We start from the raw sequence: 144,179 nt of genomic DNA on the forward strand, positions 1-144,179 counted from the left end.
GCAAAGCAGGAGATGAGTGACCGGCAAGCGAGTGAAGCATCATCTGTATTTGTAGCCGCTCCCCAGTGCTAGCATCACCACTTCAGCTCTACCTCAGATCATCAGGCATTAGAGTCTCATAGGAGCACCGGTCCCTAGTGCCAGAAAGGTTGGGGACCACTGCTCTATAAAGCGTGGCTTGAGACATTAGCTTAGCTTCTGCCGCAGATTCACAAGGTCACTCCTCCGGCCCTTTAAATTCCATATTTTAGGGAGGGATGAAATATGGGAATCCCGTAGATTCACCTTTAGCACCAAGGAACCACACATGTTCTCTGGAATAGAGGGTGGTTACAGTTCTCTGTAACCAGACTTGACATTTTCCCCAAGTACATGACTTTCCCCAGGACTTTTTGTCCCCAAGGGCAGATTGTCACTCCTAGGGATGTAAAGTCTCTCGGGGCAGTTCTAATCTTCTGAATTTCATATTAAATTTCACAGTTGGAAAGCTTTAGAAACATTGATAAACTTCGTATTTTTATAGATATTTTGTTTTGACAAATAGGCCTGAAAAGCTATCAGCTGCCCCTGTCGTCCGGCTTGGCTACTCCTGTGGCTTCACCTAAGCTCACCATAGTAGACTGAATGCTGGTCTCCAAAATATGTTCAAATTCTAACCATGGTACCTGTGAATGTGACCTCCTTACTTGAAAAAAGGGTCTTTGAAGATGTAATTGAGATCAGGAGATCCAGATGAGATCATCATGGATTAACCGGGTGGACCCTAAGTTCAGTAAGTGCCCTTATAAGAAGAGGAGAATATAGATAGAGGAAAAACAAAGAATATATGAAAGTGAAGGTAGAGATTGGAGTTATACAAGTACAAGTGTACAAGCCAAGGAATATGAATGATTACTTACAGGCATCAAAAGCTAGAGAAGCAAAATAGGATTCTCACCTATAACCTTTAGAGAGAGAGAGAAAGAGAGAGAGAGAGCCCTGCTCTGCCAACACCTTGAGTTTGAACTTCAGGTTTCCAGAACTGTGAGAAAATAAAATTCTGCTGGTCCAAGTCACTAAGTTTGTGGTAATTTGTTAATGGCAACCTTAGGAAAACGAATATACTAGCTTACAGAAACATGGAGTAGGCTGATGGTGACTGCTGCTTACTTACCTTTCCTGACCAGGTCTCAGCTAGCCCGGCCTGGAAGAGTGCAAAACCAGATGTCATTTGAAACCTTGCAGTCACACTCCTCCCACTATTCTTGGTCTCACACAAAAACACAATCTCCTGCAGTTAGTCTCTCATACTTTAATCCTCAGTGCATTTGTATTACTTCTGCTTCAACCAAGCTACCATTTCTCCACTTCCTCCAACAGAATTGGCTACATAATTTGTGGGGCCCAATGCAAGATTAGAATGTGGAGTTGCTTGTTTAATATTATTAAAAATGTCCAGGAACGGACAGAAGAGCATTAAGCCAAGCACAAGGCCTTTTTTAAAAGTAGAGCTCTGTGCTAAGGCACAGGTCACACACCCATGATGTTGGCTTGCCTCCAAAATTTATCCACAGTGACATTGCAGAATCCTTGCTCAATATGAAAAACTCCACTACCTTTATAATCCAGTCACACTATGCATCTTCTATTTTCTTGCTTTAGGTGAAAATCAGCTTTTTCCTGAGAACAGTTTCCCCTAGGTCTCTCTCTCAATGTAGAAGGTTCATTATCTCACACCCTAGGACCAGAGGAGGCAGTATTGGCATCCTTGTAGCTCCCAGGTGTTGCTTCTGAACTGTGTACCACCTCTTAGATCAGTCCTTGATCCATTTAGGCTCTTGCTCCCTAGATATGTTCCTTCTATCCCAACTCTGCACAGTCATCTGCTTGATTCCAGGTTATTCCACCACTTTCATGGAAGTTTTTGTTATCTGACCCATCACCCTTCTCTATCCACGTCATTACTGTTGGTGGCTTATACATCCATGTGAAAAGCACTTTCAGTGCCTTAGTCTTCAATTTCTTGATCTTCATTCTGTGTTAGCCAATCCCACCCACAGGTCTTCCATAAACCATGCCATCATTTTACTACTAAAACTTTCAAGAAAGCTATACCACATTGACTGCGACTTCTGATTTCTCTCTCTCATTTGATCAAGATGTATAGTTAACTTTTCTCTCCCCTTTTATGTCTTCATTATTTTCCTATGTAATCTTAAATTAACCTCATAGCCCTGTCCTTCAACCACTCTCCTAAAAATGGCTGCCAACCTTTCTCCTTGTCTTTCCATCAAATCACTCAGCAAAATCCCAAAGTTATACAAAACCCCGCCTGTGTGCTCAAAGTGCTTCTTCGGACTTATGGTCAGCTCTCTACAGCAAACTCTTAGGTTGCTTACCTGATTGTATCATCTCCTTTACTTCCCTAGCAGAAAGGAAAGACAATAAAGAATCTTCAATCTACTATAAATAGACAAAAGCATTCTATAAATAGTGTTTTCTTAAGTCATCATTTTGTCTTAATTGAAGGAAATGAGGTTATATTTATTCATTTAAAAACTGCTTATTAAGCACCTATTTTGTGTAGGTACTATTCTAGGTACTGAACACAAAGCCTTCATGAAGCATATAATTGAGTGGTTCTGATGATTTCAAATATATAACTTAAAAGTGTTTCAGTGAAAGCTAATGATTTATCAAATTTACCCCAAAATACAGATTTTACAAAACAAATTTTGAGAGCATAAGAATACTGTTGCAGAATCATAAAAATACAATCATGGCTGCATAACTCATAAATCCAAATATTTTAGCATCACTCTCTACCATAGGCTCTCTAAAATAAATATGCGTTAGAATAATTTGCCTTAGATAATAATATTGTATGTTATTGTATAATAAAATGATAATAGGCCTGAGAAATATTTTTGATAATTCCAAATAAATTTTGAAGTTACACTAAAAATATAAATAACACTCGGTATCTTTAATTAATATCTGTATGACCACAAAAGTAACTATGTTTTTAGAAAATAAAATATACTAGTTGGCATTTAGAAAAATCATAAGCTTTATTAATAGAGTTTTAAGTAAAAAATTCCAATCAACCTTAAAGGAAGAAAGACTTAAGTGCAAAAACTGAATTGCAATCTTCCTAGCTATTTCAACCTTATTCAAATTATCCAACCTTGCTGGGCTTCACTTCATTATGTGAAAATAGAGATGCTTATTACTATATTGTGGGAGTAGGAATATTAAATTATGTAGAGTATGATTGAAGCACCATTAGTAGATATTTTGTATAAAATATTTGCTAATTATATTTTCATATCTGACATACCCTTTCCCTAAAGAAGAATTCAGAAGGAGTCAGTAGTGAAGTAGTATCACAGTCCCTGAGCAGAAAGCCAAAGCATAGCATCAATGGGCATATTGCTGTTAAGATTTTGAACACTACTAATGACTCAGGAAACCAGAGATCTCAGGAATTCGGTGAGGGCGAACCACCTTCTCGGGAATCAGAGAAAAGCACCTTAATTTTTGCAGCGGTATGTCATCCATTTAATATAGCTTTTAAAGGACACAATGAGATCTTAATAGTAAGGACTTCATTTTCCTTAGTGAGAACCTGAAAGTGAAACTTGTTATGCATTGTTTTCTGCTTTGCTTCGCCCAAAAGTCGTGAGCATTGCGTGTTGACTCCCAATCTATGAAAACCATCAGTTAATAAACGCGAAGACCCAGATTCTGGGTGCAAATAAGAAAACTATGTATACCCTTACCTCCTCCAAACAGCCACGATTAGACAAAAAAAAAAAAAAAGCAACCTTATGATACTTGGAGCGCAAAACCTCGAGGCGCGCACACATGGGTCGGACTGACAAGTTGCAGCGCCCGGGATGAGCGAGAGAAGCGAAATTCCCAGTTACGTCAAAATCTTAACAGAACATGAACAGTCAGTCACCCTGGGGAACTGAGAGTGGCAGGCGGGTAGGACGCGGGTTCTGCGATGAACACGGATAATAAGTTGTTAATGCGCACGCAGGAAAACGAGTCCTGACAGAGGCGTCAACAGGGAAGAGTGACCGTCGCGCTTGCGGCAAATGCTCCGCGGGGCGGGGGCTGCGGGACGGGACGCCGCAGGGGGAACCGCTCTCGGTGCTCGGGGGCGGGTCCCAGTGGCCGCTCCCTCCGCCCCCGAAATTGCTGCTACTGCCTGACTGCACCTCAGCCCGACAGCTCAGACGCGGCCGCACCTCCCTGGACTGTAGAGGCGGCAGCGAGCTAGAGCCCGTGTCGCAGCTCTGGGCCACAGAAAGGCCGGGCGAGCTCGAGAGCAAAAGGACACCTGGACAAGGCACGCGGGCAGCCCTGCGCGCGGCTAGTACGTACCTAGTGGAGGGGCAGCGGGAGTGGGCGACGCTGGTGCGAGGATGGAGAGAAAGGACTGAGCCAGAGAAACTGGTAAGTGCAACTTTCCCCATTTTCCGCCCTGTCTGCACAAGCAGTCAGAGGAATTCAAAACAGATTCCCGTTTTGCTAGGGTGACCACATCGTTCGCACGCAAACTAGTGTCCCTTTAGAGTGAAAAGGGGCGCCAGGTCAGCAGGCCTAACTAGAGAGGGCTGGTCATCTGCTTTTTGCCCACTCTACCTGAGAGTTGGACATTGGTGACCTCCTGTCGTAAGGAGGCTGAGCCCTTCGCCTCTCACGCAGGGTATGCCACGTCGTTTCCCTCCGGCTGGCTTTCCGAGTCCCACGCACCCGCTCGCGGCCACTAGATCAACAGAGACCTGAGTTCTCACAGGCTCTGTCAGCCTCAAGCTGCGTGCCTTTAGCAGATGACCTCGCCTCACAAGTCTCCGTCCAGTCTTTAATAAAATCTAGGGATGATTAGAACGGGCGATCCCAAGGGTCCCTGTCAGCTATTGAATTTTGCTGGCCCCTAGACCCCAGGCAGCGCCAGAGGGAGATCCGAATATAATGTGGTCGCCGGGGCTTAGCGGTTGGAGGGCGTGCGTCCTGACTGTTGCTGCTGCTGTAACCCCTTGGGGAAGCTCCTGAAAATGACTTGGGGGTGGTGAAGGGCGGATGAATCTTTTACCAGCTGCCACAGCTAGAGCTGGCAAGTCCCTGATGAGCGAGGGTGGGAAGGACCCGCTAGTCCTATCTTAGAGCTCATCCTAGGGAGCGCAGCCAGACTCGGTTCTTTCGGGCAAGCGTTTGGTTTGAGTGGGGCACACGGGGAACACTTTAAAAAAAAATAAACAAACCCCAAAACTGCAGGTGGTGTTATTTAGTCAGAGTCTGTGCAGGACTGGAAAGTGGAAATTCAAGGCTGTAGACCACTTAAATATACACCTAGAGAGAGAAAAAAAGAAAAAAAACTAAAACTCATATTAATGGTTTAGATACTGAAAAAGTTTGTATTAGAATTACTTCGAATCTTGCATTTCTCTTTGTGTACATACAGATTCGAAATCCATCTGTTCACTTTGTCTCTTCACAAGATGTCTCTCTTCTTATTGACATCGCTACACATTAAAAAATTATTCTGGGAATTAATATTGAGAAAGCTCAGAATTTGGATTATTAAAATGAGCTCTAATGGTCAAAAGGCTCATAGGAAGTACTGTAATGTGATAGGTTCTGGATCAGGTTTGGTTAGACCAGCATTTTGAAAACCGTCTTTTGTTTCCTGATAGTGTTTCCCCTGCTGGTCAACACTCCTCTACTGACACTATCTCACAAGAGTTCATTTTCTAAAAAGATGTTCTGGAAAATCAAATGATTCGATTCTGAAGCAAAGTGTACTTCAGAAAAAAAATTTTTTTTTTACAAAAAGTTTTCGGTAATTGACTTTTAACCACAACTTTCTTCAACAAAATATCAAAGGCTAATGGAATACATTATGCATAATATTTAAAAATGTGTCAAATTTCATTTTGTGAAAGAATAATTTTTCCTTGTTAGTCAATATTAAATCAGAAATTAAGATTTTTAGAAATTACCTTTTTCGATGATTTTTAAAGAAATTTTACATTGTGAAACCATTATCATAATTCAATTGTAGAACATTTTCCTCACTCTAATAAAGATCTCTCATGCTCATTTTCAGTTAATCTCTGTTCTCACTCCCAACTTCAGGCAACCACTAATCTACTTTCAGTCTCTACAGATTTGCCTTTTCTGAACATTGCATATAATGGAATTATAAAATATGTGTTCTTTTATTTATTCATTTTTCTCTTAACATGTTTTTGAGATTCATCCATGTTGTAACATGTATCAGTACTTCATTCCTGTTTATTACTGAATAGTTTTCCCTTTCATGGATATACCACGTTTTGTTTATATGTTCACCAGTAGATGGACATTTGGATTGTTTTTAATTTGAGGCTATTATGAATCACGGCACTAAGAATATTCACATGCAAGTCTTTGTGATTACATGTGTTTTCATTTTTCTTGGGTAGATATTTAACAGTAGAGTTCTTGGGTTGTAATGGTAAACTTGTGTAACTTTTTAAAAGCGTTATAGAATGATTTTTATGTAGAAGTTATATACTTACAAAATATAGAAAATTCTGGAGAAATAAATGTTTCATACTGGATCATATATGATTTGATATATATGTAAAGAGAAGTTTGGGAGAGGAAACACTTTGCTTACTTTCAAGTTTAGAACTTAAATCAGCAATTTTTTAAAAAATGTAATATTTGCAGAAGTAGTTTTAGATTCATAGCAAAACCAAAATGAAGATACAGATGTCCATATAACTCCATATAACACATGCATAGCTTCCCCCACTATCAATATCACTCACCAGAGTGGTGCATTTGTTACGAAGAATGAACCTACAATGAATAGTGTACCTTACGGTTCACTCTTGTTGTTGTATAGTCTCTGGGTTTGAACAAATATATAATAACATGTTTTCATCATTATAATATCATACAGAGTATTTTCACTGTTCTAAAACTCCTCTGTGCTCTGCCTATTTACTTCTCCCCCTATTGTCTTTTTTTAATTCTAAATGAGAGTAAATTATGCTTATTTAAGACTAAATTTCATTCGATGTCCATTGAAAATGAGAAAGTAATTTGAAAACTGTATTTTAAAATGTTGACCTGAATGGCTTGACGGTAAAAGCAGTGGTTTTCCATTCTTTCAACAGAAAATTTTAACTGAGTTCGAAAAAAATTATTACCTCCTGAATATAAAAAAAATCTACTATAAATCCTATGATTAAAATAAACTTCTTTAATAGTTATGAAACTAATTCTTTTAAATAATAATTAAACTATTCTATTTGTAGATGTAGGTATCTAAAGCTCAAGAATAAATGATTTACATGTACAAAAATTACATACTAGGGATAAATCTAGGATTTCTGTCTTCCTATTTTAAAACTTCTACCATTTTTATGTTGAATTTTTATGTAATACATGCTCTTTGGAATCCTGTTAGTCTCAGAAATTTTCATATTAATATGCTCTATGTACTTTTTATAGGTCATTATAGGTTACTGACATTACAGAAAAAGAACTTCAGACTAAGCATTTGAACATACCCAGACAACAAAAAGTATTCGTTAGTATTTTTTCTTTTTATTTGACGTATAATTGATTCTGAGAAATCAAATAGGTAATCTACTTAACTCAAGTGAGATCAACTTTTTATTCTAACACTCAATGCCAAATAGCAACTTTATGCATCTGCTCAGGAATTGTGCATGCTATGGACTTTATAAATCAGAGTAGATTTGTGTCCTCCAGTCACTTCTATTCTTAAAATATCATGCTGTCCAAGAGTTGGGTGTTTGGTTGGAGAAGCTCAGAGCTGTCTAAATAAGAATAAAGCAATTTGGATTTGTATATATTCCTGATAAGGAAGAAGTAATCTCCCCTAGAATCCTGAATCAGTTAGAACAGGATTTTGCAGACTGGACAGAGGGCCAAGGGAATGGATACATTTAGTTTATGTAGTCTGGATCCAAGACAGCTTGGACACTTGTTTGGGAGATCAGCAGCAGGAGCATTTACAGACAAGATAAATGAAGCTAAATGCCTTCCTCTATCTCTTGGGTTCTTCTTTTTCATAGTCCCTACTTCCTGCTAAGCCCTAAGATTTACTATGCTAATGAAAAAAAAAAATCCTCATTTCGGATTGTGGAAATCAGCATGGTAAACTGTAGGTTTTCAGTGTTGGGGTAAAGTAAAAGAGGAAACTGAGGTCCAATGCAGTAGTTTCAGAAATAAAACCATGAAAGACGAGAGTTAAGCCATCTTTCCAAGCATGCTTATATTTAAATGACTATAAAATAATTTACTTCTAGACTAATTTAATGGATGGGTTAAGCTGTCTAGAAAAAAAAAACTTATTTGTAAAATCAGTGTGTGTGTGTGTAAATAAGAATGGCTTAAGTTTCATGCAATTACATTAGTTTATTATGTTTGTTTATTTTAAAAATGAGAATAAGTAGTTCTATCATGGAGCCTCTGGAGCCAGTATAATTTTAAATCTCAAAACACCGACATAAGCCCCTCTTGGCATCCTTTTCCAAAGAGACATTGAAATGTAATAAAAAGCTAGATCATAGATATCATAGATTTGTCACACTCTGAAGATTTGTAAAGAATCTATCAAACCAAAAGATGTGACAAAGGCCAAGGCTTCCACAAAAACCGCTCTGCCTCTCACTTCCTCCAATCCTGCAGAAGAATGTCTATCATAATTGTGTGCATTGCTGTCAAGAAGCAGAATTTTTCATAGTTTTAAAGTTACAAAACATAAAAACAACTCTGCATCTTTCTAACATACCAAGAATCTGTTTGTATGTATCTATACCTACTCTAGTAGCTCTAAGGAGGTTGGATTGGTGGGGTATTGGACAGATTATTGTAGTAGGCCAATCAAGAGATTCTAAAGAGTGAGTCAGGAATTATGGATGGAGAATTAGAGATGAACAAGGGTATTCAATGTCTAGAAATATTAGAAGCAAAGTTGATCAGATTTGATGATAGCTGAGTTATAAAGTTAGGGAGAAGTAGGAATGAAGAGTGCTTCTCTGATTCCTGGCTTCAGTTTGAGGGCTAGCACTATTTACAAAGATGGAAATACAAGGTTTGGTGGGTTTACTGGGTTGGATAATGTCTTCTCAAAATTAGTGTACCTCCTGGCACCTCACAATATGACCTTATATAGAAATAGGGTTATTGCAGTCGTAATTAGTTAAGATGAAGTCATACTGGAATACAATTGGCCTTTAACCTGATATTTCCGGTGTCCTTATAAGAAGAGGAAAAAAGACACAGAGACATAGAAGGAAGACAAACATGTTATAGTGGAGGTAGAGACTGGAGTTATGCAGCTGCAAGGATTCCAAGATTTGCCAGCCACTACCAGAAGCTAGGAATGGGGTGCGGAATGGATTCTGTTTCTGAGTCCTTCAGAAGAACCAATTCTCTGCTGACACCTTGATTTTGGATAGCTGGCTTCCTGAACTGTGTAAGAATAGATTCCTGTTATTTTAAGGTGATCGATTTGTGGCAATTTGTTATGACAGCCCTAGAAAACAAGTACAGTCAGTGTTGGGTAAAATGATGAGTAAAGGATGAACCAGAGGTGAAGATACCCAAAAGGCTGTTTTATCAAAAGCTCAGCAGACATAGATTTAGTTGATATTGGCATCTAGAAAGTAAACATAATGATGAGGCCTCCTATGGCAAACATATAGAATGAGAAGGGAAATGGAAGGAAAAAGGAATCCTGGGAAGTGAGTCTTACTGGGAGCCTAAGAGGAAAATCTGGAAAGAAAGTTGCCATAGCAGTAAGTGTAAGTAGAACTTTAAATAATGTGCAGCATAATCAACAGGTCATAGTCATTAGAAGGCCCAGTAGGAGAGGGCTGAAAGGACTTTTTATTTGACAAGTAGAAAGGAAGAGTAATGGCTTTATGATTGGGAGGTGGAAGCCAGATAGTATTGGGTAAGAAATGGAAAATAGGGAAAAGGAGTCAGCCATTGTTGAGTACTCATCCTAGGATTAGAGCTGAAAAAATAGAATAAAAAGTTGAGTGAGTAATCGGAGATCAAGATATGGGGTCAAATTACTTTTTACTTAATGTTTCAAGGACAGCCTTAATTCTCTCTTTAGGCGCCATGAAGGAGTGATCAGTGTGGGAGAGGCTGAAAGTACAGAAAAGATAATTCATGGAGCTGATTTCCAAAGGAAGAAATGGGATTAGGGCAAAGATAGAGGCCTTAAATATATATTTTTCAAAAATTGCAACAGAAGCTTGAAAATTTTCTAGGGGACAGTAGTTATTTTTCTTTCCATGGAAATGACTGTAAATGTTAAGAGAAGGGAAACTACTATTTTCTGAGCAACATACTAGGCTCAGACATTTATTCTCCAAGCTATGGTGTTAGTCTTATCTCTCCATTTTCTAGATAAGTTGGTGAAGAGAGTGTCTATCCAAAGTCATTTAATAGAAAGTGACAGAGTTGAGATTAGAAATGAGGTTTGATTGGTGTCTAAATTCACAGCCATTCACAGCCTTTCTAACATTCTAACTCGAAATACTCAGCCTATTCACTCATATTGGGCATTCTTTTTTTTTTCTAATACAATTATATAATTTTCGGGTGTACATTATAATTTGACATCTATATATTCTATGGTGTGATTACCACCCAATGTCCAGTTTCCTTCTGCCACCATATGTTTGATCCTCTTTACCCACTTCACCATCCCCCAACCCCTATATTTGACCCCCTTTACCCTGTCTACCTCTTCCCTCCTCCCCCACTCCCTACCCTCTGGTAACCACTAGTCCATTGTCCATGTCCCCGAGTCTCTGTTTGTCCTGTTCATTGTTGCTTTTAGGTTTATATTGCACATATAAGCGATATCATGTGATTTTCAACTTTTCAGTTTGGCTTATTTCACTTAGCATGTTTATCTCGAGGTCCATCCATGTTGTCGCAAATGTCAGTATTTCATCTCTTCTTATGGCTAAGTAATATTCCATTATTTATATGTACCACAGCTTCTTTAGCCAATCATCTATCGTAGGACATTGCAGTTACTTCCACGTCCTGGCCACTGTGAATAGTGCTGCTATGAACATAGGTGTGCAAATATCTTTTCAGATATGGATTTCCAAGTCTTTGGGGTAAATATCCAGTAGAGGGATTTGCTGGATCATCTGGTAGATCAATTCTTAGTTTTTCAAGGAACCTCTATACTGTTTTCCATACTGGCTGTACCAATTTGCAGTCCCACCAGCAGTGTATGAGGGTTCCTTTTCCTCCGCATCCTCACCAACATTTGTTATTACTTCTCCGGTTGATTATAGCTATTTTAACAGGCGTGAGATGGTATCTCATAGTGGTTTTGATTTGCATTTCCCTAATAGCTAGTGATGTTGAGCATCTTTTCCTATATTTGTTGGCCATTTGTATGTCCTCTAGGGAGAAGTGTCTGTTCAAGTCCTCTGCCCATTTTTTGATTGAATCGTTTGTTTTTTTGTTGTTATTGAGCCATATGAGTTCTTTGTATATTTTCGACATTAGGCTCTTATCGGAGGCATTGCTTACAAATATATTTTCCCATTTGGATGGTTATCTCTTTACCTTGTTGACAATTTCTTTTGCTGAGCAGAAGCTTTTTAGTTTGATGCAGTCTCATTCCATATTGGACATTCTTAATAGTCACTGATGAGCATGACACACATGTTGTGCTCGTTCTCAGTACCAGTTGTAAAGAAGTAACATGATACCTCTGGCAGTGCATCTACTGTCTCTTGATATGGTCGAAGTCTTATACAGCTGAACCAGGTATGGGTCTAAACCAGGTCATTTCAAGTTTTCCATTCAATTATGCCACATGGATTTGACAATGTGGAAATGGGGCCAGTCTACAAATGGGGCGGGGGCAGGAAGGGTTATTTGTTTGCCTTAGGGAGCAGTGGGAGAACGTTTTCAGGGGGAGCAAGGAATACTTCCCTCATTAGGTAAACCCAGAACAGCTCCTGGAGATGTTTGTGGACTTTTGCCAAATAATATTAAGCTTCAAGTAAAACCCAGTTCCAAATCTGAGAAGTCCATATTTTGGGTTTTAGGTTTGAATGCTTTGAAAGGAAATATAAACCTTTCAGTTTTAACTGCAAAATGAGAAGAAACAAAGCATTTTTTTTACTCACAGATGTTTATTTTTATCAACTCTCTAAAAAACTGTCTTAATTTATTCTAATTTGTTAAAAGCATTTTATATTATCTGTCAATAAGTAGTATTTATTTTAATAGTCAATTGATTCAGTTCTTCATTTTGTAAGTTTTGTCTCAATATGATCCACTTGAAATATGGATTAATGAAATATAGATTTTTATCTAATGACAAGTTTAGGTTATATCTAAGTACATCTCAAATTATCTTACATAAAGATTATTAAAGTTTACTTTATTTAACTTCTTTAATTTAAAAATTTTTATCATAAACTATCACTATTATTAAGAACACTTAAGATTTTTAAATTTCAATTCTAATATTCAGTCATAATCGCTTCAATATTGAGTACCTTCCAGTCTTGGTACATTTGTAAGAATGTGTTTTTATGTAATGTAATAGTGGTACATAGTTTGTATCACTGTGTTTCCTCTTAAAATTACTATTACCAGAATAAAAATGAATAGAACAAAATAAAAAAAATAACATTTTTGTTTATTATGTAAAGTGATCTTTTATCTATGGCTAGATCTTGAGGATATGAAACAGAGTTTTCCAGTTTACTGAAAGGCTACATTCTAGTTTTGCTACATCCTGTAGTAATCATTGATTTAACACAGAAATGAGAAAACAAAATAAAAGGGGGAAAAAAAACCCATAAAAATACATTACCTTAAATATTAATAATGTTAAAATGTGGAATTCTGTTTTTTCCAAGAGCAATATGTGCTTGATATTGTAATCTCTTTACCAAGAATCACAGATGTGAAAATATAATGATTTTTTCTTCTTTCAATCTCATCCTTTTGTCAACTTCCCATAATGACATTATAATGAGTTATTCCACATGTTATTTTTCTGAGCGGATAATCTTTGCCACTTAAAATACCAGTGAGTTTTAAACTTTAAAATTTTGAAATAGTGATTTTGAGAAAATATAAATTGCAATGAAAATCAGAAATTTCAGAATCGTATTATGAAAACAAGTTCCACCTATTTTACCACCATTAATTATAAAATTATTTGCATATATGTAGTTTTTTAAAACAAAAGTGATATGTCATATATATGTCCCATTTTCCGCTTAATAAATCATCTTAAATATCTTTCCTAGACAATACTCATATTTTTTATGACTGCATAATGTTCTATTAAATTTTTAGCTAATCCCTATTGGTAAATATGCAGACTTCCCCCAAATTTGGTTTTAAAAACAATATTATAGTACTCTATTAATCTTTATGCACTGTATACATCTATTTGATTAATACCTTTTAATACATTTCTAGACATAGAATTGCTAGGTCAGAAGATATTCACTTTTTAAAGATTTTTGATACATTCTACAAAATTTCTTTTCAAAAAGCCAATAGCAATTTTTACCCAAAATAATGTTTTTACTAATATACTAATACTGTTTCAAAAATTTTTAATTTAGAAATCAATTGAAAAAGATAGCTCATATTTGTATTTCTTTGATTGCTAGTGAGGTTGAATATTATTAGTTAGTTGATATGTTTAATAGATATTTTGGATTTATTTTTATGAATTTCTACCCTATCCTCTACCATTGCTCATTCCTGTTCACCACTTGAACAAGCTCTTCCTTCACTGAATATTCCAGCAACTAGAATACAGTCATCTTCTCCTGTCCTCAATCTGGGTGACTTCATATCCACATCCAACACCACAACTTCTCAGTTTTTGACCTCCACAACTCAAACAGTAGTCTTCTTTTTTACTCCTTCTCACCCAACCACTTCTGTACCCATACCCTGGCCTTGCCATCATATGAAATTGTTCCTTCCTGAAATTAAAAATTTAGAAACTCTCCAGGGATAGTATCCAATATTCCTTTTTTAAACCAATCCAAAGATTCATACCTATGTTTGTCCTTTGGCTTTATTTGGATGGCCAATACTTTGACCCATCTGTTTTTACTCTTTATGTTCTTATTGTTTGGAGTAAAATGTTTCACAGTGAATTTCACTTTCATCAGCACAAGTCTATGGAGAACCTAAGAATTTTGCATGCTTCTGGCTAGTCCCTTACCAACCAACAAATACAGTAACCTCAGAGCCTCACCACCATCTGCCTTGAGTCTTCCATAACCTAATAACCCCTTATCTTCTTGTTTATGCAAATCGCTACAAAAATCTTTAACTCCCCAAGTAGCATGACCAACTGTCATGGCGTTCCTGGGACTGAGGTGTTTCCCAGAATGCTATGTGAAAAAAGACTTCACATTTTTGAAATTTTTGAAATTCCTTATTTTGTTTCTACATATCACCTGTCTTCATCTTCACCGTCAAGCTATAAGCTATTAGTTCATCTAAAATACAGCAGGCCCTTGAATAATGTTGTATTATTATAATATTGATGAGATGCCATAGAATATAATTATTATTTATATCAATTAACCTATGGTAAAATTGGTTTCATTATACGAACCTGTCAACAGACGTAAAGTGAGGACTTACTGTCCATATGTGATAGCTCTTTCTGTGTGACCCTTTTAATCTGTTGTGGGTTGAGAAACTCAGATAACCAAGTGCACTAGTTAGAAATATTGTGATTGCTCATGATAGAAAATTTGCATCCAATTGGCTTAAGGAAATAAAAAGAATTTATTTCATTTATGTAACCCAAATTTCAGTCACACAATCTAGAACTCAAATTATTTTGTAAAGACCCAATTTTCTTCTTCTTGTCTCTACTCTCTCTTTCAACTTGGCTTCATTCTCAGGCTCTGCTTGGTGACAAAATAGCTATCAACAGCTCCAGGTTTAACTTCTCAAGTTTAAATTCAAATAGAAAAAAGTGTCTTTACGTGTTAAGAACAGCACAAAAAAGGGACAAATTCAGAAAAGAATTCAACAGAGCTGTGTAGAATTGTAGGGATTAGGAGAAGATACAGGTGGAAAGATACATTGGCACCAGTCTAAGATGGACTAACATGCATCACGAACCCACTCTTTAAGCATTTGCTGGGTTGGAAAAATGTAATATCTTGCTGGGATGGGTTTGAGTCACACATCATTTCTGAACTAATCACTGTAGCTAGGGAGCATCTGGAGCTCTGAATTGTTAACTTCATTCTTGGAAACAACTGAATAACATGGAGAGAGAATAGGAGAGAAGGTTTCTCAAAGGGGAAATGGATATTGGGCAGATAAAATTTTGACTACATTCCAACTGGTTACAAAACAAGTTAAAAACAAAACAGATGCATAAACAGGCTCTGATTAAACTCATAGGACTGTCTTATGAGAAAAGGTGAACATTGTTAGTGTATAGGTTTTATTACATTTATTTGACTGAACAGCAGTATTTTTTAATAATCTGATTCTTGACTGTATTTTTTGGAATTAAGCAGCAAAATCAGTAAGCTTTGTATAAATAAATTTTGTTTAATATAACTCTCTTTAATTACTATTATAGTTTTTATTTTAAATTCTGCCTTTTCAAATAATATTTTGATGGTAATAAGAAAGAAGAGAATATTTCTTTTTTACATAAATATTTTTGCAGCTAACATTTAAAAATATATCAACACATAATTTTGGAAGTGATAGTGGAAAAATAAGCTAGAAGTTAAAAAGCTTTGTTGTGAGGTCATCTCAGCTTTTAATTAGTCATGTGACCCTGAAGAAGTCTTAATCTCTTGAGATTTCAGTTTTTTGTCAACATGATTACACCAATATAATTTCAGTTTTTCATCATGAAATCAGTACATTGAAGAAAGTGTTTGCATTATTCTGAATAGAGTCTATAATTCCATATTTTAATGCTACATGTACCCATTCATTTTCAGATTCATTTCTATGGATGGTTATAGATGGCCCTTATTTAAATTTTTCATGAATTTTGGGACTCAGTACATTCATCTCTGACATGAATAGTTAACTAAATTCAAATTAACAAATATCTATTAAAAAACACCCTCCTGGCTTCAGATACTTGTGTTAGTGGTATAGTGTATAAAGGAATGAGTGAGACTTCTTCCTTTCTATAGGAAGCTTAGGATTTCATCTGTTTGGAGGAGGTGAGGGAAGATAATACACACATTTCTTTGAGGTAGACTGTAATAGGTGCCACAGAAGAACTAAAAAGTGCTGTGAGGTTTCAAAGAAAAGAAAGATGAAGTTTGAAATTAATCAAAAAGACTTTATAGAGTATATAGTAATTGGGATGGTCTTTGAAGAACTGGTGGAATTTCAATGAGTGGGTGAAACATTCCTAATTGAAAGAACAGCACGGAAAAAGGTACAAATTCAGAAAAGAATTCAACAGCTGTGTAGAATTTTAGGGACTGGGAGAAGATATGGGTGGAAAGATACGTTGGGACTATAGTCAAGAATCTTAAATGCAGAGAGGAATACTTTAGACTTAAATTTGTAGCACCTTTGCATCTTTAAATGTTTTTGAGTAGGGAGTCATATAATCAATGCTGAACTTTATGAGTCAAAAATTATTTTGATGGGTTATTTACATGTGAATAAATACACGAGTTATAAAAATTTTTAAAAAGAAACCAGATAGAAAAGAAATGATAATTAGTAGAATCTGGTAAAAAAAAAAATACTAAAGAATTTTGTTTTATGGCTTATTCAATAAGAATTGGTAATGTCAAGTTGTTGTCCTAATAGGTAGTATATTTTTAAGTTGTATTAATAGCATTATCTTATCCAGAACAAGGGAAGTGATGGCTCAACTCTGCTCTGCCATGGTCGAATTATTCTGGACATTCCTACAACACACACATACATCAGGATGGTGAGTTATTGCAGAAATAATAGAAGGAATAGTCATAAAATGGAGATATTTAACTAGGAGAAATGAACACTTGGGAAAGAAGGCATGGAAATGTAGTGTAACATGATATACAAAAAAGAAATAAACAGAAGTTTTGAAATTAGATCTGGATCTGCTTACCCTTTTGTAGGTCTTCCTTCCTTCCTTCCTTCCTTCCTTCCTTCCTTCCTTCCTTCCTTCCTTCCTTCCTTTGTAGCATAGAAATAATACTATTTACTTGTAATTTTAGTGTTATGATCAATGATTGTCAACTATCCAGCATATTTTCTGGCATACATCCTCCACAGAAGGAATACATCCTCCATTACTTGTGAGCATTTTATTTGAAGGACTATCTTACATATCTAGGGCTTTAGACTGGTCCTGTGAGGTACCTGCAGAAAGATTTAGGACTAATATTGGAGAGGAAAGGACTTTTACCACAAAATTGAAAAGGCTACAAAAGTTAAGCTGCAATAAAAAAGGCAGCTTTTTAAATAGAGTAGCACTCTTTGAGTTCAATGGTGGTGGTAGGCCAGAACCAAGATTACATATATCTTTTATGGAAAAATGAAGAAATTTTCCCCTCAGCATATGCTAGGGGGCAAACCCTAAGAGAATGACATTTCAATCTTTTCTACCAAAGAATCCCAGAAATCTAGAGGGGCAACTCAAAGTGCTCCAGAGAAAAGGGCAAAGTTTCTTTGAAATTTCATATTCATCTTATAAATTTGTATAAATTTGGTATTCTACCTAATAATGTGTTTATTTTATTTTAGTATATAAATACGCTTTAATATATATGCTATCAAGTAAGACTGCTTTGATATACAAAAGTTATCATCTGGTTGTGAGTACTCTCAGCATACAGTCAAGTATTTCCAAGGGGTACAAGGTTTACTAGTTAAAGAAGCACAGGTTTAACAGTATATAGAACCCACGAGCTCACAATAGACTATGAATTCTCTCTCAGTTTAACACGGATAGGCTAATAATTCAGATTTCCATTGATTAGAATTTTGTGTTGTACAGATTATTTTAGACAATCACATTGTTGCTAATATCAAATAGTTGGCAATATAGTTGCATAAACATATGTGAACTTAAGAAGTTATAGAAAAAACATAGAAGCATTTTTATATTTGAAAATGGCAGTCAGTATCTCTAGCTACTGAGGTAGTGAAGTAAAAGTTTGAGTGGCTTGGTGATATTACACTTGGCTGCTGCATCTTTGGCCTTTTGTGTATTGTTTGTTGATGTTTCTACTTATTTTTTAATTAGTACTTTGAGGGAGATAGATGTTAATAAATGATGTTTTGTGAAATATTATTGAAATATTATTGAGGTTTTAAAATTAGAATAATTTTTTCTTGTTTTTTATTTAGCCTTAATTTTTTGTTTGTTTGTTTCATTTATATTCCCTTTAGTTGAACCAAGATTTCTGCAAAAACTGCTTTAAGAGTTGCTAATCTGAATGGCAAGTTATCTTCCCGCAGACCAACTCCAGACCAGCTTTTAGTGATTTGGTTACCTGACCAAGTAGCTCTCTTGAGTTTCATGTTATGATTATAATAAAAGGGGCACAGGCTATCTGATTATTTTAGCTGTATTACTGGACAAATTGGATCACTGCAGAGGTATCTGTTATTTTTCCTCCATGATTCACCATAGTTTAGGGAGAAGAAGACCAGCCCAGAGTCAGGAGATTAAGTTTTTGCTTTTGGTGAATTGCTTTATTACCCATCTGTGGTTAATTAAGAAGTTAAAAATGCCCAGACCTTATGTATTTTACAGTTTTGCCTAGGAGTACAGTTCTCTAATCATTAATAAACCGTAGTATAAATACCTCTTTAATTCTACGGAATATGCCAGGCACCAAGGATGTTGAACAGAAAATGGTCCCAGTCCTTGAAGAACATGGAATAAAGATTGAGTAGGTAAATGACTGTAAAACAATGTGACTAATGCCACTGTAGCTGTATCAATCAAGTGTAAAGACGCTCTGAGATGGTTATAAATAATTCTAAAATTAGGCATAGTTCCTCAGAGAAGGTGCTGTTACTGCTAGATCTTGAAAGATAAACAATAGTTTGCCAAGCAAATGAAAATGTGTCCTACAAAGAGGAAAGAGACTTAAAGTGCTGTGTTTAGGGAACTATAATTAAATCAACATAATGGACGTCAGCATATATGGCTAGAAGTATGACAAGAAGTAGTTTCAAAAGTGCCTTGCATATCATGCTAAATAACTTGGACTTGACTATTTCGAGTTAGTGGAGTAGTAGGATCGTATTTGTACTATGGTGTACGAATAAGTTCATGTATCTTGGAGGACATACTCTTCCTTTATAATAAAGAGATAAGAGAGCATAGGGGACATGGAGTAAGGCTAGACTCTTGTTTTGATATATAGGTAAGTTTTTAGATTGGTTGACTAAATTATCGACTTTTTTCTAAGAATTAGGTTGGATATGGATGGAAAAATATGACTAATTTAGATTTGTTAAATTTGAGTTAAGAGTCTAGAACCTAGAGTCTAGTTTCTAAGACATTGAGAATGAAGATGTAAATGCGGCTTTAACTACAGATAAGAATTGAAGGTCTTTCTCAGAAATTGCTATATTCAATGACATTGTGTTAAAATATTGTTGGAACAGCCTTGCCATAAGAATAATGTGGTTTAATTCTTTTGTTTTCACATTTTTTGTATGTTAACAGAAAATATATAAGTAGCAATTTTTTTGGAATTATTAAAGCTTTGAAAGTCATATTTTAAATGTGATTTAAAAAAGGATTGTCCTCCTTTATGCGTATGTGTGCTTTTTCTTAACACTTGTTTTTTTTTTTTTTGCCACGGGTTTTGGCTCTGATACATTAGTTTTCTATCAGCTTCTCTAAAGATCCAAGGATAAAGTTTAAATTAAGGGTACATTCAAGAGTACCCTTCAGGGTAGGAACTAGCTCTGCTATGCTTTTTATTTAGTGACTGTTGGAGAGCATTCTGAGAAATGTGTGTAACTTATGTAACTAGTCACTTAGGGTGCCTGGCCTCCTATTAACCTGGCCCTCTTGAGAGGCAGTGCTCTGGGAGCAGCTGGATCAGACTCAGCACTGTTGCCTAGCAGTCCCAGAGGAGCAGTCATAAGGGGTTGTTGCCGAGCAACTGGGGGGTGGGGGTGGGAGCTCAAGGTGGCACATCATCTCCCATGGAGTTTTACAGTAGTTGTGGGCCCGCCCCCATGGGCGAAACAGTACAATCTGTCAGAGAACAAGCCTCCCTCAGAGGCACAAAGGTTGCTAGCAGTAAGTATTTGACCTTAAAATCAAAGACAATAACTTAAGTTCTATGAACATGCAAGCAAATTTATGGAATTATTGATGTAAATTCAATTAAACGTGAACTTGGAGCAAGGCAGGTAGCTGTGGCAACTAGAGTTCTCATCTCAAATACTTTCATTTCTGTTTCTTCTCCTTCAGGCGTAATTGCAAGGTAAATTTTCTGGGTGAATGGAAAGTAGTTGTTCTTTAAGCTATATTAAATATGTAACTTTCTTTATTAACATTTAGCCAAAGCAAATATTTACATTTGAGAAAAACCAGTAAGACAACTCTGGTCTCTTCAAGGGGGCTTGAAATGGCAAAGTATTTGACTCAATATCAATGCAAAAACTTACTATTAATATTAAAGATACTGCTTTGAATTTTATTTCTGTATAGAAAAGTCAGACAATAATTCACCAAGATCACATCTTATTTTATTTTTAATATTTAACACAGTTCATAAATGACTCTCCAGGAAAGTCAATTAAATGTCAAAACTAATCAGCTCCTGTACGAAGGCTTGAGTTCTGCTTTTTGGACTTTAAGTCGCCTGTGTTGAGCAATGACTTCTCCTAAAGACCTAGGCACATATTTTAACAGCCCAGATTAAGCTCTTTCAGTATCTTGGAATAACACACAGTTGCATTTGAGGTTAAAGTGTAAAATAGAGAAACATGTAACTATTAGAGTTGAGAAATAATTAACATTGGCCAGCTAGAGAGAAGTGATATAAACCTTTCTTTCCTTCCCACAGCTTTTTCATCCAGTACTTTTGGTCTTGGGCAGTAACTGTTTGCCTACTGATCCAAAGGGTTCAGGAGGCAGGGGTTTGCTCCGGCTGCAAAGGAAAAATCTTCTTTGTTGCACTATGGTCTGCACCCTTTGAGGGACCTATATTCTTTAAAAAAAGACAATTAAAAATTTCTATCAAGAATTGCACACAGATTTTTGTGTTACACACAAATATGCACACACCTACTAATGTATCAAAGCCATTCAATTAAAGTACTACTAAGATATATCAATAGTAATAGGAAATTTAAATATTTTTCTAACATGCATTTTTAAAGCTACTTGATGTTTAAAAGTGACCTTTTTTTACTGTTTTTATCATATGTATCATGGGTAAGAACATTCTATTTATCCTTGTAATGTAAGACTATTAATACATCTAAAACATACAAAGCACAGTGTGTTTAGGCATTGTTCCATATGACTTAAATTATGTCATTTAAATCTCCCAACAACTCTATGTGATAGGTACTATTACTATGGATATTTTACATATGGGGAAATCTAGTCCTGCCCAGAAAGGTTATAACTAGATTAAATTTACGCAGTAAAAAGATTTGTAATCAGAAAATCTGTCTTTAGAATCTGTGCTCTCAATCATGACAGTATGCTTTAAGTACCACATGATTTCGTGAGGGCAACCACGGTCTTGTTTTTAGGTTATAATGATATGTGAAAATGCAAGAGAGTGAAAACTAAGAAATTATTTACATAAGTAAATTTGCTTATTTTATTCATTGGGCCTATAGTTCACAAAAAGAAGTCTTTTAAATCAAACTTCTTTACATCTGTTCATATTCTATGAACATGAAAAATAAATTCAGCAGGCATTTAGCACTGAAATTGTTTCTTTTTAGTATGAGATGTGAGGTATATTTTCTTTGGTGTATGAGATGTGAAGGAAGTAGAAATGCTTAAAAGAAAAATTACACGAAGAATAAGTGAACTCTTTTTGAATCAATTCTAAAAAAAATCATATTTCTTAGAGCTTTAGATATGAAACAAAATAATAAGAGTCAAGGAACTGCTGTTTAGTCATAAGAGAAAATAATATTAGGGAAAAGTTATATATAAAAGTTAGGACAATAGTTCAAGAATACTGTGAGGCATCATGGTGCATAGTAGATCAATCTCAGGCTTTAGAATAAGAAAAAGCTTAACTTGAATCTTGTCTCTGTAACTTATTAGCTGTGTGGCCTTAGGGAAGTATCTCACCATCTCTAAGCTTTGAAAAAAGCCTGCTATATGGTAAATGAATTGTATTAATTAAACACAATAAAACACAAAGTGTCTAGCAAGGCTCATGTCACAGAACACATATTTATTAAATGTTAAAATCCTTTTACCTTCTTTCTGAGCAACAACAAAAAGTAAAAAGATGGTTATCCTGGGACCTGAAGGAGCAAGGGAGTTTCACAGTGGGATTATGAGGTCAAAGTTTTTCAACATTTTAAGACTTTGGTCAACTTCACCAAATTTTTAAGTTTTACATTTTTTTACTTTGCTTATTATAAATGTTTATGACATTGACTTGAATCTAAGAAGACAGTTAGACTGAATGTTTATTTGTATTAACTGAATCTGAAACATGAATATAGTTGTGATTCATAGTCATTTTTATTAGTTCCTCTTAATTCATTCTCTAGCTAATAAGGCTTCATTCAAAATTGTTTTGAATTAATAATTTCAGGTAAATTAAAGATATAACATTTAGATAAAATTTTGATTTTGGTTATTTGTGTGTATTTCTTATCAACTACTTTAGCTGTGGCCCTCTGTATTCTGAAACAGAGTTGTGTTTCTTCCATAGTATCTACCACATGGTAGATGACAGTATGTCATGAAAGAGTGAATGGGTGAAACAGGTTACTAGCAATTTTATGTACATCAAATAGCTCTTAAAGCTTTTAAAAATGTAGCAGTTGCCAAGGATTTAGTCAGTAGGTTAGTTTAAAAATTGTCACAATTGTAGAAATCAAACATATATAGTAGGAAAAAATAGGAAAGAATATGCTAAAGGTCAATGAGAGAAACAAGGATAAGCAAATAAAATTTGAATAGAATCATACTAATAGAATCATACTAATTTGTTATGAACACATTTATAAATGAATTCACAGTTTTTCATATTTTCACAAAGGTATAAATTCATGGTATAAATTCATCCTTTTAGAACTACACAGAGCAAGAGTGAACATAAAACATTTGCAAATCATCCTTTTCAAGTTATGATATACTTTTGCTCATGCAAGTAAAGATGTGTGAATTTTCCATTCTGTAATCACTAATTGAGTACTTACAGTTTATCATACTGAGTCCTATAGGTGGATGAAAAAAAACATTGCCATTCAAGACTTTCACAGGAAGACTGTCACACACAGACATAATGCAAAGCCGACCACGATAAGTGCTTCAGAGTTCTGAACCGTGACTTCAGGGCAGGGATTATGATGAACACCAAACTGGAGCAATTCTAAAGAGCTTTACGAAAGAAGCAGCACTAGAATTGGGCCTTTATGGATGTCCCATAACCTACTAATGAGAGCAAAGGTGGTGATGTGGATTCTAAGCAGAAGAAATAGAGTGTTTTTATATGGCCTATTTGTGAAATTCTTTTGTCATCTGTTGCTACCCTTATCTGGCCAAGGGGTCCAAACCAGCACATCTTGTACAAAGCCTCATGCATTGGAGGCACTCAGTACTAGTTTTTGAATATCTGAATGAATGAATGAATGAATGAACAGACTTACAGATCCTTCTTATAGGACAATAACTTAATATAGGACAATAACTTTCAAATAAAAAATTATATTTCATTGAGGATTGTTTTTCTTTATCTGATTATACCTATGCAGTTCAGAAGAAAATTTAAACTACTGAACTCTGGTTAACATTCATCTCACCAAATTTTATGAAAATATAGCTGTGGTCTTTATTCCTAGCACTCTGTCCTTCTCTTTCTACATTTAATTTCGATACTTTAACTGGTTTGTTTAGATGCATGAGTTCAAGTATATTCCTCCGATTTCTTTCATCTAAAATACAAATTTCCTGAGGCTATTGTGCTGCTTATTATAAAGTAATATTTAGGTCATTTTTAATTTTCTCTTTAGAAGCAAAACAAGCTTATCCTATTATACAAATTCCACATTCTCCAGTTAAAAACCTGCAGCACAATGGTAGAAAATAGGCATATATTTCCTATTGGAAAGTGTCAAAATAATACCTGGAGTAATTACCTGAGTTTTAAAAGAGATTGCATTATGGCAATGGGGTTATTTTAGTTCAATGGCAGTTTCAGTCAATTAAAATTAGTCCCATTTTGAGCCATTTTTCCTATTATTTGCCTTTTGGATTCAGTATGTCTTGGAAATTCAAATATATTACAATATGATTCCTTTGGTATTTTGTTTCTTTTGCAAGCCAAAACAAAACTCTTGAGAACATCACAATCCCAAAAGGAAGCTGTGAGACTTATGAGTGTGATCACAACTACCTTTCTAAGATCCCAATTAGAATCTAGTTTTAAACACAATAAGCACCTTTTTTACTTTTGCAATTCTTCAGGGAGGATAACAACAATACTGCATATTTGGCATTTTATTGTATGTGATCTTCCTTGATTTTCAGAGCAACCTGGAGAGATAAGTAGGGTAAATATTTTCTTCCCCATTTGATAAGCAAAGCTCTGTCATTTCCTATACGAGAGGAGATAACTCCTCAAAGTCAACAGCTGATAAATAGATGAGCTGGAACTAGAATTAAGTTCAGCACTTCCGCCTCTATATCACAATGCCCTTAGGACTTTCTTTTACTGAGTTACCTGTAAGGTATGCGTAAATACGAGAAGCAAAAGAAAGAGAAGAGTAATGATGTTATTTGAAAACTAACTTAAAAGACAGCTAGTGTAATGCTGTTGGCATTTGGGGAAAAGATACTTTATTTGAGAATCAAAGTGAAATATTTCCAGCACATACAATTCTTGGGTTTCATATGCATTTAAAGTTCATTTACTCTTCCAACATGAATGTTCTGTGAAACATGGACTGGAAGGAGGATGCCTCAAACCAGGCTGAATAGTGAGAGATGTCTTAATCTGTTTGAGAATTGATGGAGTGAAAGTAGATGTGGATGAGGAGGGTCAAACTAAATGGTGCCTGGGGGAGGGGAAATGGAAGGAAGAGTGAGCTGAGGAACATTATGATCCTGGAATAGACAAAAGTTGGGAGATAAGAAAACAGCAGACAGCACCGAACTTGCTCCTACTCTGAATAACCCTAGTAAAGTTAGCACGTACAGGCATAGGAATATCGACATTACTGGCACACATTTAGTAGAAAAAGGACAGATGATTTCTACACCGTAAAAGCCGAAGGAAAAAAACATATATATTGCTATATTGTTGATTTTACTATTTAAAGAATGTCTCATTGCTCATGATATATGGTCTTGGAGCAAAACGTGAGAAAGTTTCCTCGGAATACGATTGATGTGTTTGAATGTGAAACAAAATAATAAAAAGAAACACAGTCCTCATTTATAAGGGAGCATTGAACTGCTTACTCATGGAAATTTATCTTGCTCCTGCTATAAATCAGAGAAGTGTAAAAGAAAAGGAAATTAGGGCGATGAAAAAATAGCAATGAAAGTTGTTTTAAAATTGTGTGGCATTTTGTCATTAAATTAGATGTTATTGCCCAAGGGACCATTTGTTCTCTTCTGAAAGAGACAAATGAATGAAAGATATTTATCTCAATAAATCTTTTTTTCTCGTTGTCTCTTTCAGGGGTCATGGTATACTGAAAAGGCACTTGGTCAAGTAATCTGGGGGGAGTTGGAAACCATCAAGTCATTGTGGCCACGCAGCAAGTAGAAAAGACAGAGGTAAGTACACTTGTGACCCACTGATCATGCTATTGAGGAGGTCCTTGGAAATACCTTTGTTGCTATAAAGTCAGAAAACAGCAAAGAAAAGATAGGATAGGAGGTCTTTGTTTTAGAAAGCAAATTGATATAGTTTAATTAAAGCTTGATAGATCTATTAATGTCAAATTAATAGCACGTAACACATGCTGAGAACTTGAGAAACACATTTCCATCCTATAGGACCAGTGATTGTACAGAGACTGATACTTAGTTTGATATTTACCTTCTTAGCTGTGCTTATTTAAATTGTTTTCAGCAGAGGCAGCCATTCCACCAAAATAATATTTTAAATTTATAGCCTTTAAAACAGAAGAGAAACTTATGATATAAGTCTTATAAACTTATAAGTAAGTTTATAAGACCTATCAGGACCTATAAGACCTATCAGGTCTTATAAACTTACTAGTCTTCTAATTTTAATCTCCGCAGAGACTATAGTGATAGATTTATAATCAGTACATACAAGTAAATATTATTGATGACACTGATTGATGGACATAAATCTCAAATATTTTTCGAGAAACATTTCTGTCTACTGAGATATATACCAATATATCAGATGTATTTCATATATATAAATGGCATATATGTGGCAATAATATATATATAAAAATGACATCCATTTATATAGGTGAATATGAATATATGATGATTTGTTTATACTCATCTGTATATATACTATACATACTGCATGTATATACTATATACTCTATATATTGCACATAATTTATATATCTGTATATGTACCTTATGTGTCCTTTAAAAATGAGGTTACATTTATATTGCAATCTTAATAATATTTCACAAAAATTCTATTACATTGGTAGATTTGTATTTGAGGCCACTCCAATATCTTACTACTGCTTTTTCCCACCCAGAGTGAGAGATTTGCTCTCCTATTGCTGTTTAGATGGCAGGTCAAAAAACACAGAGCAAACCTCAGTCTGTGTAAGGAACCCACATTCTCTTCCTACTCTTGGATTCCCATGATGACAAAGCTCCAAGGGAACAGGAAAGAGTGGAAGACATTAAATTTGGTTTAGGCTCATTGCTCGGTTTTCCAAAAACCAGTACGGCTTTCTTATAAACTCTCTGATTTCGTTTGGACAGTGACTATGGGTTCATTTAATGTGTTAACAGAGCATTTTTACTTTTATGTCAACTTTTAAATTTATGTTAGCAGGGAATAACATGTCTTAATTGAAATTTACCCTTTATGAAGTAATTTTGCACAAATAATATTAGTAAAAACATATTTCTACACAAACAACTAAAATTTCCATACTAAGAAAAAAAGCAAGTAAAATTGTAAACTTAATTTTGTCTTTTAAAAAATTAAAACTAACCTATAAAATAATTTATTGAATCTTTATTGCAAGTGGAATGTATAGTGGCTTTATAAACATGACTTCATGTAAATCTTCATAATAACTCTTTGTAAGGAATATAAGAAAGGTATGTTTATTCCCTGTGATAAAAGTGCACCTTGCCAACTGTACATATTTAGCTAGTGGGTGGTGAAGTTAGGATTTGAGCCTAATTTATCTGATGGTTAAGCCTATGTCCTTGACCAGCTTGGATAGAAAAATTTGGCAGGAGCTAAAATACTCTGTTTAGATGAGCGAAGTATCTTGTTTTCAATAAGTATTTATAATCAGTGGTTGAAAATATGTATTTTTAAGAAACAAATTATCCCATACTCTATAAACTCTATGAAAGAGATAAAATATTTTTTCTAATTCATTTAATAAGAAGCATAATACTTAGAAAAAGAAAAAATGAATAAAAGTAACAAAAAAGAAAATCACAAAAATTCATTGAAATGCTGGATAGGAATGTAGAAATCAACAAGATACAATAATACAACAAATGCTGTTTATTCCAGGAGTGTACAAGTGATTCAATATTGGGAAATATATTAAAATAATTTTATAGTAATAAACTAAAGAATAAAACCCCTATTTTTTATTTTATAATAGATTCCAAATGACATTTGATAAAGTACAACTATATTACTTTTAAGAAAACACACATACACACAACATAGTAATTTAGGAATAGAGAGATGTTATTAAATTCTGAAAAATCAATTTAAAAAAAATAGAAAAATGTAATAGGCTTACTATATGCCCAACTTCATCATCTCTAGTTTGTATCATTCTCCAAATTACAGTCAATGCTAGAAATTTTAAAAGGATTAACATTTTAAAAATCCCTATTATATGTGCTACGAACTCTTTTAAATACTTTACAAATGCGTACTCATTTAATCTTTACAACAATCCTAGGAGATATGGACTACTATCATTTTCATTTTACAAATTAGAAAGCCGAGGCCCGGAGAAGCTAAATAACTTGACCAAGGTCACATAGTTAATAAATGGCAGCACTGATTTAAAACTCAAGTGGCTTAATTCATAAGTCTTTAATTTTAAATAGTATGGTATACTGCCTATCAAAAGTTACAATTATTAGAAAAGAGGTGACATCTTTTTTCCTTTAAAAATGTATTTTTTACTAAAAATCCCAAGAGAATCAACTGAATATCTATTAGAATAAAAGACTTCACTTAAGTGACCATGCAAAAAATAAATGTGTATAAATGAATTGACTTTTCATAATAGCTACAAATTGAAAACATCATGAAAAATCTCATTTATCATAGCAATGAAATATCATATATCTATGAATAAACTATATAAGAAATGCATGTTTAAAATAAAACATTTTATTGAGAAACACAAAATAAAATGAGCGGTAATGAGATTTATATTATATTCCTGGATGAGAATAGTAAATATTATAATGAGTTCAGCTTCCACAAATTAATTTATAAAGTTGAAGCAATTCCATTTAAAACCATAGAGATTTTTTATGGAAAGTTTGGTGGAATGATTATTAAAATTCATCTGGAAGAATAGACAGCTTGGGAATAGCAAAATTTTGAAAAGGAGAATAATTTAGAAGGAATTTCTAATTCCAAGTGTTAAAAAATATTATAAAGTTACAATTACTAAGACAATATAGTAGAGACTTAGAGGAGCCAAATCAGCTTGAAAATTTCCAAAACACATTCAAGCATGTAAAGGTAATGTATAACAAAGACAGCATTTTATGTTTGTGAGGAAAGTACTAGTATGTGAATACAATTCCAATAATTGGTTTATGTTAGAAAAAATTGTAAAGTTGGATCTTTTATTCATACAAATAAATATCAGATTAATTAAAGAAGAAAAAATAGTGAGACATACTGAAGGAAAATAGATTGGTGAATAATTTTATAACTTTGTCTAACAAGACATCAAAGACAGAAACCATAAATGAAGATGGACAGACTTTGAATATAGACATATTCAAACTTCTATATATACAAACAAAAAGGAGGCTCAAGCAGTATGCCTAACAATGTGTTTGAAAATCCTTTTTTTGTTGTTTGCGGGGATAGAATTAATAAATTAGTAAGTTCTGATTTACATTCCAAATACACTAATGTTGAAGGCTTAAAAATTCAGAGCCCATCCTGGGCTAGTGCTCATGTGATACTTCAGGTACAGAGCATCACAGAAATTTTTGTAGGTGTGAATATATTGTATGTCCTAGTTAAAAATAAAGATGGAGTTCTAGAGAAGACCAAATAGTGTTTTGCCAAAAAAGGTCGACTAAATTTAAGTTATAATGTTCAAGAGAATAAGGGATTTCAATCAGACAGTTTTATAATTCTTACATTTCAATAGAAGTTGAGTAATGTCTGAATATTCATAATGTTATCACTAATAAAAACGAAATAATTCCAGTTTCTTGTCTTGAATTATGCAGTGGATAATTGCAGAGGAGTAACACATGATAAAATTGGGAGAGAAGTATATTTCCTGTTTTATTGTAGAGTATGGTACAGGAAAGATTGATTTCTTCATCTCCCTCCAGAGTAACACTGCTCCTTTAAAGCTGGGGCCCCACAAGTGGGACAGGAAAATTTATTATAATCCATGAATAGTGAAATGAAGAAAAAAGTTTTAATTTATTTAAAACATCCCAGGTGATATCATCCTGGACTATGACAATCGATTTACATGAATACTAACAAAATGGAAATTTTTTTGTCTTGGACCCTATTAGGAAAATTACTAAGCTCCAAGACTCAAATATCTTGTGAGAAAGAGTAATCATCAGGCTCACAAACTACCAAGTCTTTCTGTTCACATCTAGTCTGTCTCCGTGTCCTGGCCAAGGCTGTTCCTCCTGAGGTCACTCATTCTGCTCCATGCCTTTCTAGTGGTCTCATAGCTCATATGGACTTCCTCTCCCTTTGCCTCTGTCTCATCTGTGGTGCACTTTTTTTTTCCAGATTCAATTTTCTCAGTGTCCTGCATTCAGCCACTTTCCCCCTCCTTTCTAACCTGACCATTGCATCAGATTTGTTTCTTCAACTCTCTTTATCCATTAAGTCTAAAGATGTTCTTCCCTCTCTGACAGAAACATTAGGACGGTTCATAGGTGGCTTTTTCTCAGAAAGCTTAGGTCTTGATCTTGGGGGTTGGCTAATAGCCATCATCAGTGTCTTTCTTTTGAGGACTTTTAGGTACATTTAGGTTATATTTTTGACAGATCCATCCTGCTAGGTCATGAGAGATGCCTGGAAATGTTTGAATCTGATAATAAAATAATAATAATAATAATAATAATAATAGTAATAATATAGTTTAGACTCTAAACAAATATTGGTTTAAGGGTATATCTTTATTAGTTCATAGATATATATTATTGACTATCTTCAGGAAAAAAGTCTGGAAGTTGCCAAAAGAGATGTTTCAAATGTTTTCTTCTCATGAGTAATAAAAGCAAAAGAGAAGCTTAGCTGTTTTGTGTTAAACAAGAGTGAAAAAATCAAATATGCGCTACCCTAAAGATAAAGACATTACTCTTGTTAACTTTTGTGCTAGCCAGACTGTCACTTTTTGATGACTGCTAAAAAACTATTTGAAAGTGGTGAGTTCTGGAGGAAAAAAATGGGCAACGAAACAAATAAAACAACCAACAAACAAAAGAGCAGAATAAACACACACCCTTTTAAAGGAGAGAAAAGGGGATATATACAGTGAATGGAGGTGATCATTGACAGTTTAGCACTAATTGTTAGTGATCAAAATAATTGTCATTTAACATTAATAATGTTTGCAAAACTAATTTTTTACATTCCTTTGTTTAGTAAGTATTTATTAGCACTTACCCCATTTGCCTTGAACCAAACACCCTTGTGAGTACCAAGGATACAGAGGTGTAGACACTGCAATTCTCCAGGGTTTGTGAACTGCCAGAATGAAAATGCTGATCTAGTGAAAAATTGACTAGACTAGAGCAGCGGTTCCCAACCTTTTTGATGTCAGCGATCAGTGCTTCTATGATAATCTAATGCCTGATGATGTAAGGTAGAGCTGAGGTGGTGATGCTTGCACTGGCTAGAGGCTGCAAATAGAGATGAAGCTTTACTCACTTATCTCCTGCTGTGCGGCCCAGTTCCTAACAAACCACAGACCAGTCCCGGTCCACGGCCTGGGATTTGGGGACCCCTGAACTAGAAGACTATGAGGAGACCCAAAAGATCATCTTATTAGGAGAGGCTGATATTTAGTATTTTGGGGAGGACCTGGGGATGATATGCTGACTTTTTTCAATTATGTGAGAAATATCTGTTTTAAATGATTGAGAAGGCAAAACTTGATTGAGTGGATGGGACTCAGAAGAAGATATATTTTTATTTACTCAAAGGAATGGCTGCCTGAAATTATAATAAGCTACCTCTGGTAACTGAGATGGTTCCAGAAGCTTGGTACTACCGAGAAGGAATATGGCACAAATGATTCATAGATGAGATGCTGAGGCACTGAGGATGGAGGATTGGTAAATGACTCATCTATGAAGACAAAAGTTCCAGGATTTGTTATTGAGGTCATTGATGTGAGAAGGGCTCCCCTGCAGACAACACAGCGAGGGACTACAGCTGCTCTGGAGTCAGACCCAGCGCTTTGCACTTAACTTTTCGACCTTGGCCAAATTTCATTTAAAAGAACTAACTTAAAATGTTTAGCCTATAATAGACACTCGATAAACAGTACTGTTATGGGGACCCAGAGTCTCATCTTGAGAAACACGTGGTCTGCCACAAACAACCCAGAAGGTTAAAATGATGCCCATTAACGTAGAAAAGTCTCTCTCTTGCTATCCTGGGATTTGTAAAAACAAAATCTTTCTAAAATGTGCAGTGTGAAATAGTAAACCTAGAACATTACAAAACACATTAAGCTAATTGTTACATTTTGTTAGCATTTGCTTATTATTTGTCTGTTCTTAGTTGCTGGAAGGATTTTTGTTGTTTGTTTGTTTGTTTGTTTTTGCTCAATCTGTCGCTTATGTTAGGGAACCAATATTCTCAACCTCTATTTGTTATATCAAAAAGGATCTTGGACAATATGTTACAATCTGTTCAAAGAGAGCCTGCTTGTGCACTTGGATGAATTTTAAAGTTGCTGGGGCTTTGGTTGTAACTAAGTATCTTTGTGCAATCAGTTCCTGTGTTTTAGTCATGTTTTTGGTATTGACCATTGAATAATTTGAATTAGCCATTAAGAAGGTCAAAAGGACCACAGGTGTTTGTGCAACAGCCAGGTTATGCCAATATGATCCAATAAAACAATTAGTAATTGCCTGTAACATCAACTCAGCAGACTGTAGTTGACTGCAAGTTATGCTTACCAGCTGCAATAAATGAGCCATTATACTCTATGCTCACTTTTCCAGTCCTATCTTTGATTAGCTTCATCTTCTCTTTCATTAGGTAGTCCATGTTGTTTTTTTATTAGTATATTTATATATTGAAATATTTAACAATACAGAGAACAAAAAATAAAATCAACTCCCACCCCTCAGAATTGACACTTATTTTATTTTGTAATATTTGCTGAAAGTCTTTCTTTTTAAAGAAATGAAATGCTACAATTAGTTGTCTCCTTTTAGAATCATCTATATATTAGTGTATATTGTTCCAATCCATTTTATACTTTTACCCATGTATTTATGTAACTATTCCAATGTTTAGTCCTGGTTTGTGTTTTTAAAATTTACAAAAATAATATCGCACAGCTTTTTATAATACTGCGCTTTTGAGATCTATATAGTTATATTTAGCTCCAGCTCTGCTCTCCCTGGTGAAATTTGCATTTTCCTTGATAAGACATTTACTATTTACATTTGGTGGGCTTCCCTACTCCTGAATTGAGCCAATGGATGACAGGATGTTATTGCTGGAAGAGTTAGGGAAAAACATCATTCTAATTTACATCTTTATATGTTGGCAACACTGGGACATTTTGAAAATAGCAAAAGTTAAGCCAGCAGGGAAGTCAGGGGAAAATGTAAATGAACTGAGATTTTCCTAGGCAAATCTCAATGGAGGATTAGCCTGCATGTGAAGAAAACTAGGCTAAGGGAGTGAAATGACTTTCTGGGTTACATAGCTAATTTAATGGCAGTCTTTAAAAAAAAATACTCAGCCCAAATCTCAAAAGCAGACAATTGCATGCAGTAATATATAGAAGATATATAGCTTTCCAGTCCATTGTTCTTTTCATCATGCTGCTTCTTATGTTTAAAAAAGATGTAGAGAAGTAAGATAATGGATTCTTAGAGCCACTTCATCAGGGAAATGCCTGATATCCTACCTTCAGAATGGCTAGTTATAGTATGACTTTAATCCATCATTGTTTCCTTATACTTGTTCTCTCCCTGTCCAGTTAAACCTAATTAATGCCTCTGCCCATTGGATAAAGCACTCTGTCCTATCCATCCCAAAATGTAGTGGAATACGGCCAGGTAAATCAGGTTTCATTGAGGATCAGAAGTCATCTCTTTTATGGTTAGTTGCCAGCTTAGTTTTGCCCTAGTTGAATTGTTAACAGCTGGCTAGTTAATGAATGCGACATGTCTGTTTCTGCAAGGTTTGGATGTGCCAAGATTATATGAGAGACAGAGAACTGACTCATTAATTATCCAAGGGTTTCAGTTTCAGGTCAGGTCTGCAATTTCCTTTAACTAGGCCCAATCTCAGATGTTCTTCATAGCAAGGTGGTATTGCAGTTATGTCATTTATAGTACATGGAGTTAGGACAAATAATTCATCATTTCATTTTTTATTTTAAACTTCTAAGCTAATAGAACTAGGATTAAAAGGCTTGCAAATAGTTTTTAAATTTCCCTGTTTCAAATTTTTTTTCATTTTTCCAAGATGTTTTACACATTTATAAGATAAATGTATAAACATACCTTTAACTTGTTAAACTTATGCTGGTGAAAACATTGCTTCTATGCAGTAGAAAACCAGTATTAACTATCTGCTGAAAATTAATTTAATTGCTAAAGTCTCCTATATAAGATAAATGATACATTGAAAGTAAAGATTTAGCATGTGTTATGTATCAAGCTTTATCAAATTATGTTCTTAATAAAATTATGGTAGTTTGTTTTATAAACAAGTTCAGCCTATAAAATCCTAATTTATAGGTTATTGAGAATGCATAACATTTTTTTTATTAATTTAATGTTAGCCTCTTATCCTACCTTGTAAATAGCACAGAAATTGTAACTGTAGTCCTAAGAAATAAAAATCCATTTATAGGGAAATATAAGTGCTTATGGTTGTGTTTTTAATACAACCCTTAAAAAAGGTCAAGGATATAACTTCAGAAAAGTTGAAATCATTGTCCAAAAGATACACATGAATTGATTTTTGTTATTTGTCTCGGATGATGTATCTTCAAATTGCTAGTAGACATCATGAATACTTTAACTGCTGATTATTATTAAAGTCTTCAGTGCCTAACAGTTCCACGTGTATGGGCATGGCTGCTGCAGAATAGCTAAAAGAATGGTGTCCCTCAAAGTCATATCCACATTGACTATCTGTGAAGGTTCCACTTTGGTTTAGTTTAGTTTGTGGTTATGTTATTTGTATGTCATGTGAAACATGGCTCAACTTTGTGAGTTGACTGCCAGCGGGTCACCCGAAATGATCTACTTAATTTAAAATTATTGTATATGTTAGTCTGTGGAGTCTGTTTTAAGTATTTAAATACCTATCATAGCTTAATCACATCACATCAAGTTGTAATTTTAATAGTACATTATAATAATTCTTTGGCTGTTTTGTTTATGGTAATTAATTAGCCCATCATAGGGAATTTCATAGTCTTTGTGATACTAGGTGAACATTTTAACATCACAAAAGATTTGGTGGAAAGAGCATTGAATGTTGGAAGTCTAATCTCTATTCCATACCTTGCTTTGCCACTATCTAGCTACATGAATCTTAGTAAGTCAGTCATTCAGAAGTTCAGCACGGTGCAGGGGATTAAATCATTGACTGCCATAGTTGAGTCCCATTTGTGCCATTTATTAGCTGTTTGTCCTCGGATAAATTACTTAAACTCTCTGTCTCAGGGTTTTCGTCTATAAAATGGAACTAACAAAGTACCCATCTTAAAAAGTTAAGAAGATTAAATCTATTGATATTTGTAAAGCACTTAGAATAGTGCCTATATGCTTGATTAATAAAATTTTAATGTGATTGGATTTCACTGAATTTGATGTCTACAAGAATCCAGTTTGAATATTGAATCATTTTAAGTTTCTGTTTCTTGTCTTTTTTTCAACATACCTTTGACTTATTAAACTTATGCTGGTGAAAACATTTCTTCTATGCAGAGTGTTAGTAGCTGTATGGTCAACAATTGATGATTTTTTGTCATTTGTTTTAAATTAAGGCACATATGTATAACTAAAGAATATAAAAATATCTATATACAGTATCTCATAGCTGTGTAGACTCCAACAGTCCCTAATAACTAAGCTTGGAACTTGTTTTCACATTGTGTAGACATTTTGTTTACCTTCTAAAGAGTTAATATCATTTAATTCATTTTTCAATTTTTGTCTCTAAAAATATGCTATTGGATGGCAGGCTGTTTGGAAAACAATTTTGTGATAGCTTTTTACTTCTGTAGTGTCAGTGAAAATATTCCATTGTTTATCAGGTTTCTTTATTACAGGTTGGTACATGACTTTTATCTTTTTAGATTTATCACATGCCCATAACTCTTTGTTAAACAATTCACAGTCTCTTTTAATTGAGGTTTAAACTTATTAAATAGAAATATTTTGTAAGGCATAGAGCAGTCTAACATCAGAATAAGAGCTTGGTGGTAAAGGATGGATTAGTTTGTTTGTTAAAGACAGGACATGTCTACCAGCATGAATGAGGCCATTGAAATTGGAACTCATTTGAGCTGATGGGAAAAAGTCCAGCCAGGCTAGTGGGCTTATTATTTCGAGAGAATGATGATGACATTAGGTGGAGGTAGTCCTGACAGGCAGGGAGTAGGAGTCCAGGAAGACCAGCAAAGTATAACAGATGGTATCTCAGCAGATGGGCGGGCCATGGTGACACAGAGTCTGGAAGCAGGTGATAGATATCCAGGCAAATAAACAGAGAGGTATGATGATCACAAATAATGGGAGCCCAGGGATGGGGTTGAGACTGGAGCCTGACATTCAGAGGCCCATTTTTGAGGGAGTAGGAGAATGTGGTAATACCAGTGAATGAGCATTACTAGATTTTTATGAGTGTGAAATGAGCTTCTTGATCAGAAGCAATGCTATATAGAATATCATAATGATGAATAGAGCATTCTGCAAATTCATAGATAATAGTTTTGGCAGAAATATTGCATGTAGGAAAAGCAAATCTATATCCAGAGTGTCTATCGTAGAAAGGATAAAGCTTTGTTTCTTCCATGATGAAAGCATTTTGGTCTAATCATCTGCCACCAGATAGCTGGCTGATCACCCTGGGGGATGGTGCCATATCGGAAACTCAGGGTTGTATCTGCTGCTGGCAGATTGTGCACTCAGCAGTGGGTGTAGTCAGGTAGGCTTTGGTGAGAGCAATTTCATGTTACTGAGACCATGTATATCTTCATCTCTGTCATCATGGCCATCATTTCTGTGCCCATTGAGCAATTACAGCAGTGGCTGGAGAAAAGGCACAGTATACACAAAATAGGTCATCCTATCCATTTGATTATTAAAATCTTCCTCTGCTGAGGTGACCCTTTGGTGAGCATCTACATAGGACACAGATATCTTTATGTCCTTTGCCTATTAAGAAGGATTTATTTATATATCTCTTCCCCAAATGTCCTTGTCACCAATTTTCTAATTATTTTCTTTCCAAATTACTGACCATCCAGTCAAATCATTGACCATAGCCTATAAGTCAGTACAGTTTTGTACCTCTGGCCATTTCTCCTTTCAGTCAAATGAACACCTAGCAGCACTGTTCAAAGTTCTGCCCCCTGGGAGAATCCCCTTTCACTATTCATCCTTCATAGATGTATTAGAAAGGGGCTAGAGTGCAACAGCTGTCTACTTCCAGGTAGTGCCTGCATATGCTGGGAATCATCTGTAAACCAGGCTCAAGTTTTCACTTCCTCGGTCAACTAGTTTTAAGGAACTCCCCATGAGACGATAGGTATGGGCTTGTAGAGAGAAGGTAATGAAGTAAGAGAAGAGGCCAAGGGCATTTAGGCCACTTCCTCATGCAATTTACTTTTGCCTTCAGGGCCTTCTTGAGCCCAATCTCATATATATCTCTTCTAGTTGATATTGGAGTACAGTTGTACAGACCCAGTTATATGGCTTGGTGGGTCAGACATCTAGTTCGTGTGGGGCATCCCAGGTCTTGCTAGCCTGTAGTTAGGAATTTATTTTCTATTAAGTCCAGTAGCAAGCCAAAAGCTGTTTTTCAAAAGGAGAGTAGTTATGGGCAGAGGAAGGTAGGGCTTTGTTCTAAAGGCCTCAGGGTTTGCACTGTGATTTACCTATAGGGGCCTGACAGAGCCTCCAAACAGCATCTCTATTCTGCCACTGGCCCTTCAAGTACTATGGAATCTGCTGGATCATCTACAAAGCAGCCTGAACCTGTTGCAGAACATTCTCTTGTTCTGGCCTCACTCAAAACTAGAAGCTCTTTGGGACACTCAGTAAGTGGGCCAGAGTAGCTCATCCACATGAAGAATATGTTGCTTCTCAAATCTAGTGAGGCCCATTAGGTACTGTGGCTTTTCTTTTGGTTGTAGGAAGGCCAGATGCAATAGCTTAACCTTCATCTTAGGAAGAGTATGTCCACATGCTCCATATCACTAGAGCCCTTTGAAATTTCACTGAGGCAGAGAGCTCTGCACAGGACAAATAGATGAGTTAAAGGTGGATGTGGTGGGAATCACCATTCCTGCATTCTTTAAGTCCTTAATCATGACACTAATCTTTGATATCCATCCAGGAATGCAGTTTTGCTTTTGGTTACTATTTTTCTAAGCAGAGACAGTTCTAGTGGTTTCCACTTGGCTATTCCTACCACAATGTAAAGATTCTGCCAGTTGCTAAATATATTTATTCCAATTATGCATTCCAGGACTAGGGAAATAGCCACAGAATGGGTTCAGGGACCCATTGGACCCACTGTGAGATGAACCTGAGTTAAAACTCCACTATCATTTGACTTCTATAAGTCCCTATTCTGACTGGTGGACCAAGTGACATTTTGAGTCTCCTGATATTAGTGTCACTTCAAAGCCAGTGTCCAGTAATCTTTGAAGAGTGATTATTTTCCTTTCCCCAGTTCATAGTTGCCCTAATAAATGGTTGTAAGTTCTTTTGGAGAAGGCTGGGAGAAAGATCAGCAATATGAATTTTTGACAGTATAGCAGGTTCTCAAGTGGAGCTAGCTACCCCATCATTCAAGGGCCTCTGGGTCTGTAAACTAGGTTAAGACTAGGAATTGACTGAGAAGTTACGACTGTTTCAATGATTCAAAATAGACATCCGTTCACTAGATCTAACACTCTTATGCTTATACAGATCAAGTAAGAAATTTTTAAATTGTACATCTATTTATTTTCCAGGGACACCATGATCAACTCACCGACAGCTAGTTGCCTCTTTTTAGAATAGCAATAGCATAAATTTCATTTTTATTTTAGGTAAAATGAACACAAAAACTTTAAGCATATTTCTAAATAATTGGAAAGAATCAATGTATAGGGAATCAAATGAATTTTGTTTACTTGAATAGATTTTAAATATAGTTTTTGAATTTGAGAAAAATAAATTTGCTTAGCTATTATAGTAAGAAATTACTCCTATAACCTCACGAAAAGCTTCTAAGCCAAACTAATTTATCATTGTCCCCATACGTGTCAGTTAGCTGGTTCTTACCCTTCTGACCCTAGCCCCATAATACAGAAGGACTACTGAGTTATAGATTTAGACAGCCAGTGAGAAGCCCAGCAGGGAGTAGTGAGGGGGCAAGGAGCTTGATGGAGAAGTTGGGACTCCTGCGAGTAGAAGAAAGGGAAACGAAGACATCCCTAAATTGTAGATGTGGGACTGAGGGTGTATAGGCAGAGCTGGCATGTGGGTAAAAGTAAATCACTTTATCAATAAAGACAAGGTGACGGGCAATCCACATGTTTGCTCCAAGGCACACTTTGTCATGTGCAGCTCCCCTGGGTTCCCTCTTCAGAGAGGATGCCTCCGATCTCTTCATCTAATTTGGAACACCCTTGAGTTCTCATAATTCTTTAACAACCTATTTTTCCCCTTCATAGCTCTGATTAAAACTGTAAATTATGTATTTGATTATTTTTATATGTTTTATAATCTCTCTTAGTCTTTAGGATTTTGTCTTTCTTGTTTACCATGTTACTTACTCCCTTATCCACCCACTAGCTTCTAATTGTTCAATACATATTTGTTAAATGAATGAGTGGCAATGAAAGCTTTCAGTTGGTTTCTCTTAGCTTTCCCCTTTTTTCACCTTGAGACTAAAATTGCTGCTCTTGTCTCTTTATTCTTTTGAGCTCTCATGAACATCACCAAAATGCTCATAAATATTTGTGGGTTTTTTCCAGAGTGGTTATTCAATTGGCTTACAATTGGTGATTATTTGCATCAAAAATGCAGCTGTTCATCATAATTTAGTATCATGATTTATGTTTATGTCATTAGTTACTTATTATTGACATCAATGACTGATGTTAAGATGATTTTTGGAGCTAATTTAGCTTTAGTTTTCAGGGTAATATGTAGAATCTGTGGGGGAATTTGTGAGTGAATGATTATAAAAGTATTTGCATTGTCTCTCTTGTTTGCGGAATAGCTGAAGGCTGCTTTCTTTTTCATCATAGTTAAGCAAGAGCTGTGTGGGATCTTTTTTATATTGATGTTTTCAGAAAACTATTGATATTTATTGAGTTCTTTTTAGCTGCATGTTTCTAAGTTTTGAAAGATTAGAGAGTAATTCGATTTAAATGTTGGCTTTCACTCACCTCTCAAAGTACTCATATCCCTCTCACTACAGCTTCACAGATCCAGGAATCATGAAGCTCTTGCTAGAGCAATTAAGGAACATAACTAAAGCTAAGGCTTTATCAAATAACAGATATGTGGTGGTGTGTAGGATAACTCTAAAGAAATACTCACAAATTCTAGTTCTGTGCTATTGACTTGAATCTCTGGATTAAGCTCTTTATATCATGCTGATTAGGACATACATTAAAATTAAATTTACTAATCTTTTATATAAATTTCAAAGAAAAACCTGCCAGGATCCTTAGTTAACTAATTGAGTATAATTAGAAATATTATGTACTTTTAATCTTCTGAAGATCTCTAAAATGTTTTTGAAATAAATTGGTTTTGTACTAATTAGTAGGAAATAGTAGATATAATATCTGCAAAAGTGGTTTGGGTGAAGTCTTTTATTATTATGCTTTGACAACATCTGCACATGTGGGCACTATATAATTATATTATTATAACTATATAATTATGATAATTGAGTGATCCTTAATAAATGATAAATCAGATTCAATTTACAAATTCAGAAAAGTAATAATATATATGTTTTTGGTCACATTATCCTCTAAAATGGAGTAGGAAATGTATTGGTTTAGGTCGCTGAATGCTTTAAGATTGTGACTTAAATATTATCCCTTAAGATGCAATAAATCCAATTGCCTGACTTTTAACTTCTCATTAATTGCCTTCATTCATTTATACACTTATTTTACCTTTTTTTCTAACTTGCAATTATTGCTCTCATGATGCAATGTGCACATCACTATGGAGGTATAACAAGGTTGAGTTCAAGCCTGATTTTTCCTTAGTAGTAGGAACCCTCTCTGTGCAGAACTCTTTCTAAATTAAGGCCAGGGAAGAACTTCACATTCTTAGTGAAGGCAGACCTAACTCAGGACCAGGACCATCACTGTCTGCCACATCCAGAGGTCACTGAAGGAAGACAAGTATCTGGAGGAAACCCCAGTCTCTTCAATAGAGAAATAAGTTCTCAACATTTATTCTAATTGTGTCTTTGCTTCTACCCATCATCACAAAATAAAGAGTGTATGATCTCAGAAAAGTTGTGGGAATTACTGGATTTGGTCAACTTTGGATATGATAAAATATGAAAAATGCAGTATTGTAACCATATAGCACTAACATTACTAAAGGGAAATGGAAGGGTTTATATTCTATAAGAAGATGGAGTGAAAATAAACCAGGTAACCATTAATGGATTTCCTGTCCAGGAACTACTCTAGGTCCTCTATTGAAAATAACCCCAGTGATATGTGCCCCTTCTGTCTTTATTGCTTTGATGTGCCATTGAAACCACAGTGGCAGGGTTCAGTAGAGAAGAGGCTACTTTTAAGGAGCAGGTTCAGGAGTGGGTTAATTCTAATTTACCAAAGATCTAGGAAAATCTTTATCTCCAGAAAATGAGAAGTACCAATAGTAATAGGTTAGAATGTTTGTACTGGATTCAAATCTGAGTTTGAATTTTAACCCTGGCACTAACCAGCTTGTGGCTTGGGCAAGCTTTCCCAGCTTTAGTTTTCTCATCAATGAAATGAGGATAATCATATCTATCTTGAGAATGTTAGGAGGATTATGTAATAATTCATTGTAGTTGCCTAGCATATTTCAGTTGCTCAATAGAACTTATTTTTATTATATGTTTATGGCTTAGCCAAGGTTCGACCAGAAGCAAGACTTAGAACAAAGTATTTGGGGAAGACCATAATACTTTCTTCTTTGGCTTATTACTCAAAAATAGCAATCATAAAAACAAGCCTAATAATTGGAAGTAATTGAGGGAAAACCAGAATAACATAACTTTGTGCTCATTTGTAAATTGGGGGTAGTAGTGTCTGATTTATAAGATTGTTTTGAAGATGAGATGAGTTAATAAATATGAAGACTTAAAACCATCTATAGAACACAAGCATGGCTCAACAATATTATTATTGTTGTTATTATTATTATTGTTATTATTATTATTATTATCATCATCATTATCATCATCATCATATCATTGCTAGTATAATTAGTACTATTATTGTAGAGTAGGGATTAAGCTCAGGCTCTACAGTCAGGGGTACCTGGACTTAAATCCCCAAACTTTCTAAAAAGGTAACTTTGGGTATTAGCTTTATTGAACTTAGTTTCATCTGTAAGATGGAGATGATAGTGGTTCCTCTCCAACAGGGCTGTTTGAGGATAAAAAGCAACAAAATAGAGAGTTTAGTATAGTTCCTGCACATTTGAAGCACTTGGTATGTTAGATGTTTATGTTAGCAATGATAGTTATTCATTTATTTAACATTCATTTGACAAATTTTTATGAAGCACCTATTTATCATCTACCTGGCACTCTTCTAGATACTGGAGACATAGTGTTTAATACAACAGAATCATAGCCTAATGGAACTAATATTTTATAATAATATTCAACAGTAGACTTCAATTCTTAAATATCTTTAATCAAAACAATTTTTTTCATGAGGAACAAAAGCTAGACTTTACCAAATAAAAGTCATATTATTTACATGGAAATGGTTACTTCTAAATACTTTAAAATAATTTTTTGACAAGTTTGAAGATCTCTCGTTAAAATTTTATTTACTCTCAATTTACATAATAAGATTAATGAGGCTTTATATACACACATAAAATACACTTGAATGTATTCTTAAATTTTTACCTAGAGCATTAATATATATTTTCAAAAATATTAGCATTAGGAATATTCAGCCCTTACCATGCTGTTTCTCTCAGATATGATGCAAAATTTAATTATGCTTTTAAAAGACATTGTGAATCATGATTCTATTCATAAATTAAACTACGTCTGAAATTATCCTGCAAGACTATTTGGTTGTTACCTCATTTATCTTTAGATACTTCATTTTTTTTTCTCTCACACGAGCACTGGGTAAGTTTTAACTTAGTAAAGAAGAATATTATTCTGTCATCCCTAAGGCTCATGACAAGGATTTCACTATTTGAAGGGAGGCATATTCTTAACTAACATTTGAAATTCTAATTTAGTAAATTCTCAGTCTCAAACTCTTTGGAGGTAAAGTTGTCTATGTATGTGACTAGCATTAATTTAATGAAGTAGCAAGAGGAGCATTTGTAATTGCATAAGTGAAGTAATTTGTAAATCTATTAGCTGAGAGATTTCTGCTTATGCTATCTTTAAAGGACACAAAGAAAAAAGTCAAAACCAAAAATCTTTTGTATAAAAAGACATAGAGAATGAGAGTCAACAGTAGAAAGATCTGCACAACAAAAAAGAAAAAATGAAAACACTTGGCCTGTGCAGCATGATACTAAAATATTCTGAAAAGACATGAAAATTAATTATCTATTTTTGTTTGCCTTTATAAATGAGTTGTAAATGTCAAACAAATATCTGGATGAATGAGAAAACTAAGCACTGAATCATTTGCAGGTGTTTTCTGAACACAGCAGAGCCTAGATGATTCTGACATACGTGAGAAAAGCCCTACAAAACATAGTGGGTTTATCACATGTGTATGCATTTTTATTGTTGTTGACAACATGGTCAAGAGTGAAGAAGCCCATGTTGCCTTGTTGAAAGACAATGTGATGTGGTAAAAAGAACACTGGAGAGGATCTCAGAAGACTTGGGTTCTGATTCTGTCTCTGCAATTCATCTTGGCAACTCATTCAGAGACTATGGCATATAGGGGCTCAGTTCTGAAATGAGAGATTTGAGATTAAAGAGATAAATGTATTCTTCTTTAAGGCTCCTTCCAACTCTAGAATTCTATAGCTCAGGTCTGTTCTTCTTTTAGAAACTAAACCACAGACACAGTCATGTCCTCCTTGCTTAGACTTCATGTTCAAGAGAGCTTACTATATGTTTAGAATGGTAATCACTGGAAAGTATAAAAGGTATGAATATCTTGGAATTTAATAAGCATATGGTTATTTACACTAAAATATTCCTGTTACATTAAGCACATATTCTTGATCAGAATGAGATAAGCCAGTTCCCTTTCCATGACATTTTATGGTCCAAAGGATGATTGTGTCTATTGTTAAGTGGTCAAGGAGAGCATGTTTTCATATAGAAATGTGCAGCTTCTTCAGGTAACAGATTTGGAACTGAGATGTAAATAGAGGAGAAAATTTCAGTGATTGACATATTCCTGCAATCAGTATTACTATATATCTCAAAAACTCATCCATTTAATAAACCTTCCTATATACAAAGCTTTTATATTTATGAATTGAATATTCATACATAGACATTTCTTATATTTTAGAATGACAAGAAGTAGAATATATACAAGATATGTTAAAAGTAACATACTGGCATTCTAATTCTACAATCTGTGTTTAGAAGAAAGAGAAAAGCTCAAGTTGAGATCTGCAGTCAAAGTGTTTTTCAAAATGCTTTATGAATAAATGACTCTATGGATAATTTGATTAGCATATTGCACATTAGTTCCCAACCTCCAGATATTCACACTGAACTTCAACATCCTCTGAGGATGTTTTGCAGTAAATTTATTTAATGTTTAAAAAATATCTTTATTGACATATAACTCACATACTATAAAAGTCATCCATTTAAAGTATACACTTTAATGGTTCCTAGCATATTCAGCTCCATCACTATAATCAACTTTAGATCATTTTTATCACCACAAAGAGAAACCCCAAAGCCATTGGCTGTGACTCCCTAATTCTCCCCAAACCACCACCCCGCCAGCCCCAGGAAACCACAAATTTATGTTGTCTCTATAAATTTGAATATTTTGGACATTTTATATAAATGGAACCATACCTGTGTTTTTCTTTCATTAGTATAATGGTTTTAAGGTTCATCCATATTGTAGCACATATTAGTGCTCATTCCTTTTTATTGCCAAATAATATTATGTTGTAAGTATACACAGCATTTTATTTATATGTTCATCAAATGAGGGACATTTGAGTATATACCTAGGAGTAGAATGGCTTGGTCATATAGTAACTCTGTGTTTAACAATCTGAGGAACTGGAAAACTATTTTCCAACAAGGCTGCATCATTTTTCATTCATTTTTTAAATTAAATTTATTGGGGTGACATTGGTTAATAAAAGTATATAGATTTCAAGTGTCGAATTCTATAATACGTTATCTATATATTGCATTGTGTGTTCATCACCAAAGTTAAATTTCTGTCACCATATATTTGACCCTGCTTTATCTACCTCCTCCCTTCCCCTTTGTTAACCACTAAACTGTTGTCTGTGTCCATGAATCTCTGTTTATTTGTCTTGTTCATTTGTTGCTTTCAGATTTATATCCCACATAAAAAGTGAGATTATATTCTAACCAGCATTGAATGAGGCTTTCAGTTTCTCCATATCCTTGCCAACATTTATCACTTTTTAAAAAAAATTATAACCATCCTGGTGGGTGTGAAATGGTAGTTCATTGAGGTTTCAATTTACATTTTCCTAATGTCTAATGAAGTTGCACATCTTTTCATGTACTTATTAACCATTCACATACCTTCTTTGGAGAAATATATTTAATATTCATTGCCCATTTTCTAAATTGGTTTATTTATCCTTTACTATTTAATTATAGTAGCTCTTATATACTCTAGATTCAAGTCACTTATCATACATATGATTGGCAAATAGTTTCTCCACTTGTTAGGATAACACCCTTTTTTTTTTTTTTTTTTTTTTTTTTTTGCACCTGGATATCCAGTTGCCTGCACCTTTTGTTGAAAAGACTATTTTTTCCCACTGACTTGTCATGGCACTCTTGTTGAAGATCAATTGGTTATAAGTATATTTTTTTTTCTAGATTCTCAATTTTATTCCATTGATCTACATGTATATCCTCATGTCAGTATCACACTGTCTGATTACCATAACTTTGTAGTGAGTTTTGAAATCAAGATATATGAGTTTTACAACTTTGTTAGTTTTTTAAGATTGTTTTGGCTATTTTACGTTTCTTACATTCCAGTTGAATTTTAGAATCAGTTTGTCAATTTCTGAAGAAAAGCAAGCTGGGATTTTGATGGGGCTTCTGTTCAAATTTATAGATCAATTTGGGAAATATTGACATCTTAACCAGATCCAAAATCCATTTATAAAATCTACCTTTCTTTCTTGAATGGACCCACTCCAAGGTAAAGGAAAATCTCTAGTGACATTCTCCATAGTATTGTTCTTGGTAGAGTTTTGTTTAATATTAGAAGGCATTTTTTCAATTCTGTTGATGGCGCAAGACTGGAATGGACAAGATTTGTGGAATTGTTACTTATCTCAGACCAGACTGATGAACTGAAGCTAACAATATGAAATTTGTTAGCCTTAAAAGTAAATATCTATTAAGGTTCAAAAATTTAACTACTTAACAAGCTTGGAAAAAGTTTTGAAAATATCAAATTATGTATAGTTGATATTTATTTTAGTTTGAGAAGAAAAGACTTAGGGCATGAAAGCTGGATTTTTAGATCTTTACAATTTTACATATGGAAGATGAAACAAAATGAAGCAAAAGAATAGGATGACATTATATAGATATAGATTCAGCACTCTGAGCCTGCTTTATACATTATAAAATGCTGTTTTAGTATATTTATTAGTTTAAAGTATTATGTAAGAAAGATCATTCTAATAATATTTGATTTTCAGAATAATAATTATCAAAAATGTCAAGAGACTCAACAATTCAAAAGATACTGTCATGTCCAGTATCTTCTGTTTACCAAATAGGAGAAAGGGATTAGAACATTTTAGAAAGATTCTTATCAGCAATGTTTGCAAAAGATTTACTCTTTTTTTGCATAGTCAGAGTGAGGCTATGGCACTATGGGTACTTTTTAAAGCTGACCTATTTTGCAGGTGACTTTATTTCTTTCTGGTTTAAAAACAGAAAGCAGAGGTGTAGAGGAACATCTCTTCCATGAGTGAAATGGCATTGAGATTAATAATGACAATAATTGCTAATAATCAAATGCTTTCTTTATAAAAATTGGTGGAATTATTAGTCTCATTTACTAATGAGTGAATTGAAATTTAAAGTGAGTATATAACTTGCTGAAAGACACAGAGCTAGTCAGTGGCAGAGCTGGCATAACTCAAGGATGTCTGAGTGTATCTTCTATGTATTGTGGCCTTCCAAGAGAAAAGGTTAAGCAAAGAATCATGAAGGTTTAGTTTAATGGCTCAGTACCTTAAGCCTCTTTCTTATGTTTCCCTTATCCTGAGTGTATCATTTCTTTTGTACTCCCTCTTAATTTAAAAAAACTTCATGGAAATAGGTATCTTAGTGATTCTAATACATCTCTTTGTTCTTTTGAGTGTGTTAGAAATACTGGGCGTGAATAAATGTGGTGGTGGCTTAATGACTGGCTGACTTGCTTTTCCTTCTGTCCGTTAACAGCAACAGGTCATGAGAGAGCACCAGGAAGCCCTAGAAATACAAGCTGTTATAGACTATTTGGTTCAACTCAAGCCATTTCATGTATTTTTATTTTAACCTAAAATCTATTAATCTGATCCTGATTTTTCCTATCTTAGGAATTATTTACATACTTAAGGATGCTCTAATTCAACAAAAGTCTCTAATCTGAGTAAATGTGGCCTGAAAGAAGAGCCTATTCAGTCATTATGGTTCTCTAGGTCAACACAGTTTATACCCATGATCTCCAAGGAACTGCTGATACTTCTTCATTATTGTCAAATGGATACCTCCAGAGGGCTGCCATACAAAGTACCACAAACCAGGTGGCTTAAAACAACAGAAATTTATTCTTTATAGCTTTGATGTTAAAAGTCTGAAACCAAAGTGTTGGCAGAGGTATGCTCCCCTCCAAAGCCTCTAGGGAAAGATCCTTCCTTGTCTCCTTCAGCCCCTGGTAGCCCCAGGTATTTCTTGGCTTATAGAAGCATTATTCTAATCTATCTACCTCCATCTTCATATGACATTCTTCCTGGGTATCTCTGTCTTCATATTGTCTTCCCTCTTTTTATAAGGTACCAGTCATATTTGATTAAGGGCCTACCCTACTCCTTTATGACCTCATCTTAACTTGGTTATATATGCAAAGATTCTAATCCAAATAATATCAAATTTATGGATACTGGGGGTTAGGACTTCAACATATCTTTTTGGGACACAATTCAACCCATAACACCAAATCTGGTATTTGTGATATTGTTAGGTTGTGACTGATTAAGGCCAATTCCCAAGAGAAACACAGAGGTAAGTGGAATCATTCTCCTGAAAAATCATTTATTCTGTTAGCATTTAGAATGAACGCTCTTTTTACCACCTGTTTCACAAAAAATGGTTGTATTTTCACTATTATGTGGATTTTCTCATATTAGAGGGTCCACAAGATGATGTTGCTTCAACTAATGCAGCATGATACGACAACAGTAATACTGTAATCTAAATTTCAACAACCACAAAATGAATAGAGTGAACAGATGATGTGACTGAACTAGATGCAACAATCAGCGAATGATTGATGTGTGAAGCACAGCTTTCAGCAGCAGCTGTTTCACTGAGAATTGGTTTTAGTGAATCACCACTGCAGCTGCCATTTTTCTCTGAGTCAAATAAATCCTGACACGAACAAGGTGCTGTTATAGAAGGTGTAAATTCAGCTAGTAATGAATGTCACTAGCCTAAGTATGAGATATGTAGTCATTCTCAAACTCAAAGGAGATAATTTTGACATTAAATATATTTTCTTTGAGTTTTGTCTCTTTTTCTGCCTTATCCATAATCTTTTGCCTTGAATCTTAAAGTAAAGCATCTCTAAATAAGTTAATTCATCTCTAAAAAGCAAATGTGTTTAATGTAAAGAATTTAGTGTGCCTGGTAAATAATACTCTAGGGAAAAATACATTCCTGTAAAAAGTACGTTAAGACTTTTTTTAATTCTAAATTTGGGCTTTAGCGACATTAACAATTTTTAAATTCAGCTATGAGTGTTCCTTGGAAAACAGTGTAAATTGTAGTTGTGAAGTGCACAGTCTGTACAGTTTGATGCACGAGATAACAGGTCATTTCTTTATTGGAAGGAAGCGAGTATAAATTAAGCTTCATCTAAAACCATTTACGGCCTACTATAAATACCTCTGTATTTCTAAAAGGATCATGAATTAGAAAAGCGAAGCTTTTTTTTTTAGTTGACCCATTTACCTGGATTTTTTTTAAAATCCTCAAAATGATGACAATGACAATGGTAAACAGAAACAAGGCTAAACTGCATCCCTTAGTGAAGATAAATAGGAAAATCAGAAATGAGTATTTCCATGTAAGCCAAATCTGTATGGATGAACTAAGTAAGTCTTTATTGAGGAGCTAAGTATGAAATCTTAACTTAGTTTACTTCCCAGAGATTGCTCTTACAGATAGTGCCCAACGATCACTCTTCGAAAGACTCTTTAAGAATGAATTTATCTCAAAAATGCTATTTCAGATTTTTTCTTAATGTTATCCAAAAGCTGAAACTAACAATCTGTATCTTATTTAGACAGAAGCATCTAAATCTCCAGCATGTTAAATAGTTAGCAAAGATAGATGCCTCTGAATAAGATTCCTCTAATACATTTCTCTTTTATATATTTTTAAGACTACAAGAGAAATAGCAACGACTGAGAATATCATGACAAAGATTCAAGAAGAAGACCTTCAACCTCCCAAAATAATAGGGTCAAAAACACATAGGAATTCATACAGAGTTAGTTTTGAAAAGAAATGGATGTCGGGAAGAGGAAAAAAAAGTTGCTATAAAGTCAGTTTTATTAATGAAAAAAAGTTAAAGTACATTTGAAAATTTCACAGATGTTTTCTGATTCTGTGTTGGTAATTGGTTATTTAGAGGAAATTTGGTTTTAGATGAAGCTGAGTTTATACTCACTTCTCTCCAATAAAGAAATGACCTATTATCTTGTGCTAATCATTTAGTCTTCTAAAGTGCAGTTTCTCCTTTAGTACAAAAAACATCCTAATAATGACTATTATTTATTAAACTTTATGTGTTAGGCATTATACTAAGTATTTCTCAGACATCGTCTCAAATAATCTTCATAGCACTGAGGCAGAAGTTTTATTTCCACATTATAAATAAGAAAAGTTGGGCTGAAATTGTCCAAGTTATAGCTGTTATGTTCTGGAGCCAGTCTGGTTCCAATGCTCATGCGCATAGCATTATACTGTCTTTAGTGTTAGAATCTCTCCCAGCATTAGCGTTCTCTGATCAAACCTTAATGACTATCTGACTTTCTTTTCCCAGTGTCCTCACCGTTGACACTGCTTCTTAACCAGACTTGAGGTTAACATTGTAAAAGCTCTTAAAGTTCCCCCAGGCTATCTATGGAGAGGGAAACTAAAGTGCGAAGGCTTTATTGTTGTGTTAGAGGTTGTTATGTCCATTTCATAAGAACATCTTGCCTTACCCAAAGAGGCACCACACTATAATAATATAATAATATCTATTTCAAAAACAAATTTTAGAATTGGGGATCTAATATGGTTGTGTTTTACACCTCCCCCATCTCCTACCTGGTACTCTGGGAGTGTGTCAAATCACTTGCTGGAAAATGTGCAAGATGACAACACATTTAATGCTAGTCCTGAACTGCCTTCAAGGACATCGCTGTGCTTTTTAAAAAACAGATCAGCCTCCTTTGAACAGGGAATGGAGCATCTGGTGTTAAAATATAATACCACTAAGGTGTCTTATAAAAAACTACTTTTAAAAAAATGTGGCATATCCAAGGTGACCTCTAAAGTAGAGTTCATCAACTCAACTTTCCCACATAGGTACTCTTTACTGCTCCTATGGGTTGACTTAGTCAAGCACCACTATTATTACAACTTTGTGTTAGACAGACCTGGGTTCAAATCTTAACACTGCTTGATGCTGTCTCTTTGATAACCTCAGGCTTGCTTAGGCATCCAATGGTATTACTATTTACTTCTGAGGGCTTTTGTAAGGATTCAGTGAGAGAGTATTTAAGACATCTGGAAATCATGAGCACTCAGCAATTGTTTGCTTCTTTCTCTCCCAACAACCTGGTATATTCACTTTCTTATATCACATAGTTTTCATTGACTTTCCTTTGTGAGCGTAAATGTTTAGATGCCAGGTCTAAATTTGCTAGTATGAATATAACAGTATAAAGGTTAATACTTAACATTTTAACTCTGTTTTCTTAATTAACATCAAAATTCCTTTATTAACTGTGATGCCTCACAGTTTTCTTTTTAGCCCCAGATATACCTATTAAACTGTTTTGAGTCCCATGGAACACATTTGAGCTTTTTGAGCTGATTTCCTGGTGTTTGAGGATGACGATATAGGCAAGAAAGTAATATAGGCTAAGATGTTTAATATTGTTGAAAGCTTTGCAAGTAAACATAAAGAAGCAATGAATAGCTTATAATAAATTTTCATATGGTGCTTTGGTTTTGTGGTTTTTACATGACACATAGTAAAAGGGTAGAGAAAAGGGCTTTCTTGAATGACCAGAGTGGCTTTCAGATTATATGTTAAATGTCAGGAATTTTAGAATCACACAAGCCACACCAGAGGAGATGGGCAGATCAGATGGGGGTGAAATGTGATAATTCTGCATGTTGAATACTAAGTGTCATGAAACACAATCCCTCTTGTCTGCACCCCTGAGACCCTGAGACTTGGACACTCTCCTCTTATACTAACTGAAAAAAAAAAAAAAAAAGAAAGAAAGGAAAGTTTTTTTTCCCCTGAAACACAGCAACCTTTGTTAAGGTATTCTGCAAACATTATAAAGAAGAGATCATTTTAGGGCAGACTTTCCCACCTGATTTACTTGGAGGAATGTATAGTGATGTCTGGTCATTATGTGTAGAGAGAGAGAAAAAAAAAAGAGGGATCATGGAATTCTAAAATTCAAGTCAGTACTAATAACTTTAAAAAGTATTGATTATGAAACTCAAGTATGATGCTAGAAACAAGGACAAAACTATTCTCAAAGCAGCTTAAAGACTTTAGTAATATTCTCACTATGTGAAGAAGAAAAGATTACTAAGACTTCCCTTCAAATGAAAGGAGAATATCAATTTCTCATACAAAGTGAATTAGTATGATTGGTTTCATGAACACGTAGTGGTAAAGAATCCTGGAATTTTCCCTGTTGTCCCTTGGGTAACTCAAAAGTACATTTTACAGTCTAAAGCTAGAGAGAAAATAATCTTAAGAAAAAGCCCATATAGTGAGCTTAATCAATCTGAAGTGGATAGTGGAATGAATATCATAAATCTTTGGTCTGTCTTCTTCCTAAAAACATGTCCTCCTGATTGGATTTCCAAGGTCAGGTGGGGAAGGACTCTTGGAGGGCATGGTACGGTAATGTTGCCTGAATACTCTGGAAGGCTGGTGACCTTCAAGTAATTAGAATGTCTCCGACAAATGATACAGATTTCCAAACAATTGCTGCTTATAACTTCCATTTTGCCAGCCTTATATTAACGTCAATGTTTAAACATGAAATTTAGATTCCCCTTTATCTTTGAGTGTAACTTAATAAATTTGAGGAGGAGGTTTTTGTTTCATTTTGTCATTTCCTCTCATCAACATCAACCTTCTGAAAGGATGAGGACAGTAACAAAACACTTCTTCAACTTCCTTTTATTCCTCTCACCTCATTCTTCCTCTATTGTGAGAATAAAGAAAGGAAAAAATGATGTAAGTACCTGTTGTTTTTTGCTCTCTGAGAATTCTGGAAATTTAATTGAAACTAAAGTATGATTTAGACCTGACTTGTTCAGAACTCTGATTAATGCTTTTCTATTTCAATAAATGATTGCTTTAATTTTTCATGAGAACTTTAAACAGATTTAAAAAGTTTAGACCACATCAAATTCCTTTTAAATTTATTTGTCATTGAGGATTAAGGTTAATTCTATTCATGTTTTCAATCACCACCCTTCTCTTAAGATAATGTTTTTTCTCCCTTTGCTGATTACTACCTCCTCCTCCTGCTTTCTATGAGAATATCTTATCGTTCATTTTTTTATGTACTCTGATGTCTTTTATTGTGAGATTCTATCAATTTTCATCTTTTCAACTATATAAACTATACAAATTAACTGAAAGTTCCATTTTCAATTTTCTCCTCTTCTGTGAGTTCGCGGCCCATAGTTCCAGTTACTTACTGTGCATATCCCTTTGATATCGCCACCATTTAAACTCTACCAACTCTCCTTCTCATCTGTTATTTTGTTAGTCATTCTGTTATCCTACTTTTCTAAATATAAAACCGTGTAATTGTTTCAGCTCATTGCTCTTCTTCATTCACTATAGCTATCACCACATTTCTGAATTTTTTCATTTAAAAAATTTTTTAATATTCACCTGTATTAAGACCTTGGTTGGGTGGTTATAACAAAATACAAAAATAACAGTGGATAAAACACAATGTAGTTTAGTTCTGTCTTATGTATAGCCAAGGTAGATGGTCCAGAGGTGGTATAATGGCTTGACTAAGTTATGCGTGCAGGCTCATTCCATTTTGTTGCTTTGTCCTCCCAAGGTATTGTCCTTGTCCCCTGAGGAATGATGGCTCACCACCATAGCTTCAGCCCAGTCTTCAGAAAGAAGAAAAAAGGAGGGAGAAACCACCCCCCTCTCTCTTTAAGAGTACAACCTAAAAATAGAATACATCACTTCTGCATATAGCTCATGTTTAAATGACAAAATCCACTTGCATGGCCATATCTAGCAGCATGGGAGGCTTGGTAATGTGGTCCTTAGCTATGTACCCAGCTAAACTTTCTATTTTTAGAGAAGAAGAGAAGCACTATTGGGAGCCAAGCAGCAGTTTCTGCCATACCTTCCTTTCTCTAATTTTATTGTCTTTGCCCTTTGGTCAGCCTTTACTGCCCAATGCCAAGATTATTTCTGGAGACTTATAGCTGGATTTACTGTTTTGTTTGCTCACTATCGATTCATCCATTCTTTCTTTTAAAGAGCTACTTTTTTGTTGTTTTCTGTTTTCCTCTTTTTAAACCTCTGCTCAGTAGTTCATAGCATAAAGTCTCTGCTTCAAATCTCTTTACAATCTATTCCTTTTCTACCTTTTCCAGTCTTTTTTCAACTTTTGTTTATTCATTAATTTATTTACTTATCCAGTAAATATGTGCTGAGTACATACTATATGCATAAAGGAGAAGGCAAAGAATCATTTGTTTTCCTAAGTTAGTTTATGTGAGTTCTGTGGACAGATAGAAAACATCCTCAGGAATGTCCATGCTCTCTATTGTCACACTGATTCATCTTTTGATAGTGGTTTTCACCACTTTAATGCTTGAGAGGTTAAATGCATCTTAAGAAAGCTTTTTAAAACTAGGTCGTGTAGGTAAAGTGGTTAATTTGATTTTAGGAGTCAGATGATGTTCACCTGACATTTTGAACTTTCAGGTTTTTGCACATTTTAGAACTATGATTTGCCTTTAAAAACAAAACAAATATGGAAAAGAATGCTTATTGAAGTAACTATAACTAGATTTAGTAGCTCACTGAAATTGTAACACAGCTTAAATACAAACAAATGGGCTAAGTATTACCTCGTGTGTTATAGTTCTCTAGTTGCTTATTTGTTTCCAAACAGCATAACCTCATTTTCAGTCCTATAGACTGAGGTGTAAAGATCTATGTCTGAAGATCACACACCTTGACTGGACTTTGTTCTCCAAACTACATTTTTTTTTTCCTCCTTCCACAATCCTAGGTATTATAGAGGCAGGCATTTACATAACACAACTAATCTAATATCATTTTTATATTTGTACTTCATTCTTTCAGAGAAGTCACTAGACTAGGTTTAGCATTACAGTGAGGTACAAGGGGCTGAGTTGTACAAGTGCAGGTTCAAATCTTTATTTAAAATTTGGTTATTTTGTTTATCATGGATTTTTTACACTAATTCAAATTCATAAAAATGTTACATTAAAATATTATTTACCCTGATTTCTGAGGTTTTGGTTACCTCCTGAAATCTTATGTTTGAGATGCACTGGATCCTTCTCCTTTATGCAAAATATTTGCATATCAACATGGCTGACTGCTTGAATCATTAAAAATTTCAAGTCGGAAAATATATATTTTGAAGAGAAAATAAGTATTCATTATTTTACCAAAACCTAGAAGCAAACATTACCTTAAATCCTATCAGACCATAGTTTAAGTATTTACATTTACAACTGAGATCAGATTGGGATATGCGGGGAAGCCAGTCTATGAAAACAAGACAGGGGTATCCAAAGGGAAGATAGACAAGCACCCGGGATGAATAATTTCGCTACTTTATTACATTGTCTTGACATGGCTGCTCTTGTTCCATCTCCAGCCTGGGAGCCTCATTGCCAAAATGGCAATGTGAGCATGTAGTTTTCAAAATATATCCCTAGAGGAGGAGAAGAGGAGGAAGAGAGAGTAGGTAGAGCCTCAGACTTGAAGCCACGTTATGTAGAGCAACTCTGCTTGTATACATCTTTTGTATTGGCCATCTGCTAAAGAGTTTATTTGGGGGAAAAATAATTTCTTTGCTTAAAAAAAAGTTTAGAAATCACTAGACTAGATGATTTTCAAGATCTCTATAATTCTCAACTCTGAGTGTGCACATGTTTCTAATACAATGGATTTCTGATGATTTACCCACACCTTGATCTGCTCTCCTTGCAAGTCTTGAACCACCCTTTTGTGAGACCAGTGATGTTTTTGCCTTGGATATCTCTTAGTTGTCATATATATTACTGGCTTTTCTCTAGATTTAATTGTAGTTCCGTGAGAGAGATGGGAGAGAGAGAATTAGACCTTGTATAATAGCAACATCTTGTAAATTCTGCATCCTATATTGAAGTTCAGGAAGAACATAGTAGAACCCCTGGTTATGTTTATTTTACTTTAAATTTCTGTTAATGTATTTAACATATATGATAATTATAATAATAAATTATATTAGTGTAGTGATACTTATAATTTATAAAAATAAACATTCATGAATAGGAGATGTGTACTCAAAACAATTTTTTTTTTTTTTTTGGTTAGGGATGTGTGACTGTTCTTTAAAGCTTTTTAGAAATTACTTCTCTTTTGTTAGTAAACTTTCTGATAACTGATAATTTAACTGATAACTGATAATCTTTAGCATATCTGAGTTTAGCATATTCTCTATAAATCCTAATTTTGATCTGTGTGAGTAATCAAAAATATGTATGGAATATTATTTTCAAAAAATAAGTATATTGGGATATAACATAAGCTGCAAAAAAATGGATAGGGAAAATAACTATGTTGCTTGTCTTCTATTTCTTTTTTGCTTTTTGTTTCTCTTGTAATGAGAAGAGATAGGTGTCAATTCATAAAATAATTATGGAAGAGATACACAAATTAAAGGGATTTTTTTAATGTGCATTTTAAAGACACAATTAACAATGTTAAGTTTTGTCTAACTGACTTTAAACTGGACTCCTCTTTTCAGTTTCTACTAGATCTTTACCAAGACCTGTATGCAAGTGTTTGAAAAACTTAGAACTACAAAGGTATGTTTTCTTAAGCTTGTATTTTAGAGGTGCATATTTTCAATATATTACATAAATTCTGAAGTTTAGAAAATTTTATTTTTACTACTATTTTCCCTATGATCTTTTTTTCTCATTTATTTTTCTTTTCCTCTTCTCAGTTCCTTATACTCAGCCTGAACAAATAGATACAGAGTGAGAGGAACAATGAAAACCATATGTGAAACTGCATATAGGAATAAGGTTAAAAATGTCTGCTTTTGATTTTAAATTCTTCCAGGATGATAAAGTATACATTCAGGCAGCTCTGAGTCTGACAAGCACCTCATACACCTTGACATTCAAACAGATATTTATCATATTCTTTCTACCATGTGCAAAACATTGTGCAAGATGAATGAGTCACAGCCCACGCCCTCAAAAACTTATGTGAGGTGGAGGCAAGAAGGCAGGCACTAATCGGAAATTAATAATATATGTGATAAGTTCAACAACAGAGACATACCCGAGTGTTTTAGAGCCCAGCGGAGGGAACCTACCTAGCCTGTGGGGGCAAAGAAGGCTTCTGGGAAAGGTGTACTCAAGTTAACCTTGAAGATGAACGAATGTTCATTGAGGAATGGGGAGAGAAATGAAGGCAATAAACCTCAGCCACGGAGACAATATAAACAAGACACAATATAAACATTGGCTAGGTGTGCCTGCAGGACTTTAGGATTAGTGCAAGTCACAGGTTCAGCAGGGGTGAAAATGAAGGGGAGGTATAGACTGGGGCCAACTCCTAGAGTGTCCCACGATGCACTCTGTGAAAGGGGCTTGGACTTGATTGTATAGGTGATAGGGGAGGCTGTGAAGGATTAATCATAGAATGATTATGAGTAGATTTACTTCATAACAATCCACCTGCAATCTGTATAAAGAGTGGGTTTATAGGAAGCGAGAATAAGTACAAAAAAATCATTTAGGACATTGTTGCAATAGTTCAGGAAGAGTGAATGGCAGGCTGACTAGGGCAGTGTGAGTGTGGTGGAGGGAATTTTTTGCAAAGTGTACTATTTCTCTGAGTGACTAATATGAAACTGATGGTATTCAAACTCCCAGTATTTTTCACCCTTCTTGTGTCAGGTGCTAAGTCCTAGGACACAGGGCCCATCCCATGAACAGGAATTTTATGTGCGTAGTTTATCTTGGTTTCTAGGAACAAGATGGTGTGGGTTCTGGGAATATTGGTAGCTGTTACGAAAGATGCAAAAGATGCAAAAATTCTCTACAGTCATATTCCAAAGGTGTGATATGTTTCTATAACCTCTCAAAGGTGTAGTCATGCCAAGTGTTTTCTTACAGTCATTTTTCTATGGCTACAAATATTTGCTGTAATGCTTAGTCATAATTTAGGAGATGACTTTCTCAACTTGACATTAATCCCTGAAAGCATTTATGATGTAATTATCCACTGCATTTTATAATTGGTACTCCTAGGCAATAACACCTGTTGTTTGAAATGAGGTCCTTTTGACTTTAATTCAATATTTTATTATAGAATTGGAGGCTCTACTTTTCCCAAGAAAGTCAGGCAAGTCACGGTGTTTACTAGTTTAAACTCAATAATAAAAAAAAGACAAAATGATTAAAGTTTGATAGCCTAACTAGATTTTTACCTTTTCTGATTCTTCATATATATATATTTTTTTAATTTACAGGAAAGAAAATTTATCAGTTTCTTCCTAAACCTCTCTTAGAAATAACAACGTATTTTAATTAGAGATTTGTAAGTATCCTTTTCTTCTTCATTTAGGAAGTTACATATTGATTTTGTGGAAAAAATGACTCCTTTAGTAAAACACTTGACAGGATATAGCTAAGCTATACAATTGCTTATATTGAGTTGGCATGCAAAATTTGAATAAGAGTAAAAACACGAAAATCACCCCTCAAAAAGCAAAACAAAGAAACCAAACCTCATTCAGGAAAGCTTCCTACATCTCTCTAGTGAAGGTTTGATTTATTTTTTGGCAATTTCTTTTCTTGATGTCATTTTCATTACTTATTCCTCTTTGTGAAAATATCTGTGTGTTCACATATTTTAGGAAGTCTGTAAGATCAATAGGAAGGAAGAGGAAAAGGGTAGGGTGTGAACACAAGAAAAGGAAGAATTTGTATTCAGTTAAATGTTAAGTGGCTTTGGACAACTTTGTATTTTCCATTAATACTTTCAGCAAATTTTTTAAATGTTAAAGCTAGGTCCATTCAGTTTTATCATATATATGAAATGCTTATTATTGTGCTAACCCCCCAAATGGTCAACTCAGTAATGGGTAATCTAGGAGACCCTTCCTATTTCAATTTAACAAGAGATCAAGACAAGCATATCTTTTCACAAACAGAAATTTTATTAGATGAATTGAGAAGAACCAGTGCGGGAGAGACATTTGTCCTAAAAATGTATCTGTAGTAATATCATTTTATATTTTATCCCTTGAAAGACACTTCAAGTCTAAGGTAGTTCTATACTAGCACTAAAGCAAAGAGCCAGCATTTTGAGCTGAACATCATAGAGTCTAGGGCTTGTGATATAATGACAGATTAGAGAAGCAGAGTTAGGTAGCTATGATTTGGAGGTGGGCGGGTTCCTTACTAGGTGTGTAAGACCTTGGACAGCATAGTTAGGGCCTTTCAACTATAAATATTTATATTTGAAGTTTGTTAACTAGAAATGATGACTACCGTAGATGATTTTATGATTCCAGGAAATCCCTGCAACATTGTTCCTTAGTAGTCAATAGTTATTTTATCTTGGATAATATGTGATTATTATAATGACATTAACATTTGTGTAGTAGCTAATAAAACCAACCAACAGGAACTGACAGTGTTTCTGATTTGCTTCATCAGATAAGATCTCAGCAAATTAATTAGAACGTGTACTGAACTCTTAATTACGTATTCTGTAGCAACATAGGCCGTTTCTTAGCTATGTGGCAATAGTTTTCAGTTCTAATGCACCTGTTTGTTAATCTGGTGGTTTGGGACAAGTTTCCTGAATTCTCTAGTGCTTCGATTTGTCAGTAAAATGAGAATAAAAATGCCTATGTTACCAGGCATTATTGTCACTATGTTAACAGGCTTATTATGGGGATTAAATAAAATGATGAAATCATACAATCTAAATAATAATGTAATAAACCTATACTGCAATAATAATATTTTTCTTTACTATATTGTTTCACAGATTTAAGGTTTTGTCCACATAATGATTTATTTCATTTGTCAGCATATATAAGCTATTTTATGGAGGAAGTTGTTTATAAAATCACTGAAAGAATTATATAAAAGCACATTTTTGGCCACATTCCGAGATATTTTTAATAAGAATCTTAGTTAATTCACATGAAAGTGATCTACTGGCTACACTTTGAAAAACACTATTTTTTCTTTAAAAATGATCCCCAAATTACAGTAGTTGATTATCAAAGTCACATGGGAACGTTATAAAAAATATGTATTCCTAGGGCTTCACCTTGGATGATTCTGATTTGACAGATCTGATGAAACAAGGCTTTAGAACTCGTGTTTTCAAAAAGTTACCATGCTGATTTCGATACTTGAAAACCACTGCTTTACAGCCTCACTGTATATCTAACTTTTTATTGATAAAGCTTTTGGTTGTGTTTACAGTAAGTGGATGAGGAAAAATCATTGTGGGTATGTGCTCCGTATTAAGTTACAGGAGTGAAAAGGATGTTTCAATGTCTTCGTTTGCATGTATTAACCAGATTGGCAGTCTTCTCACCTTTGGTTGTGGTGCTGCTTTAAATAAATCTAAATGCCAAGCCCATAAATTGCAGAATTCCTGAAAAAGAAAGGGCTGTTAGAGGCCATGTCTTGCAAACCTGTTACTGCACAAAAAAGGAAAGAGAGGCTCAGAGATTTGTCCAAAACCACAGAGCAAGACCTGGACTTGCACTTGGATTTCTACCCCTAGCTCAGTTCTACTTCCATTACAATTGACTGGCTCTGACTCCGCCAGTTCAAGAACCTGCAGCACCTGTGAAACCAGCATCTCTAATGCTGGCTGTAGGCTTCCTGGCAGGAGTAGAAAGTGCTCTATGAGTCAGCTTCTCTATTTAACTGTTCAGCAGTCTGAAAGTTAGACCTTCTTCCTTTCCAACTCCAGTTCTCTGCCATGAAGAAAAAGAGGCAAGAAAGCCACTGAGAGGCAGAAGTTACTCAGCAGAAGAGGCAGATTGTTCCAGCAGTGGCATCATCTTCTTTTTTTTTCATTCTTTTTCTTAGCCAAAGATGTCTGTGCCTTTTCTCAAACTTTATAACTCTCAATGACAGAGCCCTTATCATTTTGTCTTTTTATTCTTGCATCATTTTTTATGGTGTCCCTTGTATCACTTTAGTTGCTCTTATTTGGACACTGTTTATCTCTGAGTGCCATTAAGTTCAACATATATTAAGTATTATTCTATCCCAAGAACAGTCTTGGGTACCAGAGATGTAAAATGAATGCTCCTAATTTCAGAAGAATTCACAGTATCATGGGGGAGGAAGACTAGTATGGCAAATGCTGCAGGAACACTCGAGAATGCCATAGGAGCCTTGAGACCCTCTTAGGAGAGTCAAAAGTGACTTTGGTAAGGAAGTGACATTGATCTGCTTTGGGTCATAGCCAAAGTCATAATCTTCAGTATAAATATATAACATTTTGAAACCACACAAAGAGAACGTTTCTAGGGTTAATGAAGAGAGCTGATGCAACTGATATATTTATAAGGCAGGTATCATCATGATGAGAGAAAGAGACACTACAATATATGGCAGGAGACCTAAATCTTCTCCTGAAGCTACCACTCTCAACCTATGTGATTGTCAGCAATTCAATCAGACTCTCTAGGCCTCATTCAACTACTCTTTCAATTCATTCAAATAATGGAATTCATGTAATAGACTATCCTATATACTGGGATATAGTCAGATGGAGGAAAAGTGCCTCCCAGACAAAGTGCTGTCTGAACTGAGGCCTCAGTTTTGAGTGGTTGTTGACCTGGTGAAGAGAAGCTTTGGAAAGAGAACCCTCTAGCAGGGAGGAGCTGCATCCATCCATTGGCCTGAACCTGGAGATGAAGAGAAGTGTGTCTGAGAGTTACAGGTCCTGAATGGGGAGCAGTTTCCTTTAACTATTGGATCAGAGGGCAGAGAATGAACGTCAAAAGGTGAGCCTGAGAAGTACACAGAGGATAGATCATGTAGAGTGGTGTTAGTCAAGCTAAGAAACAGTGTAACTTTTTCCTGGCATAAGAGGAGTGAATGAAGAGCTGGATAGTGAAATTTGCTTGGCTATGTAAAGAATGGGCCAGAGAGCAACAAGACTGAGGCAAGATAATGAGCAAAGGATAATCTAATCTAAAGAGGCTGGCAGCCTTAACTAGAATAGCGAAAGAGGGTGAGCAGAGCAGTCAGTCCATCAGTTGAAAATAGAATTTATACGATACAATGACCATGAAGGGTGAGGGAGGAGGATGCCTCCTGGGATTCTGATTTGTCCAACTGAGTGGATTGTAGTGCTGACTACTGAAGAAGAAAACCCAGGAAGAGGAACAGTTTTAAAAAGGAAGTCATAAAGATCCAGCATGAGGGAATGAGACCAGCTGATCTCTCCTGGGCTTCTTTAGTATTAATTGGCTTTCACATGCTCAGAATATCACACATGTTGTCATACTTAATCTTATCAACTGTGGGAGGTATTATTATGTGTCCTCAAAAGATCTAGAAGCTGAGGCTCAGAAAGCTTAATGCCTTAAGTTCCCTTAGCTAATACGTAGTAGAGCCAAAAGTTTAGATCAGAGTGCTAAGCCAGCTGTATCTTATTCTATAGAGCCCATACCTTTTATTATATCACTCTGCTTCCCTTTTAGCTCTGACACACATAATTCTGTGAAAGTAGGTCACTTGTAGAACACAAATAACTTTAGAGTTAATGGAGTGTTAAACAGAAGGCATAAGCTCTACCTTCTAATTTATCATTATCTCTCACTTAGAATACTGCAACTGACTTCCAAATGATATCATTTCTTGAATCTGCTCTTTTTCAAATCTACACCATTTATTGCAGCCAAAGTGACATTTTTTTTAAATTAAGTTTATTGAGGTAACACTGGTTAATACAATTATGTAATTTTCAGGTGTACATTATCATTTGACATCTGTATATTATATTGTGTGTTCACCACCCAAAGTCCAGTTTCTTTCAGCTACCATATATTTGATCCCCTTTATCCACTTCACCCTCCCCCTAAACCCTACATTTAACCCCCTTTACCCCATCTATCTCTCCCCTCCTCCTCCACTCCACTAGTAACCACTAGTCTATAGTCCTCTGGTAACCACTAGCCTATAGTTCATGTCCATGAGTCTCTATTCATTTGTCCTATTCATTTGTTGCTTTTAGGTTTATATTCCACATATAAGTGATATCATGTGATTTTCAACTTTTTCAGTCTGGCTTATTTTGCTTAGCATGATTATCACGAGGTCCATCTAGGTTGTCACAAATGGCTGTATTTCAACTCTTCTTATGGCTGAGTAATATTCCATTGTATAAATGTACCACAGCTTCTTTAGCCAATCATCTATTGTAGGACACTTCGGTTGCTTCCATGTCCTGGCCACTGAGAATAATCCTGCTATGAACATTGGTGTGCAAATATCTTTTTGGATGTGGATTTTCAAGTCTTTGGGGTAAATACCCAGTAGAGGGATTGCTAGATCATCTGGTAGGTCAATTCTTAGTTTTTTGAGGAACCTCCATACTGTTTTCCATGGTGGCTGTATGGCTGTACCAATTTGCAGTCCCACCAGCAGTGTATGAGGGTTCCCAAAGTGATATTTTTAAAGTTCAATTTTGATCACTACAATATAACTTAAAAACCTTCATTCAGTGTCTTCCCATTGCTTACATAATAGGCCAGATCCTTAACACACCTCAATGATGTGGCCCCTGCTAACTAATGATCCACTTTATCTTGTGCTATTTTCTAGTTCTTTCTCTGTTCTCTGGTCATACTGGCTTTCTTTCATTTCCTGCAACGTCCTGTGCTCTTCTCCTCTGTATGAAATACTCTTTTTCTGTCTCTATACCAGCTAGCTCCTTTTCTTCCATCATATCTCAGCTCACGTTGTCAGAATCAGGTTCTGATACACTCACATAACGTCTCATAATTGTTTATCTAACACAACAGTTTGTATTTATACATGGATTTATGTTGGTTATTTTTTCTCACCCATTAGATTCCATGAAAGCAGTTATATATTGTTTTGCAAAGCACATAATTGTCACTTAACAGATATTTTCCAAGTAAATTAAAAAATTTATAAATGAATGAAAGCGATTCTGAATTAATTTATATCTGATTATTTATTTGGTATGTTCCTATTTAGAATGAAGAAAGAACATTTTCTTTTATTTCTATAAAATAAACGGAGTTTCAGTTATATACAATATTGTTTTTTAATACCTTGATGATATAGTATTTCCCCTGGTACTATGTTAATTGTTTTTCCCTTTCCAAAGTCAGTTTTGTTTTGCTCGATAAATGAAGCTAATTCCAACAGCATAGGGGTAATTACTAAATTGATGTTTTTTGGATTAAACCAATTAAGCGAAAGAAATTATAAAACTTGAAAATGGCAACGATAAAAGAACAATATGTCATCATTCAAGGTACCAATGAAGGATGGAAATGGGTTATAATTTGTTTTTAAATGTCACATCTTTAATTCACTTGCTAATTAAATGAGACTTTTCCATCCCAGCCTTGCTGAAAATAATTTGGAATTTTCAGGAGAGATATTTTATTTTTTTCCTTTCAAGGATGATTCTCTGCCATGTGACTATCATAGTCTAACAAATGAGGCTTAAATAAGGCCTAGGGAAGGATGCCACTAATACGTCAGCACAAACTTTAAAGTGGAGGTAAGCTGTCAGAGCTCAAATTGGCTCCCAGGATTCTGGATTGAACAAATGATTAGACTGTGGGCTAGAACCTGGTGTGAGAGATTTTTAAATTCTATTCTCCAGATATATTGCTGAGATCTCCTGGAACTGTCTACTAAACATTGACCATTATAGATATCTAGTCTTTCAATCTCTAAGAACTGAGTAATTTGATTAGATGAATGCTAAACTTTTCTCTAAGTTTCAATCATCTATAATTTTAAATGGATGAAGGAGGAAATTAAAAGGAGGTGGAGGAAGGCTTATATGTTAGAGATTAAAGTTATGGTTGTTTCAGGAGACATGGCCGTGGCCACTATGGCTATGATTTATGATATAGTCCAGTGTTTGCCAACACGGGGATCTTGGTCTCCTAAGATTCCATAGAGTTATTAGAGTTGTCCACAAAGCCATGTATCTGTGTCTAAATAAATACTGTGACATCCCATATATACTACCATTTCTCAAATATATATATAATTATAAAAACAAGAATTAATTTTTTAAAAATATTTATTTTACAGTAACTTTTCATTTGTTATATATTTTTTCAACAGATACATAAAAAATGTAGGTTCTTCAACCTTGAGGGATCATCTTGCCATTAAACTTCAATAAACATAGTTGTAGTTCCCATAGGATAGGGTATACAATATTTTTCTTTCATTTCCCTTACACCTAATATTGCTGAGAATCTTCAGGTAAAATGAATCCATTCTGAATGTTAACATGTCGCTTGCTCTGATTTGGTGCTCTGGTCTCTCTGCTCAACACCTCCAGGTGTCTCCTAAGGTTTTTTGATGCTATGGCAGCTCTCTCTAGTCTGCATCATCTTAAGATTGTCCTCAGGGTCTTTCCTTTGTTGCTTACACTGAGATATCACTCAGATGGTTATGGTGCATAGCAAACTTTACCAAAAACCTGAGGGTACTATGGTAGAATTACAGTACAGAAATGAAAAACCTGGAATTGCATATTTGACATCATTACTACCAGAGTCCATTAATCGCGCCCATTCACAGGGGTCCCCTACTGGTTGGCTCTCTCCTTAGGATCCAGTCTGTCACTTGGTTTCAGGTGTCTACCTTTCTTCCACAGGCAAGGTGGCTTTAATCTTGACCTGTCTCCCTGGAATCTAGGCTAAAATCCCATTCCCTACATATAAATAAATTAGCACATGTTTTGATTGTATATTCTGGCAGTTATGCAAAATCCAGATCCCAATGAATGCAACTTTTAAATTATAACAGCAAGTAACTGTTATTATCAGAATCTCATCATTCCAAAGTGATATCCTCATTTAACTAAGCCTCCTCCACCCCAACAATCTACTCCTAAGTAATAGAGTTTTGCCAATTAAAGCAGTGGATGATTTTTTTTTTTTTAAATAAAAACTTAGAAGAACACAGATGGACCTCTAACCAAGGCCCAACATAAGATATGGATATGTCTTTCCCTAATAGACTTTACATTCAGACACCTTCCCCAAAGCATGTGAAGGCTTGGCAGAAGGTCTACCTTCTTCCCATTCCCCTTACCCCAGAAACTGGGCCTTTTCCCTTTACAAATCTACTATGTTCATAAGTGATCTGATGTTAAAAAGTGATTTTTATCCTTGAAAAAAATTAGAAACCATCATTATTGTGGGATAAGAACTGGCCCAGATATCCAGTAACATGATGTCTGAACTTGATTCTGAAATTAACCAGATAGTCATCATACCAGCAATCTGATATCCTTTTCCTCATCTTTAAAATCTAGGTCGCTTTGTTTGTTTATTTGTTTATTAAAATACTGATGCCAAAATTTCCTTCTAGTTCCAAAATTTACAGATATCTCCAGGTTACCTATGTATGGTCAATTGTTTTTGTTTTTCTCTTGACTCTCTTTAATGGCATTTATTAGTTTGACTTTGCATCGGTTCCAATGTAAAATAGGAAAAAATAGGAAAATAAGAAAATAAATGAAAAAATAGGAAAAAATAGGGAAAAAATGGATTATGCTTGTTGTGGTCAAGGTCAGACAGATATTTGAGTCTCATACTAAATGTTACATCTTCATGTTAAAAATTAGCCTATCGAAATTTTTCTATATATTTTTAAATTCATAAAACACACTATTGTCACGCAGCTACTGAACTTCACAGGTCATTAAAAACATGTTATGAAAGTTAGTCACCTGCCCCCAGTTATAGATGGAGGTAGAATTAGGAGCTGAGTCATGTTTGAATCATATTTTCATCATTGCCTTTAATTTAAAGAATGGAAGTTACCACTGTGAAATAAATTAAAGGGAGAGATCGTGCCAGAGTGTAGGTAGTTTTTTAAAATTGTAGTTTTCTATATGTCAACTGTAATTTTTAAAAAAAAATATTTTTTAAAATTTGCAGTTTTAAAAAGACTAAAATTTTATTTATAGTTATAATTACTACTATGTATATGAGATATAGAGATGAGAATGACTCAACATATGTTTCTCAGATAAATCCGGAGGCAAGTTATAGAAAGGATTAGAAGAAAGAGAAGATTCTTAACTTCAAAAGAGTTTACCTCATACATAAATACAGAAGCAAAATGGCCACTAGATTTGGCCTCAGTAATATTCAGTAATAATATTCTGCTATGACTGGCCTATCTTATCTTAAATTAAAAATACATCACAGAAATGTGGTGCTTTGAACTATAGAAAGCCTTCTGATTTAGAATTTATTGGGAAACAGGTTTTGAATTTTAACATTAGCAATTAACAATATTTTAAATAAAAAGACTATTGAAGTTAACAGAAGATAGGCCTCTCTGCTTTCTCTTCATTCTCCATTAAGGATTTGCTGAGAAAGTGACACACACAAATAGATTAAAACAAAAACAAACATAAAAACTGAAAACAATGAACGTTTCTATTGTTTTTCATTATTTCCACACTTGTAGTAAGGGCTTCTGAAAATGCCAGAATGCTCTTCACGGTCCTGCAGATCCCTGAATACAAGACTTTGAGATTTTCTGAAACTTCCTAACTTAGGCTGGAGTGTGTAGCTTGGAGTTTAAGAGTCAACTCCTCCAAGACTAAAAGGCCCAGGGACTATTACCTGGTGACACAGGGTAGCTTGAACCACTCTTCATTCAAATGAAACAAGAGCTATCATATGCATACTGATTAAATTTTATTTAAGATCACACTTTTCAGTGCAAGTAAAATATTTTTTAAGTACATTTTATCCATCTAGCTGAGAAAATTATAAGTTTTGAGGTTTTTGCAATGAATACACCTAATACATAGGTCTTAAAGGTGAATCAAATTGGCTTTTTTAAATACTTATAAATGAATTAGAATGTGCTTTGATCGCCACTTCCTTCTTTAGTTTCTGGCTATTTTTGATGAATGATTGGGAAATTTAGGTGGGTTTGATTTAAGCAAATTTGTATGTAAGAAGAGTGAAATGATGACTAAAAGCTACTTAATTAATAGAAAGAAAACTATAAAAATCAAGGTTCTCCTGCCTACACTGCAAATGGGAAATAAAAGAATATTTTAGTTATTGAGAGAACATTACAGGATGGGGACTAAGGAAACTGAGGCTCAAAGAGGTTAGGAAGTCAGCCCAATGTTATGTAATTGGTGGTGCTGGGATTGCAAGTTTGACTCCAACATACCCACCAACCTTAAAAATAGGCAGAAGATAAAATGCTGATAATTCAGGAAAATCCCCCATCTTTCCCATTAACACTCCTCTTCCATTAGCTAATTGTGGAAATGTCACAATTAAAAATTTGCTTTTTAGGTCTAAGACTGGAGTTTTGGTTATAGGGAACTACACATAGAACATACTCCTGTGAATGAATTAAGTAAATATATTTCCAAGAGCTGATTGGGCTAGGATGAAGAGGACGAGGGCATTAGAAGGTCTATGGCAGGTGAGGTGGTGGGGCTAGAGAGGGGAATAGGAGGAGTTTAATGAAGGAAGACAATAAAGGTGCAAAGAGCTGAGAATCTGCAGTTGACCAGAGGCTGAGAATATTGTTGTAATGAAATTGTGCTCTAAAATGTGTTCTAAGGTGATCATGCAGTGTTGTCTCCCTTACATCACTGCTTTTGTATATTCTTTCTCAATATTTGTCCTATTACCAAACAGCTGTTCTACATTGATTGCATTTTAAAAAATTACTTTGGGTTTTTGTTTTAATTCAGAAAATGAAACTCTATGTAAATGATGCCCCCACCCCCGCACCGCCACATAGTAGGTGAATTAAATGAGATTTTTCAATCATGTTTTTCTTAGTTCATTTTTTTACAATCTCTTTGAGATACCTGAAGAGATCTTTGTCACTGTTATCAAGGATGTTCTGGCCTCTCTGGCTGACTCTCCAGGATAAACAAGCTTTGCAGAGCAATTCTTTATGCTATTTTCAGTGTATCCTTTCTTCTTTTCCTCCTCACCTACCCCTGATAGTGAGGACCTTTGGGAATGTCTTGTAATTATATTAATTTTTTATTATTATAAATGAGATCAGTTTTTTAGTATTTTCTTCAGTTATTTAAATATGATGGATTTGGGAGAATTTTTCCAAGTGTATGTATTGGTATACTTTGAGAAAATGAGCAGTAAATAGTTCATTCTTTTGGGTGATACGCTGTTAGACCCTGAAATAACATAATTTATGACTTTATGTTTTTCTTAGCATATTGTTGGAGAAAAATGGAGGAGAAACTGACCTAACCTTTACTCCAATTCAGTTATTCTCAAACTTGTGTAGCAAAAAAGAGTATCCTAGGGTGCTTACAATACATAAGGTGTCAAACATGCTGAATTGGAGGCTCTAGGAAAGGCACTAGGGTTCTGTTTTGTTTACAGACTTCTCATGTGAGCCCTATATGAGCAGGCAAGTTTGGAAAACACTACTCTAGTTCATTTGCAATAAAATTAATTTTAGGTATATAGGCTTTTACCTATCCTTACTATCTTTCTTTCTCTATTTCTCTCCTTCTCCTCCATTAAGATTTTTTAAAAATCATAGCAAGCGCTAATTTGCTTTAAATTTACTCTGTTAGTCTCTGGGCTGGCATAGGTAAGATACAATTTTCCCAGAGACTTCATCTTTTTCTTTTTGTCTTCTCCTTTTCACATTTTAATCAAGTGTTAAGGTGAAAAATCTTGTTCTTCTTTGTGGAGTGGCTCATAAGACAGAAGAGGAATTAATTTACACTGCCTGGTGTCAGGATGTAATATAATTGTGCTGGCAAAGCTATAAAAAGAAAATAGCCAAAGCTTATAAAAAAAATTTGAAAGAGGTCACTGGTAGAGCAGATGGATGAAGCAGAGTGCCTGATCATTTAGCAACTACTGAGCTAAAAGGATAGTGAGGCCAAGGTGATCATAGCTAGGGCAGCTTGGAGAAGGTCACCAAATTGTAATCACGGTTTTCAAAGTGAAAGTTCAGATTATTATAGTAAAATGCATATTTATTTGTCTTACTGTATAAAAAAATAACAAAGATCTGGTAAATACAGTGCAGCCAACTGGCAGTTACCCCCAATAGAATCTAATAGCGGGTTTCCTTTGCTGCATTTTTTCAGCCTTTCTCTCCTTTGTTATCAAAAAACGTCTTTTCTCTTTTTCATATTTTAATGAACTGAAAAGAAAGTTCAGCAATCAATCACTAAAGTCTAACTTTAAGTTAGACTTAAAAATCTTAGAATTTTTAAACAAAAGTTTGTATTGACCTCTTACTATTTTCAATAAATTCTGCTAATTATTGTGACATGAAAGATAAATTAGAAGGTAAAACTGACATACCTGATAAAAGCCATAGTTCAATTATAGATAAGAATTTACCACTAGCAATAGGACTTTGCTTCCATTCTGTGAAGGAATTTTAAGGCATCTGAATGTGTGTGTTAACAGATTATGTAATTATACTTCTATGTGTATTATATAATAGCTAATGAGAATTATAAAAACAAAAAGTATTTTTGTTCAAAGTTATACATATTATTTCAATCATATGACCTTAATTTTTAAGATTCAAAATTAAATTAAAGTTTTTATATCAGATAAATGCTTGAACAATGTTTTGAATTGGGTTCAACACTATGGAGAACATGTGGTTTAACAAAAGAAAATATTCTTGCTGAACTGATTCATGTCTATGGTAGATGACATAGGAGGTGAGTTTTAGGTAGCTTCTAGGTCTCTAACTTTATATCTAGGTACTTCCATGCTATTTCGATATCTTCTGAATTTATAAACATCTATGACTCTAGAAGAGAGGCAATGTAATGTGATTAAAATCCCACATTTTGGAATCACACATAACAGGGCTTAAATTCTAATTTAGACCAAATTCCTAATATATGGAAGACTTAATATATGGAAGTCATCTCATTTGAATTATTGAGATAACCCTCCTCTCCCACCTCATGTCACTGGAATTTATGATAAAGATCAAATAAAATAATGTATAGAAAGCAAAGTGCTACTACCTGGCTAAATAAGGGCCCAATTAAGAGTAGCTGTTTTAAATTTGTATAGATAATAATTATTTTAGTTATTAATTAAGATTTTTCTTTACCCCTTTACACTCTCTTTAATGCCTTCAATAGACACTCTTCATTGAGGCATGGTACCCATAATCTACAACAAAAGTTCACTTAAGTTTCTGATGGTTTTTTTTATGCATACAAAGAGCTAGTGTCTTAAAATCAAAGTTGTCTCTGGAAATATCCTGACTTTTTGAGAGAAAAGATATTTTGAAGTGTCTGAGACTGGAAAACTGAGAACAAACCTTAGTATGGGAAAGAATTATTTAAGAGTTTTATGTTTCTGGGAGGGAATTGAATCATTGACTAACTGGTGAGGGAACATTCAAAATGTAGTGAAGCCCTAGGCATTGTCAGAGTTTCTGGAAAGGTGTTCAGAACCCCTCAGGTCACTGGATTGAGCTAGAGGAGGATTAAGCAATAAAAATTTTAATGAGTTTAGGAAATCCAAGTGTAGAGAGGACTGGCTATGCCTTAATTGCCAGAGAAACTGAGTATCTCAAAGAAGCTCTGTGTTTAGTATAACCCTAGAAAGATAGAGAAGCAATAGTGAAGAGAAGTGCCTAAGCAAATGGACCTGAGTGACACCTCAGGACTTTCCAAGCTCTCACAGGAGTGCAGGGAAGTGACTGAAATGACCTCAAGAAGGGCAAAGAGCAGTTTAAATAGACCATTGACCCTAAATAATCTGGGGTTGGAACAAAGAGGATGCAGATGCATATACCTCTACTGAGGTTATTGTTATACCTGAGACAACAGCAATGGATCCCAGTGCACAATGATGAAACAGGACAACCCTCATTGCAACTCATTAAAAGTCAGCATGGACACAGGACATATATAAACCTGATGCCTCATCTGCCCTATACTAAAAGGTCCCTTTCAAGAGAGAAAGGAAAGTAGTATTGGTGATAGGGTGTGTTTTAATTGGTAAAGGAGGGATGCCCAGCCTAAGGTTATGGCGATGGCTAAACACATGACACCTGGCACTGGACAGGTGTGATAAGATGAGATTGACAGTAATTTATTAGTCATGTATACTCACAGCCTTGGGGAGGAGGACCCCACTTAGGAACAACCAGGGCTGTGTAAGATAGGCTTTAGTATTAAGAAGGTGGGGTGCCTCTTGGTTTCTGTGGGAGAATATGATTGGGTTGTTTGAGTAATTATGCAGGCAGTCAGGGAATTGAAACCTGCTACTCAGCTACTCAGGTATGAGTGAGAATTGTGACTGGTGCCTTTGATAAGGAGGATCATTTGGCTAAGAGACATTATCCATAGGAGCAGAGTGGGGAGGGGAACTTGTATGATGCTGTTTGAGGCTTTTTATCAAATGTTAAGGCATCACATAACACCAATTCTTAATTTTTGGCCTTATGCCACAATTAATCTCTTGAAATGTTGACATCAACTTAAACTGAGATGACTATGATTTTTAGGGGCAAAGTAAGTACCTGACCAAGAGGAAGAGGGCCATATGGTGAGGTGGTTGTCAAAAATATGAACTTTAGTGCTGTCCCCATTTATAGCCAATAAAGACAATTGAGAGATCTAATTATCTCTGGTGTATGGAATGGGTATCCTCAGGGGGTGGGCATGAATTTTCCATTTTGTGACTTAAATAGAAGTTCTTTAAGGAGTCCATTAAGCCTCTCAATTAAACTAGCTGCCTGCCTGGAGCTGGCTGCCTACAGCCCCCAGGGAAGGTGGAAGTTTGATTGAATGCCATCTTTAAAGCACCTGGTATTCTGAGAAGTAGGATGAATGCCTTGGTAACTGTCAGTAGTGTCTAGAACTCCAAAGGGGATGCAGAGTATCCTGAAAAGGCCTTTGTATGTATAGAGAAATCTGTTACCTTGATTTACATTTTATGTATCTGTGAAGCAAGAGATTCTCAGAGTTCTTTACCCTAAACGGGTAAAGTAATGGCCTAATAATTTGTAAAAATGTACAGACTGGGCCAATTGTTGATTGCTTGAAGTGCACTGATTGTGCTGACCCCAGGTTCTCTCCTTTATCAGGGACATTCTGATTCAGGGATGAAAAGCAGTAGCTCTCCACCAAGTTCCATCATGTAGGGTGGTGGTGATATCATCAATAAGATATGTGAACTCCCATTGCTGTTCATTTGATACTAAGGGACTCCTTAGATAGGCTTGGGCTGTTGAAGGACTAAGGAAAGGGGAGGCCACAGTCTCCTACAGGTGGAATATGCCAGAGGGCCCAAATTTGACTCCATCCTATAGATAGGAGGGCTCAGGAGCCATGGTGAGCTATTGAGGTACTGCTTTAATAACTCAAGGCGTAATGGATAGCTAGATACAGAGGATCACAGGATCAAGGTTTGTTAAGAGCCTTTCTTTTCAGAAGAGCCTAGTATGTGGCCAGTAATTTCTGCTCTAATGGTGTATAATGTAAGGCTGAGAAAGGCAGCTTCTTGCATTAGAAGCCTATGGGCAACTTATGGCCATGATAGGTGGTCCAGAGACTCCAGGAGGTATGAGAGAAGGTTGCTGAAGCCTCTGTGGTAAAGAGGCTCCTGAGGGCATGAACCAGAGTACTTGTTGATTTCAACTTGCACAGATTTCTAGAGCCTTTTGTTGGGCTAATTTGTAAGTAACAACATCTATGACATTAGGTCAAACTGGTAAATGAGGAATATGTTGTCTCCAGAACTAAAGTCCCTTTAGTAAGGTACTAAAAGATGTCGGATTTGTATTAACCTTGTGACCAATGCCTGTTTTTTTGACAGTTTCAGGGATGGAGTAACCCTCGGTTTACCAAGTAACTTTCAGAAATTTAGTGGAGGTGGCAGGGCCTTGCGCTATGTGTGGAACAATGGTCAATCAATCCCCTTTCCTAGAGCTCTTTTTTTGAGTATTTGTATGTCCTTAATGAGCATGTCCAACAAATCTCCTTAGAGAAAGATGTTATCAATGTCATACCTGTGCTCATGCAGAAAGGTGGATGTAGTTAAGATTTTGTCTATAAAGATTGTGTATAATGGTGAGCCTGCTGAGGTATCCCTGTGTAGCCCTGTAAAGGTGTATTGTGTCCCTTCAGTGATAAAGGCAAACTATGGCTGAGAGGCTCTTGAAACTAAGCATTGATCAGAATGTATTAGCCAAATTTATAGTAGCAAAATATTTATCAATTGCTGATTGAATGAAGTCAGCAACTTCAGTAATTAAGTTTGTGGGTATAAAGGCTTTAATGAGATGAGACCATGACTTTACAGGTGGAGCAGTCCACTATGGGCCACTATTGATTTGTTCCAAGTTTAAGAACAGGCCGAAATGGGCTGTTAAATGGAGAAACAGTAGGGTTAATCGACCTTCATTCATTTCCTGTTATATAACAAATTTTAATCACTGTTTTAAATTACATTGAGTCATGTTAACTATTTTAACAGGAGAATAGGGGTAAGGCCATAGGTTTCCATCTTGCCAAGCCAATTTGTAAGTGTTAAAGACTAAATTTAATTTTTATTTATTTTTCATTGGATCAGAATGTCCGTGCTCACTATAGGATATTTTAGGGCAATGAATGCAATAACTATAGGTAATTTAAGCAAAACAAAAGTTCTTATAGTTAAAGTGAGACATACTTATTTGACCTCTGTTCAGTAATTCCCTTAAGTAAATCTCTCCCAGGTATAACTGTAATTTTAACCTTAGTATTAGTATAAGGCCATAAAGGTTTGCCAATTGGTGAATTTCAGCAGATATTAAAGTTAATTCAGAGCCTATGTTGTAGAGGTATTGTTTACTATATAAATTCTTTTAGTAAATTTTGAATTTCCAATTGGGTCAAATTATGGGCATTTGTTTAAGTTATTTTTTTGGTTGGTTTTCTTTCTCTGTATCCAGTTTTTTTATTTGTGTCTTTCTTTTTTTCCTTTCGTTTCGTTTCATTTTCTTTTGTTTCATTTCCTTGCCTTTTCTTTTCCTTCCTTCCTTCCTTCCTTCCTTCTTTTCTTTCTTTCTTTTTTGTTTGTTTATCTTGCTATTGTTGTTAGTCACTGGATATGCTTTGGGTAAGCTGTGACAGGGAGGGAGAAACGGCTCTATCACCATTATATTTATAAGTTTCTTCCTTCAGAGAACCTCAAATTAGCATTATCAGAGTTAGAGGTCTCTCCCATAGCAGTAGTTGATTTATATGGTTTAAAGACTCTGGGCTTACGTTGGTTTTAAATTAATGTGGCACCTCCTAATGGTGCCCTAAATGTGCATGTTTTCCTATAATTCTGAAGATTAGAACCTTTGTTGCAACAGAAATATAGATAACAGAGTGAAACAGTGCAGGGAAACAGTGCTGGGCCTACCACTCAGACTTGATGAATCAACACCATTCTGTACTATGGCCCCACATTTTCTGTCGTGTGAGCTTTATTATTTATTTTTCTCTCTGTACAAATTCCCTGAGAATATTTTAGATTTCTATCAATGTAGATATGTAGCTTTCAGTTTCTGTTTACATAATCACCTGTGGCACAGACCTTCTAGGTGATTATAGGGAAAGGTTTAGGAGAGTCCTACCCTGGGAATATGGAGTTAGCTAAATACACAACATTCGACACTGAATAGATGAGATCAACAGCAGTTATTAGTCACATATATTCACAGCCCACGGAGGATACTGTAGGTCATGCAGGACCACATGGGGATTGTACTCAAGAACAGTGTAAATAACCAAGGGCCATGGAAGGCAAACTTTGTAGTAACAAGAGGGTGTGGTACCTCCTGTTTCCCATAAGAGGATGTAATTGGTTTGTTTGAATAATTCCACAGGCAAAGAACTGAAAACCACTACTCAGGAATATGTAGGAACTGTGCTAAGCCCTTTGATGAAGAGGGTTGTTTGCTTCGGGTACCTTATCCACAGGAGGAAAATTTCTGATGAGGCCCTTTGAAGCCCTCCTAATTTTAGTAGATGTCAGGGCAGCATGTAATACTGAGCCTGAATTTTAGGCCTTACACCACATGGAAGAATGAATCCTGTGGATGATTGTGAGTTAATTGAAAATTTACCCCAGAGAGAGGAGATTTTAATATGGAAACGAATGATTTTATTTTGAATCACAAGACTGTTTTCTGCTATGGAGGTAAAATGGGAATCTATAAGTTAAAATGAGTTTTGTTAAAAAATAATGCAGTTACATTATTGCACATCTGTTTTCTATGACTCAGTGAAATGGGTATCTTCACTAGTCTTTGGATACAAAATCATTAAAACATAGACAGAACATCCTTTTATGGCACTATGGAAGGCTAATATCCTTTAAAAAGCCCTAGTATACAACACTTTAAAATGTAGGCTAAACTATTTTCAAAACTTTTTATTTTATTTTTTTGTTTTATTTATTTTTTGTTTGTGTTCTTTTTTTTTTCTTTTTGTATTTTCTTTATTTTTTTTATGGTGACATTGGTTAATGAAATCCAATAAGTTTCAGCTGTACTCTTTAACAGTAAGGCATACATATATTTACACTGCATGTTCACCTCCCATAGTTAGATTTATTTCTGTCACCACATATTGGACCCTCTTTACTCCATCTACCTTCCCTCTCCCCCATCCTCTCTCCCTTTTGGTATCCACTAATCTATAGTCAGTGTCCATGAGTCTCTGTTTATTTGTCTTGTTCATTTGTGCTTTTAGGCTTATATCCCACATATAAGTGATATCATGTGATTTTTAGCCTTTTCAGTCTGGCCTATTTCGTTTACCATAATTGTCACAAAGGTCCATCTACGTTGTCACAAATGGCAGTATTTAATCTCTTCTTATAGCTAAGTGATATTCCATTGTTTATACGTACCACAGCTCCTTTATTCAGTCATCTATCATAGGACTCTTCGGTTACTTCCATGTCCTGGCCACTGTGAATAATGCTGCTATGAACATCGGTGTGCAAAAATCTTATCATATATGGGTTTTCAAGTCTTTGGGGGTAAATACCCAGTAGAGGGATTGCTAGATCATCTGGTAGATCAATTCTTAGTGTTTTGAGGAACTGTTTTCCATGGTGGCTGAACCAATTTGCATTCCCACCAGCAGTGTATGAGGGTTCCTTTTTCTTCATATCCTCTACAATATTTGTTATTACTTGTCCTGTTGATTATAGCTATTCTAACAGGTGTGTAATGGTATCTCCTTGTGTTTTTTATTTGCATTTCCCTGATAGCTAGTGATGTTGAGCATCTTTTCATATATTTGCCAGAATTTCCTTTTTTGACACTATGGAAGACTAATGTCCTTTAAAAAGTTCTAGTACACAACACTCTAAAATGTAGGCCAAACTATTTTCAAAACTCTTTTTAAATGAATGTCTGATAAACCGAATAAGTAAGAGAATACTTCATAAGCCCAGAACAAAGAAATCACAAATTTAGAGGCAAGTGAGTACTATACCCAGGGGCTCCCCTGGTTCCCTAGTGACTCACAACCTCTGTTTTAAAGAGCCATGTTTTTTGGAGAAAGGAAGAAGCTTAGGACTCACTCACGATGGGAAATCAGACTAGGGCCTCAGCAAAAGCCTTGGGCTGCTGAAGAGTGACATGTTAAGCCAAAGGGTAATATGGCAAAATCCCGATCTTCGAAAAAGACAATGAGGGTATTTGCCAGTCTTGGCTTTGTCCTGGGTGGAAAAGAGGAAAAAGGTCTCTACTGATTATTTATTACCAAAAGCAGAACCTCACAGGTTTGCAACTGTGCTGTCTGTGTAGTCTGAAAAATTCCATGCTGAGAATTTAAAGCTAACCAATTTGGTAGTGCCCCTAGACACCAGTATAGGTTCATTTAGAGCCTATGTAGAGGAAAACACTTTAACTCACATCTCGGGTAATTTTAAGGAAGAATTTTTAAAAAACATAAACTCACATTTACAAATTGCAAAACATGCAGGGAAATAAACCACGATGAGAGAGATTATATACAGACAATAAAGAATAAAATCAGGCTATAAAATTCAGATGTTGGAATTATTTATATAGAAGTTTAAAAAACAGGCTTAACATACTTGAAAAGAATGGGGGTATTTAATTATGTATGACTAAGGAATAAGATACTATAATACAACTAAGAAGGCTTGAAAAAGAACCAAATTATCTAGAAATGAAAATATAATAATTAGAAATTAAAAATTAGTGTGTAGCTTATGCAGCAGATTAGACACAGATGAAGATAGAAAGAACCAGTAAGCAGGAAGATAGATCTAGGGGCATTATGCAGAATGCAGCACTGAGAAATAAAAGAGAGGAAAAATATGAAAGAAAGGTTAACAGATATGGTCAATAGAATGAGAGTATCTATCTCATATGTCTAATTGGAATTCCCAAGAAAAAATAGAGAAAAATCAAAAGTAATATTCAAGGGAATATAACTAAAAATTTTCCAGAGTTGATAAAAGTGTCAAATTTAGGAATCCTAACAAATCCTAAGAAGGATAAACAAACAAACAAAAAGATTTAGGCACTTTGTAATGACATTTCAGAATACCAAAGAGATAAATTTTCAAATTATGCCAGAAAAAAAAGTCTTTAGAAACTACATAGAATGACAATTATAACATTGGTGTATTAGTCATGGTGCTCCAGAGAAATGGAACCAAAAGGATATATATTTATCTATTACAAGGAATTGGCTCATGTTATTATGGAGATTAAGAAGACCCATGATCTACAGTCAGCAAGCCGTAGACCCAAGAGAGCTAATGACAGAATTCCATTCCAAGTCTGAAGGCCTGAGCAGCAGGAGAGCTCGTGGTGTAAGTTCCAATCTGAGTCTGAGTCTGAGGCAAGAGAAGACCAATGTCCTAGTTCTAAGACAGAGAGAATAAATTCTCCCTTGCTTGGCCTTTTCCTTCATTCAGGCCTTCAGTGGATTGGCTGATGCCCATCCACACTTGGGAGGGCAATCTGCTCTACTTGGTCTATTGATTCAAATACCCTCACAGACACACTCAGAACAATGTTTAAGCAAATACCTGGCCACCCAGTGGCCTGGTAAAGTTGACACATAAAATTAACCATCACAATCAGGAAACTTCTTAACAAAAATGGGAAAAAGTAGAATAGTATTGTGACATGCTTGTAAAAGATAACATAAACCTAGAGTAATATACCTTGCAAGAATGAAGATAAAATAGATCTTTTTGAACATAGAAAAAAACAATAGTTCTCCAAAGGAATTTCTAAAGCCTGTACTCTAGGGGAAAGTATTCCACTTATCTCAGAATTACAACATTCCAAAAGGAATGTTTTGTAAATATAATAGTATTGTGGATATATAGAAGAATGTAGTTCTTAAGAGATATATTCTAAAATAGTTAGATGTGAAGGATTATATTATCAGTAGCTTGTTTTCAAATGATTGAACTGAAATTGTGTGAGAGTATGTGTGTATGTTTGTGTGTGTTTAGAGAAAGAAGTTAAATATAGCAAACTTTTAACAGTTATTGAAACCAATTGGAAGTTAAACATTGTTCTTTCAACATTTAATTTTGAAAATAAATATAAAATTTAAGGGAAGACACTATAACATGAAGCCATTTATTTAACAGTCCTAGAATTTAGTCATAAGTATACTTTCCATGTTTTTTTTCCCATGGTTGACAGTCTTCTCATTGATATCTAGATTTTCTCTGTGAATTTTCCAAGATCACCAGCAATAATAGTTCAGTGACCACATTAGAAGTTACACCCTTTGTTACAAATCAAGGGGTTATATGTAAATGTCTATTTCTGGAGTCTCTATTTTATTCTATATTTTATTTGTCTATCTTTGAAGAATACCATGCTATCTTAATAACTAATACTCTGAAATTAATTTCACATCTGAAAATATTAAGTCCTCAAACTTTATTATGAATCTTTACATCTGCTAGTGTAAGTCCTTCTTTTTCCTTCTTTTTTAAATAAGAAGCTATTCTTGGTCTTTTGCATTTACCTATAAATTTTGTAATCAGCTTGTTACTCTTATTATGGTGGATTTGCTTACAAAATTTCCTTTGTTAATAACCTTTTAATGATTTGCCTTCATGTCAGTCTCTACTTTCAGACGATGCATCTTATATACACTTTTACTATGTGACAAAAATTTTCACGGTTCCCCAGTGCTCACAGGAAGAAATACAATTCCTTTTTAATAGCATTCATTTTCTTTGTAACTTGGGTTCCAGTTATGACCATGGTCCAACTTATTTTTCCAAATCTATATGGTATTACATTTGATTACATCCAGATGTTTCCTTTTCCTTTATTTGGATCTTGCCTTTTACACTCCCATTTTAATGATATTACTTACGGTATTTTTCTGGGTTCTAAGACTTTTCATTTTCTTTCTGCTTATATAAATCTCTTCCAAATATTAAGACCCAATATGTGTTCTACAGCTTCTGTGACGTCTCTCTTAATTGCCTCCAAATTCAATAACCATTTCCTGTCTACATTTTTATAGCATTTTTCATTTATACCATTTATTTGAATATATCTTATGTTATTTTTACATTTCTTTAATATGCATGTATTTCATTGTACAATTAGATAACACACACTTTCAGAGTAAAGACCATGCATTATTCTTTTTTTGTGTGTGTCTCCACTGTGCCCATCACAGTGTTTAGTTTTATTTGGCACTATTCCTCCAGATTCTGGCACTGAATGAAGTATATAGTAGATGTTAATAACAATCAGTTGAATGAAGACTGAATCATTTTTCAACAGATATGTGGTGAGGTGTGATAGAAGGAGCAATGGATGAGGTGTCAGATGAAATGGGTTGTAGTCACATCTCTTACTTGTAACTGGATTGCTCTAGCTAAACCATTTCATTTTTATGACCCTCAATTTCCTCACCTTTAAAATAAATATAGTAATAACTTCCCCATAGTGCAGAATCACATGAACTAATTCTTATGGAAGTGCTTTAAAACAGTGCGTACTCAATACATGTTTAATACTATTTTTTATATATAAAAACTTCATTATAGAATATTGGAAAACAATAAGTTTAAAGGTCAGAGAAGAAAATAAAACTAATTTATAACACTACCAAGAAAGAACTACTTTTAAAATTTTGGTGTATTTTCCTTACCATATTTTTCTATGTATATGTTTTTTAAATTAGTATTATATGTATACTCTGGTTTTGAACTTATATGTATACTCTGGTTTTAAATTAGTATTATATGTGTACTCTGGTTTTATTTGCTATGTCTGTTGAATATATTTTAGATATCATTTTTCATTGTCTCTTTTTTTCTATTCAACTTATATAATATTAAATATAGTAACAGAATTTCTTATTTTTACAAAAGGAATCTGTAAAAGTTAAATGCATCCATGTAATTAATTTTACTTCAATTTACTTAACTGTAGGCTAATACCAATATACATATTTTATGAACAAAAATATTTCAGTGGTATGACTTCTCTGAAGTTAATTGCTATTTGGTTGGAAAATTTTTTGCTTATATGACCCAGAAAATCCTCAAATCAACTTTAAAATTTTTGCTACTGTGATTTTGATTGAATTTTGTGCTTGATTAAACACTAAAATGATTTCTTCTCCTGCAAAGAAAAATAAAGTATTGAAGAGAACTTAGAAAACAAATCAGAGCTGGAAAAGGCTCAATCATTTCCTCCTTTTCCTCAGTTGGAAGAAAAAAAAAAGGTGAAAATTAAATTTATTTATAAAGAGACTAAGAACATCCCAAATAATTTTTCTTTAAATTAATGAAATAGAAGGAAAAAAAAAAAACATTACTGGAACTTTTAAAGTTGTACACATTAAAAAAAAAAGCATCTCACCTACACATTGACTTTATCCAATTTAATTAAGAAAAGGTTTGTGAATGATTTCAGCCCTTAGCCATGTTCTTTACTTTTGCCATTGCATTTGGCCTTTGGCTATGCATATTTTACATAGTCATTCTATATCCTGAAATGTTAACTTTCTAGAAAATTTTCATTTTTCAAAATCTTCATTAAAAATTCAGAATTATCTTGGCCTACAAAAGATTATATTTTTAAGATGCAATACAATGATATAAAATAACTATAATATAGCTTCAAAATATATACATGTGGTTTATGGTCATACCACTATGAACGTGCCCAATCTCTTCTGATCGCGGAAGCTAAGCAGGGTCGGACCTGGTTAGTACTTGGATGGGAGACCACCTAGTAATACCAGGTGCTGTAGGCGTTTAAAAAAATATATTTATGTGTATATATGTATATGTATGTATGTATATATATATATATATATACACATATATATATATACACACATGTAAGATATGTACATGATATACTTGTACATGTGAACCCTCAAAAAATTCTGGAAGGATATACACCAGAATTGTAACAGTGCTTTCACTAGATAATGGGACATAAGGCAGTTGTTTTTTTCTTCTTTATGCCTTTCAGAATTGTAATTTTTTCCTAATAATGAGCATATATCATTTTCATATGCAAATGGAAATTCATTTTGAAAAAGAAAAATGGAACAATAATTGTTTCATTCAGTAAACAAATTTTACAGATTACCTACTAAATGAATGCCAGGAATGGCCTTTAGTGCTACTAATACATCAGTGAAACAGTCTGCAGAAACCTCTGCTTTTGTGGAACTTACGTTCTAGTGGACTATTTAACAAGCATGGACTGGCTTAAGAGCCATCATCCCAAGGACGTGTTAATGTAGTTCAGCATTGTCATTGCTCAAAGTTCTGCTTTGAATTCTTCACTCAAAATACTTCACTTTTCTTCTGAATATATGTAAGTCTAAATTATTTAAGGAGATTTTGAAAAGAATCTGAAGTTATTCTTAGTACAAAAAGATGAGTGATCAAAAGGGACATACAACATTTTAAATTATTATTATTTTTATTTTTCAATTACAGTTGATATAAAATATATTAGTTTCAGGTGTACAACATAGTGATTAGACATTTATATAACTCAAGGTGATCACCCCTATAAGTTTAGTACCATACCCAACTGACACCATACCCAACACCATAATTGTAACAACTATGTGTGGTGTTGGGACATACAAGTTTTAATTAAAAACAGTTTACTGTAAAATACAATGTTTTATTTTTTATCACAATTTTATTTTATTTTATTTTTTATTAAGTTTATTGGGATAACATTGGTTAACATAATTATATAATTTTGGAGTATACATTATAATTTGACATCTATATATTCTATTATGTGATTACCACCCAGCGTCTAGTTTTTTTCAACTACCATATATTTGATCCCCTTTACCCGCTTCACCCTCCCCAAGCCCCCCCATATTTGAATCTCTTTACCCTGTCTACCTCTTCTCTCCTCCCCCAACCCCCTAACCTCTGGTAACCACTAGGCCATTGTCCATGTCCCTGAGTCTCTGTTTGTCCTGTTCATTTGTTGCTTTTCAGCTTTATATCTCACATATAAGTGATATCAAGTGATTTTTCAACTTTTTCACTCTGGTTTATTTCGCTTAGCATGATTATCTTGAGGTCCATCCATGTTGTCGCAAATGGCAGTATTTCATCTCTTCTTATAGCTGAGTAATATTCCATTGTTTATATGTACCACAGCATCTTTAGACAATCGTCTATTGTAGGACACTTCGGTTGCTTCCGTGTCCTGACCACTGTGAATAATGCTGCTATGAACATCGGTGTGCAAATATCTTATCGGATATGGGTTTTCAAGTTTTTGGGGAAAATACCCAGTAGAGGGATTGCTAGATCATCTGGTAGATCAATTCTTAGTTTTTTGAGGAACTTCTATACTGTTTTCCATAGTGGCTGTACCAATTTGCAGTCCCACCAGCAGTGTATGAGGGTTCCTTTTTCTTCGTATCCTCTACAATATTTGTTATTACTTGTCTTGTTGATTATAGCTATTCTTACAGGTGTGAGATGGTATCTCATTGTGTTTTTGATTTGCATTTCCCTAATACCTAGTGATGTTGAGCATCTTTTTGTTTGTAGGCCATTTGTATGTCTTCTAGGGAGAAGTGTCTGTTCAGGTCCTCTGCCCATTTTTTGATTGGATCGTTTGTCTTTTTGTTGTTATTGAGTCATATAAGTTTTTTGTATATTTTGGATATTAGATCCTTATCGGAGGCATTGCTTGCGAATATATTTTCCCATTCAGATGGTTGTCTCTTTACCTTGATGACGATTTCTTTTGCTGAGCAGAAGCTTTTTAGTTCGATGTAGTCCCATTCATTTATTTTTGCTTTTACGTCGCTTGCCTTTGAGGTCAATTTCATAAAAATCCTCTTTAAGTCCAAGGTTCTTGAGTTTAGTACCTTTGTTTTCTTCTGTGCATTTTATTGATTCCTGTCTTAGATTCAGGTCCTTAATCCATTTTGAGTTAATTTTGGAATGTGGTGATAGACAACAGTCTAGTTTCATTCTTTTGCAAATGGCCTTCCAATTTTCCCAGCACCATATACTGAAGAGACTTACTTTTCTCCACTGTATATTTTTGGCTTTTTTGTCGAAAATTATCTGCTCATATAAATATGGGTTTAATTCTGGACTCTTGATTCTATTCCACTGGCCCATGTGTCTGTTTTGAATAAGAGTGGTGATAGTGGACAGCCTTGCCTTGTTCCTGATCTTAGAGGGAAGGTTTTTAGTTTTTCACCATTAAGTATAATGTTGGCTGAGGGTTTATCATAGATGGCCTTTATTATGTTAAGGTATTTTCCTTCTATACTGATTTTATTAAGTGTTTTGATCATAAATGGATGCTATATCTTGTCTAAGGCTTTTTCTGCATCTATTGATATGATCATATAATTCTTACTTTTTAATTTGTTTATGTGGTGTATCACATTTCTGGTAGCTTGGTGTTTCCATTGCTTCCTTGTCCTTGTGTTTCTATTTTCTGTATTTTGGTTGGCTTTTGTGGGTTTTCCCTCTGGTTCTTCTTGTTTTATGTTATATTCTTCAGTTGTGAATCTTTAGTGTGTGGTTACCATTACAAATATGAAAAAGAGAGTTTGCATCTTTGAATCCTCCCCTTTTCAGTCATTGTTATCTCAGTTTGTCCCTTTGTATGCTGAACATGCATTACTATCTTGCTATAGCAATTCTCTTTTTATTATTTAAGCTTATAATGCCCTATTCTTAGTAAAGATTGCACTCCTCTGCTTCTATTGCCTGATAGTCACTTTACCCCTAATTATATATTTTTTTTGTCATTTTGGTTTAGGTGAGTTGACCGCTTTCAATATTTCCTATAGTGCAGGCTTCGTAGTTGAGAATTCCCTCAATTTTAGTATGTCTGGAAAGGTCTTAATTTCTCATTCATATCTAAAAGAGAGCTTAGCTGGATACATTATTCTAGGCTGGTAGTTTCTTTCACTTAATAGTTTAAATATTTGATTCCATTCCTTTCTGGCTTATAAGGTCTGTGCTGAGAAGTTCAATGATAATCTAATGGTTTTTCTTTATAAGTGACCGTTTTCTTCTCCCTGGCTGCCCTGAGAATTCTATCTTTGTCATTGATTTTCGATAACTTTAATACGATGTGTCTTGGTGAAGGCCTTTTTGGGTTGAGATAATTGGGTGTTCTGTTGACTTCTTGAATTCCAAGCTCCATCTCATTCCTTAGATTTGGGAAATTCTTGTCCACTATTTGTCTGAAGATGCTTTCTAATCCCTGCTCCTTTTCCTCGCATTCGGTAATGCCTATTATTCTTATGTTTCTTCTCCTGATGGTATTGGCTAGTTCTTGTATTTCTCTTTCATTATTTTTTATTCTTTGGTTTCTCTCTTCTTCCTTTTGATTTATTTCTAGATTTCTGTCTTTGATATCACTGATCCTTTCCTCCATTTGGTCGACTCTATTTCCCAAGCTTAATATTTCATTTTTCTCTTGCAATTGTGTGTGTGTGTGTGTGTGTGTGTGTGTGTGTGTGTGTTTTATCTCTCAGAAGATCTATTTGATTCTCTTTGAGGGTTTCAATCTCCTTGCTCTGCTCATCTAGTTGTTTTTTCAATTCCTGAAATTGTAGATATGACTCATTTTGGAACTCACTGTGTTTTTTCAGAAGTACTATCCTGAATTATCTGTCATTTAAGTCAAATATTTCTATGTCTGTAAGCTTATTTCTGGAGATTTTTCTCTTTCTTTCTGAGATGCCTTGTCACCTTGGTTGTTCATAGTGTTTAATGGACCATTTCTCCACCTGGACATTAACGGAAATGTATTCTGCTGTTTTTCCAGAAAGAAGATTTATTATATAAAAGTCTCTCTTTAGACTGTTGCAAAGAAGGTGCTTTTCTTTTGGTTTACAGTAGGTGGCGTCTAAGCCTCTTGGATCCCTGCTTTATATAAAGCCTAAATAATGCCTTTTTTAATTTTCTTGTAGATATTTAATCATTCTTGCTACCCTCAGTTTCAGTCACTGTCAGTGTCAGCGACAGTCTCGGCAATGTTAGCTCAGATTCCCCTGGGGCTCTGTGGTGTTCAGTCTCAGAGAGTATGGGGGGAGAGGCCCTCTGGGTTGGGGATAGGGGTTGCAGCTCAGCCTCGGTTTTGCAACTGGGGCTGGTAAAAATCAACTATTATTTCTCTGTGGTCCTGGCCTGCTTCTCTGCTTTCTGCCCTGATGACTGGGTCCTGCTGCTGGTTGCGTGGAACTCACAGCACTTTCAGGCAGGGCTGTTCAGGGAAGTTACTACACCTTCACCCCTCCCCATCCTTCTGCAGAGAGGCATCTTCTTTATTTCTCCCAGTCCACCATCCAGCACCCGGGTTCTGACCTGTGGTAGCTCTTATGCACAGATCCCATACTCATATGTGCTGGTGTGAGGTTTGAGTGGTTTTTGTTCAGTTTTAGATGTTCAGCTTATTGTTGTTTTAAGGGGAGAGATCTGAGGACTCTTCACTCCACCATGTTTCCCAGAATCTCTACCTAATGTTGTCTTTTAAAAACAGTATTATTCTATCATTATATTATATGCGAATATAAAGTTTGTTGCACTGATGAAGTCACAAAAATATTTTGAGAGGTGGAATAAACATGTAGCTTTCTAAAGTAATTGCTTTGATGGATATGGTACACATTTATATGTTTAAAATTTTGTTTGTTAGTAAAATTAGTTCTATTGTTTTGTATCAGACTGCACTTTTCCTTTTGAAAACAGATGAGCATATATGTTATAAAAGTTTCCTGAAATAAAAGCATGCAATTTAAAGTGTCTATGCTTAAGCTATTGCTTTAAATTACCTTTATGTTGGAAGAGTAATTACAGGGCTCTTTTGTCATAGATGTATCACTTGCAATAATCATCGCAGGCAAAGAAAATAAGCCCAGAGAAAAAGGGCTTTATTTTTCCCTTTGTTGAGAATGAAAATGACAAAGGAGATTAGTTGAATAAGTTAAAACTATAGGATCTGTTTTATTTAAAGTGATAAAGAGTTGCATATTGTACAGGGGAAAGCAGATGAATTGTGTATAACTGACTAGGTGCCAAGCCTGTTCGAGTTTAATGTTTATGGATCAAGAGAAGGCCAGTGTAACTATCCAGATGCCCTGGATGAGGGTGGTTCTGTAAGAATTTTTGCAGTAACTACCACTCTGCATATGACAATTAATGTCATACATACCTGCAAGGCATTGTATTTGCCACTAGTCTATAGCCTATCTCCAAAGCTATTTCAGTGTTAACATAAAATTCATGTTAACATTTAATAATTAAACTTTCAATTTTTATTAAGGATATTAATAATTAAAAGTACTTTTTCTGACTATGTTTGCCTGTTTATAATTTATAGGAATCAGGTATTAATTTGTCGAACAAGCTTAAAAGGAGTCTGGAGGCATTGCTAGAAATAAATGATAAAGATTTATTCTTACAGTTTGCAAACTGGAAACATAGCTAGGCAAGAACCCAGAAGTGTTCCAAAGAAGAAAGAAAATTTAAAAGTTCTTAGAGTAAAATTACATTCTTGACACGGCCTGGACATGGAAGCAACTGAAGTGTTCTACAATAGATGATTGGATAAGGAAGCTGTGGTACACATATACAATGGAATATTACTCAGCCATAAGAAGAAATGAAATTCTGCCACTTGCGACAACCTGGATGGCCCTTGAGATAATCATGCTAAGCTAAATAATCCAGACAGAAAAATTTGAAAACCACATTATATCACTTATATGTGGGATATAAACCTAAAAGTAACAAATGATCAGGACAAACAAACAGAGACTCACAGACATGGACAATAGACTAGGGGTTACCAGAGGGTATGGAGGAGAAGGGAGGGAGGTAGATGGGGTAAAAGGGGTCAAATAAGTAAAATTAGAAGTTATGTAAATTACATCAAGTGAATTTAAAAAAAATTTTTTTAATTACATTCTTGAGAATAATCAGTCCTGCATTCTTAGCCCTAGTATCAGTCCATGACGGTTATCAGTCAGATGTCAAGCAGTCAGAATGATGAATGCCAGGGGTTGCAGAAGATGGGTGCTAGGAGGTCTGGTCATGTCTGGGAGATCTGGTCATGTCCCGGTGGTCTGAATAATAGATGTCAGGTGGATGTATATGTGATTCCCTCAGGGGGCAATCAGAGCATTGCCTGGAGGGCCAGATGTATATCCAGGCATTGACGCAGGACTGGAAAGTCCAAAAAAGTTTAAGTTTCCAGGTGAAGCAGAACAAGAATGTAGTCTTTCCTCGTGCCTCCACCTTCATATAATGTTAATCTTAGCAGCTTGGTTGAAACAACTCTATTTTATCTTCACTCTTTCCTCAGGTTCAACATTTATTAATTAAATTTGTTAGGCACCTATGTTCTAGTCCATGTACCAGGCAGAAGGATATAAAACCACGTCTACTGTGACCACACTGGTCAGAGTTAACTTCCCCTTTTCTCTTTCCTACTGATGTAGTCAAAAGTCACTTGGCATTTTAAAACCATGGACTCATCAAAAAAGGAACCAACTTCTCAGGCCTTGCATTTAAAAACCCCCTGCATAGACAGGCTGTGTTCATTCTGAAATGGGAGGGGTGTAAGCAGGCCATATGAACCTCAAAATTATATCATTTTCTCATTAATTTAAAATCAGTTCTTGGGCTTTTGTGAGCTTAGAGAGTCTTTGTGTCCCTTTTGAAATCTAGGAATAGTTTGTGTCCAAAACGCTTAGAAAAGAGCAAAGATGAGGAGTAGGTGACTGAGAGCCATCTCTGATTGCAATTTTTCTGACACCTTCTCCAGACCCCACTAAATGCTGTGTTTCTGGGTGGCCCTATCCCATTTTCTCCCTCATCTGTGCTCATCCTCTGTGCGTGTGGAGAGCTGCCTGGCATGCAGCCTTCCTAGCTCTCCAGGGGTGGCAGGGGAAGTCCTGTGGCAAATCTCACAGTACTGCTAGCATGATGTTTTGTACAGAGTTGGTGTTACATACTTTTTAAATTGAATCCAAATACTTTCTTAATTAAGCTCCAGTAGCTTAATAAAATAAGAGCACAATGATATTTGAGTCACTGATCGAAAGGATACTATGAGAAATAAATGAGAATGAAGGGGTCAAAGCAAGAGTTAAGGTAACAAGAAAAAAAAAAAGAATGAGAATGTTTCCTTCTAATCCATTCTAAATCCTCTCAATTATGATCACTCAGAAAGATAGAAATAAAAAGGTGGGAGGTGAAAGGACGAAACTATATAAAATGTAACACTGCTGTAGCTTAAAACCATTTAGAATTATGGTCATCTAAAGAACTGAAAATATCACTGTGTCCTAGATACTACTGCTATACATAACACACACACACACACACACACACACACTCACTCGCTCAAAGATAATGTACTGATAAATAGGGAAACCTGTTTTGGAGAGGAGCAGGGGGAATCATGGCAATGGCAGAAAGATTCTGTCTGAACATAGAAAGGACTTTGACACAAATTGGCTGTGCTATGTGAGTATGGAAGGTTGGACTATATGATCCTTTCAATTTTAACATCCTGAAATAATGGGAAAAGTTTAATTGTCTTTGGGGAAGCTGAAAGGGGTCAGGAAGCCCTACGACAAACTAACTCCCAAAAATCCTTTATGGAGTGTGTTATTAAGTTTCTCTATCAGGAAACTAAAGAGTACGATGACCAGTTAAATGTGACCCCCTCATACACTCTACGGGGTTACATGGTTTAATGCAGTTAATCTTTTTCTTATCTTTATCCACATCAGTTCATATTATTATTCTAAATGGCCATATCTTCATATAACAAATATCACTGTGCTGGACAAATATTTGTTTGTTACTTTACCTGGAAGATTATGGGAAAATCAATTGGCTTTATATTTTGAATTTCATAAGTTTAAACTGTGAACATTTTTCTGTGGCAAAAGTAGCTTTCATGTACCTACCAATTATATGTTGAAGGGTTCATTTAAATCAATATCAAGTAAGAACCTAAGCATAAAAAAAAATGTGTGTCAACAGACAAAAGGTAGAATTTTCTTTGGCTTATATTTGAGGCGCAGAAACACCATATGTGGGTTCTCTAAGTTAAAAAATATAATTTTTATACATGTATACACATTCCATGTAAGCTCTGTTTAGCCTAAAATGGTCTTGATACTTAGGTGCATAGGTGATGTGTTAAAAATTTCACATTTTAGAGGTAGATACTTTTACTTCATTTTCAAAGAATAGGATTTGAGTTCACGGTAACTTAAAAGGTAACTGAAAAACTCAGAATATGTGTAATCTCATCAGATTGTGGGTTCCTCCTTGTAGTTTGTGGGCCCAGCACAGAGCCTGAGAATAATTTAGTAGGAACAAGGTAAATATTGACTGGATAAATAAATAATTATCCGTTTCTGTTGGTCCACATTAAGAGGCAATTGTTATAGTTCTTTTGTCATGTTTGAAAAAAGTTTATATGTTCCAGAAAGAAAATACAAAATAACGATATATAAGCAGAGAACTAAAGAAATCTAGCATAAGATATGAAGATACTGAAAGCCAGAGAGAGACAGATGAGGCATTTGGTTATCAATTGAGAGCAGGTTGTATCTCTGTCTCTATCTGACCCGTGGCCAGAAAAAGCACTGACTTTCCAAAATGCATGTTCTTCCTTTTTCATTTGTTACTCTAAGTGTTTTTTCTTTTTTCTTTTTTTCCAGATAGCTTGACCCATACTTCCAGAGAACTGATATAGTGGGTAAGAAGTTTATTTCAAATCCTACTTGCAGAATGGGGAGTGGTTTTACTGGGGGAGATGGAGCCAGAAGTTAGAAAAGAAGGTATTCACTTCCTTGCAGGCTCAGCTTCAAGTGAGGAAACTTGAGTCAGTTGGGGAGTGGGGGGTGGGAGGGAAAAGGTTGCAAAATCTTCTGTTTCTAAGTATGCTTATAACATACTAACATACTCTTTTCTTGGCAGGCTCTTTTGAGCCCACTGGGAGCTGATTATTGATTTTTTTTTATATATACGCCTTTTTCTAGTGCTCCTAATTTAGCTTAAACGTCTTTGTCCTCGTGGTGCTGGTGTTGCATTTTCAGTGTTTCAGAGACTGTAAAGATGCTGACATGTGTGTGTATATATGATTATGTATTAGTCTTTTAATGGCATCCTGAAAAATTGTTTATTTTCAGTTGTGGTGGAAGTGTGTCCCAGGCCTGTAAATCGCATTATGTTGCTGTGGGCATGCAAGGACTTATGCAAAATTTCCAAATGTTCACATGGTTTCAGCTTCTGTAAGCAGCCACAGTTGATAAAGCAGAACTCATCCAGATTTCTCTGCTAAAAGAAAAAGGAAGAGGTGCTAGTGAGTCAGCTGCCTTGGTTAGCAAACATAAACACAATTAGCTTTTTAAGCCCAGAAACTTAAAAGAACCAGTAAATTAATCTCTTTCGTTTTTCTTAGCAATGTTTCCTCATCTGTCTATAGGGTATATATTTTTTAAATGTCACAAAGCATTCGAAGAGAGCAATTCTCATATATATCATCCCTTTAATAAATCAAGCATAGACAATCATCGTGACACAGTATAATGATGACAAGTAAAATGGCTATTTGGAGGACAGAGGGACTTTCACTTAAAGATATGCTATTTTGGGTTAAATTATCAAAATGTTATTTGTAGAGCCTTTCTGTGCTAGAATGTCTGAGCATTCATAATTTTGCTAGGTGAATATGTTTTAACTCTTTCAAATTACAAAAGTAATATATGCTTATTATTACAAGTTAAAATACGTAAGGAGGAACAAAAAATGGTTAATATTGTCCTTGTTCTCTTTTACATGCCCAACAAAGATTTTTGTTCTTTTTACAAAGGTGAAATCACATTATATTTGTTACTTTTTCCCCTCACCCCCACACTGTAAATATTACTTTTAAAACTTGCTGTATTTCACAATGTGTCATGGATACATCTCCATAGGTGGATCTAACTAGAATTGACACATTTTTTACAATTGCTGTATAATATTCTATAATATACATAGCTATTCAACCATTTTTTATAGGCTTGCAGATAATTTCCAATGCTGAGATAAACCTCCTTGCCAGGGAATTAAAAGAGCCCAATTAAGAATCACCCTGTAAATATTATATATCATAAAAGAAGGAAAGAAAGGAAGAAAGGAAGAAAGAAAGAAAGGGAAGGGAAGGGAAGGGAAGAGAAAGGAAGGGAAGGGAAGGGGAGGGAATGGAGAGAGAGAGAGACAGAGACAGAGACAGAGAGACAGAGAGACAGAGAGAGAGAAAGAATGAATGAATCACCCTGTGGGTTCAGATGCTCCTGCTAGCCATCTCTAAGTCGCCAATACATTCCATAATGAATGTAGAAAGCTCCCTCTCCCCATGGCCCTGTGAGGCTGAGCTGGGTAAATTGTCTGTCTTCCGGTGGAGCATAACATCCCGGTCACTCAGTGTCAGTGCAGGCTCTGTAAGGAAGAGGGTGCCAAGTTGAGAAATGACTAAGTAAATAAAACTCCAGAGTAAAGCAGCCTGTTTCTTGGCCTCCCTACGTATCCAGTTCTGTTTTTCATCTTGAAGTGGTAGCTAATGAGTATAACGTTGACAAACTTTTAGTTTTGTGAAAAGCTTGTTTTCTAACATCAATAGAAAATAACTAATTTAGAATATGCCTGAAATCATAATATAAAGGCAAAAGCAAAAACTTCCATAATAGCAGCGGGCAGCAAAGAAACCTTGAAATAAACTTGAATCCCACAATTCCTTCTTCTAAATTGATGGCCTATTCAACAGGCCACTTTTCGGAAGTTTTCTTTTAAAACACAAATACTTACCCCATACTCCTTTGACATATTCATCTTACTAAAAAAGAAAAAGTTTATCCATTTTATTTAACATAAAATATATAGCATTTAATTATTTACCTTAATATTTTTATACTTATTATTATCTTCAATTTTAAGATTTTGGACTATCAGGCTAGTAATAATCAAGGTATTCGTGGAGCTGTTCCTCCATGCTTAGCATAGTTAACTTATTTGTAGTTACATAGGAAGATGCTTCACAGAAATAAACACCTCATCATGGCCATGGCTTCTGATGCAATATTAATTGTCTGAGGACAGAGTGGAGGCCTGAAATGGGGTCCATTTTCAAACCAACGTAGGCACTTCTTATAAGCTAGAAATCTCACAAGTAGAGAAGACATCTTTTATCGAAATTCATGTATCGTGGTGGTGCTCACAGATAATCAAACATTCATTATACATATATTTAGATATAGATAGGTAGGTAGGTAGATAGATAGATAGATAGATCGATAGATAGACAGACAGATAATTTCTCCCTATTTAAAAAGTAATGAAGGGCAGAATCTAAAGTAGCTATCATATGGTTGTATATACATATCACAGAGATTTGGAAAGTTAATTTTGTGGTAATTTATGTCATCTTGCTTTCAGAGTGAACTGAAACTGGATTTGCAAACTTGCTTGTTAAATTAGCAGCTGAACAACTTTAAATACATCACTTAACCTTTCTAAGCCCTAACTTCCATACCCACATAGTGAGTGTTATTTCTCACTACCTCATAGGATTAGTGGGAAGTTTAAATGAGATAATAAATATGAGAATGTTAATGCCATACTTAACAAATGCTGGTTTTCCCCTTAGAAAACTCAAGAGGTCTTACAGTAGAAAGATTCTTACAGTAGAAAGATATTTCTTGTTTGAATTAAAAGGGATACATAAGAGAGTGGTAGAGAAAATAAAACTTAATGAGACATGTACAAAACTGCCAATAACCAACCATATGGTTTCATAGTTACAAAGAGTTTGCCTATCCTTTATCTCATTGATTCTTATATAGGAGAGTAACCATGACTCAGAGAAATTAAATGGATTAACCAATTATCATCTTGCAAGCCTATGAGTTTTGTTGTTGTTGTTGTTGTTGTTTTGACTAATAACCCAGTGCTCTTTAATTACTCTATGCTGTCTGCCAAAGCCAGATATTTGGCAAATACTAAGAAGTTATAAGTCTAATGGATTCCAAAATTGTGTCTAAAAATGTAGCATGTTTCTCAAATTTTCCATGATTCCTAGAAAGTTGAAAATATCTGGAGAAGTAGCCTAGACTACTCCTGGCCTCCTGTGGCCCACACTAAGTTTAACGTGCATGTCTTGGGTTATATGGGCCAAAGAGTTGCATTTCTAATATCAAGTGCACCATGCTTTGTGACTATTTCTCTTCATTTTTAGCATATCGTGAATTGTAGGTAACTTATTGGAAAAGGATCCCTTTCAACTACAGTGAGAAGTTTGGTTTGCTTTGTACAGGCCAAGTTTCATATATTTCTGCCCCGAAGGGCCACCAGTAATGATCATTTCCTTACCTTGGTTGACACTCAGCACATTCTATATCATGATATTATCTATCTTTGCATGTATTCCTTTTTCTCCCCTTCGAGAGTGCAAGTCCCCTAAATATGGAGAGTATATCATTCCTCTGAACTCTCAATGCCCAGCTGAGAGCCTACCACTTAATAGATTCTCAGTAATGCTTGCTCCTGCTCCTGCTGCTTTTGAGATACTTTTCAGTGTTGACTTCTTAGGAAAGATTCATTAAAAGACATCATATGAAAGAGGGTTAGCCTTAGGATAAGCAATATCTGCTACCTCCCTCCCTGTATAGTGAATGAGTTCTTGAGAATTCTTTCATAGAGACAGATAATTGCTAGAAAGATAAAGCTTTCTTAGGAAAGCACTAGTAATTACCATGTCCACTGGAAGGTAACAAAAGGTAAAACAGGTTCTGCTCTCCCCAACATGAACATGCAGTATTGAAAATTAGGTCTGAGATGAGAACAGATAGAAATACACAGCTGTCACTGGGGGAAAAAAAGCCTTTAAGATCAAGATGAATTTCTTATTTCTAAGGAGTAGCGACAGCATGTGTTTTGTTTGGTCTCCACAAATTACAGCGATTTGGTTTCAGCCTGAACAAGTACCACAAGCAAATACTGGCAGGCAGAGCCTCTAAGGCAGTGGCCAAACAAGTCAGTTTTCATTTTCTTCCAAACTCTCATTTGTCTGATCCATTCATAGAAAAACAGAACAAAAGGCAAGAGATTACTGCACCCTAAAGCATCCAAGTGGCTCTTTTGGCTCAGGAGTTATTTATAGCAATCTGGCTCACACTGAGAACTTCCTGTTCTATTCAGCTAATGTGAGAATGTGCAAATGAAAGCTCCAAGACTATAACGGTAGACATGGATACAGGGTGGGATCAATGATTAGGTTCTCGAACCTGTTTTATTTTTGATCAAGCCATGCCTTTCAGACACCATCGTGAGCATTTACCTCAGAATAGGTTTATCCTCTTCTTCGTGTGCACATTCTATTTGCAGATGTTGCTATGAGGACAGATTCATCAGAAATGACTGATGTGGAGCCTATGGGCAACGATTTTGCATCTTCAGCAAGGGCCGGCCGCCGGAATGCCATTGTAGACATCCAGGATTCAGCTGTGACAGGCGAAACTTCAGAGTTGCCCCTCAAACTGGAGACCCTCTCCGTAAAGGAAGGTAACAGTACAATTCTCTTAAAATCAGCAGCAGCACTTCTCTCTTCTTAATCAATCCTTTCTTCTGGAACAATCTTCCTTTTAATTAGTTAAAAGTGCTCCTTTTTTTCTCTCTCACCATTTACTAAAACCTCTCAGCTTTTATTTAAGGCTAAGTAGATTTTTCAGGCTTTCTGAAAGTGGACAATTGTACCTTTTTATCTCATGGTGTGTACATGGAAAGTGAACATTTTATAAATTCATTGGATGCACAGTGCTAGTGATTGGGAATAAAAGGTGAATAAATATGGTCTCTTTCCTCAATGAGCTTAGAAAATGTATTGAGAAGTATTCAGAAATGAAATAATTTTCCTTCTGTCATCTATTGACAAATCACTTTGGGAACTTCTGCTTTACTGCAGTATTCTATAACTCTATTCCTCTAAGAATAAGTTTATTATCAACTAGAGATAAAATCTTTAAAGAATTTGTATAAAAGGTGATCATTCCTCAACCAGTAGAAAAGTTGAATTAAGAAAAAAGAACAACTGTCAAACCAATAAAGGAAAATTTTGGTTCTCTCTACCCATTTCTTACATATAGTTCTTCCAGAATTTAGTTGTCTGAGAATAAATACAATGATATTTTTAATAAAGTTTTTGAAAGTCCCTTCATTTAAAACCATTCATAGATGTTAAAGATAATTTTAGTTCCAAGTGATTGCTAAAATACCTGTGCCTTGTGCCTTATTTTAGATGTCAAGGTGGACTCCAGTGTGTGTGTAGAAATTTATTCCTGGTGTCAATGAGGCAAGAGAGAGCTAGAAGCTTCTGCACATCTTCCATATTCATGGGAGCCCCAGAAGAGAGCTATTAGTTCTTTGCCTCAGGAGGTTATGTATTACCTGGTAAAGTTACAAACATTCCTGGTTTGATCCCTGTGAAATACATGTAACCTCGTTAGGCCAGAGGCTGTGGTCAGATCCCAGAGTTCCACGGTTACACCACCTTTTTCCAAAGGTCATTGAATTTCTCAAAGGAGACACTGCAAGTAAAAGTAAAAAAAAGTATACACATAAACTATTATATGGTGAAATGAAGATGGAAGAAATAAAAAGAAAAGAGAAATAAAAACACACATAATGTTTTTGACCTTTTAAGTTTGAAAATGTCATATATTAGCCTCTCATTATCTGCAGGATATACATTCCAAGACCCGCAGTGAATGCCTGAAACTGCAGATAGTACCAAACCCTATATATACCGTTTTTTCCTAGCATACATACCTGTGACAGAGTTTAATTTATAAATTAGGCACAGTAGGATATCAACAACAATAATAAAATAGGACGGTTACAACAATATACTGTAATAAAAGTTATGTGAATGCATTTGGGGCTATTTTAAGTAAAATAAAGGTTGCTTGAACACAAGCCCTGTGATATAGCAACAGTCAATCTGATAACCAAGAAAGCTACTATGTAACTAACGGGCAGGGAGTGTGTATAGCATGGAGATGCTAGACTAAGGTGTGATTCATGTCCCAGGTAGAAGGAGTAGGATAGCATGAGATTTCATCACACTACTCAGGACAACGTGCAATTTAAAACTTATGGAATTTTTCTATTTAATGTTTTTATACCGTGGTTAACTACATGCAAGTAAAACCACAGAAGGTGAAACCGCAGGTAACGAGGGGGCTAGCATATGATTATCAGAACATGATGTAGCCGTCGAAGAATCTTCCTCAACTAGTGAGGTAGAGAAGTTACTTGTTAATATAAAAGGCCGAATTAAAGTTTATATGCCTAAATATACACACAAAACCTTAATACTTGTTGACATTACTTAGTTAAGGAAAAGAACAAATACACTGTAGGGGAGTTAGTAGTCTTCACCATTTTATTTTGGTCACTAGAGAAACTATTATTTGATTGTTATTCTTTTATATGTTCCTTTAAATCATTTGGAAACAAATGATATTAAAGAATAAACAAAAGGAAATATGTTTTTAAAGGAAGATGGCATAGACAATGTTTTATTAATAAAGCTATAAGTAGATTTAGGGCTTGTTTATTCATTAGCTAAGTACAAACATTATTAAGAATTTAAAAATGGATAGATTCCAGTGCTAATAAAAACAAAAAGCTGGGGACTGTCTTGTCTTTATGTAGCTCCCATGTCTGGACCGATGGCAAAGGTATGTTCTAATCAAGTAGAAAATGACTAATGTGCATGAAGGAAAAAACCAACTGTTTTATTCCGATATAATAGAAAATATATTTCAGTATACTCTATCTATGAATGAAAATTGTTTATTTTTTTAAGATGTAAAAAAAGAAGATGAAGAAACAACACAAGACCAATTGGAAAGTCCCCAAGTGAAGAAAAATGAAGGCTCATAAACTATCAAAAGTACTGGATTTCTGCAAGTTGAAAGACAGTGGCTCTCTTTTCCTGAGATGTTTGATCTGGTGGTAACCATGGTACCACTGCAGCCCTAAGCAATATGTGCGTGTTAGATAGTTTTGCTGTGATGTTACTCGCTTGGATTGCAACCGTGATGTCCATTGTAGATCATTAAAAGGCAGATTACTTCCAAACTGCGTCCAAAGAAAAGGTTAAGAATGTATGGTCACTTGAATACATATCACTGTCTATGAACCCGGCAAAACCCACTGTTCTCTTTTGGATTTATTTAGCCAGGTGTGTTTTTAATTCTATTTTTATGGTAAGGAGTAAAACATTTCTTGGTAAATATAAACCAAACATCATTAACTTAAAACTTTATGGAATTTGTAGGAAATTATGTTTCTTGGTGAGAAAGAATAATGAAATAGTCAAAAACATGGATAAAGTGTTCGGTTTGAACCAAAAATTTCTCCTCAAACTCTAAAAAGATTTGGAAAAAATTGATTTGTGAAAGCATGACAACCTAAACATCTCTAGGATGTTTTTGTCTGATATACATTGCTTCTAGTCCATGCATATTGTGATTTTTCATGTGGATTCTTAAAATGCAAAACCTGTGGCAAATTATTTATATATAACATGCCTATTAAACGAATTTTACTATTTCCCTTAACTTTCATGTTGTATATGTGTGGGTATATTTTTCTTTAATGTGAATTATCTAAAACACCTTACTAGTTGCTTTACACTGTCTTTTTTTTTTTTTTTTTTTGGTAGGGCTTTTGTGTATATATGACTTGTTTCTAAGATAATTTCCTCAGGAATGCAGATTTTAATTTTTATATATTTCCTAAAGTAGTTAACATAAGAGTAGGCACTTAAATATTTCGTGAATGATATGTAGGTTGACATAGCAAAATACTTGCTTTTAATATATATTTAAGTATATATTTTAAAAAGAACAAAACCAAAACCAAAGCCTTAGTAAATTTTGATTTATTAGATATTTCAGGAAAATAATAGAATTCTGAATTTTAAAAATGACTAATGAATTTATTTTCATTTTCAGATATATACGCATGCAGTTTTATTTGATTTGATTGTAACTGAGGCCATGTCTGTACACAGTAATCAAATAAACTCTTTCATTGTTAAATCTGTTACTGATATGTCTCCTTCATTTTATCTTCTAAAGTATACCAGGTGGAAAAAATGGCAACACATTTTAAAGAGAGAACTTAACAGTCTTTGCAATATAAAACATTTCCTGCTTAATTTTTCTAAGACGAAGATTACCCTTATATACAATACACACCAAAGGAGTAGATTTCAAAGCACCTGATTTTTTTAAAGTTCTCAAATATAACATTTTCTTTATAAAATAATCAAAAGCAACATTTTAGGTATAGACTAATTCAATATTTAATAAAAGATGTGTTCATCTTTAAAATGATATTTCTGAGTTAATGACATGATATTACATAATCAGTATAAAGAAAGATTATAGTAGAACAGTGGTTTTTAACCTGGGGGGAGTGGCAATTTGCCTCCTAAAGGACATTTGGCAATGTCTGGAGACATTTTCGGCTGCCACAAGTAGGGGAGAGGACCTGGGAGAGTAGGCGCTACTGACATCTAGTGGGCAGAGGCCAGGGATGCTGCTAAATTGCTAAGCATCCTGCAGTCCTACAGAGCAGACCCTCACAGCAAAGAATTATCTGGCCATGTGTTTCAGTAGTGTTGGGGTTGAGAAACCCAGGAATAGAGTTCAACTATTAAGCACATTGACTTTTCATTCAGATGACTGGGGTCTGAAGTCTAGCTCTGCTACTCATGACTGTGTGATCTTGGGCAATTTACATCACGTCTCTAAAGTCTTAGTTTTATCCTCTCGAAATGGTATTAATAGTAGTACATACTTTATAAGGCTAGGAAAGGCAGTAAAAGAGATAATACAGCAGGTCTTCCAATAAGGTTATTGTATTCAATATTGTTTCATTATAATGTTAGAGAGAATAATATCAATTCCTGACTGGGGTCGCTGTCTGTGTGGAGTAGGCCATGTTCCTCTTATGTCTGTTTGAGTTTTCTCCAGGTACTCTGGCTTCCTCATCCCAAAGATGTACAGATTAGATGAATTGGCATGCCTAATTGTCCCAGTCTAAGTGTGTGTGTGTGTGTGTGTGTGTGTGTGTGTGTGTGTGTCTGTGTGTCTCTGTGTTTGTGGGGTAGTTGGGGAGGCTAGTGGGGAATCTCACAATGTAATGGCATCCTGTTCAGGGTGGGTTCCCATCTTGTGCCTTAAGCTGCCAGGATAGGTCCTGGCCACCCACAACCCTGAACTGAAATAAGCAAGTTGGAAAAGAATTCTCTTACTTGTTTTTATTAATCTTTCTTAAGTTTATGTATAGCTCACATTTATTTCAATGTTTAATATTAGAAGTGTTTTGGGTCTTGATTTAGAAGTTTGGTGATGTTTTTATGAACAGAAATAGGCCTTAGGAACTTAACTCTTGTTCATATAAATTAGCCTAGGAATTTTGGTTTTATTATACATCGTTTCGCTTAAAGTTGCAATTTCCAAGAACCTATTGACGATGTTGAGGACCTACTATACACGTAAAACATTGTCTAATGCCTGGCAAAGAACAATTATTTAATAAATATTATCTATCGTCACTATCATTTATATTCCAGATGCTTTTGCCATTTTTGTCTGGTAGTGAAGATGGTACATAGCTGGTTTTGCTAATTTGGCTATCTTCCTTCCTCTGCAATTTCACAAATATCCCCAATTTTTGGTGCTGGGAGAAGATAGTTTGATGGAAATTGACAATTCATGGTAATTACCACATTAGTGTCAATTTAATCATGCTAATGAGCTGCTGACAGGGATAAGTATTACTGTTTAACAATGAGTCACCTCCCTAGCGTCTTATGACAGTTACTGCAATAAAACAGAATTTTGACTCAGTATCTAAATGAGTAACTTGTTTCATGAAAGTGTAGAAGAAAAAAAGCAATGTAGCTCTTGGGTTATAGTATTATATGGTATTTATCTTTCATTTAGAAGACCAGAAATGAAACCATGTCCCTCTTCATTATTGCTAGTGATGACATATTGTGAATGATGTATATACTAAATCAATTATTCATCACAAAGCCCACATAACTGTCCCATTATATACATATTTATAAGTATTTTGTATTATACAAGGTATCAAACTTATTGAATATTTGCCAACAGAAGGAATTCAGACAAAAGAGTTTGAGTCAATAATAGTTTAAAGTCAAAATTGAATTATCGACAAATTTTAAAAAATCAAGTTATTTTGGGGAACATATGGTACAGTATTTTGTCATAGCAAATAGACACTTTGGCTACCTAGTTGGAGCTCATTAAAGAAAGTCTCCATGCCCATTTTTGCCATTTTCTTTTTACAAGCCTCTTGCTTTAGTCAATAGCTTCAAAGTCTTAATACTGTGAGATAAACCAGGACAAAAGGGGGATGATAAAGCAGCTATCTGGAAACTTGACTCTATACAAAGGAGGAGAAAGAAGAAAAAAAATAAACTGTTCTGTGTCATGTGCCATGAGATATTTTTGCGATCTGAGCTGGAAAGTTTTGAACCTCCTTAGAATGTGAGTGATCACAGGGGGAGACAAAAGGAAATGGTGTGTTGCTTCAGTTTTACTAGCTCAAGTGGCTTGGGCAGATGATGGTGGAGAGACAGAGAGAGAGAGAGAGAACAAGAGGAAGAATTACCACTGCACATTAGCCTGATGCCTTCCTTATCTGTGGAAACCGACACCTCAAGTTCAATTACAGCTTTACCATTTTCTCTCATTACTTTGATTATTTTACTACTCTGTGCTTCAACTTCTTCTATGTGCAAAATGGTAAATTATGGAAATTAAATTAGTTAATAATGATAAGTTGCTAAGGAACGTGCCTTATACTTAGCAAAAATTATTATTATTATTATTAATATTTTGAGCATAAAGGATGGTAGAGACTTTAAGGTGAATGTGTTACATCTGCTTATTTTTTTTCTGTTATTTGCCAAAGTAGATTTTCCTACTGTTCTTTTGCTTTCTCTTCTTTCTATGAGCATCAACTCCTTAACCAAAACTAGAATGGATTAAGCAGAGTGGATTCCTTTTTTTCCCTCAGAATTATTGATAACAGCTCTCTCACACACACAAAAGAATCTACAGCTTTTTAAAATGGAAGCATTGGCTCAAACGAAGGGCTGAGGAAGGTACTGTTACTACTTATTAAAATCCTAGAACAGATTTCTTATTGAGTACAGATCAGTAAGAATAATTATTATTACTGTAGCCATACTTTGAATGACTGGTGATTACTGAGCACTATAGTAATCCTTTAGAAGCTTTGTGATAATTACCATACAAAATAGTTGTTCATGTTTCTCATTTTACAGATGAAGAAAGTGGATTTAGGAACTATCTTTGAGAATTCACACTAGTCAAAAAAGCGGCAACAGTGATCTGAGACAGGGTTCTCAGACCTGGGACGTGTACTGCCTCTCTTTCACCAAAAATCCCCTTCCTTCTGCTCAAAACCATCTCATCCATGAGTCATGTTAAATTTGTCTGGATTCCACTCAGGATTCCTAGGAAAATTGAAGCATTTTATATAGACAGGATAGCACATAAACCATCATAAGGTATTGATATCTTATTGATATCTTTTATTTATTTGTTTGGTATTTATTCACTTACTCTTTCATTCATACATATTTTACCTTATTTCAGAAAAGATTTTCTATGGTGAGCTCAATTTGCCATTCACTTGCAGGACCCTGAAGGAGTGGAAAAGTGGTGAGGGGCCTGTGGTTCTTTTGGCTGGGAGGTAGTATCTGGAAGTGAGGCAAAAGAGATCAAAGCCATACTGAAAAGAAGAGAGGCACCACACCCTATTTGGCTCATTTCATGTTGGTCCTGGAGCTGGCCTTGACTGAAAAGGGCACACTGACATTCTGTGGAAAAGTTTCCACAAAATGAATCTGGCATGAACTAGCTATAAGTATCTTAAAAGTAAGGCAACATAGGCAAATGAAATGATATTCTTTGTTCCATGTAGATATATTTCAGAGTTTGAATAATGTTTGGCAGGACTGAGAGCAAAGAAGCACCAGAAGCCCTAGATAGGCATTACTTACAGAGACCTCGGGGAACCATTCTTAAAGCAAGAAATTAGAAAAAAAGTCTTGCACCACCTTAAAGTGTATGAAATTGACTTTAGAAGCTCTGTGAAGGCTCTCACGATGCTTTAGACATATTAGACATTCAAATATTCCTGTTTTTCAACAAATGAACAGGACAAACAAACAGACTCATGGACATGGACAATGGACTAGTGGTTACCAGAAGGGATGGGGGAAAGGAGAGGAAAAAAAAATGTTTAAAAAAATTAATTATGTATATATAGTATGAAAAAATAATAAATAAATGCATTTAAAAATAAAAATAAAATAGAAAAACAAATATTCTTGTTTTATAATAAAATTTTCACCTAAATTTCTTTTAGTGAAAGAAATTTGCTTTTTAAATACTTCCTTTATTTGGTATTAGGAGATTGAGGAGAAAAGAGATGATGGGGCTATAAGTCAATAAATGTGGATTTTGTTCCAGGATATTGACCTCAATTTAACCTAAATTGACTGTATACCTTTGGGTAAATTATTTTCCTCTTCAGTTTTAATTTGCAAGATTTACTCAAAATGAACACTAGGTGGTACTGGCATCACACGTCTCACTAACAGCACATGAAATCAACCAGGTTTCCTAAGGTTTTCAATTTATTTTGTTTTATATTCAGGTAGGTATGTTGATCAGAATTATTTAAAAAAATAAAAAACAAAATAAAGAAATAACAAACAAAAACTACAGTATTTCAAATACAATTTTCCTGCGAGAAAGTTTAGAAAGGAAATAGAAAGTGTGCTAATCTTTGATTATTGATTATTTAGGATACCCTATGCTCTTAAGTACCCAAAGAGGGCGCTCTAATGCATCTTTAAAATATACTTAGGAATACAAGGGCTAGAATTTTTACTTCATGCAACAAAGTGTCCTTTTTTTTGTACAACAAGGTTGACTGGATTTCTTTCTGTTTCTAAATTTAAGCTAGTCATGCACAAATATTTTATTCATTAAAATCAAGTTAAAAGCAGTTCTGAATCCCCTACACTCTTAGATTCACAATTGACCTTTAATGTTTTTTAAGTTAAAAGTACTATTTTCAATTGTGACTTTGAAATTTTGAAAAGCCCCCCACAGCTTGAGCCCAAGTAAATGGTATGTAAATGTATAGCTTTATTCTTAATTTAATTAAAAAACATTTTCTATCACTTAACAGTTTCCCCTTCCACTTAGGAGAAAGATGGGTCTTGTGAAAACAAAGTGAATCTTGACTAAGTAATTATTCCTGGTCTTCCAAGGGCAGGAAGAGAAATAGGGAAAACTTTTCCCACAAATCTTTCTGCATGTTGTGTGGGAAAATTGAATGCACAAAGGGGATGCTGGCCAAGTAGTCTTGGCAAGGTACCTGTTGGGGGCAAGAGGCCCTGAGCACAGCTTCTTGATATCTTTGAAGTGGTGTCACTGGACAAGAAGTTCCATATTCAGTGATGGGCCACATGTGGGTCAGTGGGAATGGAAGGGACAGATAATGCTTAATATGCATTAACAGCTAACCCTTAATATGCATTAAAAAGACTGCTCCCAGTGCTGTATGTGTGATGATTTATTTAGTTCTCACAATAGCCATGGACATGAAAAAACAGGCGCAGGGAAGTCCTTGCCCAAGGTCACACTAGTAAATGGCAAAGCCAAATTTCAAACCAAAACAAGTTGAATCCAGAATCTGTGCTTTTAACGACTAAGACTTATCGTCTCCTTAAATGAGAGCAAATGCTTCTACGGTGATTACTATATGCCAGATACTGATATTGTCCTAAGTGCTTTACCCATATTAACTCTTACTTCTCACAACCCCATGATGTAGGTAGTATTGTCTCCAGTTTACAGCTGAGAAAATTGAGGCACGGGTCAGTTAAAAGGTTAAGATAGTGATGGATGTCAAAAGTGTGCTAAAAAACAAGTCTTTCAAAGTCATTTGAAGTTCCTTTCTTAAGACTTTCACCCCTCAAAATAATTTTTCTGTTTTTCCTCATCTCATCACATTCCCATTCATAGAGGTACCACATCTGAGGCCTTCTGGCAACGATGGTCAGAAAGGGGAGGAGAGAAAACCACCAGGAGCTGCCTTTCTGAGGTATGTTCTTCCTCTCTGAATATTGGCCCAGCCACAAGTGATGGACTATGCAATTTGTGAGACTGGGAGTGCATTTCGCAGTGACCAAAAGGCTGAGAGGGGGCAGAAAGCCTTCAGGAATCTTTGGAGAGAAATAGGCTGGTGTGATTGGCATTGAAGTAGTGGGAGATAATGACAAATAAGTTGGAAATGAGATTCAGAATAGGTTCTTGAGACTTTGGAAAAGCAGGCGAAGGCATTTGGACCTTATGTAGGCAATAGGAACATTCAAAAAATTTTTCTTTGAGCAGTAAAGCAGTGAGGTGAAATCTATCAAAAGACTTTATTTTTCCTAAATTGTATAAGTGAAAACATTTTATACCTTATTATTAGTAAATAAATGGGAAATGGGTGGTACCTAACAAGAACTAGGCAACTCTGTCAAAAGATTTCTAAATCAGAGAACAAGGTCTGGATGCTGTAAGAAACCTCACTCCATATAAATGACCGCTCAGCATTCCATATTCCCCTCCCAGAACCCTATGTTCATTGCATATCTGACTGACCCTAGCTGGTAATCTGCTAACAAAAGCAATCTCTCCTCAGATGGAAGTTTTCACCCTTTCTTTTCATTGTTGGTGTTGTTTTAAAAATAGCATTTCAAATGCCCTCAGCCTTCAGAGAAGCAGGCAGATGTGAAAATTAGAATCTAAACCACTGTTGTCTCTATCATAAAGACATGATAATAAGTCTTAATAAGCTGGATTTTAACAACCATTTTAACAACCATGCCCTGGTAGCATAAGTAAGCAGAATTTCCACATTCACCAAGGGGCCACTGCTGATTTTTGAAAAAGAAACAAAAAGTAACCAGAAGGTAGCTGACAGGCCAGCTTTAAAGGAAAGTATTTGTTTTGATCTCTTTCCTAAGGGAAAGAAATTAGATAATTAATGGAAGAAAAGAGAATAAGAAAGAAAAGCAAAAGAAAGAATTAATAAAGATAATTTATAAAGAGAAATGTGAGGAGAAATGGATATTGGAAAATAAGGGGAACGAACTAGCCAGTTCTCGAAAAACAAAAAGTGAGAAAAAAATATAACTGCAGATTTTTCACCAAATGGTTGCCTAGGAAACTTGACTAGGAGTGGTTCTCTCTGTATTGAATAATGTTGAAGGATACACCGAATTTAAAGTCTATTGGCTCTGCCAGTATCGACTGGGAAACAAAACACTTTTCAGACATGTTAGTTGTGAGCACCGTATTTTTTATATTAAGCTTTTTTTCCTAACAGTGGAAGTGTTTGATTTCAACAATTTTGGAAGGGAATAATAAGAATGAAACGCAAGCATGGTGAGATTTTTAAAAAGTCAAATTAAGATGGCACATTAATGTGTGTAACATTGAGTAACAAACCGTGGAAAAGTAAATTAGGAAGCAGCTCAAAGTCCATTTGGCAATGTGAGACCATCTTAACCATTTGCCACATATGCTATTGAAAAACATTTTCCACATAAAGAGTTTGGTATATTTGAGGTCATACGATGCAGAGACAGAAGAAGTTTTACATTACAAAGCAGTTTTTTAAAATCTTTTATTAACATACAGCTCCTACGAATCCTATTATCATTGTTTTCCTTTTAATTAAAGAATTATAAAGACCAAAAAGCATTAAAAAGTACTTGACTGCTCGCATTTGAATTTATCTTTCCTGTAGTTTATGGCATTTTCCAGAAAACGTCAATATGACATTGTTATAAATAAACCCATTTCTACGAAGTTGTCCCTCTTTTGTATCTGGGGCTGAATTCTCAGTCTGTGAGTACAGTGTGCATGTGTGTTTGGAGGAGTGTGGGAGGTTGTGGGGGCAACAGATTAAGAGAGATTCTTTTTTTCATAGTAGTGAAACAATGAGAAAAAAGCTATCAAACTCCTTTATTTTTCTTATACCATCTCTTTTTCCCAAACAAAAATAAGAGTTCAGAGTGTGAGATATCTGCTATTGTTTGAAAACATACTTTGGTTATGTCACATTAGTTTTCCTTCACATTAGCACACGTTTTCTAGAAGAGAAAAACATATTTCCTATCCTGTGGGATAAAACGAATCCTAGGTTGTAAATATTTATGCTTACGGACAATAAATTGGAAAGGTATAGTATAAAACAACAAAAAAATTATCTTTGGCTATTGGCAAATGTTTGAATTTCTTCTTTGAAATTCATGTTGTCAATCGTTTATTCCTCTTTACTTTCCTCTGGCATAAAAAAAGTAAAATCTAAGAAGTTCACAGCAGGACTAATAGTTTTAGTTGAGCAAGATAACCGCACATTTTAATTCTAAGTAAACCTTACAAAAAAAAAAAAATCTAATCCAAGAATAACGATTGTAATAAAACAAATAATTTTGAAAGTTCCAATTAAATTTGGTATTACCATGTTAATATAGTATATTTCTTACCTGCTGCCTCCCAAGTCATACTCGGAGATTAGCAATTAGCTTGAGTGTATGATATCAAGTCTCCTCAAATATTACATAAGAGAATTAGCCTAGAAGTTCTTTTAAAAATTCTATTCAGAGTCTATGGCCATGCCACCCTGAACAAGCCTGATCCCATCTGATCTCAGAAGCTAAGCAGGGTCAGGCCTGGTTAGTACTTGGATGGGAGACCACCTAGGAAGACAAGGTGCTGTAAGTGTAAAAAAAATAAAAAATAAGGGATTGTAAACTGACAAGGTCTTCGCCATCTGTGAGGTCAACCAAGGATTGCCTCACCTAAAAAAATAAAATAAAATAAAATTCTATTCTGAAAAAAAATCTGTAGGTTTACTATTTAAGAAAGAATTCCTTGTCTAAAAAACAATGGAGAGATAAAAATTAGGGAAAATATTTACTATCACACAATTTAAAGAATACAACTAAAACAAGAAAAACATTAGTATTCAAATTAAAAAATAAATGAAGGACAATACCAGAAAATAGTTCATAAAGGAGGAAAAAAATGTTTGAAAAAATAATGAGAATGCAAATAAAATTCAAATTTATTTTTGACTATCGAATTAGCCAAAATAAAGCAATATGGTATCCTGGTTAAGAACATGAGCTCTGGGGCAGATGAACTTGATGGGAACTGCTGTTGCATGTCTCATAGATTACCAGCCATGGGCAAATCTCCATTTTCCCACTGTAAACGGAAAATAACGCCTACCCATAGAATGATTAATGATGATTTAAATGAGATTACTCTAATGTGCTTAGCGCAGTGCTTGGCATATATTAAGAGTTTAATCATAATCAATTATAGTTGCTCTCACACTGGTGAAAATGTATGGTGATACATATTTTAACAATCAATTTGGATAATGTACTGATGACATATTAAGTAGCCTTTAACATGTTTAAGTAGTTTTTAATAACACTGGAAAATAGATCTAGCAATTCTAGTTTGGGAACCAAACTTTAGCAAAGACTCCATACCTCATTCTATAAGAAGAATATACATGTATATACATATATATGTATATACAATATATATACACATACCTGCATATATGTATTTATATATGTATATATGAATATATATAAACAAAAAACAACAAAAGTTTAAATTGAAAAACTTATCAGTGTTTGATAAAGGGTATGCTTTATGACCTTTGCATAGTAAATTCTGTATCTTATTTTGAAAATTTGCACATGAGATTCCATTTATGGAAACTAAGAAGTTTATTTCAGGTAAATTTTTCAGAGGTATAATATATATTTTTTAAATTTGGTAATGCTCGTAGGTCTCTAAAATTCCTAGCCATATAATTTTAAAAGCCCAACTACCTGCAAATTTATGCTTAAATTCAACAAATATATTTATTTGCAAAAATACTGACTTTTTCACTAGTCAAATAACTGTATGATTTAACCATTGTTTATTTTCCATATAAAATTCTTGAGAGAATCTTCATTCAATATATTTATAATAAATCTGTAGCTACCTATAGTTAAAGTATTTAATCTTCAAAAAAATATAGAGGTATTAAGCATAAAACAAGTCTTTTAATCAAGAAAATACTTTTATATCTGATGAATTATGCACAATAAAACAAAACTGCCATGTAATAATACATAAGTGTATATTATCTATAGCTGTATATTTTATAGTATCTTCCAGAATTTTTTGAAAATATGTTTAGAATAAGATATTTCCAGTAAATAAGATTTACCAAGCCTAAGCTTTTTAAATATTTGGTAAGAATGACAGCATACTTATTAAAAAATTCTCTCATATGTAAAACCTTATTCCTATGGCAGTTCTTAATTCCTTTAAAGCAGTGAAAATATTTAATTCTTGAATTCCAATATGCTATTGCAAAACACTTTAATCAAATTATTGTTTTCCTGTGGCTTTTTGGTGATGAGCTAATTTATTGTTGGGACTACATGATCTTTTAGGCAATTGATTATCAGGATTTTAAAATTTAATGATTTGTTATTCTAAATTCACTGTTTGTAGTAAAGTACATTTGAAAAAAGAGAAAATGCTCTATTTTAACTATTTTACTGATTCTTACATATGAGCTAATGTTCATAAAGCCTGGTAAATTAAAATTGCTTTTTCCAAGTATTGCATTTTTCTTTTTGCTTTACATAATGATTATTAATTGCCTCAGTTCTCTTACTGCAATTTTTAAAAATGTCCATCTCTCAAAATAAAATAATTGGAATCCTGCAGTTTGTCCCATAAGCCCACAATTTTGCATTCTCTGGAAAATGTGAACCAATAGGAAGGTGTAGGCAGCAGAGATAGAAGTACTGAAATGGTGATCTGTTTTGTGTCATGTAATGTCATTCACACCATGGGTACTCTCAATATTTTCAAACCTCTAATCCAACTCTTAAATATCCGTTATTTGAGGACAGTAAACTAATTTACTTTTGCTTCACAGATACCTCAATATTACTAGCTGGGAGAAGGTGTGTAATGCACACTTGGTGTAATTCATATCACTCATATCACACTAAAGGCAGAGCACATGCCCCTGCTTGCCATGTCTGGATAGTAACTCTTATATGAATCCATATTTAATCATCTTAATTAAGTTACTATAAAGTATTCATCAGTGCTCTTTGATTTCAAGATGAAGATGCTCAATCTGAGTTTAAGCAAAAATAATTTGATTCATATAACTGTAAGTCCAGAGGTATAACCTCTGAAAAAGGGGATCCAAGACCTTCAATAATGCTGTTGGTCTCTGACTACATTTCTTAGCCCTCTATGTCTGTTTGGTTTATTCATGGCTGTATCCAGGAGCTCAAGCCATGTCACCCTTGGTTTTGCCTATCTCTGCCTGGCTTGATTTATACACTAGAACTAGACATGTGTTTGATAAGAAAGACAGCCACCAGCAACCCTAGACTCTTAACTCCCAGTTTAAATGTACTACAAGGGAGACTGTTGCTCCTCAACAATTCCAGCAAATAATTTCTGGAATACTTTGGTCAGTCTGACTTGAGACATGCTCCTGTACTGAACATTTTAGCTGTAGAAAGAAAGTACTTGGATTGGCAGTGACTGACACTTGTTCTCCTTCCTGTGGCAAGGAACAGAGAAGGTCAGCCCCATCTGAACCAAGTGGAATTCAACTGAAGAAGAATTTGATACCTACACTTATCGAAGCAGCAAATCAACAAAAATAGACAAACACCTTATTTTCCCGAATTAAAAAGAATATTGTATGATACTGCACACATTTATTAAATATGTTGATAACACTGAGAGCTAAGCAATGACTAGTATTCTTTCTACATCTGTGTATATGTGAACATTTCCACATTAGTTAAGAAAAAGAAGCACACCTCTTTTTCTAGGAGTCTGATGCTCCTAGATGGAGTAACATGACTTGTAGCCCTAAATAGTGCTCTCAGGGCTAATATCATATGGGCCCCAGGAAATCATTTCTCCATTATTATTATTCCCTATAGCCTATATTCTTAAAATGAAAGGCAACGATGCTTAACTGCCATGAATGTGTGTGAACTGTTTCCTTGCCACTGTCAGAGACAATGCTTCTGAGTGCACGAAATATTTGAGCAGGAAAATCATTTAGATAAGATAAAAAACAAATTAACTCAAATTCTTTCTTACAGGCTGTTAGAATGCAGTATATTCTTGCATTATGAAACATCATTTTCCATAGTACCAGACATACTGTTTCTTGCTTCTTTTCATGTTACAATTTGTGGTTCCAGTTTAACTATAAATTATAACATTTGCACATGATGGTTGAGAAACATTTCGTAATGTTAAGCAATTTAATAGTTCAAACTAGATGAAAATCGAATGCTAGAATTCTGAGTAGTTTTAATTTTATTGACATATATAATAAGATTTATGTAAATTTAAGTAGTTTTAATTTTAATGTTAATACTAATTAATTTTAATTTGTATTTGATTTATAAATTTGATAAATAATGTGGATATTGCAGAAGAAAATGCTTTGAAAGCATATAAAAATAAATTTAATTTTGACTTTAATTTTTATATTTAAATTATTTTTAAATAAAGCTATGTTCAAGCTTTGTACACAATGAACATAATTACATGCTGTCTTCTAATCCTTTACAATAATTGCTTCAATAGGACACAAAATAGGCAAAAAATCTTGATTATTACTACGTAATTATCTTGTTTAAATGAAGGCAATAGAATACATTTTGTGGAATAGTTGTATAATAATTTATAAATTATGCTGTTATTATGATTCATCCATGCATTAATAGTTTATTAATGGTTCAATCAGACATAGTCAATAATAACTAAATTATTTTGGCTTCAATATTTTGTTAGTTTTCAGCCTCGTGAAATTGTAGTGTTACACATGTCTTCAGATTGTGAAGTTACATTTGTTAAGTTAGGGAAATAGAATGTATATTTAACAGTATGCAGGCCTCCATTTTCACTCCGACTCTGGGATCCACTAGTGTTAAAGTCAGAAAAGATAAGAAACTTGGTCTAAACCTGGATGTTGTGAAAGAATTTAAGTGTTAATAAAAGGAGCACTGAAATGGTTTATTCAAGGGCAAGGCTCTTAAAGAAAGAAAAATGAAGTCAAGAAGTAGCTGATAAGTGAGAATAAGCAAAAGTTGAAAGACATCGGTTTATGCTGAAGAAGAAAGAACAGATTATGGAGTTTTTCCTGTTTTTCTGGATTGCTTGAGTTACTCTGACTTTTCCTATGTTTGTGACAAATATGCTGTTACTTTGATTCTCTACGGTCTGGTATATATAACAAATTTATAATTAAAAATTCCCATTAGACATCTTTTTAGTAGATTTAATTCTTTGTGTGGAAATACAGGTGTGTAATAAATTTGTGCATATATATATGTGTGTGTGTGTATATATATGTACATATATACATATATATATACACACATATATATACATATATATACACACACATATATATGTATACTAAATTTTTGCTGAGCACTCTAATCTAGAAAGTCTGATAAAATTGATGTCAGTCAATTCTACTTAATCTAAATTAATTCAGGATTTTTAACCTCTGTATGCCTGTTTCCTCACCTGTAAAATGGGTTTTATAGTGGTACCTACATCACAGGGTTATTGTGAAAATTAAACTAATTGAATAACATCTGGTCTGTAGAAAGCCCTATATGTTTGCTACTATTATTACTACCTCCACCGTCATCCTTGCCGTTGGGCCACATTCCAAGTGAGGATAATGGCTCGAGAGGGAGCAAGGTATGGTGCAGGTGCATCACTCTTTGATTTTCAAAATCTATGCATGCTGGCATCTTTGCTAAGCAGTCACATTCCTTAAAGTTTTCACTCAGGTTACTACCACATGCTGTCTCCATGACTTTTCTGGTTTCACTCCACACTTAGCAATTTCCACACCTCTTTGAGCACATTTGGAGCACATTCAGCTCAGGAAAATTTTGTATCCGACATACCTACTTAGGGAAGGCAAACGGCTACCTCTCTTCTAATGCTCTGTTATGCTGCTGGGTAAGAAGGGAACCCAACAAAACTTGCTACCTCCTTGTACCGCACTTTAGAACTGAGGTGCAAACTCTTCATCTTTCAGTTTTTTACATACATGTGCAAGATTTCTGTCCTGTACACACCTGAGGACTCAACCTGCTGGAGGACACTGGGCCTCATCCAGGATCCGAAATAAAATTATTTGACTTCTCTAACTGAAAATCCACTGTTCCACCTCAGGTTTCCACCCCTGCCTCCACTTCCTGCTTTTCTCCCTGGGCAAACCTCCTCTTCTGGTGACTTAGTTGACTAAAAGACAATGTACAGATTTGATTGAGAAAAAGGCCAAGGAACAAAAAGAAAGCATTCATGATTTATATTTGAAAACATTAGTTTGTTCTAGTAACTCCTAGTGTTCTGAGAAAGAAAAGTGACCTCTCATTTAGGTGTGTTTGCCTTTGTCTCACAAGAGTAGCAACTTCCTCATTACGCAATGAAGCCTTTGGTTCTCCCGGTGACATTTCCTCGCCCTCTCCAGGGTTAAGCCTAAATAGTGGGTTCCATATGCAACTTCTTCGATTAGAATTGCCAGTCATTTTGTAGAGAATTTCCCTCCTTCGGGTGCTGGCCTAAATCTCTCCCATTCTTCCTTATCCTCCTCTGGAGACCTTGACCATGATATAGACTGAAGCGTTTCTATGCGAATAAGCCCCCATGAAACCTCTTGCATTACAGGTGAAGATGGGCTTCGCTTATAGATAAGGTGCTTCGTACCCTTTATCTAAGCTTCTGACACTTTTAAAAGTGAGAAGGAACACTGTTAATAGTTATGCCAGGACAATAAGTATGATTTGGGATAGTCTCTCTCCCAACCTGCAAATCAAGGTTTATAGCATTTACAGACAATCTTGCTAGTTTCCCAACCCAAAGTTCTAGCCATATTCAGTCTCTCCACATGATGACTGTCTAGTCTTTTGCCATCAATTTTCCAGTTCAAGAAAAAATTGACTGAGTTTAGGCTGTATAAGGTCAGTGGCCCCCTCTCTGATTTGTTGAGTTCTCCTAAGCTTGCATAACCGCTATTGTTTTTAGCTGTGGTTTCTTTTTAAGAATCTCGACTAAAAACAAAATGTTTTCATAAAAGCAAAGAAAAAGAAAAATGCTTACTCCGGAATAAATGCTTAGTAGCTGTCTGAAGCATTTCTCTCTCTGGGACTAAGTGGTTCTCTCTGGCTTTACAAGTCCAAACTCCTCTACCAAAGCACAGTCTGTCTCCCAATGTGGACCCCAGGCCAGAGCTTGATAGCAGCTCAGCAAGTAACTGGGGCTCTCTGTTTTTCTGTGCTCTTGTAGACAGCTTTTTAAAGAAATTCAGAAGCTAAGGAATGAGCTCTATTATAACTTCCACTTCTTCCTAGGTGCTCTGCAGGGATTTAGAGAATTGAATATCTATTGCAGCAATTTATAAGGCTCTGTTGACTCTTGTGTCTTTCCTTCTATAGATTCCCATGCATCTACCTGGAAAATTCAAAGCATTCAGTAATTTGCTCACATCCAGTGGTTTATCTGAAATTAGTATTGACTTTGGAGTCTGCCTCATCCCCTCACACTAATTTCCTCCTATCTATCACCTCAAGATGATTTGGTTCTGCACTTACAGAAAAACAAAGATATACATTACTATCTGTAAATCTGGACTGCAAATTTATATCTGTGATCCTGGAGGCTTCTCTTCTCCTTATGTGGCTTGTGGGCCCTTTTAGATTGTTTGCTCAAGGAGAGTACATGAATCCCAGTGAATTTGCAAGGTGATCTATTGAGATGTCAGAAGAAATTATCAATATTCCCATTTATATTTAATTTTATATAATTGAGATATAAATTAATCTTTACTAAGATTTATATATGAATTGACATTGGTCATTTACTCACGCGTATGTCAGACAGTCACTTGTCATGAAGTATCCTGAAGAAAGGGTGAATGATAGACGATGACAGTCTCATTTTTCATCCCATTTCAACTTACCAGGACATATAGTACTGCATGTGAACCCAATTAAGTGAATTCATAAATAATGCTATCCATTTTTATTTAAATTAAGCATTATAAAATTAGATAAAGAGATTGTAAAATGTCTTTAAAAAGCTGAGGATTTAGGACAATGCTAATGATGTACAACCTAACAAGAAAAAATGAGTGTTAATATGTGTTCTACTCCTACTGTGAGTTCTTGTCAGCCACATTCTAAGGTGTAAATTGGGAACATACAAATAATTTTAACAGGAAAAAGTTGGTTAAGAAAGTTCAAAATTATAAGACCACTTGAAATGTGAATTGATGTCCATTACTTTGGAAGATAATCCTCAACCCAAAGTATATGTTTATATTTGGCCTTGAAATAGTAGCTAAAAGTAATGAAGAGCCATCTACAATGAGCAAAACAATATAAAAAAATTATTTATTTTATTTTCATCTCATTTTCTTCAATTTACATTTTTATATGTGTTATAATAGTCATACAATGTTAATATGGTGATATATGCATATGTTATGAATAAATAAATATACATAATTAAGATGAACAAACATTTTATTGACAAAAACATTTTATTGACAAATGTATTTAGAGAACATTGCTCAATAGAACAGCAATTAGAACAACAGAGCTGCTTCTAAATCTTATAGTGGAAAATATTAGAGCTACACGATACTTTAAGAAGTTTCTTAAAGAAACAAGTTCCCTTGAGACCAATATCATACTTCATTCTCTTCTTGGGAGTTTTTTTGTAAAGTTAAAAAGCAGGGCTTCTAGTGTCTCATACTCAGAATCATTTCTCACACCCTCCCATTCATTAATTTATTCAAACATGCATATTAGGCACATCTTATGTGCAGAGTGTGACAGGACAGAGTCATAGGTTCCTCCTGAGAGTTTCCAAATCAAGTAACAATAATTCTTGGCAACAATTCTAAAATGTATTTGGTTGCCATCTTTCCCTACAGGGTGTGTGCCAACTATGTAAATCAAATTACAAGAAGTTTCTCATTGCTCAAGCTAAAAATCTAGACATGCAAATTAATTCCAGTTAATTCCTAGGTTAAAAACTGATTTCCAGTAAAGAGTTATTTTTCTTACTACTCCTACTTTTATTTTTGTCCTTTGGCTGCATTAAAATAATGTTACAGATTGTCAGAAGCATCTACTGTTAATCATGATTAGCAGAGGATACAGTATAGGATAATAGCTAACATCTATTGAGCACCTGCTGTAACACTATTATAAACACTTTATTTGTATCAACTCATGTAATCCCTACAAGGACCTTTTAACCACAACAATTGCCATTTTAAAAAGAAACTGAGGCACAGAGAAGTTAACTAATTTAGTTAATTTTATATGTAATATGAAGTAGATACAAGATTTAACTCCTTGCAGTCTGGTCAAAGAGCATATACTCTGCATCATTGTGCTACAATAATACTCTAGCTCACTTATGGCTCAGTTGGCAAATGTCAATATTTTTCCTTTTATTTTTTAACTTTATTAAGATACAATGTACATACAATAAATATATCCATTTAAAGTACGCAGTTTGATAGTTTTAACAAATGTGCATATCCAAGTATCCAACAAACTAATCAAGATGGACTTCTCTCATGTTCCTTTACAAGAAATAGTAGTTGAGTAATTGACCCTTTCATCATGATTAAACGTCCCTCTTTATCCCTAGTAAGCGTCCTTGTCCTGGTCTATTTTGTCACATAATAACACAATACTTCAGCTTTCTTATGATAATATGACTGAGGAGTAATTTACATTAATTATTAAAATGGACAATTGAACATTTAGTCTTTTATAAGTGACTCTTTTTAACAATAGTGAATATCTTAATTTGTTATAACATTATATTAAAATAATTTTACTTAAATTAAATAACATCACTATGTTATGGTTGCCAACATGGATGTAATGAAAGCTACAAAATGCAAGAAATGAGAAGGTAGATTTTTTTTGAAACATAAATCTTTAAGTGTGGCTTCCTCAATGTTCTACCTGTTTCAAGATTTATATAAACAATAAATAAGTCTTTGCTGAGCATTTTCTTTGATCTCAACTAAAGTTGTTTTGTTAGCCATGATACCTGAAAGAAAAGTGAATTGAGCATATGTCACTATAGCAACTTAAAATTAATGTTTTTGCAGTTTTTCAAATGATTAGTATACTGTTCCTTATTAATTAATAATCAAATTTTTAATAAAACACATGAAAGTAAAATTTGTGAGATTGCCAGGTGAAATCTAGTTTGATTTACCGAGAAACTCAAACATAGCTATTTAGTTCCTTCTCCATTTCCCAATTCTATCCTTAGGAAAAGAATAAAAGTGTCTTTTATCTTAAAGTTTTACTTCAGTAGAATTTTTTTTGCCCTGAATTAGAATCTTGAATGCATCTGGGTTATTGCTTCATGAGATATGATATATGAGGCCCCTACAAGGTGACTCTTAACTTCTCTGACAGGGTTTTCATGAAGTTAAATCTGAAAGCAAACCAATATAATGAAGAAATATCAAAACACCCTGGGACATTAGAGAAGGAAGGAACCTAATTGATGATCCAGAGTAGCAACCAACATTGCCGGACTGTGATTCAAATGCTAAAGTAAATAGATAATTTATCTAAGGATAAATATACAGGGAGTCAGTAGAAGAAACCCTGTGTTTTGAACCTGATACTAATCTTTCAAATCAAAACAAGAAAATCTTCTTATAATAAGATTTTAATATAGGGCAGTCAAAGATTATATTAATTTATTTAAGTACTGGATTTGAATAGATTTAAGATTAAGAATGCTAATCTCTGGGTTATGGAGTTTTGCCTCATTTTGTTTTTGTTTTAAATATTTTTGCAACCCAAGGCTATCTTGAAGAGAGTAAAAAGATTAAGAAAGGGAATTATATGGAGAAAATAAACATGTTATTGAAAGATGTATCACACTTTTGAGTAAATGGAGTTCAAAACGTATGGTCTCCAAATTGAAACACTACAGTAATAATGATTCAATTCTTTCTAAAAAATTATAAATTTTAACTTGTTGTAGCCGCCAGCCCCCGAAAGACACATGGACCACCAGAAATCAGTGAGTTATAGGAAACATACTCTTTATTCAGCCAGCTGGGTCTACCAGGGGTACGCAGACCCCAAATTAAGCAGCTCCAAAATGTAGAGGTATAGGATTTTTAAGCCCTAAATCTCATTCCTCATTCTGTCTTAAACACAAAGGTCTATTTTTCTCCTATTCACTACCTGTCAACCCACAGGTCGGGTGTGCAAGCGGGGATACAGAAGCAGAAAGCTTATTGTTAGAATGTTATGTTCCCATGGGTGATAGCCTATGTTTCCATGGGCAATAGCCTATGTTCCCATGGGTGATAGCCAAGCAGTAATTTTCCAGCCAGCACATTCCCCACTGGCCTTAGCAGAAAATCAAATCCTTGATTCTTTATGTGGAATTTGTTCATAGCCTCTATTTTGTAATACTAAAAGTTTAATAGAATTAATTCTCTTCCTTATATATGCAAACAAGAAATCGAGGAAACATGGGCCAAAAGTTAACAAGAAGAGGAGGAGGATTAAAGGTCCAGCTATAGCAGATAGAAGGGTTGTTAGCCATGGGGACCAATTGAACATCCTATGAAACTAGTTATCTGATTCTAGTCTTTGTTTTTCCCTGGCATCTAAATCTCTCTGTACTAGTCGTAAACAGTCTCTAATTACTCCAGAGTTATTAGCATAGAAGCAACAGGTTTCACCTAGAGCCATACATAATCCATCTTGTTTTAAGAATAATAAATCTAAACCTCTTCTATTTTGGAGGACTACTTCTGCTAGTGAATCGACTTGAAGTTCTAGCCTGCTGAGCTCAGTTAAGTTTAAGGGAGTTCTTATCGCGACATAGTAAGGAGGATTTGGGGTTTAGGCATAACCCGCAATCTTGTCCTATGTCTGGGGTGATCTTATTTAAGACCTTGTATATCGTCGTTAGCGAAGTTATTAATGCTTCTTCTGGTTTTGGTTGTGGCTGGTCGAATGCCTGGGCTAAAGAGGAAAAAAAGGGAGAAACAAAGGGTTAGACTTATGTATGCTTGAGTCTTAGTCTTAAGGGCCTGTCTTCCTGAGCTGTCCACTCTCATGCTGCCTTCACGTGGGAGTGATGAATCCATGATGGAATGCCATCTACTTTAAATGCAGTGAGTGTCGTCAGGTAGACAGTGAAAGGTCCTTTCTATTTGGGTTCTAGTCCTTTGGAAGTGAACTTCCGGATCCACACAGAGTCCCCAGGCTGAAACTAATGGGGAAGTCTGTCCCCTGGGGCTGAGTGGGCAGCACGAACCCAGGACTAAATATCCTTCTGTACACTTTGAAGGGCCTGTAAAGACTTAAGTAAGACAAGGTTACATAGTTCTGCTTTTTGAGCAGAAGTCTTATGGTGAAGAGCTTGTGACCAGATGGTGCCAGTTAGAGTTACGACCACTGCCCCAGCATACCTCCTTCCTTCCTGCATGAAGCTGCTTCCATCCGTGAACAGAACTTCATCGGCCTCAGGCAGAGGGGAGTCTTTGAGGTCTGGCCATGAAGAACACACAGCATCAGTGAAATCTATGCAGTCATGAACGGGGGTATCGGGGTCTGGGTCTGGCAACAGATTGGCTGGGTTGATGACAGTAGCTTTGGATTTTAGCCATACGTTTGGGGTCATCCGGTGCCTCCTTGTTGTTGAACACCTTCTGGGCTCTCTCAACAAGTTGGAACAGGTTCATCCCTGCAAAACCTTCTAATTTTTGCAATTTACGCTGGATATCAGGGGCTGCCTGAATAGCAAAGGCTATATTAATTGCCCGCTGGTTCTCAGGGGCCTTAGGATCAATGGGGGTGTATACCTGGTACGCCTCCTTCAAGAAACTCTCCGGGGGATTCCTGAGGTCCCTGTATAACTTCAGGTACTTTAGAAAGGTTAGTTGTCTGATGAGCAGCCATCCTAATAACCCCAATTAGAATCTGGTGGTACCGATCTAATGCCATTCTCCCTGCCTGAGAATTGTGTCCCCAGTCTGGGTGGGTGGAGGGAAATTCCTCCTCAATCTGTTCCCGTGCTTCCTCAACTTTCCTCCCTCCCACAGCTTTCTTTTGTGTTTCAGGCAGAATGTGTCCGCGTTCTTCCTTGGAGAAGGGGGTAATTAAAAGCTGTTGCCAATCGTCCCATGTGAGGCAGTGAGTCTGAAAGACACTTTCTAAGAGTCCTATTAATGCCTGGGGTTTCTTAGAGAAAGGTGGATTCTGTGCCTTCCAGTTGTACAGGTCGCTAGTTGAGAAAGGCACGTAAACCATAAATGGCCTGTCTGTGCGATGCCCCTGGGGTGGTGCTTCTCGCAAGGGGAGGATGGCTGGGGTGGTGGTATCGGCTGATGCCCTGCCCAGAGCTGGAGCAGGAGGCCCATAGGGGTTACCTGCCCACGTCCGAGGAGGTGAGGCAGTGCTATTTGGCCTCTGTTGTCCTGGATTATAGGGTGGGGGAAGGTCACTGTCCTCCGGTGGAGATTGAGGACTGAGGGACTGGGCTGTCTAGGAGATTCAGTTGCTGTATGTTTTGGGTGCCCACAACTAAGACTCGTGCCCCTAGAGAAAGGGCACACTGGTGGAGCCAAGGAGGAGGTGTCTGAACAAGGTTTAACCATTGATTGATGTAGGGAAACTGATCGGGATGTCCTGGGTCTCCCGTGACAATCTTCCAAACATTCCTCACTAAACCCCTGTCAAAAGAACCCTCCGGAGATCAGTTTACATCAAAAGACAACCACTCAACTTCACACAATGTTCTTAGTCTGCCTGGAGAAAACTTTATGCCATAGTCAGCTCCCTCTATAAATCCTTCTTTGAAATGTCGCAGGAGACACCCCAAGGGTGTCTTTTGTGAACTCGGGCTTCTCCCCATTGCTTGCGCAGAAAACACAAAACAGACATTCAGACAAGAACAATTACTGGGGTGTAGGTGGACCCAGAGAAGTCCTCCACCTACAACCTAGGCAAGACCAAAGACAATAGACAGAACCTGAAAACAGGACACAGGAGGCAGCATCCTGCGGCCTGGCCATGGTCTGGGAGATATGACTATGTCCAATCTCTCCACGGACCCCCGGTGACTGATCAACGGAAGCAGGAACAGAAAGGTACCTTTTATCCAGATGTCGAGGCCTTGGAGATTTCCATCGGGACCAGGAACAAAGAGTGTGTCCTAAAGGTTGTGTCCTTGACGATTGTACTGACCCCGTCACAGCATTCAAGGGCCCTGGAATGTCTCAGGTTGGCCACCCCTTTGAATCTGCAACAGGGGCAGTAACCGCTTCGGAGGCCACTCCCTGAGATCTCGCTGGGGCCTCCAAATGTTGTAGCCGCCAGCCCCCGAAAGACACACAGACTACCAGAAATCAGTGAGTTATAGGAAACATACTCTTTATTCAGCCAGCTGGGTCTGCCAGGGGTACGCAGACCCCAAATTAAGCAGCCCCAAAACGTAGAGGTATAGGATTTTTAAGCCCTAAATCCCATTCCTCATTCTGTCTTAAACACAAAGGTCTATTTTTCTCTTATTCACTACCTGTCAACCCACAGGTCGGGTGTGCAAGCGGAGATACAGAAGCAGAATGCTTATTGTTAGAATGTTATGTTCCCATGGGTGATAGCCTATGTTTCCATGGGCAATAGCCAAGCAGTAATTTTCCAGCCAGCACAAACTTAGTTTTGAGCTGTTAAAGTTTAAAAAGGAAGATGTTCAAAGAAACAGGGCTATCCTCTCCTGAAAGATCCCCAAGAAATCTCAAATTGAGGCATTACTTCAGTCTTTATGACCTATCTCCTCTTTGACAAAAAATGCATGCTTTCCCTTAACATTGTAAGTCAAAACAATGACAATTTTGACCTTGGTTTCAGATCCTCCCCTCAGGGAAAGGATGTGTGTGTATCTTTTTTATGAGATGAAAACCAGTGCCTTAAAGTATTTGTCATTCTGCAGAATCTGACTTGATCCTGAGGATTTCGAAACAGATTTGACAGCAAACCTTGATCTTGTCCCAGGGCAGACACAAGTCAAGCAGGCTGTGAAGGCTGAAGTAAGTAATCAGAATTACTAATTTACAATAGGGTAAACTGGGTTCCAAGTCCATTGCCAAATATATTCTCATCCTGCAGACAAGTCACACATGAAAACAGTATCGTGAGAATGCTGACTGATTGATTTTCAAAGAGAAAAATCTCTTCTATATTCACATATAATGAAAAAAACTTGAGCCACGGTTTTGCTAAAAAACTTGGTAACATTGCTCTATATTTATTTGGTATCCAAATACTACAACGAAAAAGACAGTGGTCAGCCATACTTATCACATTTTATTCATCTTTTTCTCTGACTGAATGTTTATTGGATTTTTTTGTTATTTTTAATATTTATTTCTTTGAATTATATTTGATTCAAAAATATCAATAGAATTAGAAAGTTTAATTCTCTTTCATTGTTCTATCAAATGTTGTGGCATTTTGATCTGTATACTAATGCCTTTTTTCAGCTACAGAAAGTTTCCTCAATAAAAATTTTGGTTATTACGTATCTTATTTCAATTGTTTTGATGTCTATAATTATTAGGCTGTATTTTCATTCTTTTTATGTTTAAAATGTCCACTTTTATTATTCATAATGTCTCTGCATTCTAAAAATTCTCTTCAAAAAATATTCTATTTATTACTGTATTTTTGGTTGATCCAATTTCTTCTATTAAGTTATTAATTTCCTTGAGTCTTTTGATCACATTAAGCTTATATTTTGAATCTCAAACTTTTTCTTTTTATCCAAATCATCTTTTTATTTCAATCTGTTCTATTCTTATGGCTTCTTGCTCCTGTTCTATAGAAGCCATTTGCACCTATCAACATGCCAAATAGATATTTTTCTTTTTTTTTTTCCTTTTGTTTGCTTTGATAAATAATCATTTTTAAGGGTATACTCTTATTCTCTGTCTTCAGGATATTGTGCCCTCTACTTTTTTGATAAATATGTCCACAGATTTCATGCTGCATTTGATTATTATTCTCCTTTTTAAATAAAGAGAACTATTTATCTAGACCTGGGGTTTGTTACAGACAATGGAAGTGAATTTTTTTTTCTCTTTCTATTAAACTTGTTGCCAAGGTCGTGACTAATAGAACCTCTTCTTCTCAGACAGAGGAGCTATCTGAGCTAGCTGAGCTCACCTAGAGGATGGGTTGATAAGATCAGCTACCAGTTGTGAATCAACTGAAATGAGTTGGAATATTCTTCTGCCCTCACTGCCTAACTCTCTGATGCTTTTAACATATTATATGCAAGAAAAACTACCAATTCATAATTTACTGCTTTAAGAGGTTTTTAAGTATATCTTCAAGATGATAGTATAAGGAAATCACATTTATTAGTGTGCAATATGCTACTTCTGGTCCTCTAATTTCAAGGGCTTAGAGGGAAAAGACAGAGAGTGCAGGAAAGAGAGAACCAAATTATAATAGTCCAGACGGTTAAGAACCCAAATGTTTAAACTTTAAAACTCTTAGTTAAAAATATAGGTGATTATCTTTTGTAACTTGGATAGGCTGTTTCCTTAAACAAAACACAAACACGTTGACCATAAAATAAAACATTAATAAATTTAGCAATATTAAAAATAAGAAATTTGGGCCATGAAAAGTTACAAATGGGCAGAAGATATTCATGACACCCACACTCTAAAATGATTAGAATCAATAATGTGCAATAAGAAAAGCACAACCTACTTGAAAATGGTCAGATGATGAATACACGTTTCACAGAGGAAGAAATCAGAGACCAATAAACACATAAAGAGATGTTTTCCTCAGTGATTATGAAAATGCAAATCAAGACAAAATTAATTATCAGCTTATATGCTTCTGATCGATCAACATTAAAAAGCCTACCAATACGTTTGGGGGCAGATGTGAATCCACTGGTGAAGGCCAAAACTGGTGAGTCCAGTCTGAAAAATAATTTGGCATTATTTTCTAAAATTGAAGGTTAACCTGTATCTCAATGATTTCAATTCAAGGTATGTACTTCCCAAAAAATATTGCAAATGTAAAAGTTAATTCCCAGGATATTATATAATGGCGTAAACATTTTATAAAGGTAAGGAAACTACAGTAATATATATTTTAGGAAAATATATAGATACAATGAAACTAAATAAAGCAAGTACACAATGAACATTAGATTCAGAAAGATGGATATTTGGGGTTGGAGAAAGCAGGTAAATAGATGCAGAAAAGCATGTGGTTGCTGACGAAGTACTAGGCTTTGTTTTGGATAAAAGGTTCACTGTGTTTGTTCATAAATTAATAAAAATAATTAATTATGTAGATAACCAAGTAATAAAAATTGGCCCTGTATGGACAAATGATAAGACTATGACATTAACCAAGGAATATGATTAAACTAACTTTCTGTTCTAAATAATAGCCAGATTGCATTAGAATTTTCTCTTAAGGAAGGAGCTGTCTTTTGTTGGGAAATACTTTAATAATCAATTAACACTGTAGTTATGCCAAAGAAATAAAAGAGATGATTAAAACACTCTGGATTATAAATGAACAGGAATTTGGTTGTAGGAAAAAAAAATGGGGAAAAGAGTGAGAATGTTATACCATTTAAACAAAGATTTTTTTGTTTTTTTGCAATGTAAACTTTGTCTACCCAAAACTTTAGGAAAATGTGCCAAATTTGCAAATATCTCTGTGGAAATGAAGCAAAGAGTTCTGCATCTGTCTGGTGTGGTACAAAACAGATCGAGCACATGAGGATCGCAAGGCTGTACCCTGAAATTTTCCATTGTTGGCAATAACAATGTAGAGGTGACTCACAAAAACTCATCTCAGGAAATTTAATGATATCCTGATGATGACAGGGACTTTATAAGGTTTTCCAAATAATGTTATCTACCCATCTTCAATTTTGATTTAAATATTACAGATTAGGGATAAAAGCAGCATATACTCTCCAAGATTTAACAGTCTTCCAAAACTGTTGCTCATTTATAATTAATAAATTATAAAAAAATTATCTGGTATAATTTATATACTTAAATCTTTTTGTAAGCCCTATTTGTAAAAACGTAAATACACAAAATTCATTATCATATATGTTTTACATAGAGTCTATACTTTCTTTAATAATGAGTACTTTCTTATATAGAGCAAAATGACAAGAAAAAAATAAATTCAGTGAGTGTGTTTAAGATCCAGAAACACCTTAACTTGTCAAAATTTCTTCATAGAATCCTTCATATGTATTTATGTCACAAATGTCATTTTCAGGATATTAAATATTTCCAAATGGATAAGAAATTAATATAAAAAGCAAAAAAAAATTATTAAATTCTGGCATATTCTTAACAATCTCAAATGGAGGCTCACCCATCAGCAAATTGATGAGTACAAACATTTGTAAAGTTATTTCCATTTGCTTAAAAACAACAAAAATAATATAATCATAATAATAGTTTCAACTGATTTTTCCATTCTAAAAATGTTGCTCTGGGAATGAAAAGAAAATGAATTACTACCCCAACGTTATTTTATTAAAATTTTATATTGTTAGCATTCAAAGATATGCTTAAAATAATATGTTTTCCAATCAGCTATTAGGTGAAAAATACCACAAATCTCAATGGCCCATTTATAATTTGTAATGATGTTATTGATCAAATTATGTTAAGAGCTGCTCCAATATCTTGAAAATAATGTGCTGCAAAGACTTAAAATTGAGATAGAAAACATTTATCTAAGAATTCTGTTTCTTTTATAAAATGAGTATAAAAATATCTTACTCATCCGAAGGCACATGCAAACCATTTGCTCTCTTGAGATAAAACTTTTCTATGTCCTCAGAAATGTCTCAGTATAAATTAACAGAGAACTAATTAAATTTATGGGTCCTGAAAATTTGCATTATGATTGAGGATACACCCTATCACAACACAGAACTTTCATATTAGCACTGGTTTAACATATTTCATTCTTAAGATAGTTGGGTCATGTCTCTTCTTTGGTGAGTATGCAATAACACATTATGTTTAATTCAGAGGCACCCTTGGTATGAGCCACATACAATTTCTGGAATCATCGGTAGGATCAAGAAGCTGGTAGCATTTCTGGTCTCCTATTCTTGTTTCGTATTTAACACTGAAGAAATATTAGAATGCAAATTTATTAATATAATTCTGACAGACTGGAATATACTATTTATAAGTCATTAAATTCATTAGCATATATAGGATCTCAACCTAAAATTCTGTTTTTCACTACAAAGTCCAGACTTACCCCAGACTACCTATATCAAAATCTTTTGAATATCCTTGAAATCTGCATTATTATGAATCCAGGTGATTCTAATGATCATTCAGTGTTAGGAACTACTACTCTAGAATATTTTCAGACATACAAGACCTCTATCTTTTTTTTGTTTTTTTTAATTCTCCCTTCTTAACAAATACCCTTAGAACATAACCAATCATTTCTGAGTAGTGAATGGGGTAAGGTAGATTGACTCACCTGACCTCTGTTTCCACTGCCTTCTGTGATCCTCTCTGCTTTGCAGAGACAACAGGGAGTGAAACAACAGTTCCCCAACTCCCTTACACCTAGACTTAATTTAGGTCATGCCTATTATATGTACTTATGTAAGACTTGAATTCAAAATTAGTTAAGTGGTGAAAAGGAATGCATCCAAGGCATCCATTTTGTTATTGAGATCTGGTCCATGTTGGCATGGCTCTGGAGTCAACATTTCTGAGTGAAGCTCCCTCATTTGTGGATGACAGTGTTAAAGAAGGACATTTTTGAGCAGGAGGTAGGAAAACAGTCTCCTAATTCCTCAGCTTTGTGATTATAAGATAACTTTTTCCTTCATAGGTCAGTTTCTGAAACATGGTGGTGTGTTCTGGGAGTATTTCTGAAAGCTCAGCTTAGCATAAAGCCTAGTCTTTCAACTATTCTAAGAATTTTGTAAGCATTGAATTCCCTATATTTTGCCCTGTTAAAAATAGCTAGAGTGATTTTTTTAATCTTCAGCTGATCTCGGATTAATACCTTCCTTTTATAGCTACCTGTCTGATAATCATTACTTGAAGCTTACTTTGGCATTTCATATGCAAAGATAACAACAGAGATCTTCAAGGATTATAAGACATCCACTCCCTTAGAAAAAAGAAAATCTAAATTTATGATTTACAAATAATAATAACCCAACCAGAGGATCCATTAAAAGAACAATCTCCATGTACACTCATTGACACCAGATTTCCACATATAGAATGTCACAAAAGTCTCCTCCACTTTCATTTGGTAAATCCATTGTGCATTTTAATGTTTTCTCAGGCTATACTATGTGCTTTTACTTTAAAGGAAGAAACCTAAAAGCAATGAGCATTAATTTTCTCACAAAATTAACATGACAGAAAGGAGGAGATGGTTTAGATATCCCTTCTGGGGGATTATGTGCATTGCAAAGAGAGACAAAGTTTGGATAGAAACTGGGAAAAGACTGTATGTATAATGGTTCGAATTTTTACTTTTTTAAAGTTCTCCGATTCTCCATGTCCACTCTCATATTTGTTCATACCTTTAACAGTTGTTGAACAAACACTGTGGACTTTATACCGTGCTAAACAATATAGAGTACAATGGAGAATAAAGAACATAAATGCTAAAATAGATGCTTAAGGGAACTTGTATTCTAATAGGGGAGCGAATAATAAATAATTGATTACAAACAGATTTAATTAAAATTATAGTATGTTTAAAAAGACAAATAAAACCAGGGAGTGACATAATTGGTATTCTGATTCAGTCTTCCTTTAAGAAATAATATTTGAGATTACCTCTAACAAACAAGTATAAGTTAAGTGGGGGGCTGGAGAGGAGTGTTTTCTTGGCAGAGTTGTGACCTAGGAATGTCCTGAGGAGAGAAGGGTCTCAAAACTTTCATAACAGACCTGAAACCAAGTTCTTTCCCAAGTCACTTTGTCAGATATGGAAATGAGTAAAAGTCTTCCTTTACATTTTATAACCCCCAGAAATATGAAGAGTGGAATATTTAAATAATAGAAGGTAAAGGGGGAAAAAACTTCAGAAAATAGGAAAAAATTAGGACATTGTAAAGATAGTCAGTACCTCATCAGATGGTCTTTATTAGCCTTTCATTCTCCAGCAGAGAAGTGCACTTCTTCTCAAGAGTCTGCCACACCTGGAGGTGCATCTTCTCTCTGGTCTAGTCCACATTTTAAAAAGTGCAATAATATAAAAATTTCACAACACCGAGGGACATATAATTCACAGTCCCCTCTGCCTCCCATCAAATTCCATTACTCGTATTGCATTAATTCCTGCTTGAAGGTTGGAATTTTCAGCACTCCTGGCACCTAAACCTGTGGACTTTATACCTGGTTTAGCTGGTTGTTTGGGGTCAGGGGGTATGATGATACGTGTGCCCATGATAGATAGTTAACTCTTAGGGAACTTTGTACCACTGTTACAGCAAAGGGAATTATCTGATCCTATCTATTACCTATCATGAGATAGATTGCAATCACATTGTGTATTTGCATATTTCCAAATACAGAAATATTTTATTACCATTTTATTTTGTGTAATCTAGTAACAAAATGAACCTCAGGCAAGTATTTGAATGTTATCTAACCTCTCTTGGTACAGATCCTTGGATATATTATGAGATATAACGTATGGCTTTGATTGGCTTAGTTTGCTCAAGAGCAGTGATAAACATTTATTAATACCCTCTGTTAAGAAGGAAAAATTGCTATAAAGCAGATGCCAGAAGATTCAGCTCTATGTGGAAATTTCGCCAAGATTTCTCAAAGCAATTTTTATTTATTCTTTTTATTTCACTATTTAAAAAAATCTTTGTAATGTATCCTTTAGAGTGCTTATTGCCATTAGTTAATGCAAAAGGTGATAGCTCTAAAAGAGGGGTGAATCTGTCACACTCTTCCTTTTTTTTTTTTTAAGTCTGTGGATATACTTGTATTATGAAAGCCACAGCAAAATCATAGGTTACTCTTAGATTTAAGAAAATTAGAAAAAAAGATATCTATTAGCTGACTCCTCCTTATCACAACATAGTGTCTCCTTTACTTTTTCACATTCTCTTTTATTAAATCTTCATTAATCAGAGCAAATAGCCTATGATTTGAAAACAACCATTCTTAGGGATAAATATATTACATCCTGACTAATTAAAAATAGTAAGTTTAAATGTGTCAGTTTAGAAAATTACAAAATAATCAAATGACTTTTGAAAAAATTTCTACTATAGACATCTGTATAAACAATATTCTCTTTTGCTTATTACTAAACTAATATACAACAGAGAAAACTGTCTCTAAATATCTGGGCTTTCATGTTTGACATAGGTATGAAGTAATCAGAATTACAGAAATATATGCTTTAAGTTAAAATATATATATTATCAGCTCATATATTTTACCTAAAGAGCAGAAAAAATAAAGGAGTATAAACACATATTTCAGCACCACGATCTTAGCACCTGCTCTTCAGCACCTGTTCTTAATAATCTTAAATTTTCAGACTGAAAAATAAATGATTTACTATATTTTAGAATAACACTTAAACATTCTACAGTTTAAACATGTTATATTAAAAAGAATGTATAAGAATATTTTGATGTAAAAATAAATTGGTCTGAGAAACTCTACCACAGAGAATGTTTGCATAAATGGATTAATTAGTCATCTAGATTTAGCAATAGAAAGAATTTATAAAAAGTTCATAGCTTCAAGGACTTGGTTCAAGGCCTTAAATGATGTCAGAGGGGTATAAATGGTTTCATGTCAGGCTTTTCATAGTGGCCTCTGATATCTTCAGACTCATGTCAGCACAACATCAAGTCCAAGTTGGTCCCCATCCCAGGGTTAACGTCACTGACTGAAAACCCTGGGTGCCAGATCAGCATCTGCCTGCTTGCCCCAGCAGATCTGTGTCAAAGCTCAAGCCTGCAGGCAGGGTGCCTGTTGGGAAGTGGGGGAAGGGTAGACTTTGAGTCCTGGCTGGGATGATGAGCCAGGACGTAGGCATCATTTGATTTATAACTTTTATTGTTTAGACAAATGGCATGTTTGGATTCTTACTCCAAATCTTGCAAATGTCAGGGGCCTGGATTAGGTAATGTTAGATATTTTGCTCTCTAACCTGAGAGCAGCAGGAGAGGGACAGGGTAAAGTTTAGATTTTTAAAAATAGCTTTACTGTGGTATAACTGACATAAAATTAATTGCACATATTTAATGTGTACAACTGATAGATTTTGACAGACCAATGAAATTGTCATCACAATAAAAAAAATGAGAATAAAATTCTGAAGAACACATATTCAACAAATGACTTTTGTCTAAACTGTATAAAAAACTCTTAAAATTCCGTAAAGAGACAAACAATACAATTAAAAATGGACAAAATATTTGAACAGTCATTTCACCAAAGAAGATATACAAATGTCAGAGAAGCGCATGAAAAGGTGCTCAACACCATTAGTCACTAGGAAGATGCAGATTTGTATTTTAAAAGGTCACTTAGGCTTCCGTTCAGTGTAAGGATTAGAGATCAGGAAAGGCTTCAGAAAGAACAGTTAAGGGGTTATTGACATAGAACTAGTAAAAGAGAGTGGTTGCTTGAGTTAAGATGGTGGTCGTGGAGATAGGGGGAGAATGACAAATTAGGGAAATACTCAGGAAGCTAAATAGATAGGCCCTGACATTGACTTTGATTTTAGAGAGTAAAATGTTAGAAATGACTTCACATTTTCTGGTTTATACGATTAGGTGGATGATGGTGCCATTCACAAACATAGGGAAGTCTAGAGGAAGACGGGGTGTGAAGAAAGATTGAACTTATATTAAATAAGCACTTTTGAGGTACTTTTGAGACACCAAAGTAGAATCGTGGAGCAGGCAATTGGAGTAAGATGCGTTCTTAGGGTTTGTCAATTTAGATTCCCCTGTTCTGTCCCCATGAAAGGGAAAGAACCTGCTTTCCCTCCATGGTCTAAACTAGTGAAGCAAGAAGAACCTCTCGGTAAAGAAGAGGTTAAAAGGCCTTTTTAAAAATACTCTACTTGGAAACCTCGAGGCACTTTACCAATCTTGAGGTACTTTGAGCCAGGACAAAGTGAAGCCAAAGCTCTTCTGAGTCTCACTGCTCCTCCATTTCCTAGCATCCCCCCTTTGCGAACTCCCAACTTATATGTAGATTGCATTTATACAATTGCGGCCTCAGAAAATCAAAAAAATTCTACAGCGCAGGTCATTTAAAATCTTACTAAATGACCTGTCCCGTTTTCCATGTGGATTATAGAATCTGTTGAAGGAAATAAAAATAAAAAAAGCATTATTTTCTTTCTTTTTTACCTAATTAGTGAATTCTAACCATACCCTTCTTTAGATCCCTTTTCCATCCCAATCTGGTTCTCACATTCTTAGAAAGAACAACGGGATCTTTAAATTCACTCAGTTTGTGTTGGGAAAGAGGCCAAAATTAGTTAGTGTCCCATTGATAGTCAGAGTAGCCTTCTAGCAGTACAATCTAGGGAAGGCATTTACCCCTCTTCCCCTCCTCTTTTCCTAGTTTGGCATATTCTAGCTTGTGTTTTGCTCTCCCGATAAATATGAGAGAAAATAAAAGACACTATTCAGCTTTCCTTGTCTGAAAAGTTTGGCATTTCAGTGGTTTTCTTTAAAGAGGGGTCTTCATTTGTAACCAGCTTTGCCATTAACGGAAATCAATCTGAATGTCCTATTGTGCATCTTTTTTCTTTCCTCACAGTCTGAAATTGCCTTTGCCAAGTTTTCGAGCTGAACCTGAAAGACCCTCTCATTTTCCCGTTCTCTGCCTCCAGCCCCATTGAATCCTCAAAGAGCTTTCTCAGGCAGAAGGGCTGCAGTGTGAGGACTGGGAGAAACTCGACCTACTCCGCTAACCCAGTGGCCTGAGCCAATCACAAAGAGGATTGGAACCTCACTTGAGCCTCCTTTTCTTTCCCTCCCCCTGCAACAGCCTCCTAGAAAAGACTCTGGAGGGGTGTGTTTGCAGTTTAAATCCTTGGCTTTCTGCCCACCTCTTTTCCAAATAAGAAGGCAGGAGCTGCTACAAGGTGCAAAGGGTTCTTCTAAATTTCAGTGGCAATAGGATCCCAAGATCTTTGCTGCTGTCTCTTTTATCTGTCTTCAAAGCTAACGGTTAAGAACAAGGATGGTGGAGGCTTTCTGTGCTACCTGGAAGCTGACAGACAGTCAGAACTTTGATGAATACATGAAGGCTCTAGGTGGGTAAAAATAAAATGTGGTGTTCTCTTCTTGATCTACCATTTCATCTGCTTGCAGAATCCTTTTTTCACCCATTAGATTGGCAAGCGACAAAGACAGATCACGTTGACATAATTGGATCCTAGGCTATGTATTTCCCAGGGAATGGATTTTTAATGCGGTAGTTGCCTTTCTTGCCCAGGGCCAAATAATGGTGCATTTGGTAGCCTGGAGAATATGAAGCTTCTGTGCCTTTGCCATTTTCTCTTCAGCATCCACTTATTGTTTGTGCATCCACATAACTATCCACTTATTACAGCTCAGTAGTTGTATTGCGGATTAATGGGCTAAACATGCTCTAGTGAAACTTACATTTTAGGACCTGAGTTCCAAAATAGGAAAACAGTTTCTTGCTTTGTGAGTTGTTTTGGAAGTTGCAACTGACTGTATTGCTTTCTATTTTAGGTGTGGGCTTTGCCACTAGGCAGGTAGGAAATGTGACTAAACCAACAGTGATCATCAGTCAGGAAGGGGACAAAGTGGTGATCAGGACTCAAAGCACATTTAAGAACACAGAGATTAGTTTCCATCTGGGAGAAGAATTTGATGAAACTACTGCAGATGATAGAAACTGTAAGGTAAGAAGCCATTTCTTTGGGGTGGGGATAGGGAGGAGGGAATAAAAGAGAGATTCTTCGTACTACTTTTTTTAGATGGTAAGTAATGTTCTCAGTATTTCAATGCACAGAGAAGGACATCAAGGTTAATTCTGCATTCTAGCATGCATAGGTTATGATCTGTACAATATTTACTTGGCTACAGTTTAAATCTTGAATCTATATCTTACTGTATGTTTTCATATTATATATCAAACCTGTATTTCAGAAAGTATTCATTTAAAAGAATGATTGCATTTTATTTCATCTCTCTGACCGCCTCATATTGACTAAGTAAACAGTTTGCCTCATTCTAAGGCTTTGTTTAAAGGAGAAAGAGGACTAGTCCAAAAGCACTTGTTCAGGATTTTGACTTCTAATATATGAAGTTTTTGTATCTAAATGTACACATTTTTATCAAGTTATGAATTATTTAAGTTTACATAATAATGACTCTAGAAGCAATAGAAGATATGGCACTAATATGATAATTAGCCAATTATGATTTATGCGATCATACAATTCTTTCAAAAATCATTTGACTTGAATATCAGAAATCATATCTGTACCAATTGCTGTGTTCTGCATTTTGGTCTTGTTCTCAGTCTGTTGTTAGCCTCGATGGAGACAAACTTGTCCATGTGCAGAAATGGGATGGCAAAGAAACAAATTTTGTAAGAGAAATTAAGGATGGCAAAATGGTTATGGTAAGTAATGGCAATTCTCTCTTCCTCCTTCCTTGGGTTTTACCCCTCCCCCTTTTCCAATCTCCTTCCCTCCCCCTCCCCTCTCCCCATCTGCCTTCACTCACTTTCCTCTTCTTCCTCCCTCCTTCCCTCCTCCTCCCCTCCCTCCCTTCCTTCTAATAACATTAACTCGTTAGCAAGGTTCCTTAACAAGTGTAAAACAGAAGACATAAAAAAGATCTTAGCTAAGGCTCTGCTTCTTTAATTACAGAAAAAATATTCTTCGCGCAATTTTTAAAAGTTGCCATTAATTTAGCTAAAATTCGTGTGTCAAAAGAAGAATTTTTGTAGGATTACTGCGAATGCTAATCCTCAAATGAAATCTAAATATAAAGCCAATAATCATGAAAATATATAAAGATGATTGATATTCCTATAAGAATATCAAGCTTGCTGATCTCAGAAAAATTACTGTATAGCTCCTGTAATAAAGAAGATATCTTTAAACATGTTATATTTTAGTTTATAAAGGTTATGGAAGTTCAGTGTAGATAATTTAGAATATAACATACAAGTATAACAAAAATATAAAAATCTTAATTTCTCCTCAAAGAGAACAATTTTGATATTATTTCCGTCTAGTCTTTCTTTTAATGCATAAGGTACCTTTTACAAGTACCTATCAACACTGGTGGTCATGTAAAAATTATAAAATAGAAAATAATTAAAAATAATTTCTCTAATGCTGGAGTAACATCATAAACTGGAAAAATAGCAGAGAGGGTTTTTGTTATTCTAGAAAATTGACTTGTTTCCTCTCTTCCCCTCAACTACTGCAACCAGAGCTATTCTAGATTGAGATGTAGGGCTTACATATTCATATGTCTTTTCACTAGTGGAAGTGTGGTAGGGTGCAGAGGGACAGTTTTTCTTTCACGAAAGCAAATATTTGCTCACATTTTTCTTCAGTGATAATCAAAAGAAAGGATTCATTTCTAAAAGATTCAATCTGAATTTTCCTTTATGCTTTAACTTCTATTTTTTCCCTGATACATAAAATAGGGTAACTCAATCTTGACTATATGACTGATCAGGCAAGATTAAGTTCAGAAAAGGAGATTAAAACAATGTATGATAAGGACTCAGTATACTCTTGAAAATCACATTACTATATGAAAATGATGAACACTAAAAAAACCAAAAATTTTTAAAAGAGGCTTTACAGCAATTCTTCAAGTTGGATTTTACATAAGTACCCATGTTTCATGTTATACACCATCTAACTACCAAGGTTCACATAGGCTAAAGCATGACAGCCATGTGCATTTACCTTTTCCCGCTGATTTTGGAATAAGTCATTGCAGATACCACTTGCTCAAATGATTTGGATTTTCTAAAAACTTTTTGAAAGTTATGTAAGTCATGAATGGAAAACTGTTAGAAAAACCTACTACAAACTTCTTTCACTTTTGAAGCAGTTAGCTTATTTGGTCTAATTACTCTGATAATCTAAGGCAAAATGAATTCTTTTGACCTGAATCTAGATAGTTAATCTAAGTTTTTGTTTCATTTTCCTTTTAGAGACATCAACTATATACACATTTTATCCACTCAGTAAATATAAAGGTTTCTTTTCTTTTTGTTTTAAGAAATAAAGAACGCATGCAACATTTAATATTTGTAAATGCCGTTATTCTTTTGCATAATATTGAAATCATACATATGAAAACCTTTAAAAATTTCAGCTACGAATGTTCCTGCATAAAAGATTTGATTATCTTTTGAATCTTTCAGACTCTTACTTTTGGTGATGTAGTTGCTGTTCGCCACTATGAGAAGGCATAGCAAGGTTCCTGATCCCGGCTGGAGAAGCTCTACGATTTTTCTGTTTACTCAAGTCTCAGTATTATCCTACAATGACAGTACAGCTGATCACTAATTAGAAGGTTATCCTTGGTGTGAAGGTGAAAAATGGTGATTTAAAAACTTATTTTAAAAACCTGTTACTTTAGGCAACTAGCTCAATTTTGATCTGCAAATTTATCATGTTTTATAATTTGTATTAAAATTTTAAGCTACATTTTTAAAATTAAAAGGTGAATACATTTTATAATTTCCATTGGAATAAAAATCTTATACTCATGAGAAATATTGTTGTTGTTTTTAGTATCACTAATCTAGGTGGAAATTGCATGTTAGAATTTTAAATAAAATAATCTTTTTTTTCTGGCATAAAGTGAGGCTGGAAAAGTTAGCACTTTGTTTAAAATACTAATTAAAAAATAAGCAGAAGACTGAGGAAGTGTGGATAAACCACAGTTTTTGGCTAGGATGCAAAGACATTGTTATGGTGGGTTGCGTAACACAAATGACTTCTTGCTATTAGAAAAGGGCAGCCTGAAGAAGCAAAATGATATGCATGAAAATGTCTTCGTAAAAGATAAATATAATCAAAGTATTGTGTAATTAAAATGTCATGTAATTTAAATTTCTTATTGAAAGTTAAATAGAAAAAGGAGTGAATTTTATCATGGATTATAAAAATATGTCTTCGGACAAGTACATTGAGCTGAACTAAGTCCATAAGAATGCTAAAATGGAGTGTGTGTAGAGTGTGCATGAAGGCATTCACATTCCTTTTGTGTGGGAGTTGTAGGAACTGAGTTAACCAAAGGGAATCAAGTAAATATCTGTAACTGGCTAGGATCTGCATTTGTAAAGTACAAACATGTCATTTTATATTGCATCATTTACAAAATGCTTATTATATATTTTCTCAAACCTACAATGTGAAACAGGTAAGGCAGATATTACTATTTTTACTTTACTAATGAGGAAGCTGAAGATTAGTTTTACATGCCTAAGTTCTCATGACTAGTGAATACCAAGAACTGGAAATCTTGAAATTTTCCTCTTTATTTTCTCTCAAAAATTAATATTTCAACTTTTTTTCTGAAATAAAATATGTAAGATTTTATATTCTCTGATAATTCCTTAGGAAGTCTTCTCTATTAGCCTCTGAGGGTAGGGAGTTGGGAAAGGGTAAATATTTTTCAGGACAAATATGCAACATTAATTTTTTAATCAACCCAGTGATTTCAGTAAATTTTTATATGTTAATTCAAGGTCCAATTAACATATACATATGTTACGTTAATAACATATATATGTTAACATATATATATGGACACTTCCTTTAACTTACACAATTTACCACAATGATACATTATTACTTTAAGTACTATAATGGAGAGTAGAAAAATCTAAATTGTGGTTACAGGATTTAACACAGGAATGTGCAATTATTACTGAATGTCAAGATTAAGATTGTCTAGCTAAGATTACCATTCCTAAAATTATAGCCTACTTTTGTCTTTAAAAGGTATGACCTCGTAATTCTACTTTTGGGTATTCATCTGAAGAAATCCAAAACACTAATTTGAAAAGATATATGTATTCTTATGTTCATTCCAGAATTATTTACAATAGTGAAGATATGGGAGCAACAAAAATATCCATCAATAGATGACTGAAGAAGATGTGGTACATATATACAGTGGAATATTACTTGGCCATAAAAAAGAATGAAATCTTACCAATTGTGACAACATGGATGGACCTAGAGGTTATTATGCTAAATGAAATAGGTCAGAAAGACAAATACCATATAATTTCACTTAGATGTGGAATCTATAAAACAAACAGAAACAGACTCATAGATACAGAGAACAAACCGATGGTTGCCAGATTGAGGGAGAGGGGTCAGAAGGCTGGGTAAAAAAGGTGAAGGGATTAAGAAATACGAATTGGCAGTTACAAAATAGTCATGGGGATGTAAGGTACAGCATAGGAAATGTAGTCAATAATATTATAAGAACTATGTATAGTGCAAGGTGGATATTGGACTTATCAGAAGGGGGATCACTTCTGAAGTTATATAAATGCCTAACCACTATGCTGTACCGCTTCTCCTGGAGGACTACTTTCTCTTGGTTGATTTCAGCCTATGCTCTGGTAGAAGCACAGATTCTGGCCTGTCTAATTCTTAAAGATACAAGGCCAAGGATGGGGATTCAGCTTCAGGTCATTATACTTAGGCTAAATAATATCTTTCTGGCATTTATTTCCATAATAGCTGTCTTACGGAGTAAAGAATGGAAGTTTCTGGGTGGCTTAAATAGGAAACAAAGTTATACTGGGCTAAAAGATCAAGAGTTTTAGTGATGGGACAAATGTGTTTTTCTGGGAAGATAATTAACAGATACATTTGCTTCCTAAATGTTTACAGGACAGTTGCAAATAATTTTTCTCCAAGCCATATTCTTCTGTCTCATATAGTAATCTGTCAATGTGCTAATTTTACCTTTTTTTTTTTTCTGTTAAAAAAAAAGTAGCAAGACCGAAGGCAATTTGACTAATAGGCCCTGGAAGAACATTTCTGAAACTCCAAGATTCCAAATATAGAAACTAGGCTAAAGGCTATCTTGTGACATTTAATTATGGAAACTTGATAGCAAGCAGCAGCTCCCCACTCTCACAGGAGTTCTCTCTCACCCAGATATATACCCTCAAGACACCCAGAACATAAGGACCCACAAAAACCGAGGTTTGAGGTACCCAGAGATGTTGAGGCACTGTGCTTCTTAGAGAGTGGGTATAAAGGAAAGCAAAAAAAGCAGAGAGAGTAGAAGGGAGAATGATGTTTCTACCCATTAATTTCAGTATATTGTACATTCAGGATTTCAAGCATTTCTTAGATTTCAAAATATGTATGCCATTTTTATGCTTACTTAAGAATTATTTCACAAGCAATTTTTTTCCTGGCTTATTGGTAAATGAAAATTTTTTTTTACAGTTTTTCTATTTTTCAAAATGTTTGGACTAGAACCACTAAGTTATTTTGCTGTCTTTACAGTTGCTTTCTCTCATCCGTCCATCATTTTTTTTTTTTTTCCCGTTGTTTTCCTCCATACTCTTGTGGTTGTAGACTGAGAAACTAGCAAGGGCTCACTGCCCAATGCTCATAGAAGCCAATATTATGACATCAGTTTTTGAGAAGAGAAAAGGCCTTATTGCAAGACTGACAAGCAAAGACATAAGAGGCAAGGCTCAAACTGGTTTCCCTGATCCAAGGTTCAGGGTGAGTTTTAAACAGTGAGGGGGAAAAGGCTGGTATGCAGAAGTGCTGGCAGAGCCGATTTCAATTTGAGGGTTTGGGAATTTGACTGTTTATGGTAAAATATGGTAAGGGGCTTCCACACCAGATCTTTTGGACAAAAAACGCTTTGCTTCTGAAAGGGTTCTGGTGCTCAAGTTCTTGTCATGTCCCAGTCCTTTGGTTCCATGGCATGGGGAGTGGGGCAGGGAGTGAGACTTTGGTTCAGGTGAAACTGGAGGTCAAAGTTTTCTCCTCTGTGCAGGCTTCAGTTTTGACATGACTTGCAGTTTTGGTCTGTCATCTCTGAAAAAGCAGCTCAGCATCTTGTTAGAAACAGACTAAGACCAGTTAGAGCTGGTTCTGCAGTTACACAAGGACCATTTTGTCCACTATTGGAAAGTACTTTCATTCTCCAAAGACTTTTGAATCATCCTAAAGCTGAGGTGGGACTTGAACTAACCTGGCAGGACTTGAAACAAAATACAGTTACATTGATTCCCATTTCAAAGCCCCTTTCATGATAAACATTCCTAATTTATTACACAGGACACAAAATAAGGTTTTCTCTAATAGGAAACAAATATACTTCACAATATCTTTTACGAGGTTAGTTATTCTGGAGGGTATTTTCCTCTCCAAAGGAATTCTATACCCTAAAAACGTAAACTATGTGTTTCTTTACTTAAAGGGGTCAGCATCCTCATAAATGGTATTGAAAGGTACACAGAATTCGAGGCAGTTCAAAAATCTTGGCTCCTTAGTAAGACTAAATATTGTTAAACAAACAAAATTCAACCAAGTAAATTCGAAGCTCTAATTAGCTTTTTTGATTCATAAATTGGGCAGCACCACACCTAGGAACTAGAAGCATTCTCCACGGGGCAGTACAAAATAAAAGGCTTTTATAAGAATAATGGTGGGGCAAGGGAGCTATTAACAAAAGAAAACAAAGGATTCTTTTTAGAGCTAGACTTCTTTGGGAGGGTGGGGAAGGGCAAGGTTTTTTTGTTTGTTTGTTTGTTTGTTTGTTTGTTTGTTTTACCATGTAGATTCCTCTACTTTCTTGGGGGTTTGGGGAGGAGGATGGGGGAGAGTGGAGAGAGCCCAAGTGACAGACTACTTTACTGGTGCTTGACCAGAAAATTCCAGACTAGTTGATTAATATTCTGTTTCTCGGAGAGTTTGAATCTGCAAATCAGATACCAATCTCGGTTTGGTATCATGGGCTTTTAGCATGAGACACCACTTTGGGCTCTGGGTTTTGTCTTTAACAGTATCTTCAAAAATTCTTTGGAAGAGTAAAATCAACAGGCTCTATTTATGATTTTCATGCATCTCTGGAATGCATAAAGCATGATTCTGAGACATTGTTCTAACTCAGTTGTTAAAAACAAATAAACTGTTAAATAGAAAAAAAATCACGGGCCCAAAATGGCCTCACTTGTGCTAAAGCTCATGATACCAAGCCTAGATTTAATACCAGACCCATTATTGTTTCAGTCTCTCCGGAAATACACTCTTAATCAACCATCTGGAATTTTCTGGTAAACACCAAAGAGGTAATCTGTCGTTTGAACTCTCTTCACCCCACCCTACCCCTAGAAAGAAGATGCAATTTGCATGATAAATACCCTTGCTCTTCCCCACCCTCCCAATCTAATTTTAAAAATCATCCTTTCTTTTGTTCCTAGCTTCCTTGTTCCACATTTCTTTTGATAAAAACTTTTCCTTTTGTGCAACCCCTCCAGGTCCTTTCTAATTGCTAGACAGCACGCTGCCTAATTGATGGATCCTTAATAAAACCAATAAAAACAAAACTGCGAAACCCAGTGTATTGGAGCAGTGGTTATGGAACGTCCTCATCACTTTAGCAACACTCCGAGGCTCTTGTGAAAACACAAATTACTGGGCTCCACCCCCTGAGTTTCTGATGCAATAGGGCTGGAGTGAGGCAGGGAATTTTCGCTTCTAACTAGAATTTTCAGGTAATGCTGATGCTGCTAGCTCAGGGACAACACTTTGAGAGCCACAGTGCTATCCAAAACTTCTGCCTATTTCCTCCAAATCAGGATACTTCAAGGTTTTCTGCATCACTTCTGTGGTTTAGGGACAGGTGGCATTTAGGAAAAGATGATCTGCCCGGGGCTGACCCAAACACATTCCTTCCCAGGCTAATCACTGACTCCAAGAAGCCAAAAGGCAAGTAATCGTTAGACAGCGGCTGAAGGTCAGGCTAACCGAGTTCTTGCAGACTCTGCCCTCGCACGTGACCGCTGGGCGTCTACACCTCTTTGCGTCTTCTACTTCCTCCCCACCTCCGGGGCCTGACCGCCGAGTAGAGTCGCAGGACGAACCCAGTCTCTCCCAGGCCTGTGGCGGTGCGTGGCCCGCGATGGCTCTGCTAGACGTGCTCTTCTGCTGCCTGCTGGCCGTCTGGCACTGCCAACCCGGCCTCGGACTGCCCCTGGCGCCCGCTGGAGGCCAGAGCCCGGCTCCCGCAGTGGGTGAGTCGGACGCTACTCTTTCTCTCCTGGGACCTGCCAGAGAGCGCTGGGGCGGAAGCGTCGGCTCAAAGTCAGGAGAAGCGCGAGCGCAGCAGAGAGCCCTGGCCCGCACTCCAGAGAACTGGACCCCAGGCGCGCAGGGCGCCAGCTCCCGCTGCTGAGCGCCGGGAGCTAGAGGGCGAGGGCGACGGGGGACCAGGGAGCCAGGGGACCAGGGAGCCAGGTCGACCCTTGGGGAGGTCGGGGCTCGCCTGCAGTGGGGCGCTCCCACCGGGCGCGGCATCTGGATTCCGCCTCCTATGCAGTGGCTTAACACTTTGTCTCCGGGTGTTTGTTCCTGGGGGAGGGAAAGCAATGCTGCATGCCTCCAGGAACAAAGCTGGGAGTGAGATGCCCGGCACTCTCAGCGGCCTCGAAGCTTCCCAGAGTGGAGGGGGAGCTGCAAACTTCCCGGCACACTTCAGGGGTGTAAATTTCATTGGGACACAGAGTATCTGCTGTCCTGCTCACCGAGTTTGGTGGCTTTTTCTTGCCACTCCACCAGGCAGAGTACAGTCACAGTCTCCCCTTGCTACCCACCCCTTACTCAATGGTAGAACTCATGGGGCCTTCATTTCACTTTACCTGGATGTTGGACTCTCAGCAGGCAGGACCAGTACTCCCCGCCCCCCCTCGCGCCCTTCATAACACTTAACACAGTGCCTGTTACGGTGGTGGTTCTCAAAGTGTGGTCTGGGACCAGCAGCATCTGCGTCACCCAAACTTATTACAAATGCAAGTTTTCGACCTTTATCCTGATCTACCGAATCCAAAGCTCCGAGAACTGGGGCCCAACAAGATGTTTAACAAACCCTCAAGGTAATTCTGATAGACGCTGGAGTTTGAGAACCACTGGTTCAGAATAAGTAAATGTTGGATGAGAGATTTTACGATGCCATTTGAGACTTCAGTTTCAAAGATCGAGATACCCACACCAAGAAAACTCCCTTTACATAATAATTGGTCTGTTATTTAGAGGAGAGAGAGGTAGGTGGGGTTCCTGTCCTGTGTTTTGGGCATAGGCTTTTCTGAAACCTCTTCTCTGTCACTCTTTCTTTCTCACGCGACTTCGGAAATTCTCTGCGAAAAACGCCTCCTCTTTGTCTGAAAGCCAAGTCCCCGTGACTCAGCTGTCAGGCAATTGAAAGCAAAAACTGTAAATCTGGTTTCCCAATTGTCAGTCATAGCAAGAAATTGTTCCAAAATACTTACGAATGCTGGTTCCTGCTTTTATTAAAGGTGGAGCTGTGTTTAATTATGTGGCTGTTTAGGATTTTGAGATAAAATGTCCCAGGCTGCATGAGACCAATGGCAAATTCACCTTTTGCCTTTAAGAATCTGATTGCTGAAGGCTGCTACTAAACACCTCCCTATTTTGCCAGGAAGCAACAAGATTGAG

At 35.3% G+C, this 144,179-nt stretch overlaps 3 protein-coding genes and 2 pseudogenes across 14 annotated transcripts in view; all 5 read left to right on the forward strand.

Annotated features, from left to right (window-relative positions):
• Positions 1-4,310: 4,310 nt before the first annotated feature.
• Positions 4,311-100,182, forward strand: PKIB (cAMP-dependent protein kinase inhibitor beta). Of its 8 annotated transcripts, XM_039854233.1 has the most exons (8): positions 4,322-4,443; positions 16,904-16,987; positions 25,905-26,002; positions 57,020-57,080; positions 58,760-58,827; positions 91,756-91,875; positions 96,461-96,637; positions 98,943-100,182. In XM_039854233.1, exons 6-8 carry the CDS (start codon positions 91,851-91,853, stop codon positions 99,017-99,019), a joined length of 279 nt encoding a protein of 92 aa, XP_039710167.1. In that variant the 5' UTR covers positions 4,322-4,443; positions 16,904-16,987; positions 25,905-26,002; positions 57,020-57,080; positions 58,760-58,827; positions 91,756-91,850; the 3' UTR covers positions 99,020-100,182. The 8 variants fall into 8 exon arrangements, with proteins under 8 accessions (XP_039710164.1, XP_039710168.1, XP_039710165.1 ...); XM_039854230.1 differs by lacking the exon at positions 16,904-16,987 and having other exon boundaries at positions 4,311-4,443; XM_039854234.1 differs by lacking the exon at positions 16,904-16,987 and having other exon boundaries at positions 4,311-4,443; positions 91,756-91,793.
• LOC120596423 (uncharacterized) lies at positions 82,682-82,800 on the forward strand (annotated as a pseudogene).
• An 8,704-nt stretch (positions 100,183-108,886) lies between the features above and the next one.
• LOC120596354 (uncharacterized) lies at positions 108,887-109,005 on the forward strand (annotated as a pseudogene).
• Positions 109,006-133,590: 24,585 nt separating this feature from the next.
• On the forward strand, positions 133,591-137,212 carry FABP7 (fatty acid binding protein 7). The gene is made up of 4 exons (XM_039854113.1): positions 133,591-133,757; positions 134,203-134,375; positions 134,999-135,100; positions 136,874-137,212. Exons 1-4 carry the CDS (start codon positions 133,685-133,687, stop codon positions 136,922-136,924), a joined length of 399 nt encoding a protein of 132 aa, XP_039710047.1. The 5' UTR covers positions 133,591-133,684; the 3' UTR covers positions 136,925-137,212.
• A 5,012-nt stretch (positions 137,213-142,224) lies between these two features.
• Positions 142,225-144,179, forward strand: part of SMPDL3A (sphingomyelin phosphodiesterase acid like 3A) — a 30,559-nt gene continuing 28,604 nt past the window's right edge. For 3 of the 5 annotated variants that reach the window (XR_005651060.1, XR_005651059.1, XM_039854228.1), the window contains exon 1: positions 142,225-142,741. Coding sequence is in view for 3 of the 5 variants with exons in the window: in XM_039854228.1 (XP_039710162.1) it covers positions 142,630-142,741 (112 nt within the window). In the remaining 2 variants the exon portion in view is untranslated. The remainder of the gene's footprint in view (positions 142,742-144,179) is intronic. The other 2 variants (XM_039854225.1, XM_039854226.1) reach the window with 2 other exon arrangements.

Source organism: Pteropus medius, unplaced genomic scaffold (genome assembly GCF_902729225.1).
Source record: "Pteropus medius unplaced genomic scaffold, Ma_sr-lr_union100, whole genome shotgun sequence".
NCBI classification, from domain to species: domain Eukaryota; kingdom Metazoa; phylum Chordata; class Mammalia; order Chiroptera; family Pteropodidae; genus Pteropus; species Pteropus medius.

Excerpts from the sequence above, each read along its gene's own strand:
- PKIB (XM_039854230.1), top strand. The coding sequence starts at position 91,851 with ATGGAGCCAGAAGTTAGAAAAGAAG. Across the intron at positions 91,876-96,460 it reads GCCAGAAGTTAGAAAAGAAG|ATGTTGCTATGAGGACAGAT; the intron begins GTATTCACTTCC and ends TTCTATTTGCAG. Across the intron at positions 96,638-98,942 it reads GACCCTCTCCGTAAAGGAAG|ATGTAAAAAAAGAAGATGAA; the intron begins GTAACAGTACAA and ends TATTTTTTTAAG.
- FABP7 (XM_039854113.1), top strand. The coding sequence starts at position 133,685 with ATGGTGGAGGCTTTCTGTGCTACCTGGAAGCTGACAGACAGTCAGAAC. Across the intron at positions 134,376-134,998 it reads CAGATGATAGAAACTGTAAG|TCTGTTGTTAGCCTCGATGG; the intron begins GTAAGAAGCCAT and ends TCTTGTTCTCAG. Across the intron at positions 135,101-136,873 it reads AGGATGGCAAAATGGTTATG|ACTCTTACTTTTGGTGATGT; the intron begins GTAAGTAATGGC and ends TGAATCTTTCAG.